The following is a 142,348-nucleotide window of genomic DNA, read 5'->3' as shown; positions in this document are numbered from 1 at the left end:
ACACCAACACAAATAAACTAGACCACCCCGTGGCGCAACATTTCAACTCCCCCTCCCACTCTACAGAGGGCATGGAAGTCGTGGGCCTCCTTCACCGCCGCTGCCTCACCACCCGACGCCTGAAGGAAGAACACCTCATCTTCTGCCTCGGAACACTTAAACCCCAGAGCATCAATGTGGACTTGAACAGTTTCCTCATTTCCCCTTCCCCCACCTCACCCCAGTTCCAAACTTCCAGCTCAGCACTGTCCCCATGACTTGGCTTGACTTGCCCAACCTGCCTATTTTCTTTTCCACCTATCCATTCGACCCTCCCCCGCCCCCGACCTATCACCTTCATCCCCTCCCCAACTCACCTATTGAACTCTATGCTACTTTCTCCCCACCCCACCCTCCTCTCGCTTATCTCTCCACCCTTCAGACTCTCTGCCTTTATTCCTCATGAAGGGTTTTTGCCTTAACGTCAATTTTACTGCACCTCCGATGCTGCCTGAACTGCTGTGCTCTTCCAGCACCACTAATCCAGACACATATAAATGTACCTACACTTAAATACACATTGATACAGATACACAAACAATAATACAGAAACACAGGCATACAGAATAATGCCTTGACATTTATACAGACGTAGGGAATCTGTAAGTATATATTTTGATCTTTGGTTATTTTATACCTATTTCACTCGCTGTGTCGTGCTTTCTCAGCATTACTCTTAGGTGTTTGAGTTTGTCAGTATGGCAGTTGTCTTGCGTGGAGCACGATGTAGTACAATTTCCATGCTTAAAGATGTGTGACAGATGAGATTCAAAGTAGAGCTTAATAATGTGGTGCACTTTGGCAGGGATGACTTTGAAAGACAGCATAAAACAATCTGTATCTTTCTCGACGGGGTCCAAGAGCAGAGGGTCCTGGGTGTATATGAGCACAGATTATTAGAGATGTCAGGACAGATAGAGAGAGCAGTAACTACCACATACACGTTTCAGTTTCTGGGCTGTTTACAGTAGTATGTGTAAGAGAGTGCCACCGTCCTTCCTTCCTGGGAGGTGTTGGAGATAATGTGTTGTGAGAACCCCCTCGTGCCCACTGACACAATGGGGATTCCATTTTTACCAACTCAACACAAAAGGTAGATGGCATCATGGCCACACCTTCTGAATTATGCCGTGGGTAAACGGAACTGCCAGTCGTTTAAAAGTGAGAATTGTCCTTCAATGAACATTGCTTCAGACTCAACTGTAGGCGTGGATATCTCCGAATCTCCACGCGAGGCATCCTACTCCTTTCCGAATTGTACCAGGATCCCCTCCACATGGTGGCAGGAAGGGGGTGAGGACACAGATATTGGGCACTCCAACACTTGGCTTGGCACTTTCCGTCCTATTCCATGCTTTTTCCTCTGGAATGGGAGATAGGAAAGGAAGGAGTGAGGGTGGGTGTGGGTGGCCGTGCTGTTTGTGTTGGCATATGTATTAGCGTAGTGTCCGTACGTAGTCAAACTGCAGTGTTGAATCCATGCAGTATTATTAATGTGGGAGAATAGCAGAAGGTTGTTGGGGGTTTGGAGAGAAAGAGAGAAAGTGAGAGAGAGAGACGTAGGAAAGATGCTGTATGCAATGGAGACAGTGGTGGAGAATGAGCCTTATTCACGGGTCAGGTGCTATAACAGAAATGGAGGGAGCAGAGCGAATATGGTGAAGGTCGTTGATGCCTGTCCTGTATTGCTGGGCATTTCTTCAGAGTGCAGATACTGCACTGGGCTGGGTCGTGAGCTCAGACCATGCTTGGTGGGTCTGGTTGTGTGGCCCCATCTGGGAAGAGAATGGTCCGTTTCTGTACTATCCCAACCACCAAGATTTCGGTGCCCCCGTCAAAAAAACATTGTGTAATTGCCGCTTGTCCGAAATGCTTACGGTAAACTGTGCAGGATAGCTCCAAACTGCGAAACCTCCGTTGTCCTTTTAAGGATAGGCGCTAGTGCCAGGGATCGCGGGATATCCAGGAATATCCGGGCGATGGTGAGAATCACCAGCCATTATGGGTGGGAGAATTGAACTGTCATTGAATGAGAGGGACACCATTGAGTGGGGTATGTAGTTACTGAAGTGAGTTCTGAAGGAAACTAGCAGACGATTCCCTGTCACACTCAATGAAAATGTAACTGAGATAAAGTATTGTTAGATTCAGCACAATGAGACTTAGACTTTGCTGAGCTCCCCCACTCACCCACCCCCCACCCCCCATTTTTCAAAGCAGCAGCTGCCTGTCCATTACTCCCTATCAGAGAGAAGGAGCTAAACGTGACTTATCTTTGGCAGGGTGGGGGTGGTGTGGTCGGGCGGAATTATTTGTGGCAAGTCATCATAAATCTATTAGTTTTGAAATTGAGGTCGAAACGGACGAACTGGATCTAAAAGGTAAAGTTCAAAATTGGAGGAAAGTCAAATTTGATAGTATTAAGCACGAACTTTCAAAATACGATTGGACATCATAGTGGCAGGTAAGTGGCCAGCTGGGAAGGGGGACGCCTGCAAAAACGAGATGTCAAGAGTTCAGAGTCATTCTGCTCCTGTTAGTGTGAAAGGTAAAGGTGGGAGGTGTGAAAAATGCCGAATGACTCGAGGAGTTGAGGTTCTGTTCCTGGGTAAGTGGGGGATCATATGTCAGATAAATCCAGCAGAAATCAAGTTTTTTCAATCGTCATTTGATGAAGTGTCATTGGGTAGGCAGAATTTATTAGCCATCTCTAATTTCCCATAGGGCAGTTCAGAGTTAAACACATTGTTGTGTGTTTGGAGATCACATGTAGACCAGACCAGGTTTGTATTGCAGTTTGCTTCCTTAAAGGACATTCGTATATCAGATGGGTTTTCCAAACCATTGAAAATGGATTAATCATCGTCATTAGACTCTTAATTCCAGATTTAAAGTGAATCGCCAGAGGAATCTAAAGGCTGTAGGAATGCACCTCAGAAGGAAATCAGGAGGGCAAACAGGGTACATGAGGTAGCTGTGGCAAGTAAAGTTAAGGGGAATCCAAAGGCATTGTAGAAATGCGTTAAAGAGAAAATAGCAACTCGGGAGATCAATAACGTTGCCGATTTGCAGAACTGCAAGGGATGAAGGACGTATTTAAAAAACAATTTGTCTCATATTGACTGTGCAGGAGGACATCGACGCGAGAGAATTCCGAAATAATCAATGACATCATGGGAAGTGTCTGTATTACAGAGGAGTTCTTATAACGTATAAAGTTGGAAAAATCTCCAGGACCTAATCAGATGTACCCTAGAAATCGTGGAAAGATAGGAAAGTGAATGCTGGGCCCCATGCTGAGATATATGCATCATGGATAGCCACAGGTCAGGTGTTGGAAGGCTATAGCTTGTCTAACGTGGTGTCAAGACTAAAAGAATCTAAGAAGGGTGATAAGGAAAAGCGGTGAGCCTGACGCCAGTGGTGGACAAGTTGTTGGGAGAGGATTATGAGGCACAGGATTTGCATGGACTTTGAAAGGCATGGACTGATTAGGAGTAGTCAACATAGATTTAAGCATGGAACATCCTGTCTCCCTATCCTGACTGAGTTTTCTGAACAAGTGACAATGCTTCATTGAGGCAGAGAAATGTACATCGTTGAAATGTACCTCAGTAAGTGATGTGACAACTTTCCACATGGTAGATCAGTTAACAAGATTAGGATATATGGAATACAGGGAGAACTGGCCATTTTATTAGAAAATCGACTTGAAGGTAGGAGTTGAGGGTTGTGATGTAGACTTGATTTTGAACTGCTAGGCTGTGACCAGAGGTGTGCCACAAGGATTGATGCTGATTGTACTAGTGTTCATTGCTTATATGAATGTATTGGAAATGAGCATAGGAGGACCAGTTGGTAAGCTTGAAGATATCACCAAAATTTATGGTGTAGTGGACAGGGAAGACGGTTACCTCAGAGTACAACGGGATCTTGATTATATGGGCCGGCCAATAGGCTGAAGAGTGGGATATGGTGTTTACAATAGATAAATGTAAAGTGCGATATTTTGGAAAGGCAAATCGTTGCAAGACCTATCCACTCAATGAGCAGGTCCTGCGTCGATAAACAAAGAGACCTGGGAGTGCAGATTCATGGCTCCTTGAAAGTACAGTCACAGTTAGATAGAATTATGAAAAGGCTTTGGTATGTTTGTCGTTATTGGTCAGCGCTTTGACTCTAGGAGTCGGGAGGTCATGTACTGGACAGTAGTTCCATCACTTTTCAAATACTGCATTCAATTCTAGCTCTCCTCCTGTGGGAAAGACGTTGTGAATGTTGAAGTGGGTCAGAAAATATTTACAAGAATATTGCTGGGACTTGAGCTTTAGAGAGAGGTTGAATAGTTTGGGGCTACTTTGCCTGGAGTGTGAGGGGCATGGACAGGGTGAATATCAAAGGTCTTTTCCCCAAAGCTAGAGGGTTTCAATCTAAGGTGAGAGGGGAAAACAATTAAAAGGGATATAAGGAGCAACTTTTTCATGCAGTGGGTGGTGTATGTTTGGAATGAACTACTACAGGATGTGGTGGAGGCGGGTACAACTACAACATTTAAAATGCATTTGGATAGGTATATGACGACAAACGGTTTAGACCGATATAGGCAAAATGCTGGCAAGTGTGACTAGATTGTTTTAGGATATCTGTTCAGCAGAGATCACTTGGATAGAAGCATTTATTTCAATGTTATACGTCTCCATGATTCTCTGACTCTGCCTGAGCTCACACTAAAATTCTGTTTCTGCATCATTACTGGAAATGCTGCAAAATGCTGTTCAACTGTCTTAATTTCAGCATACTGAAACCTGTGAACACACCCATCGACAATGCTCTCTCCCAGTGTCTCTCCCGCTGTCTACTTTCCAAACCCTCACATTTGTTGTTAATCAAACTGACATTCAGTTTTTTTTAGTGAATAACTGTCCTGTATCTTTCCCTGGCCTTTAGTGATGCTTACCGTAGAGCATCAGATTCCACTATTAAGAAGCTGAGGAAAAGTTTTATTTTAAAACATAGCTTGCGGTTACTTTGTCCTGCACGGTGCTTCATGTTGGACAGTGGGATTTCAGCAGCTTTCAGACACGTCTTTGTAACTTGTGCTGAGCCTATTTACTGAAAGCCAGTGTTAACCATTCTTTGCTGATCATTTGCTCAGTTGCATGTGGAATCCCTTCAACTGTGTTTGATTTAGACTAGGATTCAAACTTGACATTCAGTGACATTTAATTTAATTCGTTTATTGAAAATTTACTAGAAATGCTGGGGAGTGTTCACGTGGAAGTTGTGTTTTAAGCTACTGTGTACATTCAAGAAGCTTCGAGTATTTGGTGACCCACTCTGGAGAAGTTATAAAGTGATGAAGTTGAAAGAATACTTTTAAGAGTAAGTTGAAAAGCTGTTATGTGGCTGACTGCAGACACAAAGTGTCCTGAACAAATTTAAAATGAAACATTTTGGCTGTAACATAAGAAACCTTGTTGTTTTCACAGCACTTCGAATTCAAACAACCTGTTTAAATTATGACCCAATATTCTAAAAGTGAATTGAATTTGAATTTTATTGTTTTGACAACATCGAACCAATTTGACGATCCACTGTTTTGGGGGTATAAAACGCCAACAGTACAGACAGTTAGCAATAAAAAAGAGCACCTTCTGCCATTGAACAAAAGCAACTCTCCCTAAAAGGTACCTTTTTTACCCATATATAAAGAAAAATCTGCAGCAGAAGGCCGAAGATGACCCGGGGCGTTCTGCAGTGGAGGATCGACACTGCTGGCTGGCTTTGAAAATTATAGGCTGTAAATTAAATAGGGGCTTTATTGGATCAATATATTGTTACAGTTAGCTAAATATTTTAGACAAAGGACGCTCGGAGTTGGAATATTTTGTTGTTTAATGGTCACTTTTGGAGTTAAAGAATACAATTCTTAGTTTTTTTGTTGAATAGTGATATTTGGGGTAGTTCTCTGTCACCCATGCTTTAAAAGATTACGAGGCAAGATGAGATTTTCTGTGTACGTGGTTTAATTAGCGGAAGCTTTTACTGGCGTGTTGCAACAACAGAATTGATGACGGTTGCTGACGGATAGACGATAAATCTTTCAATCATTTTAATTCTTGTATGTGTGAATAGTGCCAGATCAGTGCAGGGTTGTATATGTCCCAACCTGTTTATAAAACAAGACAGAGATAAAACAACAGACCAGCTGTATAAAATGTCTGATGCGGCCATGTCTAGAGGCCATAAAGGTACGTAAAAATATTTATTGTTCACTGACTTTGTGCAATGCTGCTCCAAGTTTTAAATGCCCAGTTATTAAGCCCTTTCAGAGACATCTAAACATCTTTCAGAGCAACGAGACTGCTGCTCAGGAACGGAGAGAAACAAATCTAACAACATGAGGAGGTTATTCAGTCCATACGAGCCTCATCAAAGAGGTGGAAAGCTGAAATTTGGCACATTTTGCAAAATGAATGAGTCAAAACATAGAGAAGTGTTGCTGCAGCTGTACGAGGTGTTAATGAAAGGACACCTGGAGTAAATAGTGCTATTTGTTTTTCCATCACTGAGAAGGGTGAGAGCTCCAGTAAATACTGTTTACTGGTTGTTTATCATCCAAGGGTTGCTGCGTCATTTAATGCCTCGGGCCTGCTATACACGCTAAGGCCATTCAGCCTATTGAGCCTGGTACACGGGGATAGGCTGACGCCATTCCATCTAGACCGAGTAAATGTTCCCTTTTATTATGGTATAAAAATTCTGTAAGGAAAGGGTTAACGGGACCTATTCGTTCAGTCATGATTTGAAGACGCTGGTGTTGGACTGGGGTGTGCAAAGTTGAAAGTCACCAAGTTACAGTCCAACAGAATTTGTAGCAAAAGTTTACAGTGTGATGTAGTTGAAATTATAAATTGAAAAAGACCCAGATTATTCCTTTCATATGTAAATCGCAAAACATTTTTAAAAAGATGCATTCTCTGTTTATAACACGGGGCTTAATCTCTCTATGTTGATGACCAAAATCTTTGGCAGTTGTTCACATTTAAACTGATTTCCTCCATGCGTATTCTATCTCAAAAACAAACGGTTTGATATCGACTGCCAACAACACACCAACACAAATACACATAATGTGCAAATGAGATACAGAAATATACATTTATGGGAGTTCATTTACTGTCACTCGATGGATTGAAAATCGTCCCATGCCATACAATTCTCAAATAAAGCATATGAGTTATATACTGCAATGGTTTACAATGGTCCCCATGCTGGGCAGTTAGCCCAATTTATGGAGTACTCCACTAGAACGACCTGCACAGCTCTCTCTCCTTCTCGGAGAAACTGAGGACTTCAGATGCTGGAGATCAGAGCTGAAAATGTGTTGCTGGAAAAGCGCAGCAGGTCAGACAGCATCCAAGGAGCAGGAGAATCGACATTTTGAGCATGAGCCCGAAAGAAGTCCTGAAGAAGGGTTCATGCCCGAAACGTCGATTCTCCTGCTCCTTGGATGCTGCCTGACCTGCTGCGCTTTTTTCCAGCAACATAATTTCTGCACAGCTCTCCATTCTGGATGGTATCATGCCCCTTTTATGTTGTCTTAGCGGTTCTTTGAGGCAGATACGGACCTTGATGTAACAAACCATTTCTACTGATCTGACAATGTCTTTATTGAATTTTCTCATCCTTGTGATTGGGCCAACCATTGTCTCACTTCTCCAGTTAGTTCTACTCTCCTGTCTCCTTATCTATAAGTTCACAACATGTTAGCAGATAATCAATTACTTGTCTTTATGTGTCTTTCCCTGACCTCGTCTTTTGACTCCCCAGTGTGTCGAGTGTTGGCATTTTGGAGAACAGTAAAAATGAAATGGCATATGTTGGGACGTTGTTCTCTTCCCTGTGTGTCCCATATGGTACTCCACCTTGGATAGAGGGGCTTTCAGCAGCTTTGACGCATGTCTTTGCAACTTGGTCTGTGCCTGCCCGCGGATCACCTGTTTATCCCTCTAAGCTGATTGTGTGGTCAGTAACACGAGGAAGTCCCTCGAGTATTATTCTAAAGGGTCAGGAATCTATGTTGCAGCTTAGGGACTTCTGACTGTCTCCTGTTATTGAAAAGGTAATGCAGGTGGTGGGGATGTTATTTTGTAGGTTGTACTGTGAGCTGCCTCAGTCATTCAGGGAGACATGCGGAATCTGGAAAGGGAGGCAAGGCGCTCTGTCTTCCCTTCTTGTGGATCGTTTCACAGAACATCTCTGGGTCACCCGCACCCACCAACCCCACAGCGCTGTGGCTGAACACTTCAGCACCCGCTCCCTCTCCATCAACAATATGCAGATCCAGCCAACAGTTGCTACTCGACGCCTGGGTGAAGAATGCTTCATATTTCGCCTTTGGACCCGACAAACACATGGGATCAATGTGGATTTAAACAGCCTCCTCACTTCCTCTCCCCTACATTATTCTAGTCTCAACCCTCCAACTCGACACCGCCCACCAGGACTGTCCATCCCTCCTCCCTCAGACCTATCACCTTTTCCTTCACCTTAACACACACATCGCCTTCTCAGCTAACTTCCTCCCAACCCTAACCCCGTCCCATTTATCTCTCAGATTTGTCCCACAAGCCTCATTCCTGATGAAGAGCTGATGCCTGAAACGTTGATTCCCCTGCTCCTCGGTTGCTGCCTGACCTGCTGTGCATTCCCAGCAACACATTCTCGACAACACAATGATGTTTGTTCGTAAACGGTTTGGGAGAAACGTTTTGTGTTGCAAGTAATAGTTATCAGCAAAGTTAACATGACTGTCCGATGCAGTATCTAGAAATAATGGATGCAGTGCATTTGAGTTTTTCGGAATATTTTTCATAAAGTCCCAAGCCTAGAGTGCAAAATCAAACTGATTAGTATTGGGGATAATACATGAACATGGTTTTAGAATGGGCGAGCTGACATGAAGCAGTGTATCAGTTTAAAGATATCCTTGTTTTGTAGCAGAAGCATCATGGGATACCACAGACAGTGGTACTTCGGCCTCAGCTATTCCCAGTACATCTCAAAGATTTGATTGAGAGGATCAAATGCAATATTTCCAATTCTGCTGCTGGCACTAACCGATGTTGGATGGGAGTGGGTGAGGAGGGTGTAATAAAGCTCCAAGGTGATTGAGACAAGTGGAGTGACTGGGCAAATACGTGGCAGATGAATAGCAATGTGTGTCGATCTGACGTTGTGCACTTTCGTGGGAAAAATAGAATGTCAAAATGCCATTTGAAAAGGCATTGGTGAAAGAACGTTGTTAGAATAAGGTGAATTACGGTCATTTTCTTTTTTCCTGCTGCAAACCCCTCCGAGGTCCATGCAGGACAGTGAGTTCTGAAACCAGAAGTGAATACTGGGAATGGCATTGGCAGGCTGACCAGCGTACATAGACCCACGTGGGTATCTGTAACAATGAAAAGGATTTGGATCTCCTTTCACAACAGTCACTGAAAGCAACATTGCAGGAACGGAAAACAGTTAAGAACAGAAATGCTGTGTTGCACTTCATTTCCAGGGGATTTGAGTCCAGCAGTGATGGTGTCTCACTGCAACTGTACAGTGGCTTGTTGATACCTCATCTCGAACATTGTGGAGGATTGTGTGAAGTTTTAGACTACTTAACCACCAAACGACACCAGACATTGAGGGAGAGCAGCGAAGTAGAGCCGGGATTGATCTCTGGGATGAAAGGATTGTGTAGGAGAGGAGTATTGGACGAATGAGCCTGTATTCCTTAGGGTTTAGGAAAATTTGTGGAGATCTCAGTGATATATATAACTCTTTGACAGGGTGAGACCGCTTGGAAGCAGGGATGATAATTCCTCTTGCTGGAACGTCGAAAACAAGTGCCCACAGTATTAGATACAGACAGGTCACTCTTCACTGAGATGACAATTAATGTCTGTGCTCAGATACTGGTGAACCTCGGGGACTCTCTCGCACATAAGGCTGTGGAAGTCAAGGCACATAATATAAATGAGGATTTCTATACACGAGAGGGAGAGAACACGCTAATGGTGTGGAGAGAGAGCAACAGCCATCATTTTTGGATTATGTTAGAACACTCAGTGAACAAAAGGGATTAATCAAATGTCTATTTTTATATTTTTATAATAGTTAATCATATTAAGAAATACGCACATTGTGTGGGCAAAGTGCATTCATGTGATATTCTCAAATGAACTAGAATGAGGGAGGCTCAATGTGTTGAATGTCCTACTCCTTTCCCGATGTTTCTGTGCAGTCTATGGGAAAACTCTGCAAATGTTGTCACAAGCTGTCACGTGCTCGGAAGGAGGGCTCTGCAGGTCTACAGGACTATGTATCGGGATACCTTTTCCAATTCTGAGCCTGGTGATGGTTGTTCTATCTGGTTTGTTCTTGAAGACCTCAGAGCAATTTGATATAATTGGTGGTCTTGCTTGGCCCTTTCGGAAACTATTGAAGAGTTCATCATATTTCTGCTTGTCTGACGTCACGTTTAGGCCAGACCAGGAAATCACGCGTGATTTGATTCCTGAAAGTGCACTGGGAAATAAAGTGGTGCTTCCTGTCGACGCTGAATTCAGGGTCACTGTTACTGACACTAGATTTTAGATCTCGAGATTTTATTAAATGATTTTTAACTTTTACCAGCTGCCAGAGCATTAGCCTGGCGTGGATTATTAATCAAATGACATTACCACAACAGCACCATCTCAACATGGGAAGCTATCAGAAACCACACTGAGCAGGTTATTTCTGAGCTGCTTGAAAGCTCTGTCAAAAAGAACTCCCACCAATGTTATTGTCTTGATGAGACTGAAGCTGTGGTAATTGGTCAAATTGTAATTATTCTTCTCTTAGGGGATGGGACACAGCTAAATAACTTTCCACGTTGTTAGGGAGCTGTAAGATTTGGAACTGGAATGAAACGATTTCACCAAGGACAGCATGCAACAGAAGTTTTCAGTCCTATTGCAGGAATGGTATCACGACCCATTGTCTTTGACATATCTATTTTATTCAGCTGTTTCTTCACGTCAGGTGCAGTGAATCGAATTGATTGAAGATGGAAATCTGTGATACTATGGGTATCCTGGCGAGGGTGAGGTGGATCATCGACTGAACACTTCTGGCTGATGATAGTTCAAATACTGCATTCTTTGCTTTTATCCTGATGCGCAGGGCTATTCCATTCTTAATAATTGGGATATTTGTGGAGCCATCTATTCCAGTAAGTTGTTTATTCGTCCATATCCATTTATGACTAGATGGGGCAGGACTGAAGAGTTTCATCTGATCTGTTGGTCTTAAAAGCATTTCGCTTTCTCTTTCAGATGTTAGTTTTGCTGTTTGGAATGTAACCAGTCCAGTCCAGTAACATTAACAGGTTGTGATCAGGTTTCAGTACACCCAGTTCCAACCATGACATGTGCAACACATTCATCACTGAATCATTTATCGGCTTGCTGGTGATGGTAGACTGAGGGAGTATACCAGGCAAAAGGTTGCAGGTTGTGGTTCAATACCTATTTGCTGTTGCTGCTGTGGCTTACATTACTACATCAAAATGTTAAGAATGTTATTTTCAAAGTAAGAGGAGCACGATCTTTGAAGAGGCTTTTTGCCTTAGAAATGAGCTGAGAACAGCAATGCATTGGTAATGGAAGTGATTTATAATGTCATAGGTTCTTAGATTCACACAATATACAAAGAGACCCTTCAGGCCAACGTGTCCATGCTCACCAGGTCTCCTAAACGGAACTATCCCTGTTTGTCTGCATCTGGCATATAGCCTTCCAAATCTTTCCTACTCATGCATCCATGGAGTTGTATTTTAAATGTTGCAATTGTATTTCCCTGTACCGCATTCTCTAGCAGCTCATTACACATACACAGCATCCGTGTGCAACATCTAACTCTTCAATCCCATTTACATTTCTCCACTCTTAACTTAAACCTGTACCTTTGATTTTGGACTCCTCTTCCCTGGGGAAAAGACCTTGGCTATTTACCCTATCCATATCCATCATTATTATAACACTGCAAGTTCACCACTCAGTTTGCTACGCAAAAGGGACAATAATTCCCAGACTATCAAAGGCCGTGATCTTGGGATTACTACCGGTGCCACGTGCTAGCCAGCAGAAAAATGCAAGAATAGGCAGGATGCACACGTGGCTTGGGGGATGGTGTATGAGGTTCAGGTTTGTTGGACATTTGGACCAGTTCTGCGGAAGGTGGGACTATTAAAAATTCGATGATCTACTCCTGAACCAGACTGGAACTAACGTCCTTGGGGGAGTTTTTGCTACTACTGTTGGGGAGGTTTTAAAGTAAAGTGGCACGGTGCTGGAAACCAGAACAGCAGAGAAGTAGACAACAAGGTGGAAACAGGAGACTATAAGAATCATGAAGTTAACATTAATAATGGGAAGAGTCGGCAGAGAACAAATGAACGCGAAGAACTGGTGCCCTTTAGTGCATATACTTTCATGCAAGGAGTATAGTGGAGAAGGCGGATGAACGTAGGACTTGGGTTGGTGCCTGGAATTATGTCGTTATTACAGTCACAGACACTTGGTTGAAAGAAGGGCCTGATAAGCAACTAAATGCGCAGGATATAAACGCTTCAGACAGGGCAGGGAAAGAAGTAAAAAGGATGGGGAGGAGTTGCATTGCTGGTCAGGGATGATATCACGACTCTGCAAAAGGAGGGCATTATGGTAGGCTTTAGTCGTGAAGCATTGGAGGTGGAACTGAGAAATAAGAAGGGTGCAGTTACATTGTTGGAGCTGTATTACAGGCCTCCAAACAGTGTGTGTGAGGTAGAAAGACAAATAGGTGAACAGATTATTGAAAAATGTCGAGCCAACAGTGTGGTGGTGATCAGACATTTTAGTTTTCCCAACAGTGACACACAGACAATTAGAGTCTGAGGTCTGGATAGGATAGACTTTATAAGAAGCATCCAGGAGTGTTTTCTGGAGCGGTATGTCAATAGTCTGACGAGGGAAGAGGCCTTATTGGAGCTGTTGGGGAATGATCGAGGCCAGGTGGTAGAAGTTGCGTTGGGGGATTTCTTTGGGAACAGTGACCACAATTCTGTAGGCCTTAGAATACTCATAGACAAAGATGAGAGTTGTCTGAAAGGAAAAGTACTAAACTTGGCCAAGGCCAATTATTCAAAATTAGGCAGCAGCTGGGCAATGCGGATTGGGAGCAGCTATTTGAAGGGAAGTCCACATTTCATATGTGGGAGGCTTTCAGATATAGTGTAAAGATAGTGCAGAATAAGCATGCCACGTTGAAAGCAAAGCATAGGAAAAGCAAAATTCGTGAACCGTGGATGGCAGCAGAAATCGTACGAATAGCCACGAGGAAAAGGGAAGTGTACATAAAGTCCAGGTACCTAAGAACAGAACGGACCCTCGGGAAATATCGGGAGAGTAGGACCATTCTTAAACGAGGAATTAAGTGGACTAATAAGATTGGAGAATTCATTGTTGGGCAGTTTTTGGAAAAAATGCAGATGTAGCAAAGATGTTGTTATGGGTGATTTTAACTTTCCCAAAATCAACTGGAATCTCCTTAGAGAAGATTGTTTGGATGGAGCCGCTTTTGTCAGGTTTGTTCAGGAGGGTTTCCTTACTCAGTATGTAGGCAGGCCGACGAAGGGAGAGGCTATTTTAGATTTGGTGCTCGGAAATGAGCCAGGACGGGTGTCAGATCTCGCGGTGGGAGAACACTTTGGTGACAGTCATCATAGTTGCCTCACATTTATCAAAGTCTTGGAGAGGGTAGACAGCAGTTAAAGGTAGGGAAGATACTTAATTGGGGAAATGATGACGCTATCAGACAGGAGTTGGGAAGTACAGCATGGCAGCTATTGTTCCACAGAAAGGGCACAGGAGACATGTGATGACTGTTTGAGGAGAAGTTATTGCGAGTGATGCAAACATTTGTTTCTCTGAGACAGGTAAGAAGGGGAGGACTAGAACAGATGAACTTTTCATCCATGGGATGAAGGCAGCTCACGTAAGGTGGAGGAAGCAAGGATCTACCACGGTTTTAGAGGATCACAGGCTTGCTAGAAAGGAGCTCAGAAACGGACTGAGGAGAGTCAGGAATGGGCATGAAAAAGGCATTTAACTCAGACGTGAGGAATAAGAGAATGATCAGGGATAAAGTAGGGCCGATCAGGGATATCCTGGGAAACTTGTGCGTGGAATATGAGGAGACAGGGAAGCCCTACATGAGTCTTTTGCTTCGGTTATCACGAATGAAACGGACCTTTTTTCGAATGGGAGCTTTGAGAAACTGGTATACAGGCTTGATTCAATCAAGATCGATGAAGCTGATGTGCTGGAAGCTTTGGCAAACATTAAGATTGGTCAGTCCCCAGGGTAAGGCCAGATTTATCCTAAGCTACTCCAGGAAGCGAGAAAGGATGTTGTTCCACTTTTCAAAAAGGGTAATAAGGAACTCCCTGGCAATTATAGACTAATTAGTCTTACGTCTATGGTCAGCAAAGTTTTGGAAAGACTTCTGAGGGATAGGATTTATGTCTACGAGAAAGTGAGGACTGCAAATGCTGGAGTATCAGAGTGTAAAAACGTGGTGCTGGAAAAACACAGCAGGCCAGGCAGCATTCGAGGAGCAGGAGAATCGATGTTTCCGGCATAAGCCCTTCTTCATTCCTGAAGAAGAGCTTATGCCGGAAACGTCGATTCTCCTGCTCCTCGGATGTTGCCTGGGCTGCTGTGTTTTTTCCAGGACTACGTTTTTCAACAAAGGATTTATGACTATTTGGAAAAGCATAGCCTGACTAAAGGCAGTCAGCATGGCCTTAAGAGGGGCAGGTCATGTCTCACAAATTTTATTTTTCTTTGGGGAGGTGACAAGGCAGGTTTTCGAAGGTCGAGCAGTAGATGTGGCATTTGATAAGGTTCCCCATGATAGCCTCACTCATAAAGTCAGGAAGTATGGGATGCAGGGAGACTTGGCGAACTGGATTCAGAATTGTTTGGATTACAGAAGGCAGGGAGTGCATGTAGGTGGAAAGAACTCTGTCTGGCGGTCAGTGTTGAGTGGGTCCCACAGAGCTCTGTTCTTGGGCCTCTACTCTTCGTACATTTTGTAAATGAGTTGGGTGAGGAGGTTGAGGTGTTGGTGAGTAAATTTGCAGAAGACACAAACGTTGGAGGTCTGTTTATAGTATCGAGGGATACTGCAGTTACAGCGTCGCTTCGGCAGAATATATTGCTGGGCTGATAATGACAAATGGATTTCAACTTTGACAATATGAAGTGATACATTTTGGAAGGTCGAATTCTAAAGCTGAATATAGGATTACAGATAAGTTTATGGAAGTGTGGAGGAACAGAGAGATCTTGGTGTTCAAGTAGATAGATCCCACATAGTTGCTACCCAAGTGGGTAGGAGTGTTAAAGAGCATATGATGTTTTGGCTTTCATTAACAGAGGGATCGAATTTAATGCCACGAGGTTTTGTTACAGCTCTACTGGTCACTGGTGAGACCGCTAATGGAATATTGTGTCCAGTTCTGGTCACCCTATTGTAGGAAAGGTATCGAGGCTTTGGAAACGGTGCAACAAAGGTTTACCAGGATGCTGCCTGGACTGGAGGGCTTGCCTTGTGGAGAGAGGTTGACCAAGCTCGGACCTTTCCCTCTGGAGAGGAGGAAGAGACGTGACCTGATCGAGGTACGCAAGGTAATAGAAGAAATAGATAGAGTCAATAGCCTGAGACTTTTCCCCAGTGCAGGATTGACTGGTATGAGAACTCGTAGTTTTTAAGATATTAGGATAAAGGTATAGAGAGGATGTCAGAGGAAGGTTCCTCCTGCAGAGAGTTGTGAATGCATGGAATGCGTTGTCAACGGTGATGGTGGAAGCAGAGTCATTCGGGACATTTAAGCAACTGCTGGGCATGCAAATGGAGAACAGACAACTGAGGGATGTGTATCTTAAGTTATTTGATTTTACATTAGGATTAATACTCTGTACCACATCGTGGACCAAAGGGTCTCCTTTTCTATGTTCTATATTCTATTAAAAGTGGTCATGAAATAACTTTTGCGAGCACAATTAATGAGTATCCCAAAACCTTTTATTCGGAAATAAGAAGCAAGTGAGAAACTGGAGAAAGGTTTGGTCCACTAAAGGATAAGGAAGGAAGGCAGAAAGGCTGAATTTTGAACCTGAGAAGCTGTGTGAAATTCTGAATGATTACTTTGCATCAGTGTTCACTGAGAAGAGGGACATGATGAATAATGAGATTAGAGATAGAAGATAGATTATTCTGGATCACATTCACAAAGGTAGGTACGATATGTTTGGTAGGCTAGAGATTATTAAGATGGACAAATCCACAAGACCGGGTGGGATGTATTCCAGGTTGCTAAGGGAGGCAAGAGAGAAAATACCTAGGCCCTGTCAGCTAACTTTGTAGCATCCTTAAACACAGGTGAGGTGCTGGAGGATTGGAAAATTGCTCATTTGCCCTCCAGTACAAGAGGGTACTACGAACATTTCGGTTAACTACAGACCAGTGAGCCCGACATCAGTGGTGGGAAAGTTGCTGGAGAAGGTACTGTGGGGTTAAATCTATTTATATTTGGAACAGGATGGACTTAGCAGTGATAGGCAAAATGATTTTGTGCGGGGGAGATCGTTCCTTACCAACTGACTCGAATTATTTCAGTAAGTAACCGCCTTGATAGATGAAGGTTTGGTTGTAGATGTCATATGCATAGACTTTGACAAGGCGCTTGATAAGGTTCACATGGTAAACTAGTGGAGAAAGTGAAGTCACATGCTGTGCAGAGTGTTCTCGCTAGGTGGATAAAGAACTAGTTGAAAAACAGGAGACCGAGAGTAGTAGTTGAAGGGAGTATCTCGAAATGGAGAAAGGTGACGAGTGATGTTCCACAGGGAATAGTGCTGGCGCCAGTGCTGTTTGTGTTGTACATCAATGATCTGGAAAAGGGAACTGTTGGTATAATCAGCAAGTTTGCAGATGACACGAAGATTGGTGCAGGAGCAGAAACCATAGGACACTGTCAATACAGGAGAATATAGATATACTGGAGGGTTGGCAGAGAAGTGGTAGATGGAGTTCAATCCAGGCAAATGTGAGTTGATGCATTTTGACAAGTATAATTTTAGAACGACTTATAAGGTAAACAAAATATCATTGTGAAAAGTTGATAAGCAGAGAGATCGGGGAGTGCAAGTCCATTGTACCCTGAATGTCAATCACAGGTGAATGGCTTGGTCAAGAAGGCATATAGTATGCTTGCCTTCATTGGATGGGGTATTGAGTATAAGAACTGCCAGGTCTGTTAAAATTGTACAAGACATTGGTTCGGCCGCATTTGGAAAACTGTGTACAGTTCTGGTCGCCGCGTCACCAAACAGATGTGGAGGCTTTGGAGAGGGTGCAGGCAAGGTTTATGAGGATGTTGTCTGGTATGGAAGGTGCTAGCAATGAAAGTGGTTGAGTAGCTTTGGATTGTTTGCATTAGGAAAAAGGAGATTGGGGCGAAACATTATTGAAGGCTACAAAATCATAAAAGATATAGAAAGGGTAGATCGAGATAAACGCTTCCCCAGAGTGAAGGATTCAGTAATGAAAGGTCACGCTTTCAAGCTGAGAGCTGAAAGGTTTAAAGGGGATACTAGTGGCAAACACCTTACACAGAGGGTGATAGGTGTGTGGAACGCGTTGCCAGCAGAGGTAGAGAGGCAGGCACGTTAGATTCATTTCACATGCGTCTGAACAGATTGATGATTACATGGGGAGCAGAGGGATACAGATGCTTAGGAATTGGGCGACAGATTTACACAGTGGATTTGGATTGGCTCAGGCTTGGAGCGCCAAAGGGCATCCTGGGCTGTACATTTTCTTTGTTCTTTTCTCTTTGTTCTATCCAGGCTACCCTTATAACTCAAGACCTCCAGTCTCTTTCACATCATTGGAAATATTTTGCATCCTTTCTGGTTTATAACATTCTTCGTATATCAGGGCAACACGAATTGTACACAGTACTCCAAATTTGTCCTTACTGTCCTCTTGTACAGCCACAGCATCATGTCCCAATTACGATATTCACTGCTCTGACTGATGAAGGTAATCGTACATACTGCCTTCCATACCACCCGGTCCACATGTGTAAGTCCTGTTCTGATTTGTCTAAAAAAAGGTTAGCACCTCATGTTTATCTGCAGGAAGCTCCACCTGCCAATCCTCGGCCTACTGGCGCAGTTAATCATGATCTCATTTTCCTTTTAAATGACCTTCTTGACTGCCATTTAACCGCAATTCGGTGCCATCCACAATGTTACCATCCATCCTTTGTATATTCTCATCCAAATCATTTCTCAAAATAACAAACAATGGCCCCAGCACTGGTCCTGTTTTACACCGCTGGTCACAGCAAATCTCTCCCTGCACGATCTGTCTCCTACTTTATTTTAGAAGATCTTCCTGATCCCCTGTGATATAACCTTATTAACCAGGCTACCACGTAGGATCTTGTTGGATCTCACGAAGGTCCAAGGAGAAAAACGTATGCTTGAACAGGCCCTGGGTGTTTATTTAACGTTTTGCATTTTCAAAATTCTGGCACTTCCTGTTCTGTGAGGTAGCCGCATTTCAAAACATCATTGCATCGATTTACTTCCCTAAATTCCCCAGCTTCCATGTCTTCCTCCACAGTAAATGCTGTCGAGATATTTTCATGGTCTATCTCGCCCACTGAGCAGGATCTAGCTCCAAAGCATCGGAGTGGGGTGAGTTCGATTCTTCGTGAGGACTGTGAACCCAGCATAGTCAGAGACATATGTGGTGTGTTGTTCAACTGTTAACTGTGTTTCTGTGCTTCAACTTTTACCAGAATGTCTATAATTTCTTACATTTTAACTTGTTTTCTTTACTTTTCTGCTTTATATCAAGATTCTGTACTTTGGTGGGGGAGGGGAACTTTGTTCCGAAGATTGCGTCATACATGGTGACTTGTACAGTTTTCCCTGTCCTCATGTGAGCACACGTGACAATAAACCTCATAAACGTAATGGTTTGTGTGGGTCCACACAAAGATGGCTGTCTAAGTTTTTAGGAGCCCTATTTTCTCTCTAGATTTTCTTTTTCCCTTAATATACTAATATAATCGCTTCTGCCTTTTCCTGACATATACTTGCTTGTTTTCCTTGACCAGACACTCAAATCCCCTGCTGTGCCCTGATCCCTAGTCCTGCCAACATTGCTCTTCACACGAACAAGAACATGCTGTCCCAAAAATCTCACTATCTCGTGTTGAAAGACTCCCACTTGCCAGATGTCCTTTTAACTGCGAACAGCTTCTCCAAATATCTTTTGAACCTTTGCTGCCTATTATCATCACAATTGGCTTTGCACTAATTTATAATGTTAACATCTGGATCAGGCTCATCCTTTTCCAGAACTATTTTCAAACTAATGGAATTACAGTATCTCATTTTAACAGCTGAACCGCATGCTCTGCCTTAATTCCCAGGAGGAAATAAAGGCGATGCCAGGATCAGATCAGCCATTAACTTATTGAATGGCAAGGCAGCGACGAGGAACCAAAGGTCTGCATTGGACTGTGTGTGTGTGTGTGTGTGTGCGCGCGCGCGTGTGTGTATTCATCTGTCTACGTGTTCGTGCTTTAGTGTGTTAATGTGTCTATTTCTGCATCTGCGTCTCTGAGCAATTGGATTTCTGTTGTTTTGCGAGTGAATCCATTGAAATGTGGATCAAAATGCATCTCCTCATTCTCTCACTCTCTCTTTTTGTCTCTCCATCTTGTGTTCTAAGTGATGTAATACCAGCCTCTGCTGTATGCCTCGTGACCCTGCACAAGCAGTAGCTTTGTTTGGAAAAGCCATCAAAGACAGTGAATCCCTCACATTTGAATTGAATTGGCTTCAATGTCACGTAAACTTTAATGAATGCAGTGGAAGCATTGCAATGGCTTCACTTATGGCGCCATCTTAGATACAAGGAATCTTGGTACAGATTCTTAGGTATTCGGTCCAAAAATGAAAGAATGAAAATTGAAAGTTCAGAATGAGAGTAAAAGGGAAAAAAAACCAACACAAATTACAGTCCCTGACACACAAGTTTGTGCCAGCAAAGAGTCTCCAGAACGTACCGGGCCAGTCTCCACACTGGGCCGGGCCCCGTTTCGAGACTGCACAGGGGCCAGTATCCAGAGTACATCGAGCCCAGTCTCCCTAGACGTCTGTAAATATGGGGACCAGTCTCCAGAGTTCCACAGTCCTTGTCGCCAGACAACACTGGGCACAGTTTCCCGGTGGCCCCAGTCCAGTCTCCATACAATACCAGGCCCAGTTTCCAGAACGAACGAGACCCAGTATCCAGTCGTCACTGGGCTCAGTATCCAGACACTACCGAGTCCTGTCTCCAGGTTGCACCGGGCTCAGTAGCCAAACAGTGCCGGGCCCAGTCTCCAGACCGCACCGGGGCAAGTGTCTAGACTGCAGCGACCACAGTCTCCTGGCCACATCGTGGTAAGCCTCCAGGTCGTAATGGGCCCAGTCCCCAGGCTGTACGGGTCCCAGTCTCCAGACTGTACCTGACCTAGTCAACTGACCATACTGGCCTTGTCTCCATAGTTCCCCAGGCCTAGTCGCCACACAGCACCAGGTCCAGTCTACAGGCGGCCACTGGCATAGTTTCCACACTATGTCAGGCCCATTCTCCAGGCCATACCAGGCCAGGCTCCAGACCGCACCAGGCCCAGACTCCAGACCACATCAGGCCCATTCTCCAGGCCGCACCAAGTCCAGTATCCAGATTGTAGTCGGCCCTGTCTCCAGGCCTCACCGTGCTTTATCGAGGCCTCCCATCCCGGCGACAGCCCCCCGGCTGGGACTCACCTCGTCCATGCTCATCGGAGGAAATTTAAAATTTTAAAAGTTTGCAAAGAAGAAGTCTCTTCAGAAAACAGAATAATAAAGGTAAATATAAAGAGCGGGCAGGGCAGAGAAGCTCCGGATGCAATGTTCTTACTCTGCCACTATCTTTAGGATATTTGTTTCCTTCTTCAAAGAATGACTTTGGAGACTCAACGCAGTTTTGTACAATTCCTGGCAATGCTGTCTCTTAGTAAAAGGAGATGAGCATGTCCATTGGTGGCCCACATGCTGACGTTGGGTTTGTTTACAATCGATTCTCACTAAAAATTGGAAGAGTATATCAAAAAATGTTGAAAGTTAGAGAAGGTGGCTGAATATCCATCTCAACCTCTTCCACTGTGCTTCACTAGGAGTAGCCTGAATACAATTGTGCTGCGGTGGTCTGCATAGCTCGTGGCGTTCGACGGATATCTCGTCCGGGTTTATAGATCACTGCACTGCTGTTATCTGCATCGCTGCCAGTGCTGGACAGATATCTGGTGTGTCTCGATGAATACGCTGCTGTGGTGGGGATAGCTCCCAGCGTTAGACGCATATCTAGTCCGAGTTTATCGATTAATGCACTTGCATGGTCTGCACATTTTTCCGCACTCAGCAGATTGCTCGTTTACACTGAACAGAGTTTGAATTTCACACTGTACTGAACAGATATCTCCTCTGAATTAGTGGTTCTCTGTGTTGGATTGAGAATAATTTCGAACTAACTATTTAAGCTAATCTGGCAATGCATTTAGTTCTCATTCTTGTGACTGGATCCTCCGTCCCTCCCTCAATTCATGTTGCAGTGTGACCATGCTCAGTACATCATGTTCGTGGAAACTCATTGTGCTGGCCTCTTCTTTCATTGTCCTGGAGTCTCCACGTCAAAAGAAAGGATTGCCTATCGAATAAAGGTTTCCCCTTGATACACAGCACAAAACACACACTCCCAGCACTCCACACCGGCATCCAAGCACATAAAACTATCCGGAATGTACTGAGATCAACTGGGCCACTGAGAACATCAGGGAGCAGATCTCCAAGAAGATGGAGCAACACTTCATATTTGTGAACGACAGCGTGAATCCTCCATTATACACTTACCACTAAGTCCTGTAATCTCTCCATATTTATTAATATATAGCTTGTTATTCTTCCTGTAGAAGTAACAGGTTCGCAGTTACCCACGTTATATTCCAGGTACCAAATCATCATCCACTGTTTATCCAATTAGAAATACTGCACCGCCTCCTGACAACTTAACTTCCTGCCTATCTTAGTTAGAATACATTTGTTAAATCTTTCGAAAACCTTGATATGAGTGGAAAGTAACTGAGGCCCCAGCATTGGTACTGCGTCACCGCAGTCGTTAATTTCTGTCAAACTGATCGAGACTGATTTATCCCTAATTTAGCCCAGCTCCCATCTCAGTAACCAGTCGTTCCAGTATTCTTGTGTCGCAGCTTTGCAAGGCTGAATATTCCTTTCCATTTTCCATGTAACAGACTTAAGAGACTAAAAGATCTTGTTCAATTGCTGAGCAAAAGACTCGAACGACTGAATGGCCTCATTCTGTTCTTGTTTAAATTTTCCGATAGTCTCTTTAACCTGTTTTTAGTATGGGTGTAGTTGTGAATGGTGCTGAACATTTTGGAACCATCAGTGAACAGCTCACTTCTGATTTTATGATGGAGGGAAGACCATTAATGCGAGCCCACAGTGCGTCATGGAGGGGCAGTTTCCATTTGCTCGGTCCTTTAGCAGTACGTCCTACTGCACAATGGGAGTGTCACATATGACAGTAGGCGGTATCTTCAATATGTGGCTGAGATTTTCCCTCCACCAGGACCGTGTGCTGGCTGGTCCTACAGATACTGGCTGGGCAGATCCATCTGTAACAATTGCTTTTGTGAAAATATTTTTTCCCTTGTTGGTTTCCCCAACACTTCCCCCAGTCTGGCTGCTGTGTATTTGAGGACTCTCCCTGCTCAGTCAGTGGTGGGCCTATGGCGAAACTCTTGGTGACAGACTTCGAGGTACCACACCCAGACTAAATTTTATGTCATTGGCACCCTCAGTGCTTCCTCCGATTTGTTTTCGACATCAAGAGGAACTGTGTTATCACCGAGGAATACTGTGGAGGGCAGTACGTGTCTATCATCGGTAGCTTTCCTTGACCATCTCTGACCTGTTTTCATGAGATTTCCCGGGTTCTGAAATCAATGTTGGGGATTTCCAGGGTATCTCCTTTCCCGATTGTATCCCACCATGTCGCCACCATTGGTTGTCTGTCATGTCAGATGAACAGATATCCCTCGTGTTGGTGATGAGGCTTCTTGAAACATTACCCATCAAGCCTGATACTGTGAGTACGACGGTGTCACACTGTTTCCTGACGGCGTCAGTATGAGAAATAAAGATGGAAGTGAAGAAGCGAATAATGATTTTTTAAAAGTTGATGAAAGGTACCCTATTGCAATTTTTTAAATATTCTCAAATGGGATTGAGAAATGGATATGATTTAATGCCATTAGAGAAACATAGTGATCGGGCGACCAACACTGAGAACTGAATCTTCACCCAATTTTAGATTAATAGATGATATACAAAACTAAAGATGAGGTAGGGTAGATCTCCTAACAAAGAATGACATCAGTATGATTGGAAAGTAAGATCTTAAATCCATTAATCAAGGTATTGCGAGGGGCGGCACGGTGGGCACAGTGGTTAGCACTGCTGCCTCACAGCGCCAGCGACCCGGGTTCAATTCCCTCCTCAGGCGACTGACTGTGTGGAGTTTGCTCGTTCTCCCCGTGTCTGCGTGGGTTTCCTCCGGGTGCTCTGGTTTCCTCCCACAGTCCAAACATGTGCAGGTCAGGTGAATTGGCCATGCTAAATTGCCCGTAGTGTTAGGTAAGGGGTAGATTATGGGTGGGTTACGCTTCGGCGGGGCGGTGTGGACTTGTTGGGCCGAAGGGCCTGTTTCCACACTGTAAGTAATCTAATATCGTGTGTGACAAAGTTTGCAGGTGACAGAAAATAAGTGGGCTGGCGAAGTGTACAGAAGACACTGAACGTCTGCAGAGTGGTATAGATAGTATAGTGAGTGGGGAAGGTTCTCACAGATTGAGTACAATGTGAGTTCATCCATTTTGGCAGGAATAACAGTACACTGGACAACCTTTTAATGGTAAAAAATTGCAGCATGCTGCTATGCAGAGGGTCCTGGTTTACATTGTGCAGGATTCACAAAACATTGATTTGCAGATAACTAAGAAGGCAAATGGAATATTATCCTTCATTGCTGAAGAGATACAGTTTAAAAACATAAAGATTATGCTGGATCTGTAAATGGTGCTGATGACGCCACACCTCGAGTACCGCATACAGGTTTGGACTCCTTATTTGAGAAAGAACATACTCGCATTCGATGGGTGCAGAAGGGTTTCACTATGCTGATTCAAAAATTGAGAGCGTTGAATAATGAAGAGAGATTAAGTTGATTGGAACTATACTCATGGGGACTTAGAAGAATGATTGGGGATTTGTGCGAACATAAAATTGTGAAGTGAGTAGATACAGTAATATTCGGGAGGTTATTCTTACTGTTGGGTGTAACTTAAACCTAGGGGGATCCTCAATATGAATGGGACCAGATTTTGGACAGAGTTGGGGAGGATCATCTTCACGTGACTCTGTAGAATACCCTGTTGTGTGAAATACGTGTGGCTAGTCTTCTGAAAGCTTTTACAGCAAAGCTAGATTTTGGAAGAGTAAAGGGATCACGGGTAATGGTGAGAAGGCGGGTAAGTGGAGCTGAGTACATGAAAAGATCCGCCCTGAGGTTATTGCAGTGCAGGCCTGAGGGGCTAGGTGGCCGACTCCTGCTCCAATTCTTTATGATCTTATGGATTCATCTTCATAATTAATGTTTTGTTATGCAAAGTGCCAATTGATTTGGGTTTGGGGAGAGATTTCAAACATGAGGCTGAGGGGATCTCACCAAACTCCCCACATTAACTGTTGTTTGGGTCCTCACCATGAGAATCACATCAGTCTTCCCCCACTTCTTACTGCAAACAATTCCCATCACGAGAGACCCTGGAATTACCCAGCATCCCAAGGAACATGTGCCATCTTTGAAAATCCATAGTGCACTGGGACAAGCACAGTCGTGTGAAGAGAACCTGCACAGCCCTGATATTGATCCTGTACGTGGCAGGCAGGGTGACGTTACTGCCCTGCCCAAACCTTTGGGCATGGGAATAACCTCCTCTCGGTTGAGAAGGGTCACAGGCAGGACTTCCCCTTCCCCGAGGTCCAGGAGTGAGGGCCATGAGAGTAGACCATGCCTATCTGCTCTAAATTTACTCCCAAGATTAGAGCAGGTATCGGGAGCAGCGTACATAATTGTTGGGAGATCATTGTGATTCTCCACTCAGCCAGCACAAGGGGAGCCCCGGGAAGAATCTCACCATTCCCCTTGAGAACGACAAATCAGATGCAGCGAAATTATCTTAACATCAAGGAAGGCCTCAGGGAACATCTCGCTTAATCTATAATTAATCTCACCACAGGCGCTCAGAATATACAGAAACAATTTGTCTGGACCTTAGAAATAACAAGAAGAATCAAACACTGGTGGGAGTTATCCCTCAAAGTCAAACCTGCAAATTATGTGCATGTTGGAAGTAGGGCATTAGATATGCAAGAAGTTGCTGGCAAACTCAGAGAAAAGGTGGGCATGCCGAAAGTAAACCACTGGAACTCGACATCAACTGAACAGATGCGAAGGTTCCAGAGAAAGTAGGAGAATGCAGTCACTCTGCGCTGGTCACTGGGGTAGAATGTGGCTCAGTGGTTACCACTGCTGGCTCACGGCAACAAGGGCCTAGCTTTGATTCCAAACTTGGGTGACTGCATGTGTGGTGTTTGCACATTCTCCCTGGGTCTGTGTGGGTTTCAACACTGTTTTTGGCTTTCGTACCACAGTACAACATGCGCAGTGACCTTGCTAACCAACTGTGCAGTATCCTGGTTGTGGTGGATTGGCTGTAGGAAATGTCAGGTTAGTGAGTTAATACATGGCTGCATTAGTCGAGATGCTGTTTGGCGGGTCAGTGTAAAACAATGTGCCGAATGGCCTGCTTCCATACTAGAGAGCTTCTAGGATTTACATTTTGGTGTATGTGGCTGGCAATATTTCCCAAGATCCTACCTATAACTTCTGCCCCCAGTTGCCTCATCACACCGTTACACCTTAAGTTTGTAGAACATAAATTCCATTAGCAAGTCTTCGACATTTTGACCCATCTGATCAGTGTCCCGTTGTACTCTGAGTTAACCATCTTCACTGTTCACTAAATCACGAACGTTGATGTTACCTGCACATCCACGAAGCATTCCTACCTTATTCACATCCAAATCATTTATGTTCATTCCAAAATCCAATAGATCCTTATGACACTCAGCTGGAAACCGGCCTCCAGTACAAAACAAAAACTCTCCACATCCATTTCCTTCATCTCTTACCTTCTGGTCAATGACCTCCAACTCTCCCAGTATTTCATATGATCTCACAAGTGCTATCCAGTTTACCATGAGGAGTCTTTTTCAACACCTTACTGAAGACCATATGGCAAACCCATATTTCCGTCCCTTCGCCAATCTACTTCGTCACATCTTCAAGAAACTAAATCAAATTTATGAAATATGATTTCCCTCACAAAAAAAAACCATATTGACTATCTTGCTCAGTCCTTGCCTTTCCAAAAATAAATCTCTCGGAATCCCTTGGAGCAAGTTACCCACCAATGACATCTGGCAGACCGGTCTACAGTTCCTGGCTTTTTCTTCCCAGTTTTTCTTTAAAAATCGCACAATGTAAGCCACTCTGCCGTCTTCTGGCAGCTTACCTATGACTGTCCATGATACAAGTATCTCAGCGAGAGGCTGAGCAACTATTTTTCGACCTTCCCAACGTGTTCTCTGAAACACCTGATCAGGTCAGAGAACATCGAACAGTACAGGCCATTTAGACTTTGATATTGTGCAGGTCTTTCATGCTTCTCTAAAACCAAACTAAACCTGCATGCCTTTCATTGTACTAAGTTCCGCGGGCATATCCAGGAGTCGCGTTAAAGACAGGGAGTTACAACACTGTTTTGATCTAATCCCTGTCCTCCGCTTCCCCGTTTGATCAAGCAGCATTGCCCTTTGGTGTGAAGGGCACTGCTGGTCACTGGCCACTTGGGTGTTTCTTTTCTTCCTGATCGTGGAAATGAAAGAAAGATTTATACACCTTGTGAATTTCACTGTCTCATACCTGCACACACACAAAAAAAACAGGAGTCGAAAAAATTAACGGGGTGTCAGTGGTTCTGTCACCCTGAGAGCTGCCTCTGAGGGAGCTGGATCAGTGTCAAGTACTCTCTCTTGTGATGGGATGCCGGACTCTGTGGAGTCATTTTAGTAGCATCAAGAATAAAGGTCATTCCCGAAACGTGACTCTGTTACGTCACGGGGGAAAGCCCCTGCAACAAAAGGGGAAGAAAAGACAGGAACTCATTCACCTCAATGCATTTTAACATGGACAGCTCCTCATCTTCTGTCATAGGAACACTTGTCAAGATATCATTGTTCATTTCCTCAAATTATCTGAATCACGTATCCTTCTCCACAGCACATACGAACGCGAAATATCGATTTAGTGTCTCCCCAAATCCTGTGGTTCCACATGTTGGTAGCCTTGCTGAACTTTAAGAGGGCCTATTCTCTCCCAGTTACTCGTTTGACCTTAATGTTTGCAGAAACTATTTGCATCATTGCTTACCCTATTTTCCAAAATTATATTATGTAGCCATGTTTCCCTCCTTATTTCCGTCTTGAGTATTATCCTGCTGTCCTTGTATTCCTCAATGGATTCAGTGGATCTTTGCTATCTGCACCTATCATATGCTTCTTTCTTTTTGTTGACCAGAGCCTCCATCCTTTTAGTCATCCAGCATTCTCTACAGCGACCATCCTTACCCTCCTCATGAAAGAACTATACTGTCGCTAGACTCTTCAATCTAATTTGTGAAGGCCTCCTAATTTCATGCCAATAGCTTCTCTCAAGCAGTTTTTCAAAGTACCATCCTAAAACTTACAAAGTTGTCCTGACTCAACATTTACCGTTTATGTCAGGCCTAATTTCTCCATAAGTATTTTAAAACTAACATTTACTGCATTATAGACTAAAGAAGTAGAATGGCTTCCTCCTGTTCCTCTGTGACAGGGTCAAGGGGCTGATTGGCCTCTTTCTGTCCCTCTGTAACAGACTCGAGAGTCTGAATTATCCTGATAAAACAGGCAAGAGATGCTGATGGTCTTCTCCTATCCTTCTGCAAATGGCACATGGGGACAGAATTGCTTCCTCCTGTTCCTAAGCAGCAGTTCAAATGCTTTGGATGATTCCTCGAGGCTTTGGAAGGATTTGTAAAAGAGCACTTAATAATAGGAGTGAAAGTACTAAAGGCAATGGACAGTAAGTCTTGTTACCCTATTTTACGGTCTCGAGAAAATGCCCGGCAAATACTTTGTGCAGGTAGTCTGTTATTATATCTCTGTCATATACAATCCTGCAGTGTTCTGACAGTGCTCCTACATACAAGGAGGTAAGATTTATAATATTGAAAGTTTATGGTCAGCCAACCTCATCCATTCCATCATATCGAGGAAATGTTTCTTTTATTGTGATACGTAAAGTGATGTAAGGAAAGGGTTAATTTCACCTCCTCCTTTAGTGACTGTGATTAATGTCAATCTCCAAATAATGTAAGCATTCCAGTGGAGGGTTTCCATCTGTTAGTCATACGTCGGCTCCATTCAATGTGTAAACCCATTGAATGAGCGGAAACATCACCAACAGTACTAACAGGGATCAGCAGCTCCACAGAAATGGGGTGGAGAGATTAGAATATGAGAACGTTAGACTAGGATGTTCCAACAATTGATCACAATCTGAGAACATCAGACGGAATGTTCCCACAATGGACAGAAGTTTATACTGGGATATTTGGCTACCTTCGACCTATTGTGATCGAAGATAATCATCATGTGTGATCAAATATTATTCAATATTTTGATTATGCAGTCCGAGCTTTCTTTGGTGTCTCTCGTAAGTCTCATAGCTCAGTCATTTATTCTATAAATCATGTTTGACTGTAACACTGTTCTTTTCATTGTCACTACCATTCTTGCTGCTCCAAATGTTCCCGCTGAGACTCTGAATTCAGATATTCACTTTACAAACCAAAACTAACTGCATCAGTGAACTTGATAATTCACTATCTCCTTCATTGCTTCAGGCAGTGTTACTCATGGGTCTCTATGTAGACCTACTCAATTTCAGCTGTGAACCATATTTCATTGTATCACTGCCCTTGATATTTAAATATTGGGAGCAGAGAGCACTGTTTTCTATTCTAATTGCAAACTCAATTTCCTTCCTTTGACTCCATCCCATCCCTGATCAATATCTGAACCTGAAACAGACAAATGACAACAGTCGTGATCCCGTTGGCCCTGATTTGATCCCTGACACCATAACCTGCCCACTCCTAATTATAATTACTGACACCTGTGGGATTACTTCACTGGGTCATCCTATCTGCTGTTTAAACTATGCGCTGTGAAGGACAGTCTTAATGAAGCCAATAATCTGCTGCGAAAACTCCCAGCTTCAAGCCTGCAGAAGCTGATCTGCGTCGATTGCATACAGCTCTTATCTGAACTCTCAAAAAATCCCCATCGTACTGTCATTCCTTTGCGCACTGATCTATGTTGTTATTGGGTCCAGCAATGCCTTTACTTTAATACTCTCAAGCGTATCCTCACATCTGTTCATGAACTGTTTCTCAGTCCATCTCAGTCCTTCATCCCAACCCCTGCCAGTTGTTCAGACTTAAATTGATTATCTTCATATATGTTCTCTCTCAGACAATGATTTTCACATCTATCATCGCCTCTATCATGCACACACGCATGCACACACAAAAAAACCTTGCATCGAGCTGATGCATGGAGATACAGAAACATAATGTTTTTGAAAGCACCATGTACTATCAATTACAGTATGCACTACAAATCTTCCCATCCTTAATAGATATCTATTCCACATATGGCAGCAATATATTGTCCAAGGTTTTCAATATTCCCCATGTTGGGCAGGTAGTCTAGCTTAGGGAGAATTACAGGAGCGTAGTCTACACCGCTGTCCTTGCTGAGCTGTCAACCTATCTCAGTTAAGACTGTCTGTGTTTGTTCTGTGAGGCAGGTTCAGAATATAATGTAACAAATCATTTCAGCTGATCTGGCATTGCCTTTATTCAATGATCTCATCTTTGTGATTGGATATATCAAGGTCTCACCCCTACAATTAGACGTACTCCCCTGTGTTTCCCCCCATATTTCAACATGTTCAGTTTCTATCTTAATTGTCTCTTTCTATCTTTAACGCGAAATTTTCTGTCCCTCTTTATCATTCCCTGACCTTGAGTGTTTGGCTTCCGAATGTAATCGAAGTTCTTCCCTTTCCATAGTCTCCATATTCTCTTTCAATTTCTGAGTAACAGGCACAAGGTGGCAAAACTTCAGCTCCAATTGCCATGAAAGAGGCATGAGTGGTTGCTTGGACTCATTCTGTTCCTGCTTTACACACTCGAGTGCTGAATGGGCTTCTTGGTGTTCCTACATTATAGTCTTGTTACGCTGAATGTAGTACAGGTGTTCCTATATTATGATCTCAAAGGGCTGGCTTTTCTGCTCCTGTTCCTGACCAAACCACTCAAGACGTGAATGCCTTCTGCTTTTGATAAAGTCCCACACAAGAGGTTAGTGAGTAAAATTAGAGCGCACGGTATTGGGGGCAAAGTAATAGATTGGATAGAGAATTGGTTGGCTAATAGGAAACAAAGGGCAGTGATTAACGGCTCCATTTTGGAATGGCAGGCAGTGACCAGTGGGGTACCGCAGGGATCCGTGCTGGGACCGCAGCTTTTTACAATATATGTAAATGATATAGAAGATGGTATCAGCAATAACATTAGCAAATTTGCTGATGATACAAAGCTGGGTGGTAGGGTGAAATGTGATGAGGATGTGAGGAGATTACAGGGTGACCTGGACAAGTTAGGTGATTGGGCAGATGCATGGCAGATGCAGTTTAATGTGGATAAATGTCTGGTTATCCACTTTGGTGGCAACAACAGGAAGGCAGATTACTACCTCAATGGTATCAAATTAGGTAAAGGGGCTGTTCAGAGAGATCTGGGTGTTCTTGTCCACCAGTCAATGAAGGCTAGCATGCAGGTACAGCAGGTCGTGAAGAAGGCTAATAGCATGCTGGCCTTCATAACAAGAGGAATTGAGTATAGAAGCAAAGAGGTGCTTCGGCAGCTGTACAGGGCCCTGGTGAGACCACACCTGGAGTACTGTGTACAGTTCTGGTCTCCAAATTTGAGGAAAGACATTCTGGCTATTGAGGGAATGCAGCGTAGGTTCACGAGGTCAATTCCTGGAATGGCAGGATTGCCTTACACGGAAAGTCTGAAGCGACTGGGCTTGTATACCCTTGAGTTTAGAAGACTGAGAGGGGATCTGATTGAAACGTATAGGATTATGAAAGGGATGGACACTTTGGCAGGAGGAAACATACTTCCGCTGATGGGGGAGTGCCGAACCAGAGGACACAACTTAAAAATACGGGGTAGACCATTTAGGACAGAGATGAGGAGAAACTACTTCTGTGGAATGCTCTGCCCCAGAGGGCAGTGGAGGCCCAGTCTCTGGATTCATTTAAGAAAGAATTGGATAGAGCTCTTAAAGATAGTGGAGTCAAGGGTTATGGAGATAAGGCTGGAACAGGATACTGATTGGGAATGATCAGCCATGATCATATTGAATGGTGGTGCAGGCTCGAAGGGCTGAATGGCCTACTCCTGCATCTATTGTCTATTGTCTATTGTCTATTGAGGGTGTGATTGGTCTTCTCCTGTTCCCACAGAACATAAATGTGGATGAATTACCCCCTCCTGTTCACATTTTTAAAAACTCAAACGGTTTCATGTCAGTCTGCTATTCTTGTGCAATTGACTCAATCGGCTGAATAATCTTAACCTAGTGTGAAAATTTTCAGTAACTTTGTGGCCTCTTCCAGTTCTTGTGCTGCAGCATTTAGAAGGATGAATGGCCTCATCCTGTTGTTGTGTAAAACGATGCGGTGCTGAATGGTCTATTATGGGTTCTGTGGTGGAGTGTGGAGGTGCTGAATGGCCTCTTCCTGAAACCGTATATCAGGATCCATACACGAAACATCCTCCTCCTACATCTGTTGTAGCAGTTTCGAATAATCTCCTTCTGCTGTTCCAGGATCGAGAAGTGAAACGGATTCCTGAATCTGATGTGTAATTGTTTTCCATTGCTGAGTCCTAATACAAGACCATTGTCATTCTTGCAAACTATAAGAGGAATTTGGATCAAACTGCTCATCCCTCCCTCCTAGGTTAACGTGACGCTGTGGGTTAGTTTATTGAAGTTCCTCCTTAATAAACAGGTAGATCTGGTGTTAAGAATCTCGCAGCGTCTGCACCTTACATGAACCATTCCTTGTTAAACCACTCTCAAATGCCGTGTTGCTGTTCCATCAGGTTGTTGATCCAACTTCATGATGCAGAACGAGACGGTTATTTGTTGAACATGTGTCGTGGAAATTAAATCGACATTACTCAAATGTTAGCAAGAGGAAAACAAAAGCTTTACTGTAACCTCTTCAGGGGGCCCAATACACTTTGCAAGATGCTGCATGTAAGGGGCTCTACAACTTGTGCATATTCTTTTTATACTACATTTCACTTATCAATATCACACGCTCAAGGACATGAACTGGGAACATTCAGCTCTTGGCATCATTACGTATGTTTTCACTGACTCCTGTTGAATCTAACTGTTTTGCAAGACTTGAAAGGCCAAGCTGTCTGCTTGCAAAATCGAGCAAAGTCTTAGCAAAGTTTTGGTTTTATCGAAGTATTAGATTTCGCAAAGTATTCTCTTTCAGATTTCACAGCAAATGTTAATTTTGTTAATTTTCCATTACATCTCTCCCTGTAAAATGCTGGCACTTTACAGCAATGACAAAAACAATTAAAAAAAACCTACACAAAGCGAGCTAGCTCTACATCAAAATTGCTTAGGTAGCACTAGGCTTTTCCTCAGACATCACCTCCCTGTAGCACAGCTATGAGTTGGCGTCATCACTTGCCCTTGTGTGCCCTGTACACAGTCCGTTTTCACACGTCATACTCCTCAACGTCACAGTATGGTGTGGTCCTCGCAATCGGATCCTCCTGTTGCGGGGTCACTGAATGTTTTACCATTTGGAATCCCACTGCACTCATAAGCAAACAGCGTAGCCAGGTACACAAGCAGGGTCTTATACAAAGCATAATGAGTATTACCAGTCCTACAACTAGTAGAACATGTAGTAGAAAATACTGTTAATCATCCCCAGAAAATGATGAGCCTTTCTGTGCAAATACACCTTTCTGCCCTGCCTTCCACCATATGGAAGGCTGTGGTCGGAAACGTGTCAGCCTTGGGATTGCAGTTGGCCTTGATTTCGGGAGGTGGCACGAGGTTTGCCATAATTGCTCCCCTTATCGGGGCAGGGTAGTCACCACCGCGGAAGCAGACAGCTAAAATTTCTCGCCAGGCTCTCTGTAATTGGTTCAGCAGTCCACGGTTGGGCAGTGTAGACAGCAATGACTGGCGTCACATTTATGGCATTTATGTCTTGCAGGGCCAATTCCACTACAGAGTTCGCTGACGACTCCCTCTGGGTTCGGGCGTGACATTAATGCCCTCTGCCCTGTTTGGGGTTAAGTCCATGATTTGGTTTGGTTTGTTGTCATGACCCGGTGCTACTATCTGGAGGACTTTCTGCACTGCATCTCGGCGGGGTGTGGGGTGTCTCAGCCACTATATTCACCTGCCTATAGATGGCAGAGAAGGGTCTATCTATTTCACCAGTCTCCATCATCGCTCCTCTGAGTCTTGGATATTATCACCCGTGCCCTGGAACATCCTCCCTTGATAGTAGAATACGTAGTTCGCGGATCAGGTGTCCCTGTAACCGTGGTAGATACTTCTAAGTGCCAGTCACTGGCGCTACCAGAATCCCTGCATAAATATTCATTATCCAATTTATTGTCATCATGGTTTATAAACGGACATGGGTAGCATGTGAAGTTTCTTCCAGCACCGTCAGTTAAGATTACCATCTGCGGCTGTATCCCAGACGCCAGTACTAGTAGGGCGCTTGCTAACAAACTGGGGGATGCCCATATGTGTACGAGGCTTCTAATTACGACTTGCACTTAATAAGCTCCGGTGCTCTCCGATGTCTCCTCAGGCCCAGTTACACCTTTGCAATTGCTGGTGTTTATCCACGTAGCTCTTTCGGAGTTCTGTGTCGTGAGGAACAATTGAAACCGTCCCAGCCATCCCTTCGCCTTCAGCTTCTCTTCCTGAAGTCATTCAACACTATCCAGGCTCCAGGTTCGAGATCGTGCAGCTTCCCTTCTGCTGGTTGGGGAGTGCTGCTTTCACTTGATTCCACATTTGAAACACAAGTGTAGAGAGTTTCATACACTAACACAACATTTCACCCTCACAGTCGTCTGTTATCTGTCTTACCGTTGGTCTTGGTCTAATTCCTGTATCGGGAGGCCTACCAAACAAAATCTCAAACGGAATAAAATTAGCTCTCCCTCTTCTCCTAGATCTCAAATACATTAACATAATTGGAAGTGCCTTTGTCCATGTCACCCCGAGTTCCTCACAGACTTTTGTCAAATTATTTTTTAGGTTAGCATTTTCTTGTTCCTCTGCCCCACAGCTCGCTGGGTGATAGGCACAGTGTTGTTTCATCTTTATTCCCAAATAATCACTAATTTGCTGTGTGGCATTATTGACAAATGGTGTCCCATTCTCATTACTAAGCCTTTCAGGGTTGCCCCATCTCGGAATTATTAAAGTTAGCAAAACATTGGCTACTGCACTGGCATCATGTTTAGAAGCGGGGAACGCTTTCACCCATGTGGAAAACATATCAATATTTACCAGATACTACCCTTTCCCTTCGCTGAGTGTTAGCTCAATAATATCCATCTGTAAATGTTCGAAGAGTTTTTGGGTTTGGGGGTGTGATGCCTCACTCATCTGCACTTCCCTCTACACATTATTAGTGGCATAGATTACACACCGTTCACAATATTTCTGAGAGTAACGATTAAATCACTTCGTGTACCATTGTGCCAAAATACTGTCCTGCATCCCCCTTTTGACACATGGTCCTTACCGTGTGTCAGTTTGACATAGAATGGAAGTAATGATCAAGGTAGGCGAGGTTTAACATTGGGGCCACTCCATCCCTCTTCCCTCACGCTGGGCTCTGCTTTTGTCCACTCCCGCTTTTCTTCCAGCGAGTCCCATGACTGTAACTCCCGTACGTCTGCTGTTGGAGTGCAATTTTTTGTCATAAGCATGTCAAACTGATCACTGCTGCACTGCCGTCCTTACAGCTGACCCTGCCCTTGCATTGCGTTGAGAAATAAAATCGTTATTTTTCGTGTGGGCTTCATATTTACACACATCGATTGATTTAGGCAATACGACCACTTCCACGAGGTCAGAAATCAGGTCACGGTGTATGACGGTATTTCTGGTGGAGGTCAAGAAGCCCCTGTGTTTCCATGGGATTCCAAAATTATGTACCACCCCGAATGTGTATCTGCAATCGGTGTAAACATTCACTGTCTTCCTTTAGCCAACTCACATGCCTCAGTCAAGACAATTAGCACTGCGGCTAGAGTTGACAGATGAGAAGGTAGTAATCCCGCTTTGACTACCTCGTCGGTGGTCACTACAGCATAGCGACTACAATTCTGGCTTGTCTCCTTACTCCTGAATCGCGACTAATCCACAAAAACCTCCATGTGTGGATTCTGAAGTGGTGAATCCTGCAAATGTGGTCTCGGGCGGAAACTTCATTAGTCACAGCGACATAAGCATATGGATCTCCGCCTCCTTATGTGGGGAGAAGGCTAGCAGGGCTAAGGCCGTTACACCTCTTTATTGTCATGTTATGGAATCTCCAATAACACAGTATTGTATCCGAGCCAATGTGCTACCGACATGTGTGCTGTCTTTCGCTCGGAAAGCAGTAAGGATACTGCATGTGGGGCCAGAAGGGTTAATTCACCAGAACCGACTCTGTCCCTGGATGCTACAACAGCCTTTTCAGCTGCAGTCATAGCTCGCAGGTATTTAGGCAATCCTGCTGCTACAGGGCCCAGCTTAGCCGAAAAATAAGCTGCCAGCCTCAATTTTCCACCATGATCGCCCAACAGCACAGATGCCATGCAGCCACATTTCTCATCTGCAGTTTTTACAAAAGGCTTGTTTGGATTCGGAATCATCAGTGTAGGTGTAGTTTGGAGCGCCTTTTTAATTCAACAAATGTACTCTCGGTTTCTGGGGTCCATTGCAACGGACTCAGGCTCTGAAAATTTTCTCATCGGCTATGTCACTTAGGGGCGCCTCAGGGGGTGCGGAATGTGGAATAAACATTCTACTGTAGGACCACATGCCCAAAAAGGACAGCACTTGTTTCTTCGTGTGAGACTTTGGAATTTGCTGGATTGCTTGAACTCTATCTTGATCAATGGCATTCTCTTGTTCAGATATTATGTGACCTAAGAACTTCATCTGTTTTGCACAAATTGTAGCTTTGTGAGACCAGCTTTCTGCCCTAACCTCGCTAGATGGCAGAACAATACAAGTGTATCCTTTTCACATGATTCCTCTGTCAGTGCTGCTATTGTACTGCAGAACTTATCTCTCTTTGGCTTACTCACTAGTCATAGACATACATCAGGGATCGTGGGTCGTATTTTACAGCCTGCACGGGTAGATATTCCCTTTGAATTACGTGCAAACACTTGGGATACTGAGGAAATCCAAGCCAGACTTACTATGAGATCCTGAACCATCAAATGTAAAGGACAGAATTCAGATTATAAAAAAAAAATGAGCGTTGGAATACTTCCCCAGTACTCGGTTCACAAATTTGGGGTGACGAAAATCTCTCTCATATCACGATTTCTGATGAACCCATTCTGTTCAGGGGCCTTCCACTCATCTTTATTTCCGTCGTTTGTCTGATCTGGCTTAATTTAAGGACTGAAAATGTTGCTCCTGTATCTACCAAAAAGGTACCTGGTGTGCCTTCCACATATAACATGGAGGTAGGCATCGATTTATACGCAACATAGTAATATTGAATATATAGTCTGCACTTCGCAATCTCAGTGCCTGTACGTTTAGCAGAAGAGATTAACATAAGGGAACCTTCGTTGCCAAGCAAAAGGGAAAGAAGCTTACCTGTACCTTGTGGGCAGCCCACCTTCACGTCAGCGTTCCCCTGTCAGTCACCCTGCGTTCAGTCTCCAGAGCCGATTGCGATTGTCTTGACGGACTCTGTCTCGCCAGTGGTCCATTGCTCCGCAAACAAAGTACCTGCCAGATCTACCTCTGCCAGAGCCTCTTCCATGACCGCTTCGTCTTCCTCTTCCACGACCTCCACATCTGTCTCTGTCCCTGTAGCACCTCTCTCCAACGGCTGACCATTCGCATCATAGTAAGCTGACGTTTATGTGCTTGCTGTTCCATCTTTAGTTTCTGCTTATCCTTCGCTTGGGCCAGCATGTTTTTCAGCACATATCGCATATTGTTCTATCAAATTCAGCTTTCTAGTGTCCCGATAATACATGTTTCTTTTACATTTTTGACTGTTTCGTCTTTGATTCCATTGATGACGAAGTTCCTCAGCTGTGCTTCATACGGTGTAATTTCTGCTGACGTCATGTCCTCGGGTGGTCTCCGTCCACCATGGGCGTTATGGACTTCATTGAGGCGCGTAGGACACTGGGAGACTGTCTCACCTTCTTGTTGTTTACACATTGCAAATTTGGTCTGGTCCATTCGCACTGGGAATGCCTCCCTACAGGCGGCTGCCAGCGTGGAGCAAAAGCATTTAAGAACATAGAAGAATACAGCGTAGTACAGGCCCTTTGGCCCTCGATGTTGCACTGATCCAAGCCCACCTAACCCACACTAGCCCACGATCCTCCATATGTCTATCCAATGCCCGTTTAAATGCCAATAAAGAGGAAAGAGTCCACCACTGCTACTGGCAGGGCGTTCCATGAATTCACGACTCGCTGAGTAAAGAATCTACCCCTAACATCTGTACTATACTTATCACCCCTTTATTTAAAGCTATGCCCCCTCGTAATAGCTGACTCCATACGTGCAAAAAGGTTCTCATGTTCAACCGTATATAATCCCCTAATCAACTTGTACACCACTATCAAGTCACCCCTAAGCCTTCTTTTCTCCAATGAAAACAGCCCCAAGTGCTTCAGCCTTTCCTCATACGATCTTCCTACCATACCAGGCAACATCCTGGTAAACCTCCTCTGCACCCGTTCCAGTGCCTCCACATCCTTCCTATAGTATGGCGACCAAAACGGCACACAATACTCCAGATGCGGCCGCACCAGAGTCTTATACAACTGCAACATGACCTCAGGACTCCAGAACTCAATTCCTCTACCAATAAAAGCCAGTACGCCATATGCCTTCTTCACCACACTAATTACCTGGGTGGCAACTTTCAAAGATCTGTGTACATGGACACCAAAATCCCTCTGCTTATTCACACTACCAAGTATCCGACCATTAGCCCCGTACCCCATCTTTTTGTTACTCTTACCAAAGTGAATCACCTCACACTTAGCTACATTGAACTCCATTTGCCACCTTTCTGCCCAGCTCTGCAGCTTATCTATATCCCGCTGTAACCTGACACATCCTTCCTCACTGTCAACAACTCCACCAACTTTCCGTATCATCCGCAAACTTGCTCACTCATCCTTCTAGCCCCTCCTCCAGGTCATTTATAAAAATGACAAACAGCAATGGTCCCAAAACAGATCCTTGCGGAACACCGCTGGGAACATCACTCCAAGATGAACCTTTACCATCAACTACTACCCTCTGTCTTCATCTAGCCAGCCAATTCCTAATCCAAACCTCCAACTCACGCTCAATGCCATACCTCCATTTTTTTTAAGTCTCTGTTCTCTTAGGCTTGCAGGTTGGTTGATTTGGCATGGACGTTTACAGCTGACAATTTATACTTGATTTTGGTGACATCGGCACGATTGTTTTTCCCAGGAGACGTCTCATCTCATGTGACCTGGGACGGAACTCGACACAGAACTTTTGTTACTTTCTCAGCGAACTTAATACCTCCAACCTCGAGTAGGTCAGGCAACTGCCCATATGCAGTTTCCAAATCCTTTATGGTCCATGATCGGTGGACCAGCACTGGGCGCCCTTCTGGACCTGCAACCTCAGCCATTGGTGTTTTCAGAACGACCTGCTAAGATGATCGTATGTCGGTACTCTCGCCGTCTGACTTATCGTCCTTCATGGACTGATTGTGAGCAGGCCCTGGATGTCTTTCAGTCTTGGAGTGGCTATCCTCATTTTAGGCTTCTTACTTAAATTGGTTGCAGGTACAATAGGCTATTGGTGATCCAGCACACCCTAAGACGGCGGCTGCTGGCTTGGAACCTTCGGCAGGTCGATCTCATAGGGGGGCTGTAGGACTGGACGGCAGTCATCATGGTCAGGACCTGGAACAGACTTAAGACACTCTACAGTTTCATCAGGTTGTTTTCCAAGCACGTCTGCATGTGTGCTCGTGTTTATACGCGAATCTGATCTATCTTTTACTTGGTATTTACTTTCCCTGATATTAGCCTCAGCCTTCCACATTTTATAAGCACTCCAATTCATAGGTTTTATTCTTACCTTCCGTTTCTCCTTCTCTCTCACCTCCAACTGTGACTTCAAAATTTCCAACTGCCTTCAACTAAAACTGCCACCCTCCGAAATACCACGTTCCTTAATCCACAATTCTAACTATTTTACAGACTCTGGGCTGTAATTATTTAACAAAACTGTACTTTTGCTTGACCATTCCAAGTCCCCTCTGGACCCTCTTTTCGTTTGCTCTTGCTGGAGCCCATTTCAACTTTACTGGAAAAGTGCTCAGCTGTCTCTCTCTCTCTCTCTTTCTTTGTGCTGTTATCTTTTCCTTTTTGACTTGTTTTTACATCTGGAGGTGCGTCCTCACATTGGGCGCGTCCACCTCAATGTCTTGGATTTCGCAAACGAAGAAACCACATGTCCGGTACGTCTTTGGCGAGTCTAACTCAGACAGTGGTGGTTCCAAGTCTCAAACTACCCTTAAACTTGCTTTCTATAAAGCACCGTAGAGACAGCAATCCCTTATCTTGAGGTTTACTCGAATACTGTGCGAAAGTTCACTGGACCCTCTTCCAGCTTTATTTATTCTCTTAGAATGATTCTCCATGTAGGATTACTCAAGCTACGACTCTTAACCCGGCCCTATTCGATTGAAACCCCGGCGATGGGACGATCCACAGATTCCCAGTCCTCTCACGCAAAGGGGCCAATTCAGCGCTCGAGAGGAAGTGAAAGTCCTTCAACGCGCTGGCGCCTACACCTCCTGGGAATAGTTGGATTCTTACCCAGTCGTGTGGTCCCGGACGAGCCCCCAAGTTTACAGTCGTGGAAATTAAATCGACTCGAATCAAATGCTAGCAAGAGCAAAGAGAAAGCTTTGTTGTAATTTCTGCAGGGGGCTCAATCCACTTGGGATTTGCCGAATGTGAGGGGCTGCACAACTTTCACATATTCTTTTTGTACCACATTTCGTTCATCCTTCTCGAGGACAGGAACTGGGAACATTCGGCTGTTGATATGAAGTTTATGTTTTCCCTGACTATTGCTGATTCTGACAGTTTTGCAAGACTTGTAAGGGCAAGCTTTCTGCCTGCAGAATCCAGCAAAATTTGGCTGTCTACTTAAAATTTCAGCAAAGTGTTAGATTTAGCAAAGTAATCTCTTTCGGATTACACAGTAAATGTTAATTTTGTTAATTATCTATTGTACGTGCTTCCTGTGTTTGAAGGTAATAGCGCTCCCACTCCTATAAGCTTGGCTTGTCCCCCCATCAGACGATGTTGTGTTCGGTTGAGGTAATTGTGCACTTCCGTATGCAGCCAGAAATGTATTAATGTCCTCAGGAGTTCGATTCAAATTCTGTTCATGGGTTCAGTTTTGCGTGGTGTTGTGGCCGAGCAAGGTAAGGCGCTGTTGATAAACTTTACTGTGAATGTCGCTGTGGGCTTGAATCCCAACGCTGCCATTTGTGCTAATTGCGTGTTATGCTGAATCTTCGTGTGAGTGAGCTATGTTTAAGGTGAACATGACAAAAATGTAATCTGCTCCTTGCAAAGTGATCTATGATGAGGGACAACGCAGAGCCTTCAGGAAGTCAGCGGCCACACTGTGTTTCTGTAAAGTGGTAGTTGTTACATTCACCTCACGTGGGAAATGTCCCTAGATAGAAACAAGTCTGTGCTGCTCCTTTATTATGTAGGCAAGCTCTAAAACCGACGCAATGTAGCTCAGTCGTTAGCACTGCTGCCTCTCAGCGCTAAAGACCCGCGTTCAATTCCCGCCTCAGTGACCTCTCTGTGCGGGGTTTGCACATTCTCCCTGTGTCTGTCAAGGTTTCCATTGATATTCCAGTTTTGACGCATAGTCCCAAAATTTGAAGAATAAGTGGATTTGCTGTGCTAAATTACCCAGGACGTCGGGGAATGTGCAGGCTAGATGGACTAATCATGGAAAGTGCAGGGTTACAGGGAATATTTGAACGAGAGCAGTGTTTCGGATTGCGATGTGATGGTCTCTTGAGGCTCAATGTGGGATTTATGGGTCAAATGGCCAGCTTCCACACTGTAGAGATTCTATGATTAAAATCTTTACAACGGAAATAAGGTAAGGGAAGAATGTCTTGGTTAATTCAAATATCCTTTCTTCAGTGTTGATGCTCCTGTACACGCTACTCCAGGTGTGATCGCACTAAGATAATGTACAGCAGTGGCAACATTTTACCTGCCTGCTGTAAGGTTCCCACCAAGGTTAGAGCGGTCTCAGTTGGTTGGGGGAATGCACAGCATTGTTGAAATATTTTGCTCTTCTCCACTTCACGAGCATAACGGGAGAATTGGCGAAAATGTCAGAATGACACTTGTGAAGAACGTGTAGGATGCGGCGAGATGATGTCAATTTTCAAATATGCCTTGGCCAAACATTTCGCCTGAATCAGCTATTAATTTTCCTCGATCCCATGTCGCTCAGATTCCACAGAATCTGCTAAAGTGGAGCTTAGAAACAGCAAGGATAATCAAATATTGATGGGAGGTATTTCTCATTGTCAATACTGTGACAAAAAATGCTGCGTATGTTACAAAATAGGAAAATAGAAATGCAAGATTTTGGGTACAGCAGTAATTATGGAGATATTAGAATCGCATCTTAACAATGTGAATCAAAGTTAAAGTTAATGCTGGGAAAATGGGTTTCATGAGTGTCTATGAGCTGCTTTCCTTGAACAATATGTTGAACAGTGAACTCGAGATCAGCCTGTTTAGAAGTTGCTGTGTGATCAGAAGAACTATTTGAAAACCATGCGGAAAAGGAGCGTTTGGAAATAACCATCTTAATATATTGAATTTTAAATGACGTTTTTATACAAACTTTTTTAAAATTAAAATGCGTGTATCTGACTGGAGTCATGAATGCATGAGCAGCAATGTGGCAATTTTAAAAGTACGTCATAACGATACACTGGAAGACAGGCTCTTTCGGTTGATTAGATTCCCTACAGTGTGGAAACAGGCTCTTCGGCCCAACAAGTCCACACCAACCCACCCAGCCCCATTCCTCCACACCTAACACTATGGACAATCTAGAATGACCAGTTCACTTAACCTTCACACATTTAGACTGTGAGAAGAAACCGGAGCACCTGGAAGAAACTCACGCAGACACAGGATGGATATGCAGTCTCCACACAAGCAGTTGCCCGAGGCAGGAATTGTACCCGGGACCCTGGTGCTGTGAGGCAGCAGTGCTAACCACTGAGCTACCGTGCTGCCTTTCATTTAGCGAAACACTATAAGTTGCACAGTATACAAATATCCTCCAAGGTGCATATAGCAAAATGTTGCGTTGACTCAAACATGATTAACAGACAAAGTTAAAAATTGTATTTTATCAAGGAAAGTCGATCAGAAAAATGGAAGACAATATGGATTCATTGGAACGAAGCAGGACTAAGAAATTGATAAGGGCATTAAAAAGACATCAAGAATGCAAACTAAAAAAGAAACATGATGACTGATGCAAAGCTTCTGACAATATTTGAAAGGAAATTTTAAAGCCACGTGCAATGTTAAGCAGTGGGGAACAAACGTGGACAGGATAATTTATTGCTGATAAAATGGAAATTGCAGGGAAACTAACTCGTTATATTGTGTGTGTCTTCGTGGAGGAATACATAACATCTCCCAGAATACAAAGTGACCATGAGACTTGTGTAACTAAAGACTAAAATCATTCATATTAGTATCGAGGCGTGTTTGAAAACATAGCCAGGTTAGTGATTGATAAGTCTGACAGAACAAATGTACTTCTTACAGAAATTTCAGAGAGAGAGGCAATGCACAGATTGATTGCTTTAGGTAACACATTACTTCTCCTGTGCAATGTTGAAGATTATAAATGTATTCCACGATCCAAAGAGGACAAGTGGGGAAGTTTAGACCAAGTAACTTGTCATGCACAGGAGGGAATCTGTTTTAATCTGTTATAACAAATGTGGTATTGGTCATTTAGAAAGTAATAGCAAACTTCAAGAGAATGCATATACAAAAGGGAAGTTATAATTTTCAGACATTTTTTCTTGAAGATATCGCTTGTAGATATAAACAATGGAGAACCAACAGATATGATATAATTGTATATTCAGGATGATTTTTTTTTTAAAAAAAGTGCCACAGCAGGCTTTTAGACAGAAACTGAAGAAATGGGTATTGGAGAAACATGTGGAAACATGAAGATAGATTTTCGGTTTACCTTTATTTTATGGGAATCAGAATGTAGATAACGAACAGTCATCCAGACTGGAGGCATTAGTTTGCTCTCTCTCCGTTGTTGCTGTCTGAACAGCTGTGGTCTTCAGCATTTTTTGTTTTCAGTACTGATTCGAGCATGAACAGTAATTTACTTTTATTAAAGGTAAATGTGATTTCCCTCGCTTAAGCCTAGTGTTGCTGAGACTGTGCCTTTAATACTGTGTAAAGTTTCGGTGTCCTGATCTAGGGAGGAACACACTGGCAACATATTCTGAAAGGACATTCTCCAGATTAATCCCACAGATGGCAAGATTGTCTGGTGAGGGAACTCGGCCTGTGTTACCTAGATGTTTCAACGGTTGAAAAGCAATCTTACTGAAAACAAGAAACTTCACACAGAAAGTGCTGAATAAAACAGGGACTTGGAGAAGTGGTAGCAGGCAAGATTGGGGAGAGTCCTAAGATTTTCCACAAGGACATCAAGCAGAATAGTATTACAAGCGAACAGTTAGAACCCATTAGAAACCATCTGTGCCTGAAGGAGGAGGCATGGACAGAATTCGTGAAGATGGAGTGGGAAGCTATTTAGCAAATTGATGTAAGATGTGATGCTCGATTGATGGTTTTAGCTGGTCTAAAAATTGGATAAAAATGGTCCGGATGCATTTTATCCCAGGCTGCTGTTGGAGATAAGGAAGAAAAGATCTGACCAATTTTTTATGTATATATAGAATCTGGTGACAGGAGAGAGAAGCGTATCGTGGTGTGTGACAGGAATTGGGCCTTGGGTCCCAGGTATTCCCAATATACCTCAAACATAGGGTTGTCGGACCCAAGTACAATATTTCCAAGGCTGCTGACAGCACTAAACGGTGTCTGACTGTGAGTGTTTAAGGAGGATATCAAAATGCTTCAAGGTGACTGAGAAAAGTGGAGTGAATGGACAAGTACATGGCACATGAAGACCAGTATGTGTAAATGTGATGTTGTGTACTTTGGTGGAAACAATAGGACAGTAGCCTGTCATTTGAAAAGGGATAGGTTAAAAATATTATTTTTAAGGGACTTATGCAGATTTTCTTGTTTTAATCTGCACAGACCTTCGACGTTCATGCACAGTTGTGAGTTCCGGTGCCAGAGATCAGTGCTGGGAATGGCATTGACACAGTGACTAGTGTTCATTTACCCACTAAATGGTTAGCTGTAATATTGGAAATAATCTGGATCTTCTTGTACACTCGTCACATTTAGGTAGATAAATGGTGTATTGACCGTCATTTCAAGGGAATTTGAAAACAGGAGTAAGGGTGTCTTACTGCAGCTGCAATTTGGTGAGACCCCTTGTCTAACATTGTGCAACATTATGTGCAGTTTTGATTTCTGTCCCTAATAAAGAACAAAACTAACCTTCAGGGAGTGCAGTGAAGGATTTCTGGGAAATCAGGCGTGTTGTGGGAACATACATCGTGTGAACTGAGCCTGTATTCCAAGGGTTTTAGGAAAATGAATGGAGATCTGAGTAAATAATATGTACCTGTGACGGTGAGACTGATTCGAAACAAGGATGATACTTCCCCTGGCTGGGACGTCTGAAACAAGAGGCCACATTTTGGGGTACAGCCAGAGCACTCTGCATTGAGACGAGAATAAATATCTGCACCCAGAGACTGTTGAACTTGGAGAATTCTGTCCCACTCAAGCCTGTGAGATCAAACGCACTGAAATATGCAGATGCTAAATAGGAAGAGATAGCGCAGGACCATGGTTTGAAGATAAAGGATCAGACATCATTACATTGAATGGGTGTACAAAACGATGGATCGAAGAGACTTTTGAAGTTAATATTTAATATTTTTCCAATGGTTGAATACATTGAGGGACGCATACATTTTGGAGGAGAAGTGCATGAGGGAGATGTTCAAGAACTGGAATGGGGGATGCTTAATGCGTTGAATGGTTTCTCGTTTCCCAATGTTTCTGTGCAGTCTATGGGAAAGCTCTGTAATGTTTGTCACAAGCTCTCAGATGTTAGGAAGGAGGCCTCGACAGGGTCGGTAGGACTGTACTTCCCCTTCCTTTTTCCGATACGGAGGGAAAAGATCGGTGATGTATCCGGGCTTAAAAACCAAAAACTACAAAAGTACAAAACTCGATGATGGAACAGCTCTCCAACAGCAAGTGCTTCCAATTAAAACTGTTGGACCATAAGCTGGTGTTGTGTGATTTTTAACTTTGTACGCTGCAGTCCAACACCGGCATCTCCAAATCATGAATTCCATCGGGGTCGATCCCTTCGACCTCGGAGCAATTTGATACAATGGATCGCCTTGCTTGGCCGTTTTTGTGCAGCTCGACAGCTGTCAAAAAGAACTTCCACGATTTTCACTGTCGTGATGAGTCTGAGGGTGTGGTACATGTTCTTATTGAAATTATTCGCCTCTTGGAGAATAGGACATAGTTGAGGAATTTTCCACATTGCTAGGGAGAAAACAGAGTTGGAGCTGAAATGAAACAACTTCCCAGTGACACGGCTTGTTGTGCAACACAAGTCTTCAGTCCTATTGCAGGAATGATGTCAGGGCCCATTGACTTTGTCAGGTTACTGTGTTCTGTCGTTTATTTACGTCACGTGCAGAAAATCGAATTGATTTAGGACTGCCATTTGTGATGCTGTGGGGGTTAGGTAGATCAATGATTCAACGCTTCTGGCTGATGATGCTGCAGATACTACATCCTTGTATTTTACACTGAACTACAGGGCTGTTCCATTATTTTGGATGGGGATATTTGTGAGCCATCTCCTCCAGTGAGTTGTTTAACCGTCCATCACCACTTATGACTGAATGTGGCCAGACTGTTGGACTGTTGGTCTTGGGGTTATTTCGCCCATTCTGTCAGGTGTTAGTCCAACTGTTTGGAATGTAAGTATAGTATGCGGTAGTTTTTATGGTTGCCATCAGTTTAGGGACACATGGTTCTGTCTGGAATGTTCACCCACACTTATCACCGAACCATAGATCGGCTCGGTAGTAATGGCAGACTGAGGGATTATCCCCAGAAGAAAAAGTTGCAGATTGTGGTTGAACATAATTATGCTTCTGCTGCTGCTGAGGTCTGTAGCACCACATCAGCATCAGGAATTCTCTCTACCATGTTTCCTAAACTGAACTAGTTCTATGTTTCTGCTTTTGGCATGCACTCCTCTAACTCTTTCCTGTACATGTACCCATCCAATTGTCTTTTAAATGTTGTAATTGCACTCAGCAATACCAGTTCCTCTGATAGCTGACTACATATACATACAACCCTCTGTGAGAAACAACTGCCCCTTAGATGCCTTTTAAATATCTTCCCTCTCACCTTAAACCTATCCTCTCTGGTTTCAGACACACGTACTGTGGGGAAAAGGCCTTGGCCGTGCATCCTATCTGTGCCCCTTTTGATTTTCTAAACCTCTGTAGGGTAACCTCACATCCTACGGAAAGGGAACAAAATCACAGACTTGCCATATATCTCAAAACCTCCCATCCCCACCACGTCATTTAAAATATTTTGTCTCCTTTCCACTTTATAACATCCTTCCTATAGAAGGGCAATAAGAATTGTTCTCAGTACGCCAAATGTGTCCTTACCATTCTCTTGCATAGTCATAACATGATGTCCTAATTCCTGTACTCAATGGTGTGTCAGTTGAAGGTAAGCGTGTATAATACCCTCTTCCCTACCCGGTCGACCTGCGATTTCACTTTCAAAGAACTATGTGCCTGCAACCTGGGTTTCTCTGTTGGAAAACACTGCCCAGGGCCCAACCGTTAACTGTATAAATCCTGCACTGGTTTGTCGAAAAAAATGCAACATTGTTGTGGTTCTATTCGCCGAGCTGGAAATTTGTGTTGCAGACGTTTCTTCCCCTGTCGCGGGGCTTCCTCAGTGATTGGGAGCCTCCTGTGATGCGCTTTTGTGTTGTTTCCTCGGCACTTATAGTGATTTGTCCCTGTCGCTTCCAGTTGTCAATTCTAGCTGTCCGCTGCACTGGCCGGAATATTGGGTCCAGGTCGATGTGTTTGTTGATAGAATCTGTGGATGAGTGTCATGCCTCTAGGAATTCCGTGGCGGTTCTCTGTTTGGCTTGCCCTATAATAATAGTCCTATAAAACTTACTTTCCAAGGTTCCTACAATCCCATCCAAATCATTTACAAAAACAATGAAATGAAGCATCCTGCTCCTTGTGACCACACCGCTGGTCACCCGCGAGCAGTAGAAACAACAAATCTCTCCCAGCACCTTCTGCCTCCGACTGTTAAGACATTGCTGTATCACATTGCCCAGCTCCCCAAATGTTGGGGCTTGCTAAGGTCCACGTAGACAATGCATGCATATTGCCATTCATCTATCTTCTTGGTCACCTATGTAAACTATTTTTGAGACCAGTTCTCCCACACAAAACGCCATGCTGACTATCTCTAATCAGTCCTTGTTTTTCTCAATGCATGTAAATCCTGTCTCCCAGAAGCTCCTATAAACATTCAGCCTCATTTGACGGCAGAGTCACTGGTCTGTATTTCCTGGCAGCCTTTTTAAAAATGATGTTGCCACATTAGCTGCCTTCAAATCCTTCAGCACCTCACCCGTGTCTGTCAATGATACAAATAAAAAATTGAAAGGACTGCAGAGTCTGTAAATCAGTAAGAAGGACAGAAGGTTATGCGAAAGTTCAACAAGTCTGGCAACATCTGTGCAGAGAAATCGGAATTAATGAGCCAGTAACCCTTCACCAGAATTCTAAGGAATGATACAAACATCTCAGCCCGTGCTAGCACAGTTCCTTCCCCAGCTTCCTGCAGTGATTCCGGGATACATTTGAACATGTCACGGGTTTTTAACCTATGGTTATGCATTTTAAGCCCGTCAGCTCTTCTGCTACTGTAATGTGGTCTCGTTTCAAAGATCACTTATTTTTTATTTCCCTGATTTTCCTTACTTCCTCGAGAGTAAATACTGACGTGAAGCCTTTGTGTGGGACCTCACCCTGTGAGCAGAAACAGGCGATAAGGCAGCGGAGTGGGAGAGGTCGCGTCCTTATGTAGAGTGTGAACTCAGCATGGCCAAACGCTTATGTACTCAGTTGTTGAACAATGAACTGATTTTCTGTGTTTTTCCACTACTTTAGGAATGGCTGTAATGTTTTACATTTAATTTTGTGTTGTTTATTTTTCTGATTTCTACCAAGATTTTGTATCTTGGAGGTGGGTGGGGGGGGGGGGGAGGAGCATGGCGGAGCAGGGACGGGAAGCTTTGTATCTAAGATTGTGTTACGTGTGGCGACTTGTACACTTTTCACTGTCCTCACGTGAGTACATGTGACAATAGACCGAATAAACCTCATTCATCTCCTCTCCTGTGGAGCCAAACATTAGATGGATGATTGATTTTATGGGGCCCTAATATCTCTCCAGTTTCTCTTTTGTCGAATCTCTTTCAAATCTCCTCAACCTCGTGAGCCAAAGCTACCTCATGCACTCATTTTGCCATTCTGATTTCCCTGGTAAGTGTTCTCCTACACTCCGCACGCTCAAGGGATTCCTTTGATAGCACTTGCCTGTACCTGACGTACGCCTTGTTTTTTCCTTGTCCAAAGCCTCAATATCCCCTGAATTGTCCTGTGTCCTTCTCCTGTTAGCGTTGCCCTTCCCACTGACGGGAACATGTAATTCCTGAAGTCTCACTATCTCGCTTTTGAATGACTCCCACTTCGCTGACATCCTTTCACCTTCAACAGCTTCCCCCAATTATCTTTTGAAAGTTTATGCCCAATTCTATCACGATTAGTCTTGCACCAAATTGTAACGTAAACTTGGGGAGCAGGTATATCCGCTTTCAGGACTATTATCAAACTAATAGAATAATGTTTACAGGTCACAAAATGCCCTCATTCTCACATAAAAGTCACTTGTCCTTCGTTATTTCCCAGGAGGAAAGAAAGGTGAGGCCATGTTCAGATCAGCCACGGAATGTCAAGACAGACATGAAGGGCTGAATGTCTCCAATGGTCTGTGCGAATGTTCTTTGAGAGTAAATCTATTGAAATGGGAATCAAAATGTTCCCCCTCACTTTCTCACTGTCTGTCCCGCCCTCTTGTGTTTAAAGTAAAGTAATAAAATTCTCTCCGGACGCTCCAGGTCACTGCCCAAGCAGCAGGTTTGTTTGGAAGGAGCATCAAAGACAGTGACTCTCTCACATTTGAATTGAATTGGCTTCATTTTCACGTGCAGTTTAATGATTGCAGTGGAAAGTTTGCAATTACTTCACTTACGCGCCATCATAAGTACAAGAAATCTAGGTGTAGATTCTAAAGTATTTGGTACAAATCCTATCTCTCACAGAATTTTCCAACATCTTACTCACAACTGATATAAGGCGCACTGCCCTTTAGTTACCAGGGTTGTCCCGATAACCCTTCTTAAGCAAGAGAACAACTTTTGATATCCTCCAGTCTTATGGCACTACTCCTGTCGACAATGATGACATATATTTTCAAGTCGAAGACTCTGTAATCGCCTCCCCGGCTTTCCAGAGAACCCGAGAATAAATCCCGCTGGCCCAGGGTTAATATCTATATTCAGATCTTCCAAAATTGCGAAACCCACCCCTTTGTGAACATCATTCCCATATAATCTTGTAGCCTGTATCTCTGTATTCTGAATAACATTGCCATTTTCCAAAGAGAATACTGATGAAAAGTACGAACGAGGTGCTTCCCCATGTCCTCTGATTCAACTAACACTTCCCACTACTATCTTTCTTTGTACCAAATATTACTAGCGACATCATACAATATCTCGTCTCGAGACTGTAGATCACACCAGGTTCAGTCGTCAGACCACACCGGTCTAAGTCTCCAGACCGCACCGTGCCCAGTCTCAAGGCCGCACAGGGCCCAGGCTCCAGACTATACCATGGCCAGTGTCCAAAGCACACCGGTCCAAGTGTCCAGACCGCAGCAGGTCCAGTCTCCAGGCCGCAGCAGACCCAGTCTCTGGGACATACTGGGCCAGGCTGCAGAACATTCCAGGCACAGTCTCCAAACTGCATCGGGCCTATTGTCCATGCGACACCGGGCCAAGTCGCCAGGTCACACTTGGCCCAGTCTTCAGACCGCACGGGACCCAGTCTCCAGACGGCATTTGGACATGTCTCCAGGCAGAACTTTTCTTTAAACCTTGAAGCCTTGATTCCCCTCGCGATCCTCTGATCTGGGACTCACTTACTCCTTTCCCAAAGGAGTCACGTTAAAAATATAATGGTTTGGCAACAAAATACTCTCCAGAAAATAGAATAAATAAGAAAGACACAAAGTGTCGGCGGAGCATAGGCGTTCAAACTGGAACATTCTGATCCTGCCACCATCTTTACGATATTCCACGCTGTTTCCTTCTTCAAAGAATGCCTTTGAAAACTCAGAGGAATTTTCTACCATTCCTTGCAACGTTTTCCTTGAGATAATAAGAGAAAGAGACAGATATGCCCTTTGGTGGCCCGTATGCTGCCATTGGGGTTGTTTCATAACTTTACAATCTATTCTCACTATACTTTTGAAGAGTATTTCCAAAAAAAAGCATTCAAAGTTGGAGAAAACGAACTAAAATTAAACTCAACCTCTCCGAAATTACTTCACTCAGGGTGACCTCGATGCAAGTTAACAGCTGTGGTCTGCATATCTCCCTGTGTTGGACAGATATCGAGTCCATATGTGTAGGTAAATGCACTGCTGTTGACTGCATAGATTCTGGTACTGAACAGATAAATTATTCAGGTCTATAGATCAATGCACTGTGGTGGTCTGCGATGCTCACCATGCTGGACAGATATCTTTTTTTAGGTTTATTGATCACTGCAGTGTTGCGGTCTCCCTAGCTCCCAGTGCTGGACAGAGACCTATGAGAAAGTGAGGAGTCAGATGCTGGAAAACAGAGTGTGCTTCTGGGAATGTACAGTAGGCCAGTCAGTATCCAAAGAGAAGGAGAATCAACGTTTCTGGCATAATCCCTTCATCAGGAATCTGATCAGGGCTGATGCTCGAAACTCCGATTCTCTTGCTCTTCACATGCTGCCTGGCCTGATGTGCGTTCCCAGCAGCACACTGTGGACAGATACCTAGTCTGGGTTTATAGGTCAATGCACTGCTGTGTTCTGCGTAGGTCCGTGTGCTGGACTGATTTCCATTTCGGGTTCATAGATCAATGCAGTACAGCGGCCTGCATTGCTCGCGGTGATGGAAAAACATCTAACCCGGATTTGTAGATTGGTGCTCTGCATAGCTCGGCGTACTGGACTGATATTTAGTCTGTGTTTAAAGATCAATGCACTGCTGTGTTTTGCATAGCTCCCACTGATGAACATACATCTAGTCCGAGTTTAAAGATCGAGGCAATGCTGTGGTCTGGACAGGCCCCTTTGCTGGACAGATGTCGAGTTTGGGTTTATAGAGCAATGCACTGCTGTGGTCTGCACAGTTTTCTGCACTTGGCAGATTGCTGGGTTGGACTGAGCAGATCTTGATCGACACAGTGTTATGTGCTGGTGAGATATCTCCTCTGATTTAATGGTTCTTTGTTATGGATTGAAAATGTATTATACCTATCAATTTGAGCTGACTTGGAATGCCTTTCATTCTCATTTTGTGATAGGACCCTCCGTCTCTCACTCCATTAATGTTGCAGCGTGATTATGTCCAGTACATCATCTTCGTGAATACCCACTGTCCTGGCAGTAACCACAGCTTCTTCATGCAGAAGCAGTCAACTATTCCTATTGTCTTCAGGTCTCCACGAAGCCAGAAATTATAGCTTTCAAAATAAAGGCTATCCCCTTGGAACACGGCTCAAAGCACAGTACCCCTCACCACTCCACACCGCCAAACAACCACTTCAAAATATCCCGTGTGTAACGAGAGCTGTGGGGCCACTGGGAACATTAGTGAGCAGACCATCAGGGAGATGGAGCAACACTTCCCATGTCTGAAAAGGTCAGACTGAACGCAACAGTGCACAGTGTGTCTCTAAGTCCTGTTATCACCATACATTAATTTTACATACAGCCTGTTAATCTTGCTGATAAATATCATACTTTTCATATATCCACGTTACATTCCAGCTGCCAAGTCATTGTCCATTGCTTATCCAATTAGAGATTCTCTACCTCCTCTTGATAAATTAATTTTCTGTCTATCTAAGTTAGAATACATCTGTTGCATTTCTCGAAAACATTGCAAATCGTTGAGGCCCCAGTATTGGTCACTGTGCCACTGCAGTCGTTAATTTGTGTTGAACTGATAAAGACACATTTATCCCTAACTTATAGCTTCTCCCGGCTCAATAACCAGTCCTCCCATATTCCTGTGTGGCTGTTTTGAAAGGATGAATGTTCCCTGCAATTTCCAATGGACCAGGAATGAGATATTAAAAGATTAGCTTCAATTGCTGAGTAACAGGCTCGAATAGCTGAATAGCGTCATTCTGTTCCTATTTAAAACACTTGATGGGCTGAATAGCCTGCTTCAGTATAGCTATAGTTATGAATGCTACTGAACAGTTTGGAACCATCGCTAAGCAGTCCACTTCTGATTTTATGAGGGAGGGAACGCCATTGATGCTGCAGCTGCTGATAGCTCATGATGCCTCATGGAGGACCAGTTTCAATTTGCTTGGTCCTTTCGAAATATGTCCTATTTCACAGGAGGAAATGACATATAACAGAATGGACAGGATCTTCAATATGAGGCAGATGGGGCATTCCCTCCACCAGGACTGTGTGCTGGCTGCTCCAACAGATACTGTTAAGGACTGATCCATCTGGAAAAAGGAGTTTGGTGAGAATGTTTCCTTCTTTTTGGTTCCCCCATCACTTGCCCCAGTCTGGTTGTTGTGTATCTGATGTCTCTTCTTCTCAGTCAGTGGTGGACCTGTGGAGACACACTTGGTGATGGCCATGAAGTCCCTGACGCATAGTATGTTCTATGTCCTTCTCACCCGCAGTGCTTCCTTTGATTTGTTTTCAAAATCAAAGGGAACTGAGTTACCACTGAGAGGTGGGGTGGAGGGGAGAAGGACATATCCATCCTCAGGCGATTTCCTTTACCACATTTGACCTGTTAGCATGAGATTTTCCGGGTCCTGAAATCAACGTTGGGGAATTGCAGGGAAACCCCTTCCTTAACTGTACCCTAGGGAACCCCCATTACTTTTGGGTCTGTCCTGCCGATGGCTCAAGATATACCCAGGGATGGTGATAGTGCTTCATGAAACATTAACCATCAGGCCTGATTCTTTGAGTAGGATGGTGTCAGACTGTTTTCTAACTGGGAATGTAATGCTGGTAAAGCACAACAGGTCAGGCAGCATCCGAGGAGAAGGGGAATCAACTTTTTGAACATCAGCCCTTCATCAGGAATGAACCTTCTGGGCTGGGTAGCTGACAATCAAATGGAAAGGGGTTGGGCTGAGGGCAAGGTAGCTGAGAATGTGATAGACAGGTGAAGGTGGGGTACGAGGTGATAGGTCAGAGAGGAGAGCTGACCAGAAAAAGTGAAATTTGCTGGAAAGGTCAAGGGTGCGGTGCCGATTTGGAGGCTTCAGATTGTGATAACATAGGGGGAGAGGAAATGCGGAAAATGATGAAATCTACATTGACCCTGTTCAGTTGCAATATCCCACGGCGGAATATGAGGCATCTTCCTCAAGGTTTCAGCTGGTTATTGTTTCTCGATGAAGAAGCAAGGTCCTGCATGTCCTTGGAGTGGGAGGCGGAGTTCAACATAGGGCGGTGGTGGTGATTGCTGTGGGTGTCCCAGAGACATGTTCTGAAATGATCTGCAAGATGGCGTCCAGTATCCCCGATGTAGAGGAGACCAAATTGGGTGCAAAGGATACTGTAGCAGACATTGGCGTTGGTACAGATAAATTTCTGTCGGATGCGAAAGGATCCTTTGTGACCATAGACGTATATGAGGTAGCAGATATGGGCGCATATTTTGCAGGTCTTGCGATGGCTGGGGAAAGTGTCGAGAGTGGGATGAGGGCTGTTGGAGGGCGTCAATCTGACGAGGAAGTTGTGGAGGGAACGGCGCCTAATCAGGGGAAGGAGGGAACTATATTCCAAGTTGGGGGGTCTGTTTGTAGGTGGCATAAATGGCAAAGGATGATGCGATGTATGCAGAAGTTGGTGGGGTGGAAGGTGAAGGGGTTCTGTCCTTGTTGCATTGGGAGCACTGAGGTTGGATTTCACTGGTGCAGGAAGTGGACGAGATGCGCTGGAGGGCATCATCAAACATGTGTGAAGGTAAATTGTAATCTTTGAAGAAAGAGGCTAACTGGGTTTTGTCTGCGGTGTAATTGGTCCTCCTAGGAGCAGGTGGGATGGCGATAGAGCAATTGTGAATAAGGAATCACGTTTGTACAAGAGTCAAGGTAGAAGGAGGTGTAGTATCTATGTAGGTCAGTGCGCTTGTAGGAAATGTCCGTTGGTAATTGGTCGCCAGAAATGGAGATGGCGAGGTCTAAAAGTGATTAGATGCCCAAGATGGTCCAGGCCAAATTGAGGTTGGCTAGAATATATTTGCGAAGGTGATGAGCTGATCAATCTCCTCGTGTGAGAAAGAGGTAACTCCATTACAGTCACCAGTGTAGCGGAGGAAAATATTGGGAATGGTGCGGAAGTAGCTGTGGAAGATTTCCCGGAATATTCTGTACCCAATATTTTATAACGGACATTCCCCGAACATTCTATCCTGGATATTATTTGTGAACGGCCGGACGTCAATGAATTGCACAAATGATCAAATGCAGAGGGAAAGAATCCCGTTCCAGGGAGAAAGAGACTGTTCCGAAGTGCGTCAGGCAGTGATCGTATTGAGTTCGTTTTCCCTGCATTTACATATCTTCACGACACAGGATCAATCACAACTTAGACTAAAAACCAGAAATTTCGAAACTCCGTTTGTCTTCAAGGAATCCTTCAGAGCAGTAACCTTTTCACCCTCCATATTAGGATCTGGAAAGAAGTGACCTGTGCCTGCTCTTGAGTGATCAAGTGTGTGGCAATGTTTCAGGAACCATCTGTTCTTATGGACGTGTTCCTGTGCATTTGGGGAGGGAGGGTGTCTTGTGGCTTGTTACAGTTTGTCAGTAAATTAGGAATTTCCCATTTGTTATTGTAGCTCCAATTATTTCAGTAATAATTCCCTGTGTACAGTTTCATTTTCGATAATCTCACTGGGTCCTCAGTCAGATGAGGAAATTTGCGTCCAGGCTGATGGATAATCTGCTTGTTTTCCTTCCTCACAGTTAATGCACTGACAATCTACGTCCTGCGTGAGAAAGATTGTGGATTGTCTCCATGTGTGAGACGTTACCTGGTGGCCATGGCAGCGGCAGATCTACTGGTCATTACCTTCGAATTGATACTGAGAAGAATTCCCGTTGTTTATGCAGAGTTGTTTTATTTTTACAAGTACATCCCCGTGTGTAATATCCACGTCGTCCTGGTTTATGCATCCATTGACTGTTCTGTCTGGTTCACCGTTACTTTCACCTTTGATCGGTTTGTGGCCATTTGTTGCCAGAAGCTGAAAAGTAAATACTGCAGTGAGAAAACGGCAGCAGTGGTTCTGGGAGCAGTGGCTGTGCTGAGCTGTTTAAAGAACATTTTCTGGTATTTTATGCTCACAACGCGGTATGTGATGAAGAACCGCTACTGGTTGTGTGATGTAAAAGTTAGTGTTAATTCCTCCCATGTCTGGGTCAAAATCCAGTCCATCCACTACACTGTAACCCCGGCACTCCCATTTCTCCTGATTCTGCTGCTCAATGGTCTCACCACCACACGCATTTTAGTGACCAGCAGAGCCCGCAGGAGACTCGTAGCTGCCACCAATGGGGACACTCAGTTGGACACAGAAATGAGAAATCGAATAAAATCTATCATTTTACTGTTTTTGATCTCGGCCAATTTTATCCTGCTGTGGTCATTATTTATGCTTTATTCTATGTGGGTCAGGATTCACGACATTGGGAACAGCTCCGTATATCTCCATCCTTATCTCCGGGAATTGGGCTTAATGCTGCAACTGCTCAGTTGCTGCACAAACACCGCAATTTATGTGGTGACACAGAATAAGTTCAGACAGCTTCTGAAGAATGCGCTGAAATATCCATTTAGCTAAATTCATCACTCAATCAAATTCAGTCGTTAATCAGTCAATTCTGGATTTCCTCACATCAGTTCAGAGTTTCAGAGGTGAAGCAGTCTCTCTCTATGTTAACAGACTGAGGGTAGCTCTTGTCTGCCCAACATTACCCCACAGTGGGGTTACAGGGACACATGAGAATATTTCTCACAACTTAGGGGCCAATGAGCAACAGCAACATCCCACTGACTGTACTCCATCTCTTCAATTTGTAAACAACAAATAAGGTTCATTAAAAAGCGTAAAGCAGCAGAGTGAATATTATTGTTGTTTGATTTTGCTTTGAAGAAACTGAGCTGGAGAGAGACAGACTCCGCCCCAAGTCCTGGTCCAGAGGAAGGGGAGGGAATGGGCCTGAACTCAGCAGGTGGGATTAAGTCACTCTGTCCTTGCTTTCACCTCTGCCTCTCCCCACTCGGACCTGGACTTTTGCACAATTCATCTCTCTGCCTTTTTCCCTCTCCATTCCATAACTCCCTGCCATGTTCACACTGTTCCTCTGTGTCTCACACTCTGTCTTCCATTTACAATATAATGCACTATCCCTCCATTCCCCACTCTCCTGCGCTCTCTGCGTTCTGCACTCGTTACCTCCCATACTCCCTCTCTCCCATTCTCTCTTCCTCAAAACCTCTCTTTACATTCCGTTGCTAGGGAAAAAAGAGGGGTGTGGATATTCAGGCCGATGCTGGGGCAGCAAAGCTGAATGGGGTGTGTCAGGCAGTTGCTCACTTAATAGCCTGAAGCTTGGGACAAAAGTCTTGCTCGGTGAATGTGAGAGCATTAGTCGTAAGAAGGAGGTAATAATGGGGGAGGTACCATCGGCTGTGGCAGGGGCTACAGGGTGGGTGTTGGACAACAGGCTGCTTCACGGGTCGGGACGGTGGCACAGTGGTTAGCACTGCTGCCTCACAGCGCCAGATAATCGGGTTCAATTCCTGACTCAGGCGACTGACTGTGTGGAGTTGGCACATTCTCCCTGTGTCTGCGTGGGTTTTCTCCGGGTGCTCTGGTTTCCTCCCACAGTCCAAAGATGTGCACGTCAGGTGAATTGGCCATGCTAAATTGCACGTAGTGTTAGGCAAAGGGGTAAATGTACGGGAATGGTTGGGTTACGTTTCGGCGGGTCGGTGTGGACTTGTTGGGCCGAAAGGCATGTTTCCACAGTGTAAGTAATCTACTCTTCACACGGAAGAGACTGTGTGGAACCCATTGTTGATGCTGATTGATCTGAGTGAGAATATGATCAATGGTACATGACCAATGATTAGGGTAGGGAGTGTGCGGGTGAGTGAGCATAATGGTGAGGGAGAATACAGGCGATTGAGCGTGACGGTGTGGACTGTGCTGTAGAGTAGGTGCGATGGTGCTGCAGTGTACGAGGAGTGAACATGACTGTAGGAGACTGTGTGGGGTGATTGAGTGGCATCGTGTGGGAGACTGAGTGCGATGGTTGCAAAGTATTCTGGGGAGTGGACATGAGAGTGAGGGCATTTGCGGGGGAGAGAGCGTGATGCGGTATGAGTGTATGGGGAGGAAGAGTGATGACGGGGGAGTGGGTGGCGGAGTGAATTTGACGATGACAGCACATGATGGTGGGTAAATGTGCGGAGGACTGAGGGCTATGGTGTTGGCGTGGGAAGGGTAGAGCATGTCACAGTGGAGTAGAGTGTAAGGGAAGTAAATGTGATGATAAGGGAGTGTGTGGCAGAGTGAGTGTGATGGTGGGCATTGTGCAGCCGGATAGGCGTTATGGTGATGAAGTATACGAGAATTGAGCATAATGTTGGGGAAATGCGCGGGGGAGTGAGCATGCCAATGTGGGCATGTGGGAGGAGAGAGAGCGTAATGTTGAGGGGAGAGGGTGGGGGGAGGCAGTACGTTGTTCGGTGAGTGTGGGGAGTGAGCGTGACGGTGACAGAGCTTGTGGGGGAGTCAGCTTGACTGTGGTGAAGTGTGCAGGAGTGTGAACATGTTCATTTGGGCTTGTGCGGGGAAAAGAGGGTTACAGTGAAGAAGAGTGGAGAGGGAGTGAGCATGATGATGGGGGAGTGTGCAGTGAAGTGGCAATGATGGTGCAGTAGTATGCAGGGGAATGAGTATGATGGTGATGGAGTGTCTGGGGAATGATTGTGTTGGAAGCAAGTTTGATGGGGAGATGGTATGACAGTGGGAGAGAGAGCTGAGGAATGGGTGTGACGGCGGGGTTGTGCGTGGAAGAGTGAGCGGGATAGTGGGAAGGAGTGCAGGGGAATGTGTGTTATGGTCGGACAGTGCGTGGGGTATTGAGCATTACAGTGTGGCAGTGTGTCGGGAAGTGAGCATTCCGTGGGGGCGTATGCTTGGTCATGAGTATGATTTTAGGAGCGTGTGCAGGGGTATAAATGTGGCCATGGCGAATTGTGTGGGGGTGTGAATGTGATGGTAGGGAGCATTCAGGGGAGTGAGCATGATGGTGCAGAGTGTGTGAATGAGTGAAGGTAATGGTGGACATACGTGTGGGGAGTAGGCTTGTCAGTGAGGCAGTGTGTAGTGGAGCAACCATGACAGTGGGGGAGTGTATGGGGGTGTGAACATGATGGGGGAGTGATTTGGGGTTGTGAGTTAATTGGTGGGCAAGCATGTGGGAGTAATTGCAATGGTAGTGGACTGGGTGAGGAATTGATTTTGACAGTGTGGGAGCTTGCAGGAGAGTAAGCATGACGATGTGGGTGTGCAGGTGGGGTGAAAGTGACGTTGGCATTTGTGCATTTGAGCGAGCCTGTCCATGGGGAAGAGTGTAGCAGTGTAAGTGACAGTGGGGGAGTGTATGGGTGCATGCATGACATTGGCAGAGAGTGCGAGGAACTGAGCGGAATGGTGGGGCAATTTCTGAGAGAGTGATCGTGATGGTCGGGGAGTGTGTGGATGAGTGAGTGTGATGGTAGGTGTGTGCGCAGAGGAGTGAGAGTGAAGGTGGAGAAGTGTGCGGGAGGAGAACATTAAAGTGAGGGAGAGGAAAGAGAAATGAGCGTGATGGTTTTGGGAATGTGCAGGGAAGCGACAGTGACGGTGGGGGAGAGTACTTGAGAGTGAGTGTACAATGCGGGAGTGTGTAGGAGTGAGTGTTAAAGTGGGGAATTGTGTAAGGCAGTGAAGGTGATTGTGGGTGATTGTGAGCATGACAGTTGGCAATTTTGTGGGGTGGTGAATGAGAGTGTTCAGTAATATTTGGGAGTGAGTGTGATGGTGGAGTGATTGCAGGAGTGTGTGTGACCATGGGACAGAGTGCAGAAAGTGAACATGATGATATTGGAGTGTGCAGGGGAGTGAGTGTGATGTTTATGGAGAGTCCTACTGAGTGAGTGCGCCAGGGTGATGGTGACAGAGTGAGCGTGAGATTGTAATGGTGACAACGGCGGACTGAGTCTAATGGAGTTAGTGTGACTTGACAGTTGAGTGTCAGGGAGTTGAGGGTGACAGTGACTCAGTGGGTCTGGAGGTCTTGTGTAATGGACATTGTGTCAGGGTGACAGTGAGGGAATGAGTGTGATGGGGACACCGTGACAGTGACTGAGTGTTTATGAGGGGGTCAGGTTGCCTGTGACTGCGTGAGTTTGAGGGGATCATAGTGACAGTGACTGTGAGTGTGAGGGGGCCTGGGTGACAGTGGCGGGGTGTTTATGAGGATGGTCAGTGCGATGGAGTGAGTGAGAGGGCTACGGGTGACAGTGACAGAGGAAGTGTGAGGGGTTTAGGGTGATCCTTGGCGATTGAGTGTGAGGGACCCAGTGTGACACTGACGGATTGATTTTGAGGGTTCAGGGTGATAGGATGGGTGCATCTGTATGAGCGAGTCAGAATGACGGCGTGAGAGTGAATGATTCAGATTGTCGGTGATGGAGTGAGTGTGATGGGTTCAAGATGACTGTGATTGCGGGAGTCTGATGGGGTCATGGTGACGGGGACAGTTTGAGAGTCAGCAAGTGAGCGTGACAGTAACAGAGTAAGTCTGATGGTGACCAATGAGAAATGGGCGTTCATGGTGACGGTAACTGAGTGAGTGTAAGGGGGTTAGGATGTCGGTGATGGAGTGAGGGTGAACGGGTGTCCAGCTGGTGGTGAAGAAGTGAGTGTGAGGGTGTCAGAATTACGATGACAGATTGAGTGTGAGGGTGTTAGTGTGACAGTGACAGAGTGAGTGTAAGGGGATCAGTGTGTCGGTGATGGAGTATGTGTGTAAGGTGTTCCAGAGTGATTGTGACAGTGAAAGAGTGAGGGTAGGGGGATTAGCTAGAAGGTAATGGAGTGAGTGCAAAAGGGTCAGGGTGACAGTACCTGAGTGTGTGAGAGGAGGACAGGATGGCAGTGGTTGAGTGAATGTGAAGGGGTCAAGGTGCCTGTGACTGAGTTTCAGGGCGTCAGGGTGACCGTGACAAAGTGAATGTGAGTGTGATATAGGTTAAGGTGATGGAATGAATGTGAGAAGGTAAGGATGACAGGAACTGATGAGTGTGAGGAGGTCTCAGTGAGTCAGGGATGGAATGAGTGTGAGAGTGTCATGATGACTCTGACGGAGTGTGCATGAGATGATTAGGGTGACAGCGACGGAATGAATGTGTGGGGCTCAGGATGAAGGAGTGATTGCGAGGAGGTCAGAGTAACAGCGAAGGAGTGTGTGTGTGAGGGGGTCAGGATGACAGTGAGTGAGTGAATATGAGGGGGTGAGGTTGATTGTGTTCTAGTGAGTGTGAGGTATCAGGCTGATGGTGATGGAATGCGTGTGAGGGGATCAAGGATACGGTGACAGGGTGAATGTGAGGTCTACACGGTGATTGTGACTCAGTGAGTGTGAGGGATCTGGGTGCCTATGATTGTGATGACAGGTTTACTTTGACGGACTGAGTGTTACTGGGCTCAGCGTGACAGAGACAGAGGGAGTGTGCGGGTGTTAGGGTGATGGTGAGGGAGTGGGTCTGGTGGAATCAGTTTGACGGTACCAATGTGAGTTTCGGGGTGCGTGTGACAGTGACAGCGCAAGGGTGGGGAAATAGCATGATGGTGATGGTGTTAGTGGGAGTGGGTCAGGGTGGCAGTAATGAGTGTGTGTGAGGAGGACAGGATGACAGTGACTGAGTGAGTGTGAAGGGGTCAAGGTGCCCGTGACTGAGTTTGAGAGAGTCAGAGTGACAGTGAAGGAGATAATCTGAGGGTTTCAGGGTAATAATAACGGAGTGAGTATGATGGTGTCATAGGTTATGGTGATGAAGGAAATGTGAAGAGGTAAGGATAACAGTGACCGATGAGTGTGAGGAGGTCAGGGTGAGGGGGATGGAGTGATTATGGAAGTAATATGGTTACCCTGGCGGAGTGTGTGAGAGATGGTCACGGTGACAGTGATGGAGTGAGTATGAGGGAATCAGGGTGATGGTGATGGAGTTAGTGTGAGAGGCTCAGGTTACAGTGATGTTGTGAGTTAAGGAGAAAAAGCGCGATGGGACCTACTCAGTGTGATTGGGTCAGGGTGATAGTGAGAGAGTGCATGTTAGGGTATGCATGGGCCAGTGACATTCTGAGTATAAGGTGGTAATTGTGATGGCAGTTGAGTGATTATTAGTGGGTCAGGGCAACAGAGTGAGTATCGGTAGCAATGATGGAGTGAATGTGATCAGATCAGGGTGAGGGCGATGGCCTGAGTGTGAAGGTGTCAGGCTGATGGTAACGGTGACAGATTGCGTGTCAGAGTGTGACAGCGACGGAGTGAGAATAAGGTGGTCTGAGTGTCTGCGATGGAGGGAGTGTGAGGGTGTCAGGTGACATTGAGGGTGTGAGTGTGATGCATTCAGGGTGACGGTGATGGAGTGAGTGTGAGTGCGTCATTGTGATGGTGGCAGAGTGAATGTGATTGTGCCAAGGTTACGTTGATGGAGTAAGTGTGAGGGTATCATAGATTACAGTGATGGAGTGAATGGACGGTGGTAAGGGTGACAGTGAGGGGTGAGTGTGGGGAGATCATGGTGAGGGGTTTGCAGTGAGTGTGAGGCGATCCAGATGACCCTGATGGAGTGAGTGTGCGGGTGTCAGGCTGCTGGTGAACGAGAGTGTGCGAAGGTGTCAGACTGACGATGACAGATGGAGTGTCATGGTGTGAGTGTGACAGTCAAGGAGTGAGTGTAAGGGGGTAGGTGTATCGGTGATGAAATGTGTGCGAGGAGTCAGGTGACCGTCAGTTTGTGAGTATGAGGTTGTCAGGGTGACAGTGAGAGTGTGAGGGAGTCAAGGTGATGGTTACTAATTGTGTGCGAGGGAGTCAGTGAAGAAAGTTAACGCCGGTGTCAGGGCGATTGTGACAGAGTGTATGTTGGACGGTCAGGGTGACAATGCCAGAGTGAGTGTGAGGGGATCGGGGTGACAGAATGAGTTTGAGGAGGGCAAGTGACGGCAATGGAGTGAGTCTGAGGTGGACAGCATGACAGTTACGGAGGGAGTGTGAGGGTTTCAGAAAGATAGTGAATGAGTGAATGTGTGGGGTTCAGATTGATAGTGATGGAATAAGTGTGTGAAGGACAGGGTGATGGTGACAGAGTGAGTGTGAGATGTTCAGGGTGATGGTGACTGACTACGTGCAGAGGGTAAAGTTGTCGCTGACGGAGTGAGTGCAAGGGGGTCAGGTACATTGAGAGAGAGTTAGTCTGAGGTGGTCAGGATGATTTGGAGGGTTGGAGTGCGAAGGGGCTAAAGGTGTCTGAGCGGACTGAATGTAATTGGATTTGGATGACAGAGGGAATGTGATGGGGTCAGGGTGACGGTGACAGTGTGAGTGAAGTGGCCAGGGTGACAGACATGGAATGAGTGTGAGATGGTCAGGGCACAGAGTAAGGTTGAGGTGGGCAGGATGGCATTGAGGTTTTGAGTGTGAGGGGGTCAGGGTAGCGGGTTGACTGTGTGTGATTGGGTTTGGGTGTTGGTGATGGAGAGAGTGTGAAGGATCAGGATGACAGAGTGATTGTGAGGGGGTCAGCATGGCAGTGACGGAGTGAATGTGAGGGGACACGGTGACGGTGACTGAGTGAGGGTGAGGGTGTCAGGATGTCTATGACTGTGACTCGTCAGGGTTATTGTGACGGTCTGAGTGTGATGGGTCAGCGTGACAGAGATGGAGTGAGTGTGTGGATATCAGGGTGTGGGTCAGGTGGTGATTCTGATGGGGGTCAGTGTGACGGTAACAAAGTGAGTGTCAAAGAGTTGTGGGTGTGAGTGATGGATTGAGTGGAGGGTAGGTAGTGTGGTTGTGATGGCGTTAGTGCTTGGGGGTCAGCTTGACAATGAGTGAATGAGTGTGTGGGTACCAGGTTGATTGTAACTGAGTGAGTGTAAGGGGATCTGGGAAACGTTGACGGAGTGAGTATGGAGTGTACACAGTGATAGTGACTGAGTAAGTGTGAGTGGGTCAGGTTGCTTTTGACTGTAAGTGTGTCAGGATGCTTGTGACTGTGACTAGTCAGGGTTACTCTGACGGACTGAGTGTGATGGGCTCAGAGTGATCGAGGTGGAGTGAGTGTAAAGGTATCAGGGTGACGGTGAGAGAGTGGGTTTGATGGAGCCAATGTGACGGTGACAACGTGAGAGGCAGGGATTGAGGGTGACAGTGATTGATTAGATTACTTACAGTGTGGAAACAGGCCCTTCAGCCCAATAAGTCCACACCACCCCGCCGAAGCGCATCCCACCCATACCCCTACATCTACCCCTTACCTAACACTATGGGCAATTTAGCATGGCCAATTCACCTGACATGCACATCTTTGGACTGTGGGAGGAAACCGGAGCACCCGGAGGAAACCCACGCAGACACGGGGAGAATGTGCAAACTTTATGGCAGCGCAGGCGGTGGAATGTTCCTCCTGCAGGATGTTTGAGGTAGGGGTGACCACCGATACTCCTGCCGACTTCGTCTGCAGGAAATGCAGTCAGATCCTGATCCTCACCGAACGAGTTAGGGAACTGGAATTGGAGCTGGATGAGCTGAGGATTATTCGAGAGGCTGAGAGGGTGATCGATAGAAGCTACAGGGACATAGTTACGCCGGAGAACAGAGGTAGCTGGGTAACAGTTAGAGGTGGGAAGGGGAAGAAGCAGGCAGTGCAGGGTTCCCCTGTGGTCGTTCCCCTATAAAATAAGTACACAGCTTTGGAAACTTTTGGGGGGGACAGCCTTGTAGGTGTAAGCTGCAGTAAAGGGGTCTGTGGCTCTGAGACTCAGAAGGGAAAGGGGGAGGTGAGGAGAGCGCTAGTTATAGGGGACTCTCTAGTTAGAGGGACGGATAGGCGGTTTTGTGGACATGGGCGAGACTCTCGGATGGTTTGTTGCCTCCCGGGTGCTAGGGTCCGAGACGTCTGGGACCGTGTCTTCAGAATCCTTAAGGGGGAGGGTGTGCAGCCAGAAGTCGTGGTACACATTGGCACCAACGACATAGTTAGGAAGAGGGGTGGGGAGGTCATTCAAGAGCTCAAGGAGTTAGGCTGGAAGCTAAAAGCTAGGACAGACAGAATCGTCATCTCTGGGTTGTTGCCGGTGCCACGTGACAGAGAGGCAAAGAATAGGGAGAGAGTGCAGTTGAACACGTGGCTGCAAGGATGGTGTAGGAGGGAGGGCTTCAGATATTTGGACAATTGGACTGCATTCTGGGGAAGGTGGGACCTGTATAAACAGGACGGGTTGCACCTGAACCAGAAGGGCACCAATATCCTGGGGGGTAGGTTTGCTAGCACTCTTCGGGGGTGTTTGAACTAATTGGCAGGGGGATGGGATCCGGACTTGTAGTCCAGAAAGTAAGCTAGCTGTGTGTCAGGATGCCCAAGACTGTAGGGAGGCTGTGGAGAAGGTAGCACTGACAGGGACGACTTGCGGACACAGAGATGGGCTCAAGTGCGTATACTTCAACGCAAGGAGTATCAGAAATAAGGTGGGTGAACTTAAGGCGTGGATCGGTACCTGGGACTACGATGTTGTGGCCATCACGGAAACATGGATAGATGAGGGACAGGAATGGCTATTGGAGGTTCCTGGTTACAGATATTTCAGTAAGATTAGGGAGGGTGGTAAAAAAGGAGGGGGGGGGGGTGGCATTGCTAATTAGAAATGGTATAACGGCTGCAGAAAGGAAGTTTGAGGGGGATCTGCCTCTGGAGGTAGTATGGGCTGAAGTCCGAAATAGGAAAGGTGCAGTCACCTTATTGGGTGTTTATTATAGGCCCCCCAATAGCAGCAGAGATGTGGAGAAACAGATTGGGAAACAGATTTTGGAAAGGTGCAGAAGCCACAGGGTCGTAGTCATGGGCGACTTCAACTTCCCAAATATTGATTGGAAGCTCTTTAGATCAAGTAGATTGGATGGGGTGGTGTTTGCGCAGTGTGTCCAGGAAGCTTTTCTAACGCAGTATGTAGAGTGTCCAAACAGAGGGGAGGCCATATTGGATTTGGTACTCGGTAATGAACCGGGACAAGTGGTGGGCTTGTTAGTGGGTGAACATTTTGGTGATGGTGACCACAATTCTGTGACTTTCACCTTGGTTATGGAGAGAGATAGGTGCGCACAACAAGGAAGATTTTACAATTGGGGGAAGGGAAATTACGATGCTGTAAGACAGTATTTGAGGAGCATACGTTGGGAGCATAGGCTGTCAGGGAAGGATGTGGTGGAAATGTGGAACTTTTTCAAGGAGCAGATACGACGTGTCCTTGATATGTATGTACCGATCAGGCAGGAAAGAAAAGGTCGTGTGAGGGAGCCTTGGTTAACGAGGGAGGTTGAATGTCTAGTAAAGAGGAAGAAGGAGGCTTACTTAAGTTTGAGGAAACAGGGTTCAGACAGAGCAGTGGAGGGATACAGGATAGCCAGAAGGGACCTGAAGAAAGGGATTAGGAGAGCTAAGAGAGGGCATGAAAAATCCTTGGTGGAAAGGATCAAGGATAACCCCAAGGCATTCTATGCGTATGTGAGAAACCTGAGAATGACGAGAACGAGGTTAGGTCCGATCAAGGACAGTAGTGGGAGACTGTGTATTGAGTCGGATGAGATAGGAGAGGTCTTGAACAAGTACTTCTCTTCAGTATTTACGAACGAGAGGGACCGTATTGTTGAAGAGGAGAGTGTGAAACGGACTGATAAGCTAGAAGAGATATCTGTTAGGAAGGAAGATGTGTTGGACATTTTGAACAACTTGAGGATAGACAAGTCCCCCGGGCCTGACGGGATATATCCTCGGATTATGTGGGAAGCAAGAGAGGAAATTGCAGTACCGTTGGCAATGATCTTCTCGTCTTCACTGGCAACGGGGGTGGTACCAGGGGACTGGAGAGTAGCGAATGTTGTGCCCCTGTTCAAAAAAGGGAATAGGGATAACCCCGGGAATTACAGGCCAGTTAGTCTTACTTCTGTGGGAGGCAAAGTAATGGAAAAGGTGCTGAGGGATAGGATTTACGAGTATCTGGAAAGACACTGCTTGATTAGGGACAGCCAGCACGGATTTTGGAAGGGTAGGTCTTGCCTTACAAGTCTTATTGAATTCTTCGAGGAGGTGACCAAGCATGTGGATGAGGATAGAGCAGTGGATGTAGTGTACATGGATTTTAGTAAGGCATTTGATAAGGTCCCCCATGGTAGGCTTATGCGGAAAGTCGGGAGGCATGGGATAGAGGGAAATTTGGCCAATTGGATAGATAACTGGCTAACCGGTCGAAGGCAGAGAGTGGTGGTAGATGGTAAATATTCAGCCTGGAGCCCATTTACAAGTGGAGTTCCGCAGGGATCAGTTCTGGGTCCTCTGCTGTTTGTAATTTTTATTAATGACTTAGATGAGGGAGTCGAAGGGTGGGTCAGTAAATTTGCAGATGATACGAAGATAGGTGGAGTTGTGGACAGTGAGGAGGGCTGTTGTCGGCTGCAGAGGGACTTAGATATGATGCAGAGCTGGGCTGAGGAGTGGCAGATGGAGTTCAACCCTGCCAAGTGTGAGGTTGTCCATTTTGGAAGAACAAATAAGAATGCGGAATACAGGGTTAATAGTAGGGTTCTTAGTCAGGTGGAGGAACAGAGGGATCTTGGGGTCTATGTACATAGATCTTTGAAGGTTGCCACTCAGATGGATAGAGTTTGTAAGAAGGCCTATGGAGTATTATCGTTCATTAGCAGAGGGCTTGAATTCAAGAGTCGTGAAGTGATGTTGCAGCTGTACAGGACTTTGGTTAGGCCACAGTTGGAGTACTGTGTGCAGTTCTGGTCGCCTCACTTTAGGAAAGATGTGGAAGCTTTGGTGAGGGTGCAGAGAAGATTTACCAGGATGTTGCCTGGAATGGAGAGTAGGTCGTACGAGGATAGGTTGAGAGTTCTCGGCCTTTTCTCGTTGGAAGGCGAAGGATGAGGGGTGACTTGATAGAGGTTTATAAGATGATCAGAGGAATAGATAGAGTAGACAGTCAGAAAATTTTTCCCCGGGTACAACAGAGTGTTACAAGGGGACATAAATTTAAGGTGAAGGGTGGAAGGTATAGGGGAGATGTCAGTGGTGGGTTCTTTACCCAGAGAGTGGTGGGGGCATGGAATGCGCTGCCCGTGGGAGTGGTAGAGTCAGAATCATTGGCGACCTTTAAGCGGCATTTGGATAGGTACTTAATCTAGGTTAGACGTTCGGCACCACATCGTGGGCCGAAGGGCCTGTTCTGTGCTGTATTGTTCTATGTTCTATGTTCTATGTTCTATGTTTAACACAGTCATTCGCCTGAGGCGGGAATTGAACCCGGGTCGCTGGTGCTGTGAGGCAGCAGTGCTAACCACAGTGCCACCGTGCCGCCCACTGAGTATGTGGGGATATTGTGATGGTAATGGAGTTAATGCGAGGGGGTCAGTGTGACAGTGAAGAAGTTAGTGTGAGGGGATCATTATGATATTGATAGAGTTAGTGGGTGGTTGTCAGGGCAACAGTGATGGAGTGAGTGTATCGGGATCAGGGTGACAGTGAGCGTGTGAATGGGTCAGGGTGATGGTGATGGAATGAGTGTTGAGGGGGCAGAGTGATGGTAATGGAGTAAGTGTGGGGGTGCAGGGTGACCATGTCCAAGTGAATGTGGGGAGGTCAGGTTGACAGTGATGGAAAGAGTGTGAGTGGATCGGGCTGACAATGATGTGGTGTGTGTGAGCGGTCATTGTGATATTGGGAGACTCAGTGTTAGTTGTCAAGATTGACAGTGACGGAGTAAGTGGGTGAGTTTAATAATGACGATGAAGAAGTGAGTGTGATGTAGTCAGGTTTACTGTGACAGAGTGAGTGTTAGGGGTTCAGCGTGACAGTGAGGGCTTGAGGTTGAATGGTCAGGCGAACAGGGTGGGAGTGTGCGTGACCCAGTCAGGGTGATGGTGTGAGATTGAGGGGTTCATTGTGATGGTGACGGTGTGAGTGTGAGGTTGTCAGGGTGACAATAAGGGTTTGAGTGTAAGGATGTAATGGTCACGGGAATGGAGTGAGATTGAGCGTCAGGGTGATGGTGAGGGAGTGATTCTGATGGGGTCAGGGTGACGATGACAGAGTTCAGGTCAGGGAGCTAGAGTGACAGTGACAGGATGAGTGCAAGGGGGTCAGACTGACGGTGACAGAGAGAATGTGGGGAATCAGATTGAAAGTGACGTAGTGACTGTGACTGGATCATGTTGACAGTGAACGAGTGAGTGTGAGAAAGTTGGTGTGACGATGGCAGAGTGATTGTGAGGGGGTTAGGGTGATGGTGAGAGATTAAGGGTAAGGGGGTCAGTACAACAGTGGTAGAGTGTGTGTGTGAGTGGGACAGAGTGACGGTGACTGTGTATCTGTGTGTCAGTGTGACAATGAAGCAGTGAGTGTGACGGAGTCATGGTGATGGTGACTGAGGGATTGTGACCCTGTCAGGGAAACTGTGACTGAATGAATATGAGCAGATTAGGGTGACCGTGAGAGTGTGGCTGTGAGGGAATCAAAGTGATGGTGACAGTGAGTGTGAGGGGGTTTGGCAGACAGTGATCGAGCGAGTGTGAGAATGTCAGGGAGACAGTGGTGGAATTAGTGTGATGGCATCAGTATTAGGGTGACAGGGTGATGGTGATTTAGTGAGCACGTGGGGGTCTTGGTGGTGGTGACAAACTGCATTGAGTGCTCAGGCTGATAGTTACGAAATGAGCGTGATGGGTTTTAGTTGACGATGACACAGTGAGTGTGGGAGGGTTAGGGTGACGGAGACTAAGTCAGCGTGGGGGGGAGACGGTGACAGAAACTGGGTGAATGTGAGGCGTTCTGGGTGACGCTGACAGAGTGAGTTTCAGGTTAACAGTGACGGAGTGCGTGATGGGGTCAGAGTGATTATGCTGGAGTAAGGGTGAGTGTGAGGACATCAGGGTGACGGTGATCGAGAGAGTCTGGGGGATTCAGGGTGATGGTGACAGTGAGTGTTGAGGATTTCAGCGTAATGCTGACGGAGTGAGTGTGAGGGTGTCATAGGTTAGGGTGATGGAGTGAATATGAGGACTCAAGGGAGACAGTGACGGATGAGTGTGAGGTCAGAGCGATGGTGATGGTGTGAGTGCGATGGGGACAGTGTGAGGGCGTCATCCCGGAACTGAGTGACCATGATGGAGCGATTTTGATGTGGTCAGGGTGACAGAAATAAGTGAGCGTGAAGGGGTCAGGAGGAAGGTGTTGGAGTGAGTGTGAGGGCGTCAGGGTGATGCTGATTGAGAGAGTCTGAGGTGGTCATGATTACAGGGAAGAAGTGAGTTTGAGGGTTTCTGAGTGATGGTGACACAGTGAGTGTGGGAGGAAACCGGAGCACCCGGAGGAAACCCACGCATACACGGGGAGAACGTGAAAACTCCACACAGTCAGTGCCTGAGGCGGGAATTGTACCCAGGTCTCTGGCGCTGTGAGGCAGCAGTGCTAACCACTGTGCCACTGTGCCACGGTGCCGCCCACAGTTAGAGGATTTCCGGGTGATGGTGATGGAGTTTGTGTGAATGGGTGAGGGATATGTTGATGGAGTGAATGCGAGGGGGTCAGGGTGCCGGTGATGGAGTGGGTCTGATGGGTTCAGGGTGACCCTGATGGAGTGAGTGCAATGGGACCAATGTGACAGTGTGAGAGGTGGTGGCGATGGTGACGAAGTGAGTTTGAGTTGGGCAGCGTAACGGAGCCGGAGTGAGTGTGTCGGCGTCAGGGTGACAAAGCTGGAAGAGTGTGTGGGGGTGAGGGTGACAGGGACAAAGGCAGTGTGAGGGCCTCAGGGTGACGGGGACAGGCAGAGGGACACAGGGACACAGGGTGAACGTGACAGAGTTACTGTGAGCGCCTCAGCATGGCAGGGACAGAATGTGCGTTTGTGTGCCAGCTAAACAGTGACAGAATGCGTTCGACGGGGTCAGGGTGACGGGGACATGGAGAATGCGAGGAGCTCACAGTGACGGTGAGTACCTCAGCATATCAGGATCAGAGTGCATCTATGTTTGTCAGGCTGTAACTGATGCAGTGACTGCGAGGGTTTCAGGGTGTTGGTGACTTAGTGATTGTGACCCTTTTCGAGGAACAGTGACAGAGTGAGCTTCAGGGAGTCATGGAAACAATGACGGAGTGAGTTTGAGTGGGTCAGGGAAAGGTTGACTGAGTGAGCGTAAGGGTTTCAGGGAGACAATTACGGAGTGAGTATGAGGGGTTCAGGGAAACGGTGACGGAATGAGTGTGAGGGGATCCAGGTGTCAGTGACTGACTGTGGGGTTTGCAGGTGTCAGTGACTGAGTGAATGTGAGCGTGTCAGGGTGACTGACAGAGTGAGTGTTGGGGTGTCAGCGTGACAGTGATGGAGTGAGTGTGAGGGAGTAAGGCTGATGGTTACGGAGTGAGTGTGAGAAGGTCAGTGTGATGATGATGGAGTCAATGTCATGGTGTGAGTGTGACAATGATGTTGTGAATGTGAATGGCTCAGGGTGACGGTGACAGAGTGACTGTGGGGAGGTCAGGGAGGGAGTGAGTTTGCCTGGGTCAGTTTGACGGTGTCAGGGTTATTGTGATGGAGTCAGTGTGAGCGAGTCAGTGTGATGGTGTGAGAGTGAGTGTGTGGGAGACAGTGCGACAGTGACGGATGAATGCGAGGCATCAAGGAGATGGCGACAGAATAATTGTGAGGGGTGATCGGTATGGTGATGTTGGAGTGTGACGGTGACAGTGTGACTGTGATTGCAGGTAGTGTGTCAGGGTCTGGGTGCAGCAGAGAGTGGCGGGAGGTGGGCGGAAGTGACATCAGAGCGCAGAGGCTACTTGGGAAGTTGAGCGACTGTTATTTAAGTAGGTGTGTTATAAGTCCCAGGTCCTATGGTGGCACGGTGGTTAGCACTGTTGCCTCCCAGCGCCAGAGACCTGATTTCAGGTCCCACCTTGGGCGACTATCCATGTGGAGTTTGCACATTCTCCTCGTGTCTGCGTATGTTTCCTTGACTGCAAAGCTGGTTCTGTGTGCATGATGTTGGAGGTCAAGTACTCTGGTGTATCTGGCTCGTATAACTGTGGAAGGATGAAGAGAGACAAAGTTCGAGACCACAATGTCAGCGAAAGAGGAAGATAGAAAAACCTACACTGCTGTCTGACACAGCAGTGAATGGAGAGTGAGGTGCTGGAAATTGATAGCAGGCCAGGCGACGTCCGAGAAGCAGGAACATCGATGTTTCTTGCAAAAGCCCTTCATCTGGAATGTCTGAAACGTCAATTTTCCTGCTTTCCTGCCTGACCTGCTGCGCTTTCCAACACCACACTCTCGACTCTAAACCTCCATTGTCTGCAGTCCTCACTTTCGCCACAGCATTGAATCTGCACAGCTACGGTCTTTGTTTTTTGAGTTCATGCATTTCTGGGCAACGGAGTGCATCGAAGAAAAAGTAACAAAGCGAAAATCACAGCTGACCTTTGAGGAACCTGTGAGGGAGAGTTCATGGCACAAGAAGAGAGAAGTCCATGGCTTTTATTTGTAATCTTGCTGACTTTATTTTGTGTAAATCTATCGCACTTATTAGAGTGAGTTCTTTTTGGTTTTATGTTTTATTGAGGTTTGTGCATTGACAAAAATGTGAAAATATAAAGCACAGGCAATAAGATAGCCTGGAGCTGCGTCTCTTAGAGTAGTAAGACTGATATTTTCTGGGTAAGTAGATTGCCTAGCGCAAAGCCGGTCTTTAGTAGCGTGATATAATCTTCTTGTTGGATGTGGAATTTTCGGGAGACCTTCCATATTACTGATCATTAGGGTCTACAGTTAGTGTGTTTGGTTGTGAACCCTGTCACACCGCATGACTGAGTTGGAGCAGCAGTTAGAGGCAATGAGGAATTTATAGGATCTCGGGGGTGTGATGGATAGCAGCTTCAGGAAGAGAGAATAACCACAGATACAATCAGGTAGATGGGTTACCTTCAGGAAATATAGGAGAGGGAGGTGGGTAGTGCAGTAGTCTCTGGTGTCTACCCCCATTTTTAACAAGAATGCTGTTTTGGAAAGTGGAGGGGATGATAGACAGTTAGGGGAATGTAGCACGAAGAGCCAAGTTTCTGGTACCAAGACTTGCTCTCATGTAACGAGAGGTACGTCACTTTCCAAACGATCAGTTCTAATAATCAAAGGCTCAGATAGACATATCTGCGGCCAAGACGGTGAAATCTGAATGGGATATTGTGTTGCTGCTGCCAAGATCAAGGATCTCTTTGAGAAGGTGCAGAATATTCTCAAAGCGGTGTGGCACCAGTGGGAGGTCATTATACACATTGGAAATAAAGACATAGGAAGGGAAATGGATGAAATTCTGAAGGGAGAATATAAGACGTTAGGCAGGAATTTAAAAGGAAACACTTGAGGATAGTAACATCTGGATTATCTCAGTTTCACGAGCTAGTGAACGTAGGACCAGGAGGTAAGAACAGATGAATGCGTGGCTGAGGTACTGGTCCAGGGGAGAAGGGTTCACATTTTGGCATTATTAGAACCGGGTGTAGAAATGACCTGAATAAGAAGGACGGATTGAATCTAATTTGGAAACGGACTAATATACTAGTAGGAAGATTTGCTAGAGCTGCTCGGGAGGATTTAACTAATAAGGTCGGGGTGTAGTGGGGGAAGGAGAATCAGGGGAGTAGATGGGACCCAGGGAGATAGTGAAAAAAATACCAGTCTGAGACTGGCACATTTGGGAAAAGGAGGAGGTCAAACAGTCAGGGCAGAAAATGTGTTGCTGGAAAAGCGCAGCAGGTCAGGCAGCATCCAAGGAGCAGGAGAATCGATGTTTCTGGCATGAGCCTGCCATTTTCAGGAAGGGCTCATGCACGAAACGTCGATTCTCCTGCTCCTTGGATGCTGCCTCAGCGGCTGCGCTTTTCCAGCAACACATTTCCAGCTCTGATCTCCAGCATCTGCAGTCCTAACTTTCTCCTCCAAACAGTCAGGGCAGGCAGGAACAAAGCAGTGAACGAGGTAAGACTGAATTAATTTCAGTACAAGTTTCTAATCAGGGAAGACAGATGAACTTAGGGAATGAGGAGAAAAATGGGATTTGGATATCATGTCTCAGGGGTGTACAGGACTGGCAGCTTAAACTTTTAGAATGCAAAGGCTGTCGGAAGGAAAGAAAGGGAGGTCAGGAGAAGAGGAGAAGTTGTGTATTTGATAAGGGATGGCAGTACGGCTGTACTGTCAGGGTATTCCTCGGAATACATCCAGGGAAGTAATTTGGGTTGAACTGAGAAATCAGAAAGGGATGATTATCTTATTAAGATTGCCTTATGGACCCACCCCCAATTGTCAGCGGGAATTTTAGGAGAATCTTTGTTAGGAGAACTCAGTTCTCTGTAAGGACAGTAGAATGGGAATGGGTTGAGATTTTAACTTTCCACACAGAGACTGAGACTTCCGCAGTGTTAATTGTTTGGATGGAGAGAAATATGGTAAGTGTGTACAAAAACATTCTCTGATTCAGTATGTGGATAGGCCTACTAGTGAAGGCACAAAGCTTTATCGATTCTTAATAAATAAGGTAGGGCAAGTGACTGAGGTGTGAGTAAGGGAGCACTTTGGGGCCAGCGACCACAATTCGCTAAGTTTTAGTACACTGTTGGAAAATGATAGATGGGATCTAAAAGCTGAAAATTCAGGGAAGCCAATTTTGAGCAAGAACTCTCAAAAGTTGACTGGGGACAGATGTTATCAGGTAAAGGGAGGTGGGGGAAGGGGGGGATGCGAAGCCGTAAAAATGAGGCAATGTGAAGCCAGAGACAGTCTCTTCCTGTTGGGGTGAAAGGTTAGGCAAGTAGGTGTAGGGACGCTGGATGACTAGAAAATTTGAGGCTTTCAGAAGAAAAAGAAGGACCCACATGTCAGGTATAGACAGTAGAGATTAAGTGAACACTTAAATAGGTATGAAGGTGTAAACTTCAGAGGGAAATCAGCAGGTCAAAAAGGGGACATGAGATGGCTTTGGCAAATAGGTTTAAGGAGAAACCAATGGGGTTTCATGAATAAATTAAGGACAAAAGCCTAACTAAGGGGAAAATAGGACCCCTCAAAGATCAGCAAGACTGCCAATGTTTGGAACTACTGGAAATGGGGAAATATTAATTGAGTATTTTTGCACCATTATTGACTGTGGAGAAAGAGATGGAAAGTACAGAATGTGGGGACATAGATGGTGATTTTTTGAAAAATGTCCATATTCCAGTAGAGATGGTACTGGATGTCTTATAACGTATAAAGCTGGATAAATCCCAAGGAACTCATCAGCTGTACCCTAGAACTCTTTGTGAAGCTGGGGAAGTCTGTCTCTCTCCAGCTCAACTCCTCCAACTCAAAGACACACAACAACATCAGTCAATCTGCTACTCGGCACGCTTTAATGAACATTTTTATTGTTTAATAATGGAAGTGATGGATGCAGTCAGTGGGATGGTGCCTTTTTTCACTGGCCCCTTAGTTGATTGAAACATTGAAATGTGACCCTGTAATCTCCCCACCACCACCCACTCCCGCCCCCCAACCCCATGGGATAAGATGGACAAACCAGCGCTACCCTCAGTCTGTTACCACAGCGACAGGCTGCTCCATTGCTGAAACACTGAACTGAAATGAGAAAATCCTGGATGAGTGATTAATGAGGGAATTTGATGGATGGATGGATTTGGGTGAAGGGATATTTCAGCACATTCTTCAGCTGCTGCCTGAACTAAGTCTGGGTCACGGCATAAATCGCGGTGTTTGTGCAGCAACTGAGGAGCTGCAGCATGAAGCACAATTCCCGCACAGAGCGATGGAGAAACACAGACTTATACCCAATATCATCCATCCGGTACCATATAGAATACCGCATGAACGTTGACCATAACAGGATGAAATTGGCCGAGATCACAAACAGTAAAATGATGGATTTTTTTCGGTTTCTCATTTCTGTGTCAGACTGAGCGTCCCCTTTGCTGTGAGCGCGGAGTCTCCTGCGGGCTCTGCTGGTCACTAAAATGTGTCTGACGGTGAGAACATTGAGCAGCAGAATCAGGAGAAATGGGACACCCGGGGTTAGAATGTGGTGGAGGAACTCGATTGTGACCCAGACACTGGAGACTAGAACAGTGTCTGTTACATCACAAAACCAGGGGGTGTTCCCAAGCGAATACCGAGCCGTGAGCATTAAATACCAGAAAATGTTCTTTAAACAGCTCAGCACAGTCACTGCTCCCAGAACCACAGCCGCCGTTTTCTCACTGCAATATTTACTTTTCAGCTTCTGGCAACAAATGGCCACAAACCGATCAAAGGTGAAGGTGACGGTGAACCAGACAGAGCAGTCAGTGGCTGCATAAAGCAGGAAGCCGTGGATATTACACACGGGGAAGGAGTCCTTCAGGAAATAAAACTGTTCCCAATAAAAAATGGGAATGTGTCTCAGGATCAGGTCGAGGATAATGACCAGGAGATCCGCCGCTGCCATGGCCCCCAGGTAACGTCTGACACATGGGGACAATCCACAATCTTTATAAAGCAGGACGTAGATGGTCACTACGTTAACTGTGAGGAAGGAAAACAAACCAATTATCCATCAGCCTGGAGGCAAAGGGACCCGTTTGATCAGGGACCCAGTGAGATTTTCAAATGTGTCCCTGTATTCAGGGATTTATTAAAATAATTGGAGCTGGAATAACAAATGGGAAGGTCGGAATTCCTGAGGAAAATGTGACATAAACCACAAGAAACCCTCCCTCCCCAAACACACAGAGACACATCTATAACGACAGATGGTTTCTAGAACATTTCGTGGACAGAACGTTCTGGGGAATGTCAGTTATAGAATTTCAGGGATAGAATTTTCCGGTGAATGGCAGTTATAGAATGTCGGGGACAGAACGTTCCGGGGAATGGCAGTTATAGAATGTCGGGGACAGAACGTTCCGGGGAATGTCAGTTATAGAATGTCGGGGATAGAACGTACCGGTGAATGGCAGTTATACAATGTCGGGGACGGAATGTTCTGGGGAACTCCTTGACCTGTCCATGACCTTTCCCCCATCCACCCCACCCTCCTCTCTGACCTATCACCTCTCCCCCTGTAAACCGGGAGCCATTCCCCCACTCCCCCGCCCGCAGCATGTAGGACTGAGTACACCGACACAGTGCATTGATCTGTAACCCAGGAGCAGTTACTATCCCAGCATGTAGGACTGTGTACCCCACCCCAGTGCATTGATCTGTAACCCAGGAGCGGTTACCCTCCCAGCCTGTAGGACTGTGTACACCACCCCAGTACATTGATCTGTAACCCAGGAGCAGTTACCCTCCCAGCATTTGGGACTGTATCTGTCCCCTCAGTGCATTGCTCAGCAACACTGTGTTAGATCACTGCCAAGTGTGGGGGAACTTGCAGCCCGTTCTGGAACTGTCAGGATGTACTGCTCCCACACATTTACAGCTCCAAATCTCCATTGTGCCCTGACAAGAGGTTGCTGTGTGTGTGAACATCACTGCCAGAGAGAGATCTCGGGGGTATCAGTTTAAATATCGCCACATGAGAGGGGGTTGGGGTATAGACAGAGAGGGGGAGACTGAAAGACAGTGTCATGGAAGGATGTGTTCCCAGGTTTCAGAATGCAGAAATGTAGACACTTCGATAGCATCCTGTAACGTTGGCCTGTCTTCCCAGGAAAGATGGGAAAATGGGATATTTGAGCATTTGTACCAGAGCTTTGTAAATGGGAGTTGTTTCAACAGAATCTATGATTCACTGGGCTGAATCAAACAAAAAATTCTCTCAGTGACATTTTCCCTTAGTCTGACAGAACGATTATCTGCACGAGGCTGAGCTAGTTTCCTGGTGCTATCGGATCAAACTCACCTCATTAACAACCCAGCCCACCCCATGGTGTCCCTTCTCATTCAATACCAGCCCGATTCTCCCACCCATCATGGCTGGAGGTACTCACCATCTCCCGGTTGACCCTGGATATTCATCGTTCCCTGAGACTGGTGCAATCTTTAAATGGCCAATGAGCAGACGGTTGCGCTTTCTCAGTTAGGAGCTTCCCTGCACACTTTACCCTGAGCATGGGGGATAAGGGGCCATTACACTGCGGTTTGTCGACAGAGGCACGGAGGTCCTGGTGGATGGGCTAGTACAGAGGGGTACCATTCTCTTCCCAGATGGTCCACACCATCTGACCCACTGATCATGGTCTGAGCTCCCCACCCAGCTCAGTGCAGTATCTGTGGTCAGAAGAAATGCCCAGCAAGACAGGACAAGCATCAATAACCTTCCCTAGTCTGTCAGGATAAGGGTCACTGTATTCTCTCTGCTCTCTTGCACTTACTGTATAACAGGTAAAGCACCTTCCCACCCCGCCGTGATCTCTCTCTCTCCATCTCTCTCCCACTCTCTATCCCTCTCTCTCTCCCTCTCTCTCTCCCCTTGTCTTCCTCCTCCCTCCACTTTACCCCCCCCCCCCCCCGCCACATTAATAACACTGTCTGGAGACAACACTGTGGACTGACTCCCTCCGGACCCCTCACCATGTCCCCGTCCCCTTCACCTACACCGGCACTAACAGCAGGGCCACCCACTCCCACCCTCAATCCCTCACTCCCTTTCTCCCATTCCAGGAGAAACAGCCTGGAATAGGACAGAAAGGGCCTATCCGGGTGGTGGAGTGCCCGATATCCGTTCCCTCACCCTCCCTCCCCCCGCCATGTGGGGAGGATCCTGGTAGGAGCCGGAGAGGACAGGGACACCTCGTGTGGAGATTCTGAAACATCCACGTCCCACCGACCAAGTAAGGAGCAATGTTCAGTGAAGAGCAATTCTCACTTTAAACCCACTGGCAGCTCCGTTTCCCCCCGGCACAACTTAGAAGCCGTGGCCCTGATGCCATCTCCCTTTTGTATCGAGCTGGTACAAAAGGAATCCCCACGGTCTCTGTGGGCAGGCGGTTGGGCTCACAACACATCGTCACCACCACTCCCAGGAAGGGACCATGGAGGTTCCCTCTCACACCTCCCCCTGTAAACAGCTCAGATACTGAAACTAATCTGTGATCGTCACTGCTCTCACCAATGTCCTGATATCTTCAACAATCTGTGCTCATATACACCCAGCGCTCTCTGCTCATGCAACCCCTTTATAACGGTACGGCCTGTATTAAACTGCCTTTCAATGTTATTTCTACCACAGTACATCACCTCACACTACTCTGCATTGACCCCCATTTGCCTTATAACTGAACACTACACCAACGTGTCACTGTCCTGTTAGAGTTCCACACTGTCCACCATAGACTTTACAATTCTTCCAGGTTCGGTGCCATCTACAAACATTGAGATTGTTATAGCGTCACAGTCCCCATGAAACAACTGAAATCCTGCCCCACAAGCACGAGTCTGAGCAAGTGAAATACTGATATATTCCTATGGACAGAGTCGAATAATGACATGCTGTCAATGGAGCAACAGAAGTCCTGACACATACGAGACAGAGTAGATGAATTATTGACAAACCACAGAGCAAGAGAAATCCGGTTAGGTCCCACTTATCAACTTCATCAGGGTATAATGTGATGAAGTTGAAAGTGTGTACTGAACTTTTAAGAGAGGGTGAAAGCTGTTCTGATCTGAGACCTTACAAGCTCCTGTGGTATGAGAGGATGGCAGACCCAGACACAGTATATTGCTGTAGAGCTGGAGTCGGGTAATAAGCGTTTAAGAGAAAGAGGGTCCCAGAGTTGTGAATAGTTGATGTAACATGTTCACTTTCAGAGTGAAAAAAATAAATTGATGTTTTTATTTAAACAGTGGAAGTTGGCGGATCGGTCCCTCATATTTTAACAGTTTACGAGGCGAATTGAGCATTTCTTTGTGTCATTTAAGTTACCAGATGAGATTCACGCCATATCCTCACCATCCCCATGTGTGTATCTGTGCACCTCCACACACATCATCTATTTCATCCACTACACCCGATGTGGCCTCATCTATATTGGGGAGACAGGCCGCCTACTTGCGGAACTTTTCAGAGAACACCTCTGGGACAACCGGACCAACCAACCCAACCACCCTGTAGCCCAACACTTTAACTCCCCCTCCCACTCCACCAAGGACATGCAGGTCCTTGGACTCCTCCATCGCCAGACCATGGCAACACGACGGTTGGGGGAAGAGCGCCTCATCTTCTGCCTGGGAACCCTACAGCCACAACGGATGAACTCAGATTTCTCCAGTTTCCTCATTTCCCCTTACCCCACCTTGTCTCAGTCAAATCCCTCGAACTCAGCACCGCCTTCCTATCTTGCAATCTTCTTCCTGACCTCTCCGCCCCCACCCCATTCCGGACTATCACCCTCACCTTGACCTCCCTCCACCTGTGGCATTCCCAACGCCCCTCCCCCAAGTCCCTCGCACTACCTTTTATGTTAGCCTGCTGGACACACTTTCCTCATTCCTGAAGAAGGGCTTATGCCCGAAACGTCGATTCTCCTGTTCCTTGGATGCTGCCTGACCTGCTGCGCTTTTCCAGCAACACATTTTCAGCTCTGATCTCCAGCATCTGCAGTCCTCACTTTCACCTCGGGTAATAAGCAGTTAAGTGAAAGAGGGTCCCAGAGTTGTGAATTTTTGATGTAAAGTGTTCAGTTTCTGAGTGAAAAAATAAATTGATGTTTTTATTTAAACAGTGGAATTTGGGAGTTCTCTGTCCCTCATATTTTAACAGTTTACGAGGCAAATTGAGCATTTCTTTATGTTTCATTTAACGTACCAGATAAGCTTCACGCCATGTCCTAATAATTCCTGTCAGTGTATGTGTGTGTCTGTGTGTGGGGCAGGTCTGGCAGTCTCTGTGGTACTTAAAGTGATGCAGTGCCACCCTCTGCTGGCCTACCCACGCCACTGCAAGGCATTGGCAGAGGGTGAAAACCAACAGTGATTCATTCAGAGAGGGGGAGGGAGAGAGCAGCTGCTCACAGCACCATCCAAACTGATGTCTGATCCATGGACTGATCTAAACGTTGTAACTGTCCCTGCTTTCACCACTTGCTCTGCAAGCTCATTCCACATACAAGCCAGCTTCTGTCTAAAATAATTACCTCTTATGACTTTTGTAAATCTTTTTCCTCGCACCTTAAAATATCCCTCAGTTTTGAATCCCCAACTCTAGGGAAAAGACATCAGCACTTCAGCTTATCTGAACCCTTCATTATTTTGTAAACTTCTGTGAAGTTACCCCTTAACCTCATCCTCTCCAGTGAAAAACGTCCCAGCATACCCAGCCTCTCCTTATCGGTCACTCCCTCTCTCTCTCTCTGTCACCCTGTCTGTCTGTCGCCCTCTCTCTCTCTGACCCCCTCTCTGTCCCCCTCTCTCTGTCCCCATCTCTCTGTACGCCTCTCCTCTGTCCCCCTCTCTCTCTGTCCGCCCTCTCTCGGTTTCCCCTCTCTCTGACCCCATCTATCTACCCCACTGTGTGTTCGCCTCGCTCTGTACCCCTTTCCCTGCCCCCACTCTCTCCCACCCGTCTCTCTCTGTACCCCCTCACTACACACCCCTCTGCCGCCCCTCTCTCTGTTCCCCCCTCTCTGGCACCCCTCTGTGTTCCCCCTCTCTCTGACTCCCTCTATCTCCCCACCTCTCTGTCCCCCTCTCTCTCTGTGTCCCCCTCTCTCTGTCCACCCCGCTCTCTCTCCCCCCTCTCTCTGTACCCCCTCTCTCTGCCCCCTGTCTGTGACACCCATTTTCTGTCCCACTCTCTCTCTCTGGTCCCTCTCTCTCTGTCCCACACAATCTCCCCGACTCTCTGTGCCCCTCTCTCTGTCTCCCTCTCTCTGACACCCTCTACCTCCCCCTCTTTCTGTCACCCTCTCTCTGACCCCCTCTATCTCCTCCATGTCTCTGTCCGCTCTCTCTCTGTCCCCTCTCTCTCTGCCCTCTCTCTCTGTCCCCTTCTCTCTCTGTCCCCCACTATCTCTGTCCACCCCTTCTCTGTCCCCCCACTCTCTCTATCCCCCTTTCTCTGTCCCCCCTCTCTCTGCCGCCTCTCTCTCTCTCCCCCTCTCTCTGTCTCCCACCCTCTGACCCCCTCTCTCTGCCTCCACGCTCTGCCACCCGCCTCTCTCTGTACCCCCTCACTGAACCCCCCTCTGCCGCCCCTCTCTCTGTCCCCCTCTCTATGCCCTCCTCGGTGTTCCCCCTCTCTCTGACTCCCTCTATCTCCCCCACTCTCTGTCCCCCTCTCTCTCTGTCCCCCCTCTGTCCCACTCTCTCTGTCCACCCCGCTCTCTGTCCCCTCCTCTCTCACTAACCCCTCTCTCACTGACACCCTGTCTCGCGTCCCCCTCCATATCACCCTCTCTCTGTCCCCCTCCCCCCTTCCCCCCTCTATCTCCCCCACTCTCTGTGGCCCTCTCTCTTTCGACCTCTCTATGCCCCCTCTCTCTTTCACCTATCCTTCTGCCCCCCTCTCTCTCTGACCCCCTCTCTGTCCCCATCTCTCTGTCCCCCTCTCTCTGTACCCTTCTCCTCTGTCCACGTCTTTCTCTGTTCCCCTCTCTGGGTCCCCCTCTCTCTGACGCCATCTATCTCCCCCACTTTCTGTCGACTTCGCTCTGTACCCCTCTCTATGCCCCCACTGTCTCTCACCCGCCTCTCGCTATATCCCCACACAGCACCCCCCCTTGGCGCCCCTCTCTCTGTACACTCTCTCTGCACCCCCGTGTGTTCCCCCTCTCTCTGACTCCCTCTATCTTCCGCACTCTCTGTCCCCCTCTCTCTCTCTGTTCCCCTCTCTCTCTGTCCCCCTCTCTCTGTCCCCCTCGGTATGACCTTCTCTCTCTGTCCCCACTCTCTGTGTCCCCTCTCTCTCTGTCCCCCTCTATTTCCCCCACTCTTTGTGCTCCTCTCTCTGACCCCCTCTACCTCCCCGTCTTTCTGTCCCCCTTTCTCTGACCCCCGTTATCTCCCCCACTTCGCTGTCTGCGCTCTCTCTGTCCCCACTCTCTGCCCCCTCTCTCTCTGTCCCGCACTCTCTCTGTCCCCACTTTCTCTGTACCCCTCTCTCTGCCCCACACTCTCTGTCCCCCCTCTCTCTGTCCCCCCCGCTCTCCGAACCCCCTCTCTCTATCTCTCCCCTCTCTCTCTGTCCCCTCTCTCTGTCCCCCTCTATGACCTCCATTTTCTGTGCACCTCTCTCTGTCCCCCTTTCTCTGACACCCTCTACCTCCCCCTCATTCTGTCACCCTCTCTCTGAACCCCTCTATCTCCCCCCTCCCTGTACCCCTCTCGCTGTCCCCCTCTCTCTGTCCCCCTCTATCTCCCCCACTCTCTGTGCCCATCTCTGAGTCCCCCTCTTTCTCTGCCAACTCTCTCTGTCACGTCTCACTGTGTCCCCGTCTCTCCGACCCACTCTCTCTGTTCCCCCTCTCTCTTAGTCCCTCTGCTCTCTCTGTCCCGATCCCTTTCTGTCCCCCCTCTCGATCCCACCTCTCTCTGTCCTCTCCTTCTCCTTCCACCCTGCACCCCCTCTGTCGCCCACTCACTCCATCACCCCTCTCTCTGTCCCCCTCTCTCTGTACCCCTCTCTCTGTCCCTCTCTCTCTGACCCCTTCTCTCTGTCCCCCTCTCTCTGTCCCCCTCTCTCTCTGTCCCCCTCTCTCTCTGTCCCCCTCTATCTCCTCCACACTCTGTCTCCCCTCTCTCTGTCCCCCACTATCGCTGCCCCCTCTCTCTGCCCACCTCTCTCTTTCCCCTCTCCCTCTGCCCCCTCTCTCTCCCCCACCTCTCTCTGTCCTCCTCTCTCTCTCTGTCCCCCCTCTCTCTGTCCCCCCTCCTCTGTTCTCCCTCTCTCTAACCACCATCTCTCTGTCGCCCCATCTCCCTGTCCCCACAACTCTATGTCCCCCTATCTCTGTCCCCCCTCTCTCTGTCCCCCACTCTCTCTGCACCCTCTCTCTCTGTCCCCCTCTCTCTGTGATCCCCTCTCTGTCCCCCTCTCTCTGTCCCCATCTCCTCTGTCCCTCTCTCTCTCTCTGTCCCCCCCTCTCTGTTCTCCCTCTCTCTAACCCCCATCTCTCTGTCCTCCATCTCCCTGTCCCCACAACCTATGTCCCCCCATCTCTGTCCCCCCTCTCTCTGTCCCCCCTCTCTCTGTCACCCCTCTCTCTGTACCCCACACTCTCTGTCCCCACTCTCTCTGCACCCTCTCTCTCTGTCCTCCTCTCTCTGTGATCCCCTCTCTGTCCCCCTCTCTGTCCCCAACTCTCTGTCCCTATCTTCTCTGTCCCCCTCTCTCTCTGTCCCCCTCTCTCGTTCCCCCCTCTCTCTGACCCCATCTATCTCCCCCACTTTCTCTCCGCCTCTCTCTGTACCCCTCTCTCTGTCCCCACTCTCCCTCACCCGCCTCACTCTGTAACCCCTCTCTCGGTCCCCCCTCTCTCTGAACCCATCTATCTCCACCACTCTCTGTGCCCCTCTCTCTGTCGCCCTCTCTCTGCCCCCTCTCTCTTTCCCCTCTCTCTCGGTTCCCCTCTCTCTGTCCCCTCTCTCTCTGTCGTCCTCTCTCTCTGTCCCCCCCGTCTCTCTGTCCCCTCTCTCTCTGTCCCCCCTCTCTCTGTCCCCTACTCTCTATCTGTCCCCCATCTCTCTGTCCCCCCATCTCCCAGTCCCCCCAACTCTATGTACCCCCCCTCTCTGTCCCGCCCTCTCTCGGTCCCCCCTCTCTCTCTCTGACGCCCTCTCTGTCCCCCTCTCTCTGTCTCCATCTCTCTGTACGCCTCTCCTCTGTCCCCCTCTCTCTCTGTCCCCCCTCTCTCGGTCCCCCGTCTCTCTGACCCCATCTATCTCCCCCACTGTCTGTTCGCCTCGCTCTGTACCCCTATCCCTGCCCCCACTCTATCCCACCCGCCTCGCTCTGTACCGCCTCGCTGCACCCTCCTCTGCCGCCCCTCTCTCTGTTCCCCTCTCTCGGCCCCCCCTCTGTGTTCCCCCTCTCTCTGACTCCCTCTATCTCCCCACATCTCTGCCCCCCTCTCTCTCTCTGTCCCCCTTTCTCTGTACACCCCGGTCTCTCTCCTCCCTATCTCTGTACCCCCTCTCTCTGTACCCCCCTCTCTGTGACACCCATTCTCTGTCCCCCTCTCTCTCTCTGTCCCCTCTCTCTCTCTGTCTCCCTCAATCTCCCCCACTCTCTGTGCCCCTCTCTCTGTCGCCCTCTCTCTAACCCCCTCTACCTCCACCTCTTTCTGTTACCCCTCTCTCTGACTCCCTCTATCTCCTCCACTTCTCTGTCCGCTCTCTCTGTCCCCTCTCTCTCTGCCCCCTCTCTCTGTCCCACTCTCTCTCTGTCCCCCACTGTCTCTCTCCCCCCTTTCTCTGTCCCCCCCTCTCTGCCCTCTCTCTCTCTGTCCCCCTCTCTCTCTGTCCCCCACTCTCTCTGTCCCCCCTCTCTCTGTCCCCCCTCTCTCGGACCCCCATGTCTCTGCCCCCCTCTCTGTCCTCCTCTCTCTGTCTCCCACCCTCTGACCCTACTCTATCTGTACCCCTCTCTCTGACCCCCTCTATCCCTCCCATCTCTGTGCCCATCTCTCTGTGCCCCTCTCTCTGTGTCCCTCTCTCTGTGCCCCTCTCTCTGTGTTCCCCCTCTCCCTGACACCCTCTATCTCACCCACTCTATGTCCCCCTCTCTCTCTGTGCCCCTCTCTCTGTCCCCCTCTCTCTGTCCACCACGCTCTCTGTCCCCCTCTCTCTGTACCCCCTCTGTCTGCCCCCCTCTCTCTGACCCCCTCTATCTCCCCCAATCTCTGTGCGCATCTCTCTGTCCCCCTCTTTCTCTACCCCCTCTCTGTCACTTCTCACTGTGTCGCCGTCTCTCTGACCCACTCTCTCTGTTCCCTCTCTCTCTTTGTCCCTTTGCTCTCACTGTCCCGATTCCTTTCTGTCCCCCCTCTCGATCCCACCTCTCTCTGTCCTCTCCTTTTCCTTCCACCCTGCACCCCCTCTGTCCCCCACTCACTCCATCACCCCTCTCTCTGTCCCGCTCTCTCTTTCCCCCTCTCTCTGTCCCCCTCTCTCTGACCCCTTCTCTCTGTCCCCCTCTCTCTATCCCCCTCTATCTCTCTCTGGCCCCCTCTCTCTCTGTCCCCCTCTCTCTCTGCCCCCCTCTATCTCCCCCACACTCTGTCTCCCCTCTCTCTGTCCCCCACTATCGCTGCCCCCCTCTCTCTCTGCCCTCCTCTCTCTTTCCCCTCTCCCTCTTCCCCCTCTTTCTCTGTCCCCCTCTCTCTCTATCCTCCTCTCTCTCAGTACACCCTCACTGTACCCCCCTCTCTGTCCCTCCTCTCTCTAACCCCATCTCTCTGTCCCCCCATCTCCCTGTCCCCACAATTCTATGTCCCCCCATCTCTGTTCCCCCTCTCTCTGTCCCCCTCTCTCTGTCCCCCACTCTCTCTGTCCCCCACTCTCTCTGCACCCTCTCTCCCTGTCCCCTTCTCTCTCTGTCCCCCTCTCTCTGTGACCCCCTCTCTGTCCCCCTCTGTCTGTCCCCCTCTCTCTGTCCCCATCTCCTCTGTCCCCCTCTCTCTCTCTGTCCCCCCTCTCTCGGTCCCCCCTCTCTCTGACCCCATCTATCTCCCCCACTGTCTGTTCGCCTCGCTGTGTACTCCTTTCCCTGTCCCCACTGTCTCCCACCCGCCTCTCTCTGTACCCCCTCACTGCACCCCCCCCCCCTGTGACGCCCCTCTCTCTTTTCCCCTCTCTCTGGCTCCCCTCTGTCTTCCCCCTCTCTCTGACTCCCTCTATCTCCCCACCTCTCTGTCCCCTCTCTCTCTCTGTTCCCCTCTCTCTCTCTGTCCACCTCGCTCTCTGACCCCCGTCTCTCTCTACCGCCTCTCTCTGTCCCCCTCTCTTTGACCCCCATTCTCTGTCCCCCTCTCTCTCTGTCCCCTCTCTCTCTTTCCCCTCTCTCTCTGTCCCCCTCTATCTTCCCCACTCTCTGTGCCCCTCTCTCTGTCGCCCTCCCTCTCACCCTTCTACCTCCCCCTCTTTCTGTCCCCCTCTCTCTGTCCCCCTCTATCTCCTCCACTTCTCTGTCCGCTCCCTCTCTGGCCCCTCTCTCTCTGCCCCTTCTCTCTGTCCCCCTCTCTCTCTGTTCCCCACTCTCTCTGTCTCCCCTTTCTCTGTCCCCCACTATCTCTGTCCCCCCTTTCTCTGTCCCCCACTCTCTCTGTCCCCCTCTCTCTGTCCCACTCTCTCTGTCTCCCACCCTCTGTCCCCTCTCTCTCTGTCCCCCTCTATCTCTCCCATTCTCTGTGCCCCTATCTCTGTCCCCTTTCTCTGACCCCCTCTACCTCCCCCTCTTTTTGTCACCATCTCTCTGACCCCCTCTATCCCCCCACTCTCTGTACCCATCTCTCTGTGTCCCTCTCTCTGTGTCCCTCTTCGGTGCCCTTCGCACTGTCCCCCTCTCTCTTTCGCCCTCTTTCTCCCACCCACCTCTCTCGGACCCTCTCTCTCTCACACCCACCTCTCTCTCTGTACCCCCTCTCTCTGTCCCCCTCTCACTCTGCCCCTCTCTCTGTCGCCCTCTCTCTCCCCCCCCCCTCTGACGCGCTCTCTCTGATCCGTCTCTCTCTGTCCCCATCTTTCTCTGTCTCCCTCTTTCTCTGTCCCCCTCATTCTCTGCCCCCCCTCTGTCCTCCTCTCTCTCTGTCCACCTCTCTCTGTCGCCATCTCTCTGCCCCCCTCTCTCACTGATCCCTCTCTCTGACACTCTCTCTCGTGTCCCCCCGTATATCACCCTCTCTCTGTCCCTCTCTCACTTACTCCCTCTATGCCCCCACTCTCTGTGACCAACTCTCTCTGTCCCTCTCTGTGTCGCTCTCTCTGTGCCCCTCCCTCTGTCCCTCTCTCTCTTTCGCCCTCTTTTCCCACCCGCCTCTCTCGGACCCTCTCTCTCTCACACCCGCCTCTCTCTCTGTCCCCCTCTCTCTCTGCCCTTCTCTCTGTCGCACTCTCTCTGTCCCCTCGATCTCTCCCCCGCTCTCTGCCCCCCCTCTCTGTCCCTCTCTCTCTCTGTCCCCCTCTTTCTATCTGTCCCTTCTCTCTCTGTCCCACCCTCTCTGTCCCCCTCTTTCACCTCTATTCTCTGTGCCTCTCTCTCTGTCCCACTTTCTCTGACCCCCTCTACCTCCCGCTCATTCTGTCACCCTCTCTCTGTCCCACTCTCTCTGACCCCCTCTATCTCCCCCACTCTCTGTGCCCATCTCTCTGTCCCCTCGGTCTCTGCCCCCTCTCTCCCTGCCCCCTCTCTCGCTGCCCCCTCTCTCTGTCCCCCTCTCTCTCTGCCCCCTCTCTCTCTCTCCCCCTCTCTCTCTGTCCCCCCCTTCCTGTCCCCCTCTCTCTGTCCCCCATCTACCTGTCCCCACAACTCTTTGTCCCCCATCTCTGTTCCGCTCTCTCTGTCCCCCTCTCCCTGACCCCCCTCTCTCTGTCCCCCACTCTCTCTGTCCCCATCTCTCTCTGCCCCACTCTCTCTGTCCCCTCTCTCTCTGCCTCCTCTCTCTCTGTCCCCCTCTCTCTCTGTCCCCCTCTCTCTCTGACCCCCTCTCTGTCCCCCTCTCTCTCTACCGCTCTCCTCTGTCCCCCTCACTCTCTGTCCCCCCTCACTCTAACCCCATCTATCTCCCCCAATGTCTGTCCGCCTCTCTCTGTACCCCTCTCTCTGCCCCAACACTCTCTCACCCGCCTCTCTCTGTACCCCCTCACTGCACCCCTCCCCCCTCTGCCGCCCCTCTCTCTGTCCCCCTCTCTCTCTGTCCACTTCTCTATCCCACCAGCCTCTCTCGGAACCCCTCTCTCTCCCAACTGCCTGTCTCTCTGTCCCCATCTCTCTGTCCCCCTCTCTCTTCCCCATCTCTCTGCCCCCTCTCTCTGCCCCATCTCTCTGTCCCCTCTCTCTCTGCCACTCTCTCTGCCCCCTTTCTCTGCCCCCTCTCTGTCTCCCTCTTTCTCTGTCCCCCTCTTTCTCTGTCCCCCTCTCTCTCTACCCCGCTCTCTCTCTCTCTGCCCCCTCTCTCTCTGTCCCCCTCTCTCTGTTGCCCTCTCTCTGCACCCCTCTCTCTCTGTCCTGCACTCCCTCTGTCCCCCTCTCTCTGGTCCCCCTCTGTGGTCCCCCTCTCTCTGACTCCGTCTATACCCCCCCTCTCTGTCCCCTCTCTCTCTGCCCCCTCTGTCTATCCCCCCCTCTCTCTCTCTCCCCCCTCTCTCTGTCCCCCCTTTCTCTGTCCCCCACTCTCTCTGTCCCCCTCTCTCTGTCCCACTCTCTCTGTCTCCCACCCTCTGACTCCCTCTCTCTGTCCCCCTCTCTCTATCTGTCCCTCTCTCTCTGTCTCCTCTCTCTCTGTCCCCCTCTATCTCTCCCATTCTCTGTGCCCCTATCTCTGTCCCCTTTCTCTGACCCCCTCTACCTCCCCCTCTTTTTGTCACCATCTCTCTGACCCCCTCTATCCCCCCACTCTCTGTGCCCATCTCTCTGTGTCCCTCTCTCTGTGTCCCTCTTCTGTGCCCCTCGCACTGTCCCCCTCTCTCTTTCGCCCTCTTTCTCCCACCCACCTCTCTCGGACCCTATCTCTCTCACACCCGCCTCTCTCTCTGTACCCCCTCTCTCTGTCCCCCTCTCTCTCTGCCCATCTCTCTGTCGCCCTCTCTCTGTCCCCCCCCTCTCTGAAGCCCTCTCTCTGCTCCGTCTCTCTCTGTCCACATCTTTCTCTGTCTCCCTCTTTCTCTGTCCCCCTCTTTCTCTGTCCCCCTCATTGTCTGCCCCCCTCTCTCTCTGGCCCGCTCTCTCTCTGCCTCCCTCTCTCTGTCCCCCTCTCTCTGTCGCCATCTCTCTGCCCCCCTCTCTCACTGATCCCTCTCTCTGACACTCTGTCTCGTGTCCCCCCGTATATCACCCTCTCTCTGTCCCCCTCTCACTTACTCCCTCTATCCCCCCACTCTCTGTGACCATCTCTCTCTGTCCCTCTCTCTGTGTCCCTCTCTCTGTGCCCCTCCCGCTGTCCCTCTCTCTCTTTCGCCCTCTTTTCCCACCCGCCTCTCTCGGACCATCTCTCTCTCACACCCGCCTCTCACTCTGTCCCCCTCTGTCTCTGCCCTTCTCTCTGTCGCACTCTCTCTGTCCCCTCGATCACTCCCCTGCTCTCTGCCCCCCCTCTCTGTCCCTCTCTCTCTCTGTCCCCCTCTTTCTATCTGTCCCTTCTCTCTCTGTCCCACCCTCTCTGTCCCCCCTATTCTCTGTAATCCACTCTCTGTCCCCCTTTCTCTGACCCCCCTACCTCCCCCTCATTCTGTCACCCTCTCTCTGTCCCACTCTCTCTGACCCTCTCTATCTCCCCCACTCTCTGTGCCCATCTCACTGTCCCCTCGTTCTCTGCCCCCTCTCTCCCTGCCCCCTCTCTCTCTGCCCCCTCTCTCTCTCTCCCCCTCTCTCTCTGTCCCCCCTCCCTGTCCCCCCTCTCTCTGTCCCTCATCTACCTGTCTCCACAACTCTTTGCACCCCCTCTCTGTCCCGCTCTCTCTGTCCGCCTCTCTCTGACCCCCCTCTCTCTGTACCCCACTCTCTCTGTCCCCATCTCTCTCTGCCCCACTCTCTCTGTCCCCCTCTCTCTCTTCCCCTCTCTCTCTGTCCCCCTCTCTCTCTGTCCCCCTCTCTCTCTTCCCCTCTCTCTCTGTCCCCCTCTCTCTCTGTCCTCCTCTCTCTGACCCCCTCTCTGTCCCCCGCTCTCTGTACCGCTCTCCTCTGTCCCCCTCACTCTCTGTCCCCCCTCTCTCTAACCCCATCTATCTCCCCAATGTCTGTCCGCCTCTCTCTGTACCCCTCTCTCTGCCCCAACACTCTCTCACCCGCCTCTCTCTGTACCCCCTCACTGCACCCCCCCCTCTGCCGCCCCTCTCTCTGTCCCCCTCTCTCTCTGTCCACTTCTCTATCCCACCAGCATCTCTCGGAACCCCTCTCTCTCCCAACTGCCTATCTCTCTGTCCCCATCTCTCTGTCCCCCTCTCTCTTCCCCATCTCTCTGCCCCCTCTCTCTGCCCCATCTCTCTGTCCCCTCTCTCTCTGCCCCTCTCTCTGCCCCCTTTCTCTGCCCCCTCTCTGTATCCCTCTTTCTCTGTCCCCCTCTTTCTCTGTCCCCCTCTCTCTCTACCCCGCTCTCTCTCTCTGCCCCCATCTCTCTCTGTCCCCCTCTCTCTGTCGCCCTCTCTCTGCACCCCTCTCTCTCTGTCCTGCACTCCCTCTGTCCCCCTCTCTCTGGTCCCCCTCTGTGGTCCCCCTCTCTCTGACTCCGTCTATACCCCCCTCTCTGTCCCCTCTCTCTCTGCCCCCTCTGTCTATCCCCCTCTCTCTCTCTCTTCCCCTCTCTCTCTGTCCCCCCTTGCTCTGTCCCCCACTCTGCCCCCCTTTATCTGTCGCCTCTCTCTCTGCCCCCTCTCTCTCTGTCCCCCTCTCTCTCTGCCCCGCTCTCTCTCTGCCCCCTCTCTCTGTGCCTCTCTCTCTGTCCAACTCTCTCTGTCCCCCTCTCTCTCTTCCCCATCTCCCTGCCCCCTCTCTCTGCCCCCTCTCTCTGTCCCCCTCTTTCTCTGTCCCCCTCTTTCTCTGTCCCCCTCTCTCTCTGCCCCGCTCTCTCTCTGCCCCATTCTCTCTCTGTCCCCCTCTCTCTGTCGCCCTCTCTCTGCCCCCTCTCTCTGCCCCCTCTCTCTGTCTCCCTCTTTCTCTGTCCCCCTCTTTCTCTGTCCCCCCCTCTCTCTGTCCCACTCTCTGTGTCACCCTCTCTCTGCACCCTCTCTCTCTGTCCTGAACTCTCTCTGACCCCCTCTCTCTCTCGCCATCTCTCTGCCCCCCTCTCTCTGGCCCCCCTCTGTTGTCCCCCTCTCTCTGACTCCCTCTATATCTCCTACTCTCTGTGCCACTCTCTCTGTCCACCCCACTCTCTTCCCCCCTTTCTCTGTGCCCCCTCTCACTGTCCCTCTCTCTCTGTCCCCTCTCTCTCTGACCCCCTCTTTCTTTCCCTCCCTCTCTCTCTGTCCCCTCTCTCTCTGTCCTCCTCTATCTCCCCCACTCTCTGTGCCCTTCTCTCTGTCCCCTCTCTCTCTGTCCCCTTCTATCTCCCACACTCTCGGTGCCCTTCTCTCTGTCCCCCTCTCTCTGACCCGCTCTACCTGCCCCTCTTTCTGTCCCCTATCTCTGACCCCCTCTATCTCCTACACTTCTCTGTTCGCTCTCTCTCTGTCCCCCTCTGTCTCTGTCCCCCCTTTCTTTGTACCCCACTCTCTCTGTCCCCCCTCTCTCGGTCCCCCCTCTCTCTGTCCACCCACTCTGTCCCCCCCCTCTGTCCCCCACTCTCTGACCCCCGCTCCCTGTCCCCCTCTCTCTATCTGTACCTTCTCTCTCTGTCCCTTTTTTCTCTGTCCCCCTCTATCTCCCCCATTCTCTGTGCCCCTCTCTCTGCCGCCCTTTCTCTGACCCCCTTTACCTCCCCTCTCTCGGTCCCCCACTATCTCCCCCCTCTCTGTACCGCTTTCTCTGTCCCCCTCTCTCTGACAACCTCTATCCCCCCCACCCTCTGTCTCCATCTCTCTGTGCCCCTCTCTCTGTGTCCCTCTCTCTGTGCCCCTCCCTCTGTCCCCTTCTCGCTTTCGCCCTCTGTCTCCCACCCGCCTCTCTCGGACACTCTCTCTCTCACACCCGCCTCTCTCTCTGCCCCCCTCTCTCTGTCCCCTCTATATCTCCCCCGCTCTCTGCCCCCCTTTCCCCCTCTCTCTGCTCCGTCACTCTCTGACCCCCTCACACTCCACCACTCTCTGAACCCCTCTCTCTGTCTTCCTATATATCCCCCTGCCTCTGTCCCCCTCTCTCTGACACCCTCTATCTCCCCCACTCTCTGTGCCCCTCTCTCTGTCGCCCTATCTCTGCCCCCCTGTCCCTTCCGCCTGCCTCTCTCTATCCCCCGCTCTCTGTCCCCCTCTCTCTCTTTCCTCCCCTCTCTGTTCCCCTTCTCTCTCTGTTCCCCTCTCTCTGTCCCCCTCTCTCACTGTCCCCCCTCTCTGACCTCCTCTCTCTCTTTCCTCCCCTCTCTGTTCCCCTTCTCTCTCTGACCCCGCTCTCTGTCACCCCTCTCTCATACCCCCTCTCTCTTTCCCCCCTCTCTTTGTGCCCCGCACTCTCTCTGTCCCCCTCTCTCTGACGCCACCTCTCTCTGCACCCCTCTCTCTATCCTCCCCTCTCTCTGCCACCTCTCACTCTGCCCCTCTCTTCCTGCCCGCCTCACTCTGTCCCCGTCTCTCTGTCCCCTCTCTCTCTGTCCCCTCTCTATCTGTCCCCCTCATTCTGCCCCCTTCACTCTCTGTCCTCCTCTCTCTGTCCCCCTCTCTCTGACGCCTCTTTCTGCCACCCCCATTCTCTCTGCCCAACTCTCTCTCTGTCACCCTCTCTCTGTCGCCATCTCTCTGCCCCCTCTCTCTGTCTCCCTCTTTCTCTGTCCCCCTCTCTCGCTTTCCCCCTCTATATCACCCTCTCTCTGTCCCCCTCTCTCTGGCACCCTCTATCTCCCCTACTCTCTGTGCCCCTCTCTCTGTTGCCCTCTCTCTGCCCCCTCTCTCATCCTCCTCTCTCTCTGCCCCCGCTCCCTCTGCCCCCTCACTCTGTCCCCTTCTGTCTGCTCCCATCTCGCTCTGCCCCTCTCTCTCTGTCCCCCTCTCTCTCTGCCTCTTCTCTCTCTGTCCACCTCTCTCTGTCGCCATCTCTCTGCCCCCCTCTCTCACTGATCCCTCTCTCTGACACTCTCTCTCGTGTCCCCCCGTATATCACCCTCTCTCTGTCCCCCTCTCACTTACTCCCTCTATCCCCCCACTCTCTGTGACCATCTCTCTCTGTCCCTCTCTCTGTGTCCCTCTCTCTGTGCGCCTCCCTCTGTCCCTCTCTCTCTTTCGCCCTCTTTTCCCACCCGCCTCTCTCGGACCCTCTCTCTCTCACACCCGCCTCTCTCTCTGTCGCCCTCTCTCTCTGCCCTTCTCTCTGTCGCACTCTCTCTGTCCCCTCGATCTCTCCCCCGCTCTCTGCCCCCCCTCTCTGTCCCTCTCTCTCTCTGTCCCCCTCTTTCTATCTGTCCCTTCTCTCTCTGTCCCACCCTCTCTGTCCCCCTCTATCACCTCTATTCTCTGTGCCCCTCTCTCTGTCCCACTTTCTCTGACCCCCTCTACCTCCCGCTCATTCTGTCACCCTCTCTCTGTCCCACTCTCTCTGACCCCCTCTATCTCCCCCACTCTCTGTGCCCATCTCTCTGTCCCCTCGTTCTCTGCCCCCTCTCTCCCTGCCCCCTCTCTCGCTGCCCCCTCTCTCTGTCCCCCTCTCTCTCTGACCCCTCTCTCTCTCCCCCTCTCTCTCTGTCCCCCCTTCCTGTCCCTCCTCTCTCTGTCCCCCATCTACCTGTCCCCACAACTCTTTGTCCCTAATCTCTGTTCCGCTCTCTCTGTCCCCCTCTCCCTGACCCCCCTCTCTCTGTCCCCCACTCTCTCTGTCCCCATCTCTCTCTGCCCCACTCTCTCTGTCCCCCTCTCTCCCTGACCCCCTCTCTCGCTTTCCCCCTCTATATCACCCTCTCTCTGTCCCCCTCTCTCTGGCACACTCTATCTCCCCTACTCTCTGTGCCCCTCTCTCTGTTGCCCTCTCTCTGCCCCCTCTCTCATCCTCCTCTCTCTCTGCCCCCTCTCCCTCTGCCCCCTCACTCTGTCCCCTTCTGTCTGCCCCCATCTCGCTCTGCCCCTCTCTCTCTGTCCCCCTCTCTCTCTGCCTCTTCTCTCTCTGTCCCCCTCTCTCTGTCGCCCTCTCTCTGCCCCCCCTCTCTCTGTCCTCCTCTCTATGTCCCCCTCTTTCTGACGACTCTTTCTGCAACCCCCATTCTCTCTGACCAACTCTCTCTCTGTCACCCTCTCTCTGTCGCCATCTCTCTGCCCCTCATCTCACTGTCCCCCTCTCTCTCTGACCCCCTCTCTCGCTTTCCCCCTCTATATCACCCTCTCTCTGTCCCCCTCTCTCTGGCACCCTCTATCTCACCTACTCTCTGTGCCCCTCTCTCTGTCGCCCTCTCTCTGCCCCCCTCTCTGATCCTCCTCTCTCTCTGCCCCCTCTCCCTCTGCCCCCCTCACTCTGTCCCCTCTGTCTGCTCCCATCTCGCTCTGCCCCTCTCTCTCTGTCCCCCTCTCTCTGCGCCCCTTCTCTTTCTGTCCCACTCTCTCTGTCGCCCTCTCTCTGCCCCCTCTCTCTCTGTCCTCCTCTCAATGTCCCCCTCTTTCTGACGACTCTTTCTGCAACCCCCATTCTCTCTGACCAACTCTCTCTCTGTCACCCTCTCTCTGTCGCCACCTCTCTGACCCTCATCTCACTGTCCTCCTCTCTCTGTACCCCTCTCTCTGGTACCCTCTATCTCCCCTACTCTCTGTGCCCCTCTCTCTGTCGCCCTCTCTCTGCCCCCCTCTCTCATCCTCCTTTCTCTCTGCCCCCTCTCCCTCTGCCCCCTCACTCTGTCCCCTTCTGTCTGCTCCCATCTCGCTCTGCCCCTCTCTCTATGTCCCGCTCTCTCTCTCTCCCGCTCTCTCTCTGTCCCCCTCTCTCTCTGACCCGCTCCCCTCACTGGCCCCCCTCTCTCTGTCACCTCTCTCTCTGTCCCCTTCTCGCTCTCTGACCCCCTCTATCTCCGAGCCCGTCTCTCTCTGACTCCATCTATCTCCTCCTCTCTCAGTGCCCCCTCTCTGTCCCCCCTCTCTCTGTCCCACTCACTTTGTCCCCCTCTGTCTCTGTCCCTCTCTCTCTCTGACCCCGTCTCTCTCTCTGCCCCCCTCTATCTCCCCATCTCTCTGTCCCACTCTCTTTGTCCCCCTCTCTGTCTGTCCCCCCCCTGACCTCCTCACTCTCTGACTCCCCCTCTCTCTCTCTTTCTCCATCTCTGTCACCCCTCTCGCTTTCCCCCTCTCTCTTCCCCCCTCTCTATGTGCCCCCACTCTCTCTGCCCCCCCCTGACCCCCACTCTCACTGCCCCCCTCTCTCTGTCCTCCCCTCTCTCTTTCCCCTCTCACTCTGCCACTCTCTTTCTGCCCACCTCACTCTGACACCCTCAATCTGTCCCCCTCTATATCGCCCTCTCTCGTCCCCATTTCTTTGACCCTCGCTAACTCCCCAACTCTCTGTGCCCCTCTCTCTGTCGCCCTCTCTCTGACCCCCTCTTCCTTCCACCCGCCTCTCTCTTTCCCCCCTCTCTGTGCCCCCCTCTCTGACCCCTCTCTCTCTGACCCACTCTCTCTCTGTCCTCCTCTCTCTGTCCCCCTCTCTCTGACGCCCTCTCTTTCCCCACTCTGTACCCCTCTCTCTCTGTCCCCCTTTATACCCCCCACTCCCTGTGCCCCTCTCTCTGTCACCCTCTCTCTGCCTCCTCTCTCACTACCCGACTCACTGTGTCACCTATGTCTGCCCCTATGTCTCTCTGCCCCTCTCTCTCTGTCCCCCTAACTCACTGCCCACTTCTCTTCCTGTCCCCCTCTCACTGTCCCCCTCTCTGTCTAACCCTATCTCTCGCTGTGCCCCTCTATACCCCCTCTCTCAGTCCCCTCTCTCTGGCCCCATCTATCTCCACCATTCTCCGTGCCCCTCTCTCTGTCGCCCTCTCTCTGCCCCCTTTCTCTTTCCTCTCTCTCTGTCCCCCTCTCTCCCTGCTCCCCTCACTCTGTCCCCTCTGTCTGCCCCATCTCTCTCGGTCCCCCTCTCTTTCTGTCCCCCCTCTCTCTGTTCCACCCTCTCTCTCTTTCCCCCTCTCTCTGTCCCCCCTCTCTCTGTCCCCCTCTCTCTCTGTCCCCCTTTCTCTGAACCCCTCTACCTCCCCCTCTTTCTGTCCACCTCTCTCTGACCCACTCTATCTCCCCCACTCTCTGTGCCCTCTCTCTGTCCCCCTCCCTCTGACCGACTATATCTCCCACTATATTTGTCCCCTCTCTCTGACCCGCACTATCTCCCCCACTCTCAGTGCCCCTCTCTCTGTGCCCCTCTCTCTGTGGCCCTCTCTCTGTCCCCCTCTCCCTGTCGCACTCATTCTCCCACCTGTCTCTCTCGGACCCCCTCTCTCTCCCACCCGCCTCTCTTTCTGTCCCTCTCTCTCTCTCCCCCCCTGTCTCTCTGCCCCCCTCTCTGAACCCCTCTCTCTCTGTCACCCACTCTCTCTATCCCCTCCTCTCTGTCCCCGTCTCTCTGACCCCCTCTACTTCCCCCACTCTCTGTCCCCCTCTCTCTGACCCCTCTATATCCCCCTGCCTCTGTCCCCCTCTCTCTGTGCTCCTCTCTCTGTCCCCCTCTATCTGTCGCCCTCATTCTTCCACCCGCCTCTCTCGGGCCTCCTCTCTCACCGACCCGCCTCTCTCTCTGTCCCCCTCTCTCTGTCCCCCTCTGTATCCCCCACTCTCTGTACCCCTGTCTGACCCCGTCTCTCTCTGCCCCCCTCACTCTGTGCCCCTCTGTCTGCCCCATCTCTCTCTGCCCCTCTCTCTCTGTCCCCCTTTCTCTCTGCCCCTTCTCTCTCTGTCCCCCTCTCTCTGACGCCTCTTTCTGCCGCCCCCATTCTCTCTGACCAACTCTCTCTGTCACCCTCTCACTGTACCCCCCTCTCTCCGACCCACTCTCTCGTTGTCCCCTCCAAATACCCCTCTCTCTTTACCCCTCTCTGACCCCGTCTCTCTCTGCCCCCTCACTCTGTACCCCTCTTTTTGCCCCATCTCTCTGTGCCCCGCTAGCTCTTTCCCCCTCTCTCTCTGCCCCTTCTCTCTCTGTCCCACTCTCTCTGTCGCCCTCTCTCTGCACCCTCTCTCTCTGTCCTCATATCTCTGTCCCCCTCTTTCTGACGCCTCTTTCTGCCACCGCCATTCTCTCCGACCAACTCTCTCTCTGTCACCCTCTCTCTCTGTCGCCATCTCTCTGCCCCCCATCTCACTATCCCCCTCTTTCTCTGACCCCCTCTCTCGCTTCCCCCCTCTATATCACCCTCTCTCTGTCTCCCTCGCTCTGGCACCCTCTATCTCCCCCACTCTCTGTGGCCCTCTCTCTGTCGCCCTCTCTCTGCCCCCCCCCCCACACATCCTCCTCTCTCTCTTCCCCATCTCTCTCTGCCCCCCTCACTCTGTCCCCCTCTGTCTGCTCCCATCTCGCTCTGCCCCTCTCTCTCTCTGTCCCGCTCTCTTTCTGTCCGGCTCTCTCTCTGGCCCCTCTCTCTCTGACCCCCTCCCCTCTTTGGCACCCCTCTCTCTGTCCCCCCCATCTCAGACCCCTCTCTGTGTCCCCTCTCTCTGTGTCCCCTTCTCTCTCTGTCCCCCTCTCTCTCTGACCCCCTCTCTCTCTCTGAACCCCTCTATCTCCCCGTCTCTCAGTCCCCCTTTCTCTGTCCCCCCTCTCTCTGTCCCACCCACTCTGTCCCCCTCTCTCTCTGACCCCCTCTCTCTCTCTGGCCCCCTCTATCTCCCCCTCGCTCAGTCCCCCTCTCTCTGTCCCCGTCTCTCCCTGCCCCCCCACCTCCTCACTCTCTGACCCCCTCTCTCTCTTCCCCCCTCTCTCTTACCCCCCTCTGTATATGCCCCCACTCTCTCTGTCCCCCTCTCTCTCTATCCCCCTTTCTCTCTGACCCCCTCTCTCTCCCCCACTCTCTGTCCCACTCTCTCTGTCCCCCTCTCTCACTGGCCCACACTCTCTGACCTCCTCTCTCTCTGACCCCCTCTCTCTCTGTACCCCTCTCTCTGTCACCCCGCTCTCATTGCCCCCTCTCTTTCCCCCTATGTGCCCCCCACCCTCTCTGTCCCACCCCCCTGACCCACACTCTCTCTGCTACCCTCTCTGTCCTCCCCTCTCTCTTCCCCCTGTCTCTCTGCCCCTCCCTTTCTGCGCGCCTCACTCTGTCCCCCTCTCTCTGTCCCCCACTCTCTGTCCCCCTCTATATCCCCCTCCCTCGTCCCCATTTCTCAGACCCCCGCTAACTCCCCCACTCTCTGCGCCACTCTCTCTGCCCCCCTCTCTCCCTGACCCCCTCTCTCTCTGACCCCCTCTCTTTCTGTCCCTCTCTCTCTGTCCCCTTCTCTCTGTCCTCCTCTCTCTGTCCCCCTCTCTCTGACTCCCTCTCTTTCCCTACTCAGCACCCCTCTCTCTGTCCCCCACTCTCTGTCCCCCTCTCTCTGTCCACCTCTCTATCCCCCACTCTCTGTCCTCCTCTCTCTGTCCTCCTCTCTCTGTCCTTCTCTCTCTGTCCACCTGTCTCTGTCCCACCCTCTCTCTGTCCCCCTCTCTCTCTGTTCCCCTCTCTCTGTGCACCTCTCTCTGTCCCCCTCTCTCTGTCGCACTCATTCTCCCACCCACCTGTCTCGGAACCGCTCTCTTTCCACCCGCCTGTCTCTCTGTCCCCCTCTCTCTGTCTCCCTCTCTCTCTCTGCCCCCCCCCCCCTCCCTGTCGCCCGCTCTCTGCTCCGTCTCTCTCTGCCCCTCTCTGAACCCCTCTATCTCGGTCACCCACTGTCTCCATCCCCCACTCTGCGTCCCCCTATCTCTGATCCCTCTTTATCCCCCTGCCTCTGTCCCCCTCTCTCTGCCCCCTCTCTCTGTCGCACTCATTCTCCCACCCGCCTCTCTCGGGCCCCCTCTCTCACCCACCCGCCTCTCTCTCTGCCCCCCTCTCGCTGTCCCCCTCTATATCCCCCTCTCTCTGTACAGCTCTCTGACCCCGTCTCTCTGCCCCCCACACTCTGTCCCCCTCTGTCTGCCCCATCTCTCGCTGCGCCTCTCACTCTGTCCCCCTCTCTCTCTGCCCCTTTTCTCTCTGTCCCCTCTCTCTTTCGCCCTCTCTCTGCCCCCTCTCTCTCTGTCCACCTCTCTCTGTCCCCTCTATCTCTCACCGACTCTCTGCCCCCTCTCTGTCGCCCTCTCTCTGCTCTGTCTCTCACTGCCCCCTCTCTGAACCCCTCTCTCTCTGTCCCCCTCTCTCTCCCCCACTCTCTGTCCGCCTCTCTCTGACCCCTCCATATCCCCATGCCTCTGTCGCCCTCTCTCTGTCTCCTCTCTCTGTCCCCACTCTCTCTGTCCCCATCTATCTCCCCCTCTCTCTGTCCCCCGCTCCCTGTCCCACCTCTCTCTGACACACTCTAACTCCCCCTATTTTTGTCCCACTCTCTCTGTCCCCCTCTATCTTCCCCACACTCTGTACCCCTCGACCTGTCCCCTTCTTTCTGACCCCCTCTATTACCCCACTCTCTCTGCCCCTCTCTCTGTCCCCCTCCCTTTGTCTACCTTTATCTCCCCCTCTCTCTGTCCCCCCTCACTGTCCCACACTCTCTCCCACCCACCTCTCTATCCCTCCTTTTGTCCCCCTCTCTCTCTTTCCCCCCCTCTCTCTGTCTGGCTCTATCTGTTCCCCCTATCACTGTCCCCCTCTCTCTCCCACCCGACTCTCTCGGACCCGCTCTCTCTCCCACCCGCCTCTCTCTCTGTCCCCCTCTCTCTGTCCCCCTCTCTCTCTGTCTGGCTCTCTCTGTTCCCCCTATCACTGTCCCCTTCTCCCTCCCAACCGACTCTGTCAGAACCCCTCTCTCTCCCACCCACCTCTCTCTCTGTCCCCCTCTCTCTGTCGCCCTCTCTCTGCTCCCCCCGTCGCCCTGTCTCTGCTCCGAAACTCTCTGCCCCTCTCTCTGACCCCCTATCTATCTGTCCTCCACTCTCTCCACCCCCCCTCTCTCTGTCTCCATTTCTCTGACCCCCGCTAACTTCCCCACTCTCTGTGCCCCTCTCTCGGTCCCCCTGTCTCTGTCGCACCCTCTCTCTGTTCCCCTCTCTCTCTGTGCCCCTCTCTCTTTGCCCCTCTCTCTGTCCCCCTCTCTGTGTCGCACTCATTCTACCACTCGCCTCTCTCGGAACCCCTCTCTCTCCCACCCCCCTCTCTCGCTGTCCCTCTCTCTCTCTGACTCCGTCTCTCTCTCGCCCCCTCTATCTCCCACTCTCTCTGTCCCCCTCTCTCTTTCCCCCTCTCTCTCTGCCCCCCCGACTTCCTCACTCTTTGACCCCTCTCTCTCTGTCCCCCTCTCTCTGTCACCCCTGTCTCTTTCCCCCATTCTCTTTCCCCACTCTCTATATGCCCCCACACTCTCTGTCGCCTTCTCTCTCTGTTTCCCTCTCTCACTGACCCACTCTCTCTCTCTCTCTGACACCCTCTTTCTGCTCCTCTCTCTGTCCCACTCTCTCTGTCCCCCTCTCTCTGTCGCCGTCTCTCTGCCCCCTTCTCTATCTCTCCTCCTCTCTCTGTCCATCTTTCTCTGACGCCTCTTTCTGCCACCCCAATTCTCTCTGACCAACTCTCTCTCTGTCACCCTCTCTCTGTCTCCATCTCTCTGCCCCCATCTCACTGTCCCCCCCTCTCTGAACCCCTCTCTCGCTGTCCCCCTCTATATCCCCCTCTCTCTGTACACCTCTCTGACCCCGTCTCTCTCTGCCACCTCACTCTGCCTCCCTCTGTCTGCCCCATCTCTCTCTGCCCCCCTCTCTCTCTGCCCCTTCTCTCCCTGTCCCCCTCTCTCTGTCGCCCTCTCTCTGCACCCTCTCTCTCTGTCCTCCTCTCTCTGTCCCCCTCTTTCTGACGCCTCTTTCTGCAACCCCCATTCTCTCTGACCAACTCTCTCTCTGTCACTCTCTCTCTGTCGCCATCTCTCTGCCCCCCATCTCACTGTCGCCCTCTCTCGCTGTCCCCGTCTGTATCACCCTCTCTCGCTGTCCCGGTCTGTATCACCCTCTCTCTGTCCCTCTCACTCTGGCACCCTCTATCTCCCCCACTCTCTGTGCCCCTCTCTGTCGCCCTCTCTCTGCCCCCTCTCTCATCCTCCTCTCTCTCTGCCTCCTCTCCCTCTGCCCCCCTCACTCTGTCCCCCTCTGTATGCTCCCATCTCGCTCTGCCCCTCTCTCTCTGTCCCTCTCTCTCTCTGTCCCGCTCTCTCTCTCTCTGTCCCCCTCTCTCTCTGACCCCCTCCCATCTCTGGGCCCACTCTCTCTGTCCCCCCTATCTCTGTCCTTCTCTCTCTGTCCCTTCTCTCTCTGTCCCCTTCTCTCTCTGTCCCCCTCTCTCTCTGACTCCCTCTCTCTCTCTGAACCCCTCTATCTCCCCCTCTCTCAGTCCCCGTCTCTCTGTCCCCCATCTCTCTGTCCCACCCACTCTGTCCCCCCCTCTGTCCCCCTCTCTCTGACCCCACTCTCTCTGTCCCCCTGACCTCCTCACTCTCTGACCCCCTCTCTCTCTCTGTCCCTCTCTCTCTGTCACTCCTCACTCTTTCCCCCTCTCTCTTTCCCCTCTCTCTATATGCTCCCACTCTCTCTGTCTCCCTCTGACCGCCTCTCTCTCTGACCCCCTCTCTCTCTGTCCCCCTCTGTCTGTCACCCCTCTCTCATTGCCCCCTCTCTCTTTCGCATCTCTCTATGAGCCCCAACTCTCTCTCACCCCCCTCTGACCCCCAATCTCTCTGCCCCCCTCTCTCTGTCCTCCCCTCTCTCTTCCCCCGCTCACTCTGCCCCTCTTTTTCTGCCCGCCTCACTCTGTCCCCCTCTCTCTGTCATCCTCTATATCCCCCTCTCTCGTCCCCATTTCTATTACCCCCGCTAACTCCCCCACTCTCTGTGCCCCTCTCTCTGTCGCCCTCTCTCTGACCCCCTCTCCCTTCCACCCGCCTCTCTCTCTTTCCCCCCTCTCTGTACCCCCCTCTCTGCCCCCTCTCTCTCTGATCGCTCTCTCTCTGACCCCCTCTCTATCTGTCCCCCTCTCTCTGACTCCCTCTCTTTCCCAACTCTGTACCCCTCTCTCTGTCCCCCACTCTGTGTCCCCCCTCTCTCTGTCCACCTCTATACCCCCTAATCTCTGTGCCCCTCTCTCTGTCACCCTCTCTCTGCCTCCTCTCTCACTACCCGACTCACTCTGTCCCCTATGTCTGCCCCTATGTCTCTCTGCCCCTCTCTCTCTGTCCCCCTAACTCACTGCCCACTTCTCTCCCTGTCCTCCTCTCACTGTCCCCCTCTCTGTCTCCTCTCTCTGGCCCTTTCTATCTCCACAATTTTCTGTGCCCCTCTCTCTGTCGCCCTCTCTCTGCCCCCCTCTTTCCCCTCTCTCTCTGCCCCCTCTCTCTCTGCTCCCCTCCCTCTGACCCCCTCTGTCTCTGTTCCCCTCTCTCTCTGTACCCCCTCTCTCTGTCCCACCCTCTCTCTGTTTCCCCTCTCTCTGTCCCCCTCTCTCTCTCCCCCTTTTACTGACCCCCTCTACCTCCCCCTCTTCCTGTCCCTCTCTCTCTGACCCACTCTATTTCACCCACTCTCTGTGCCCCTCTCTCTGTGTCCCTCTCTCTGTGCCCCTCCCTCTCTACGCCTCTCTCTTTCGCCCTCTTTCTCCCACCCGCCTCTTCGGACCCTCTCTCTCTCACACCCGCGTCTCTCTCTGTCCCGCTCTCTCTGTCGCCCTCTCTCTGTCCCCTCCCTCTGTCCCCTCTATCTCTCCCCCGCTCTCTGCACCCCCGTCGCCCTCTCTCTGCTGCGTGTCTCTCTGACCCCTTCTCTCTCCACCACTCTCTGTCTCCCTCTCTCTGTCCCCCTCTATATCCCCCTGCTTCTGTCCCCCTCTCTCTATCCCCTCTATCTCCCCCACTCTCTATGTCCCTCTCTCTGTCGCCCTCTCTCTGCACCCCCTGTTCCACCCGCGTCTCTCTTCCCCCCTCTCTCTATCTGTCCCCCTCTCTCTCTGACGCCCTCTCTCTATCTGTCCCCTCTCTCTCTGACCCCCTCTCTCGCTGTCCCCCTCTATATCACCCACTCCCTGTGCCCCTCTCTCTGTCGCCCTCTCTCTGGCCCCTGTCCCTTCCGCCCGCCTCTCTCTATCCTTACTCTCTCTTACCCCCTCTCTCTCTGTCCCCCTCTCTCTCTGTCCCCCTCTCTCTGTCCCCTGTCTCACTGCTCCCCTCTGACCTCTTCCCTCTACCTCCCCCTCTTTCTGTCCCCCTCTCTCTGACCCACTCTACTTCACCCACTCTCTGTGCTCCTCTCTCTGTCCCCCTCCCTCTGACCGACTATACCTCCCACTCATTTTGTCCCCTCTCTCTGACCCCCTCTATCTCCCCCACTCTCTGTGCCCGTCTCTCTGTGCCCCTCTCTCTGTCGTACTCATTCTCCCTCCCGCCTCTCTCGGACCCCCTCTCTCTCCCACCCACCTCTCTCTCTGTCCCCCTCTCTCTGTCCCCCTCTCTGTCACCCCCTCTTTCTGTCACCGCGCTCTCTGTCCCACTCTCTTTCCCCCCTCTCTCTGTAACCCCAGCCCCGTCTCTCTGTCCCCGTCTCTCTGTCACCCTTCTCTCTGTCTCCCAATCTCTCTGTCCCCTCTCTCTGTCTCGTCTCTCTGTTCCCTCTCTCTGTCTCCCCTCTCTCTGTCTCCCCGCTCTCTGTCTCCCCTCTCTCTGAGCCCCTCTCTCCCTGCCACGTTTCTGTCGCCCTCTCTCTGCGGCCTCTCTCCCTGTCCTCCTCTCTTTCTCTGTCCCTCTCTCTGACCCCCTCTCTCTCCCTCTCTCTCTATCCCCCTTTCTCTCTCGCCCTCTCTCTGCTCCCCCCGTCGTCCTGTCGCTGCTCCGAATCTCTCTGCCCCTATCTCCGAACCCCTATCTTTCTGTCCTCCACTCTCTCCATCCCCCATTCTCTGTCCCGCTCTCTCTGACCCCTCTATATCCTCCTCTCTCTGTCTCCATTTCTCTGACCCCCGCTAACTCCCCCACTCTCTGCGCCCCTCTCTCTATCACCCGCCTCTCTCTCTTTCCCCCCTCTCTCTGTCCCCCTCTCTCTCTGCCCCCACTCTCTGTCCCCCTTTCTCTGTAGCCCTCTCTCTGTCCCCCTGTCTCTGCCGCACCCTCTCTCTCTGTCCCCCTCTCACTCTGTGCCCCTCTCTCTGTGCCCCTCTCTCTGTGCCCCTCTCTCTGTCCCCCTCCCTCTGTCGCACTCATTCTCCCACCCGACTCTCTCGGAACCCCTCTCTCTCCCACCCGCCTCTCTCTTTGTCCCCCTCTCTCTGTCCCCCTCTCTCTCTGCCCCCCGTCTCTCTCGCCCTCTCTCTGCTCCGTCTCTCTCTGCCACCCTCTCTGAACCCCTCTCTCTCTGTCACCCACTGTCTCCATCCCCTCCTCTCTGTCCCCGTCTCTCTGACCCCCTCTCTCTTCCTCACTCTCTGTCCCCCTCTCACTGACCCCTCTATATCCCCCTGCCTCTGTCCCCCTATCTCTGTGCCCCTCTCCCTGTCCCCCTCTCTCTCTGTCGCCCTCATTCTCCCACCCGCCTCTCTCGGGCCCCCTTTCTCACCCACCCGGCTCTCTCTCTGTTCCCCTCTCTCTGTCCCCCTCTGTCTGCCCCATCTCTTTCTGCCCCTCTCTCTCTGTCCCCCTCTGTCTCTGCCCCTTCTCTCACTGTCCCTCTCTCTCTGTCGCCTTCTCTCTGCCCCCTCTCTCTCTGTTTCCCCTCTCTCTCTGTCCCCATGCTCTCTCTGTCCCCATTTCCTTCTGTACCCCCCTCTATCCTTCCTCTCTCCGTCCACTCCCTCTCCGTCCATCCCCCTCTCTCTGTCCCCCCCTCTCTCTGACCCGTCTCTCTCTGACCCATTCTCTATACCCCTCTCTCTGTACCCCAATCTCTGTCACCCCCTCCCTCTGCCCCCCTCTCTCTGTCGCACACTTTCTGTTCCCCCTCTGTCACCACTCTCTTTTGTCCCCGACTCTCTGTCCCCGTGCTCTCTCTGTCCCCATCTCTTACTGTCACCCCCTGTCCCTCCTCTCTCTGAGCTCTCCCTCACCGTCACCCCGCCCCCGTCCCCCACTCTCTCCATCCCCCCACTCTCTATCCCCCACTCTCTGACCCCCTCTCTCTGCCACCCTCTCTTTCCCCCACTCTGTACCCCTCTCTCTGTCCCCCTCTCTCTGTCCCCCTCTCTCTCTCACCCCCTCTCTCTGTCCCCGTCTCTCTGTCCCCCGTCTCTCTGTCCCCTCTCTCTGTCCCGTCCCTCTGTCCCCTCTCTCTGTCTCCACTCTCTCTGTCTCCCCGCTCTCTGTCTCCCCTCTCTCTGAGCCCCTACTCTCTGTGCCCCCTCTCTGTCGCCCTCTCACTGCGCCCTCTCTCCCTGTCCGCCTCTCTCTTGTCCCCCTCTCTCTGACCCCCTCTATCTCCCCCACTCTCTGCCCCCCTCTCTCTCCCACCCGTCTCTCTCTCTCTACCCTGCTCTCTGCCCCCCTCTCTCTGTCGCCCTCTACCTGTCCCCTCTCTCTTTATCCCCCCTCTCTCTGTCCCCCTCTCTCTGTCCTCCATCTCACTGTCCACCGTCTCCCTGTCCCCCTCTATCTGCCCCACTCTCTGTCCCCCCTCTCTCTGTCCCCCTCTCTCTCCACCCCTCTCTCTCTGTCCTCCACTCTCTGACCACCTCTATCTCCCTGTCTCTCTGCCCTCCACACTCTGCCCACCCTCTCTGCCCCCCTCTCTCTGATTCCCTCTATCTCCCCCACTCGCTGTCTCCTCTCTCTGACCCTCTCTCTCTGCCCCCCTCTGTCACCGTCTCTCTACCCACCTCTCTCTGCCCCCCCCCCCTCTGCCGCCCTCTCTCTCTGTCCCCCTCTCTCTCTGTCCCCCACTCTCGCCGTCCCCCCTTTCTCTGTCCCCCACTCTCTCTGCCCCTATTTCTCTGTACCCCCGTTCTCTCCCCCCTCTCTCTCTGCCCCCTCTCTCTCTGTCACCTTCTCTCTCTGTCCCCCACTCTCTCTGTCCCCCTCTCTCTGTACCCCCTCTCTCTGTCCCTCCCTCTCTCTGTCCCCCCTCTGTACCCCTCTCTCGGTCCCCCACTCTCTGACCCCCTCTCTCTGTCCCCCTCTCTCTATCTGTCCCCTCCCTCTCTGTACCTTCTTTCTCTGTTCCCCTCTATCTCCCCCACTCTCTGCCCCCCTCTCTCTGTCGCCCTCTCCCTGTCCCCTCTCTCTTTTTCCCCCTCTCTCTGTCCCCCTCTCTCTGTCCATCATCTCACAGTCTACCGTCTCTCTGTCCCACTCTATCTGCCCCACTCTCTGTCCCCCTCTCTCTGTCCCCCTCTCTCTCTATCCCTCTCTCTCTGTCCTCCACTCTCTGACCACCTCTATCTCCCCGTCTCTGTCACCGTCTCTCTACCCACCTCTCTCTGCCCCCCCCGCCGCCCTCTCTCTCTGTCCGCTTCTCTCTCTGTCCCCGAGTCTCGCCGTCCCCCCTTTCTCTGTCCCCTTCTCTCTATCTGTCCCCTCCCTCTCTGTCCCCTCTTTCTCTGTCCTCCTCTATCTCCCCCATTCTCTGTGCACTATCTCTGCCCCCCATTCTCTAACCCCTTCTACCTCCCCCTCTTTTTGTCGCCCTCTCTCTGACCCCCTCTATCTCCCCCTCTCTCTGTTCCCCTTTCTCTGTCCCCCTCCCTCTGACGCCCTCTACCTCCCCCTCTTTTTGTCCCCCTCCTTTTGTCTCCCTCTCTCTGTCCCCCTCTATCCCCCCACTCTCTGTGCCCATCTCTCTGTGCCCCTCTCTCTGTGTTCCTCTCTCTGTGCCCCTCCCTCTCTACCCCTCTCTCTTTCGCCCTCTTTCTTCCACTCACCTCTTCGGACCCTCTCTCTCTCACACCTGCCTCTCTCTCTGTCCCGCTATCTCTGTCGCCCTCTCTCTGTCCCCTCCCTCTGTCCCCTCTATCTCTCCCCCGCTCTCTGCCCCCCCGTCGCCCTCTCTCTGCTGCGTCTCTCTCTGACCCCTTCTCTCTCCACCACTCTCTGTCTCCCTCTCTCTGTCCCCCTCTATATCCCCCTGCTTCTGTCCCCCTCTCTCTATCCCCTCTATCTCCCCCACTCTCTGTGTCCCTCTCTCTGTCGCCCTCTCTCTGCACCCCCTGTTCCACACGCGTCTCTCTTCCCCCTCTCTCTATCTGTCCCCCTCTCTCTCTGACCCCCTCTCTCGCTGTCCCCCTCTATATCACCCACTCTCTGTGCCCCTCTCTCTGTCGCCCTCTCTCTGCCCCCTGTCCCTTCCGCCCGCCTCTCTCTATCCTTCCTCTCTCTTCCCCCCTCTCTCTCTGTCCCCCTCTCTCTCTGTCCCCCTCTCTCTGTCCCCTGTCTCACTGCCCCCCTCTGACCTCCTCTCTCTATGACCCCCTCTCTCTGACCCCGCCTATCTCTGACCCCTCTCTCTGTCCTCCCCTCTCTGTGCCCCCCTCTCACTCTGCCCCTCTCTTTCTCCCCGCCTCACTCTGTCCCCCACTTTCTGTCCCCACTCTCTCTGTCCCCTCTCTCTGTCCCCCTCTCTCTCTGCCCCCTTCTCTCTCTGTCCCCCTCTATCTGTCGCCCTCTCTCTGCCCCTTCTCCTCCTCTCTCTGTCCCCCTCTCTCTGACGCCTCTTTCTGCCACCCCCTTTCTCTCTGTCCAACTCTCTCTCTGTCACCCTCTCTCTGTCGCCATCTATCTGTCCCTCTATCTCAGTGTCCCCCTCTCTCTCTGCTCTCCTCACTCTATCCCCCTCTGTCTGCCCCCGTCTCTCTCTGTCCCCTCTCTCTCTGTCCCTCCCTGTCTCTGTCCCACACTCTTTCTGTGCCCCCTCTTCCTGTCCGCCCTCTCTCTGTGCCCATCTCTCTCTCTCCCCCTTTCTCTGACCCCTTCTACCTCCCCCTCTTTCTGTCCCCCTCTTTTTGTCCCCCTCTCTCTGTCTCCGTCTATCTCCCCCGCTCTCTGTACCACTCTCTCTGTCCCCCTCTCTCTGTGCCCTTTTCTCTGTCACCCTCTCTCTGTCGCCCTCTTTCTCCCGCCCGCCTCTCACGGGCCCACTCTCTCTCCCACCCGCCTCTCTCTCTGTCCCCCTCTATATACCCCTCTCTCTGCACCCCTCTCTGACCCCGTCTCTCTCTGCCCCCCTCACTCTGTCCCCCTCTGTCTGCCCCATCTCTCTCTGCCCATCTCTCTCTGTCCCCCTCTCTCTCTGCCCCCTTCTCTCTCTGTCCCCCTCTCTCTGTCGCCCTCTCTCTGCCCCCTCTCTCTCTGTCCTCCTCTCTCTGTCCCTCTCTCTCTGACGCCTCTTTCTGCCACCCCCTTTCTCTCTGACCAACTCTCTCTCTGTCACCCTCTCTCTGTCGCCATCTCTCTGCCCCCCTATCTCACTGTCCCCCCCGTGACCTCCTCACTCTCTGACACCCACTCTCTCTCTGTCCGCCTCTCTCTGTCACACCACTCTCTTTCCCCACCTCTCTCTTTCCACCCCTAACTATGTGTCCCCCACTCTCTCTTCCCCCTCTCTCTCTGTCCCCCTCTCACTCTGACCCCCCTCTCTCTCTGACCCCCTCTATCTCCCCCTCTCTCTCTCCCCCTCTCTCTGTCCCCCTCTCTCACTGGCCCTCCTCTCTCTCTGACCCCCGCTCTCTCTGTCGCCCTCTCTCTGTCACCCCTCTCTCATTCCCCCCTCTCTCTTTCCGCCTCTCTATGTGCCCCCCACTCTCTCTGTCCCCTCCTCTCTCTGAACCCCCTCTCTCTGCACCCCTCTCTCTATCCTCCCCTCTCTCTTTCCCCTCTCACTCTGCCCCTCTGTTTCTGCCCGCCTCACTCTGCCCCCTCTCTCTGTCCCCTCTCTCTCTGTCCCCTCTCTCTGTCCCCGTCTATCTCCCCCACTCTCTGTCCCCCACTCTCTGTCCCCCACTCTCAGTCCCCCTCTCCCTGTCCCCTCTTTTTGTGCGCCTCTCTCTGACCCCCTCTAATTCACCCTCTTCTTGTCCCCCTCTCTCTGTTCCCCTCTCTCTGCCCCACACTCTGTACCCCCTCTCTCTCTCTGTCCCCTTCTCTCTGACCCCCTCTATCTCCCCCACTCTCTGTGCCCCTCTCTCTGTCTCCCTCCCTTTGACTACGTCTATCTCCCCCTCTGTCCCCCTCTCACTGTCCCACTCTCTCTCCCACCTGCCTCTCTATCCCTCCTTTTGACCCCCTCTCTCTCTGTCCCACTCTCTCTCAGTCCGTCTCTCTCTGTTCCTCCTATCCTTGTCCCTCTCTCTCTCCTACTCGCCTCTCTCGGACCCCCTCTCTCTCCCAACCGCCTCTATCTCTGCCCCCTCTCTCTGTCCACCTCTATCTCTGTCCTCCACTCTCTCCATCCCCCACTCTCTGTCCCCCTCTCTCTGTCCCCCTCTATATCCTCCTCTCTCTGTCCCCATTTTCTGACCCCCGCTAACTCCCCCACTCTCTGTGCCACTCTCTCTGTCGCCCTCTCTCTCTGACCCCCTCTCTCTCTGTCCCGCTCTCTCTGTCCACCTCTCTCTCTGTCCTCCTCTCTCTGTCCCCCTCTCTCTGACTCCCTCATTTTCCCCACTCTGTACCCTTCTCTCTGTCCCTCACTCTCTCTGTCCCCCTCTCTCTGTCCCACCATCTCTCTGCCCCCCCCCTCTGTCCCCCCTCTCTCTGTCCCCCTCTCACTCTGTCCCCCTTTCTGTGACACCCTCTAACTCCCCCCTTTCTGACCCCCTCTCTCTGACCCCCCTATCTCCCCCACTCTCTGTGCCCCTCTCTCTGTACCCCTCTCTCTGACCCTCTCTCTGTCCCCTTCTCTCTGTCGCATTCATTCTACCACCCGCCTCTCTCTCCCACACGCTTCTCTCTCTGTCCCTCTCTCTGTCCCCCACTCTCTCCATCCCCTCCTCTCTGTCCCACTCTCTCTGACCCCCCCTCTCTCCCTCACTCTCTGTCCCCTTCTCTCTGTCCCCACTATATCCCCCTGCCTCTGCCCCCTCTCTCTGTGCACCTCTCTCTGTCCCCCTCTCTCTGTCGCCCTCATTCTCCCACCCGCCTCTCTCGCATCCCCTCTCTCTCCCACACGCCTCTCTCTCTGTCCCTCTCTCTCTGTCCCCCACTCTCTCCATCCCCTACTCTCTATCCCACTCTCTCTGACCCCCCTCTCTCCCCCACTATCTGTCCCCTTCTCTCTGTCCCCTCTATATCCCCCTGCCTCTGCCCCCTCTCTCTGTGCTTCTCTCTCTGTCCCCACTCTCTCTGTCCCCGTCTACCTCCCCACCCTGTCTGTCCCCCTCTCACTGTTCCCTCTCTTTGACCCCCTCTAACTCCCCCTCTTTTGGTCCCCCTCTCTATGTCCCCCTCTATCTTCCCTACACTCTGTACCCCTCTTTCTGTTCCCTTCTCTGTGCCCCTCTCTCTGTCCCCCTCCCTTTGACTACCTCTATCTCCCCCTCTCTCTGCCCCCCTCTCTCTGTCCCACTCTCTTTCCCACCCGCCTCTCTATCCCTCCATTTGTCCCCCTCTCTCTCTGTCCCCCTCTCTATCTGTCTGGCTCTCTCTGTTCCTCCTATCTCTGTCCCCCTCTCTCTCCCACCCGACCCGCCTCGGACCCCCTCTCGCTCCCACTAGCCTCTCTCTCTGTCCCCCTCTCTCTGTCCCCTCTCTCTGTCGCCCTCTCTCTGCTCCCCCCTGTCGCCCTGTCTCTGCTCCGACTCTCTCTGTCCCTCTCTCTGACCCCCTATCTCTCTGTCCTCCACTCTCTCCATCCCCCACTCTGTGTCCCTCTATCTCTGTCCCCCTCTATATCCCCCTCTCCCTGTCTCCATTTGTCTGACCCCCGCTAACTGCCCCACTCTCTGTGCCCTCTCTCTGTCCCCTCACTCTGTCCCCCTCTCTCTGTCCCCCATCTCTGTCCCCCTCTCTCTCTATCCCCAACTCTCTCTTTCCCCCTCTATCTCCCCCACACTCTGTCGACCCTCATTCTGTTTCCCTCTCTCTGTCCCCCTCTCTCTGTTCCCCCTCTCTCTGTCCCCCTCTCTCTCTGACACCCTCTCTCCTGACCCCCTCTGTCTCTGTCCCTCACTCTCTGTCCTCCTCTCTCTGTCCCCCCTCTCTGACTCCCTCTATTTACCCCACTCTGTCCCCCTCTCTCTGTTCCACTCTCTCTGCCCCCCTGTCCCCTCTCTCTCTCTCATCCTCTCTTTCTGCCCCCCGCTCTCTCTGCCCCCTCTCCCTCTGTCCCGCTCACTCTCTGTCACCCTCTCTCTGTCTCCATATCTCTGTCCCCCACTCTCTCTGTCTCCCCCTCTCTCTGTCCCCCTCTCTCTCTGACCCCCTTTCTCTCTGACCCCCTCTCTCTCTGTCGTCCCTCTCTCTGTCCCCCTCTCTCTGTTCCCCTCTCTCTGACTCCCTGTCTTTACCCGACTCTGTCCCCTTCTCTCTGTCCCCCTGTCCCCCTCTGACTCTGTCACGCTCTCTCTCTTCCCCCGCTCTCTCTGTCCCCCTCTCTCTCTGTCCTCCTCTCTCTTTCCCCCTCTCTCTGACTTCCTCTGTTTCCCCCTCTCTGTATCCCTCACTGTCCCCCATTCTCTGTCCCTCACTCTCTGTCCCCCTCTTTCTGTCCCCCTCGCTCTGTCCCCCTCTCACTATGTCCCCCACGCTCTGTGCCCCTCTCTCTGTCGCCCTCATTCTGCCCTCCTCTCTCTCTGTCCCCCTCTCTCTCTGTCCTCCGTTCTCTCTGTCCCCCTCGGTCTCTGCCCCCTCTCTGTGTTCCCCCTTTCTCTGTCCCCCTCTCTCTTGAACTCTCTCTGCCCCCTCTCTGTCGCCCTCTCTCTGCCACCTCTCTGTCGTCCCCCTCTCTGTCCGGCTCTCTCTGACGCCCTCTGTCTGCCCCTCTCTCTGTCCCCCCCATTTCACTGTCTCTGTCCTGCCTCTCTTTGACCCCTCTCTGTCCCCCGTCTCTCTGTCCCCCTCTCTCTGTCCCCTCTCTCTGTCCCGCCTGTATCTGTCCACCCTCTCTGTCCCCTCTCTCTATCCGCCCTCTCTGTCCCGCCTCTATCTGTCCACCCTCTCTCTGTCCCCCACTCGCTGTCCCCACTCTCTGTCCCCACTCCCCCTGACCACCTCTCTCAGTCACCCTCTCTCTGCCCCTATCTCTCTGTCCACCCTCTCTCTGTCGCCCCTCTGTCTGACCCCAACTATCTCCCCCACTGTCTGTCCCCTTTCTCTCTGACCCCATCTATCTCACCCACTGTCTGTCCCCTCTCTCTGTCTCCCTCTCTCTCTGTCCCCTCTCTCTGTCCCCCCCAACTCTGTCCCCCTTGTCTCTGTCCCCCTCTCTCTGTTCCCCCCAGTCCCACTCTATCTGTCCTGCCTCTCTCTGACCCGTCTCTGGCACCGTATCTCTGTACCCCTCTCTCTCTGTCCACCCTCTCTCTGTCCCCCTCTCTATGTCGCCCTCTCTCTGCCCCCTCTCTGTCACCTCTCTCTGTGTCCCCGTCTCTCTGTACCCACTCTCTCTGTTTCCTCTCTGTCTCTGTCCCCATGCTCTCTCTGTCCCCATATCTTTCTGTCCCCCCTCGCTATCCTTCCTGTCTCCGTCCACTCCCTCCCGTCCATCCCCCTCTCTCTGTCCCCCTCTCTCTCTGACCACCTCTCTCTGACCCATTCTCTGTACCCCTCTCTCTGTCCCCCACTCTCTGTCACCCCCTCCCTCTGCCACCCTCTCTTTCCCCCCACTCTGTACCCCTCTCTCTGTCCCCCACTCGCTGTCCCCAGTCTCTGTCCCCACTCCCTCTGACCACCTCTCTCTGTCGCCCTCTCTATGTCCCTCTTTCTCTGTTCCCCTCTATCTCCCATTATCTCTGTCCCCCTCTCTTTCTTCCTCTCTCTGTCCCCCTCTCTCTGTAGCCCTCTCTCTCCCCCTCTCTCCCCCACTCTGTACCCTCTCTCAGTCTCCCACTCTCTGTCCTCCCTCCCTCTGACCCCCTCTATCTCACCCTCTCTCTGTCCCCGTCTCTCAGTCCCACTCTCTCTGTCACCCCCTCTCTTAGACGCCTGCTCTCTCTGTCCCCCTCTCTCCGTCCATTCTCTCTGTCCCCCTCTCTCTGTCACCCCCTCTCTCTGTCACCTGCTCTCTCTGTCCTCCTCTCTCTGTCCCCACTCTCTCTGTAACCCCTGTCCCTGTCTCTCTGTCCCCGTCTCGCTGTCCCCTGTCACTCTGTCCCCCACTCTCTCTGTCCCCCCTTTCTGTCCCCTCTCTCTGTCCCCTCTCTCTGTCTCCCCTCTCTCTGTCTCCCTTCTCTCTGAGCCTCTCTCTCTGCCCCCGCTCTGTCGCCCTCTCTCTGCGCCCTCTCTGTCCGCCTCTCTCTCTCTGTCCCACTCTCTCTGACCCCCTCTATCTCCCCCACTCTCTGCCCCCCTCTCTCTCCCACCCGTCTCTCTCTCTACCCTGCTCTCTGCCCCCCTCTCTCTGTCGCCCTCTCCCTGTCCCCTCTCTCTTTATCCCCCCTCTCTCTGTCCCTCTCTCTCTGACCCCCTCTCTATGTCCACCGTCTGTCTGTCCCACTCTATCTGCCCCACTCTCTGCCCCCTCTCTCTCTGTCCCCCTCTCTCTCTAACACTCTCACTCTGTCCTCCTCTCTCTGACCACCTCTATCTCCCCCACTCTCTGTACCCTCTCTCTCTGTCACCCTCTCTCTGCCCTCCTCTCTCTCCTCCCTCTCTGTCCCACCTCTATCTGTCCACCCTCTCTGCCCCTCTCTCTCTGACCCCCTCTATCTCCCCCACTCGCTGTCCCCTTCTCTGCCCCCTCTCTGTCACCGTCGCTCTGCCCCCCTTCCCTCTGCCCCCCTCTGTCTAACCCCCTCTCTCTCTGTCCCCCTCTCTCTCTCTGTCCCCCTCTCTCTGTCCGCCCTCTCTCTGTCCGCATCTCTCTCCCACCCGCCTCTCTCTGTCCCTCCATCTCTCTGTCCCCCTCTCTCTGTCGCCCTCTCTCTGTCCCCTCTCTGTCGCCTCTCTCTGTGTCCGCGTCTCTCTGTCCCCACACTCTCTGTTCCCTCTCTCTCTCTGTCCCTCTCTCTGTCCCCTTCTCTCTGTCCCCCTCTCGCTGACCCCCTCTCTCTGACCCCCTCTTTCTGACCCTCTCTCTGTACCCCTCTCTCTGTCCCCCACTCTCTGTCCCACTCTCTTTCCCACCCGCCTCTCTATCCCTCCATTTGTCCCCCTCTCTCTCTGTCCCCCTCTCTATCTGTCTGGCTCTCTCTGTTCCTCCTATCTCTGTCCCCCTCTCTCTCCCACCCGACCCGCCTCGGTCCCCCTCTCGCTCCCACCAGCCTCTCTCTCTGTCCCCCTCTCTCTGTCCCCTCTCTCTGTCGCCCTCTCTCTGCTCCCCCCTGTCGCCCTGTCTCTGCTCCGACTCTCTCTGTCCCTCTCTCTGACCCCCTATCTCTCTGTCCTCCACTCTCTCCATCCCCCACTCTGTGTCCCTCTATCTCTGTCCCCCTCTATATCCCCCTCTCCCTGTCTCCATTTGTCTGACCCCCGCTAACTGCCCCACTCTCTGTGCCCTCTCTCTGTCCCCTCACTCTGTCCCCCTCTCTCTGTCCCCCATCTCTGTCCCCCTCTCTCTCTATCCCCAACTCTCTCTTTCCCCCTCTATCTCCCCCACACTCTGTCGACCCTCATTCTGTTTCCCTCTCTCTGTCCCCCTCTCTCTGTTCCCCCTCTCTCTGTCCCCCTCTCTCTCTGACACCCTCTCTCCTGACCCCCTCTGTCTCTGTCCCTCACTCTCTGTCCTCCTCTCTCTGTCCCCCCTCTCTGACTCCCTCTATTTACCCCACTCTGTCCCCCTCTCTCTGTTCCACTCTCTCTGCCCCCCTGTCCCCTCTCTCTCTCTCATCCTCTCTTTCTGCCCCCCGCTCTCTCTGCCCCCTCTCCCTCTGTCCCGCTCACTCTCTGTCACCCTCTCTCTGTCTCCATATCTCTGTCCCCCACTCTCTCTGTCTCCCCCTCTCTCTGTCCCCCTCTCTCTCTGACCCCCTTTCTCTCTGACCCCCTCTCTCTCTGTCGTCCCTCTCTCTGTCCCCCTCTCTCTGTTCCCCTCTCTCTGACTCCCTGTCTTTACCCGACTCTGTCCCCTTCTCTCTGTCCCCCTGTCCCCCTCTGACTCTGTCACGCTCTCTCTCTTCCCCCGCTCTCTCTGTCCCCCTCTCTCTCTGTCCTCCTCTCTCTTTCCCCCTCTCTCTGACTTCCTCTGTTTCCCCCTCTCTGTATCCCTCACTGTCCCCCATTCTCTGTCCCTCACTCTCTGTCCCCCTCTTTCTGTCCCCCTCGCTCTGTCCCCCTCTCACTATGTCCCCCACGCTCTGTGCCCCTCTCTCTGTCGCCCTCATTCTGCCCTCCTCTCTCTCTGCCCCCATGTCTCTCTGGCCCTCTCTCTCTGGCCCTCTCTCTCTGTCCCCCTCTCTCTCTGTCCTCCGTTCTCTCTGTCCCCCTCGGTCTCTGCCCCCTCTCTGTGTTCCCCCTTTCTCTGTCCCCCTCTCTCTTGAACTCTCTCTGCCCCCTCTCTGTCGCCCTCTCTCTGCCACCTCTCTGTCGTCCCCCTCTCTGTCCGGCTCTCTCTGACGCCCTCTGTCTGCCCCTCTCTCTGTCCCCCCCATTTCACTGTCTCTGTCCTGCCTCTCTTTGACCCCTCTCTGTCCCCCGTCTCTCTGTCCCCCTCTCTCTGTCCCCTCTCTCTGTCCCGCCTGTATCTGTCCACCCTCTCTGTCCCCTCTCTCTATCCGCCCTCTCTGTCCCGCCTCTATCTGTCCACCCTCTCTCTGTCCCCCACTCGCTGTCCCCACTCTCTGTCCCCACTCCCCCTGACCACCTCTCTCAGTCACCCTCTCTCTGCCCCTATCTCTCTGTCCACCCTCTCTCTGTCGCCCCTCTGTCTGACCCCAACTATCTCCCCCACTGTCTGTCCCCTTTCTCTCTGACCCCATCTATCTCACCCACTGTCTGTCCCCTCTCTCTGTCTCCCTCTCTCTCTGTCCCCTCTCTCTGTCCCCCCCAACTCTGTCCCCCTTGTCTCTGTCCCCCTCTCTCTGTTCCCCCCAGTCCCACTCTATCTGTCCTGCCTCTCTCTGACCCGTCTCTGGCACCGTATCTCTGTACCCCTCTCTCTCTGTCCACCCTCTCTCTGTCCCCCTCTCTATGTCGCCCTCTCTCTGCCCCCTCTCTGTCACCTCTCTCTGTGTCCCCGTCTCTCTGTACCCACTCTCTCTGTTTCCTCTCTGTCTCTGTCCCCATGCTCTCTCTGTCCCCATATCTTTCTGTCCCCCCTCGCTATCCTTCCTGTCTCCGTCCACTCCCTCCCGTCCATCCCCCTCTCTCTGTCCCCCTCTCTCTCTGACCACCTCTCTCTGACCCATTCTCTGTACCCCTCTCTCTGTCCCCCACTCTCTGTCACCCCCTCCCTCTGCCACCCTCTCTTTCCCCCCACTCTGTACCCCTCTCTCTGTCCCCCACTCGCTGTCCCCAGTCTCTGTCCCCACTCCCTCTGACCACCTCTCTCTGTCGCCCTCTCTATGTCCCTCTTTCTCTGTTCCCCTCTATCTCCCATTATCTCTGTCCCCCTCTCTTTCTTCCTCTCTCTGTCCCCCTCTCTCTGTAGCCCTCTCTCTCCCCCTCTCTCCCCCACTCTGTACCCTCTCTCAGTCTCCCACTCTCTGTCCTCCCTCCCTCTGACCCCCTCTATCTCACCCTCTCTCTGTCCCCGTCTCTCAGTCCCACTCTCTCTGTCACCCCCCTCTCTTAGACGCCTGCTCTCTCTGTCCCCCTCTCTCCGTCCATTCTCTCTGTCCCCCTCTCTCTGTCACCCCCTCTCTCTGTCACCTGCTCTCTCTGTCCTCCTCTCTCTGTCCCCACTCTCTCTGTAACCCCTGTCCCTGTCTCTCTGTCCCCGTCTCGCTGTCCCCTGTCACTCTGTCCCCCACTCTCTCTGTCCCCCCTTTCTGTCCCCTCTCTCTGTCCCCTCTCTCTGTCTCCCCTCTCTCTGTCTCCCTTCTCTCTGAGCCTCTCTCTCTGCCCCCGCTCTGTCGCCCTCTCTCTGCGCCCTCTCTGTCCGCCTCTCTCTCTCTGTCCCACTCTCTCTGACCCCCTCTATCTCCCCCACTCTCTGCCCCCCTCTCTCTCCCACCCGTCTCTCTCTCTACCCTGCTCTCTGCCCCCCTCTCTCTGTCGCCCTCTCCCTGTCCCCTCTCTCTTTATCCCCCCTCTCTCTGTCCCTCTCTCTCTGACCCCCTCTCTATGTCCACCGTCTGTCTGTCCCACTCTATCTGCCCCACTCTCTGCCCCCTCTCTCTCTGTCCCCCTCTCTCTCTAACACTCTCACTCTGTCCTCCTCTCTCTGACCACCTCTATCTCCCCCACTCTCTGTACCCTCTCTCTCTGTCACCCTCTCTCTGCCCTCCTCTCTCTCCTCCCTCTCTGTCCCACCTCTATCTGTCCACCCTCTCTGCCCCTCTCTCTCTGACCCCCTCTATCTCCCCCACTCGCTGTCCCCTTCTCTGCCCCCTCTCTGTCACCGTCGCTCTGCCCCCCTTCCCTCTGCCCCCCTCTGTCTAACCCCCTCTCTCTCTGTCCCCCTCTCTCTCTCTGTCCCCCTCTCTCTGTCCGCCCTCTCTCTGTCCGCATCTCTCTCCCACCCGCCTCTCTCTGTCCCTCCATCTCTCTGTCCCCCTCTCTCTGTCGCCCTCTCTCTGTCCCCTCTCTGTCGCCTCTCTCTGTGTCCGCGTCTCTCTGTCCCCACACTCTCTGTTCCCTCTCTCTCTCTGTCCCTCTCTCTGTCCCCTTCTCTCTGTCCCCCTCTCGCTGACCCCCTCTCTCTGACCCCCTCTTTCTGACCCTCTCTCTGTACCCCTCTCTCTGTCCCCCACTCTCTGTCCCCCCTCCCTCTGTCCCCCTCTCACTGTCGCACCATTTCTGCCCCCTCTCTGTCATCACTCTCTCTGTCCACGTCTCTCTGTTCCCGTGCTCTGTCTGTCCCCATCTCTTACTGTCCCCCCTCTGTCCCACCTCTCTCTGTCCTCTGCCTCTCCGTCCCCCTCGCCTCCCCGTCCCCCACTCTCTCCACCCCCCAATATGTCGGCTACTCTCTGGCCCCCTCTCTCTGACCCCCTCTCTCTGACACCGTCTCTTTCCCCCACTCTGTACCCCTCTCTCTGTCCCCCACTCTCTGTGATTTTTCTCTGTTCCCCACTCCCTCTGACCACTTCTCTCTGTCCCCCTCTCTCTGTCCACCTCTCTCAGTCTCCCTTTCTCTGTCCCCCCTCTCTCTGTCCCCCCCTCTCTGTCCCCCTCTCTTAGTCCCCCTCTCTCTCCGCCAATTTGTACCACTCTCTCTGTCCACCTCTTTCTGTCCCCGCTCCCTCTGACCCCCCTATCTCCCCCTGTCTCTGTCCCCCTCACTCTGTCCCCCTCTCTCTGTCCCCCTCTGTCTGTCCCCCCTCTCTGTCCCCCCTATCTCTGTCACCTGCTCTGTCCGTCCCCCCTCTCTCTGACCCCCCTCTCTGTTTCCCCCGTCCCAGTCTCTCTCTCCCAGTCTCTATGTCGCCCTCTCTCTGTCCCCCCTCTCTCTGTTCCCCCTCTCTCTCCCCCACTCTCTGTTCCCACTCTCTCTGTCGCCCTCTCTCTCTGCCCCCTCTCTGTCACCGTCTCTCTGTCCCCCTGCTTCTGTCCTCTCTCTCTGTCCCCCCTCTCTCTGATCCCCTCTCTCTGTGCCCCACCTCTCTATCATCCTCTCTCTGCCCCCTCTCTCTGCCCCTCTCTCTGTTCCCCCGCTCTCTGTCCCCCTCTCTCTGCCCACTCTCTCTCTGCCCCCTCTCTCTCTGCCCCCTCTCTCTCTGCCCCCTCACTCTGCCCCCCTCTCTCTGTCCCCTCTCTCTGTGTCCCCCTCTCTCTCTGTGTCCCTCTCTCTCTGACCCCCTCTATCTCCCCACTCTCTGTCCCCCTCCCACTGTCGCCCTCTCTCTGTCGTCCTCTCTCTGACCCACTCTCTCTGTCCCCCTCTCTCTCCGAACTGCCTCTCGCTATCCCCCCTCTTTGTCCCCCTCTCTCTGTTCCCCTCTCTGTGTCCCCCCTCTCTCCCACCCCCCCTCTCTCTGTCCCTCCCTCTCTCTGTCCCCCTCTCTCTGTCGCCCTCTCTCTGCCCCCCCTCTGTCACCTCTCTATGTCACCGTCTCTCTGTCCCCACTCTCTCTGTTCCCTTTCTCTCTCTGTCCCCATCCTCTCTCTGTACCCATCTCTTTCTGTGCCCCCTCTCTATCCCTCCTCTCTCTGTCCACTCCCTCTCCGTCCATCCCCCTCTCTCTGTCCCCCTTGCTCTGTCCTTCTCTCTCTGTCCCCCTCTCTCTAACCTCCTCTCTCTGACCCTCTCTCTGTACCCCCTTCTGTGTCCCTACACTCTCTGTCCCCCCTTCCCTCTGTCCCCCTATCACTGTCGCACTCTTTCTTCCCCCCCCCTCCGTCATCACTCTCTCTGTCCCCGTCTCTCTGTCCCCGTGCTCTCTCTGTCCTCAACTCTTACTGCCCCCCCTCTTCCCCACCTCTCACTGTCCTCTCCCTCTCCGTCCCCCCCCCCCCCCGGCCTCCCCGTCCACCACTCTCTCCATCCCCCCGCTATGTCCCGTACTCTCTGTCCCCCACTCTCTGTCCCCCCTTTCTGATAACCTCTTTTTCCCCCACTCTGTACCCTACTCTCTGTCCCCCACTCTCTGTCCTTATTCTCTGTCCCCACTCCCTCTGACCACTTCTCTCTGTCCCCCCTCTCTCTGTCCCCCTCTCTCAGTCCCCCTTTCTCTGTCCCCCCTCTCTCTGTCCCTCTCTCCCTGTCCCCCCCTCTCCCTGTCCCCCTCTCTCTGTCCCCCTCTCTTAGTCCCCGTCTCTCTGTAGCCCTCTCCCTCCCCCTCTCTCTCCCCCACTTTGTACCCCTCTCTCTGTCCCACACTCTCTGTCCCCGCTCCCTCTGATCCCCTCTATCAACCCCCCTCTCTGACCCCCGCTCTCTGTTTCCCCCCGACCCTGTCTCTCTGTCCCCGTCTCCCTGTCGCCTCTCTCTCTGTCCCCCCTCTCTCTGTTCCCCCTCTCTCTCCCCCGCTCTCTGTCGCCACTCTCTCTGTCGCCCTCTCTCTGCCCCCTCTCTGTCACTGTCTCTCTGTCCCCCTCCCTCTCTGTCACCCCACTCTCTGATCCCCTCTCTCTGCCCCCTCTCTGTCACCACCTCTCTGTACCCCCTCCCTCTGTCCCCCTCTCTCTGTTCCCCCTCTGTTTGTCCCCTTTTCTCTCTCTGTCTCCCTCTCTCTCTGTCCCCCTCTCTCTGTCCCCCGCTCTCTCTGTCCCCTCTCTCTGTCCCCTCGCTTTGTCTCCCCTCTCTCTGTCCCTCTCTCTCTGTCCCCCTTCTATCTATCCCCCTTCTCTCTGTCCCCCTTCTCTCTGTCCCTCTCTCTCTGATCCCCTCTCTCTGACCCTCTCTCTGTACCCCTCTCTCTGTCCCCCACTCTCTGTCTCCCCTCCCTCTGTCCCCCTCTCTCTCTCTCGCACTCTTTCTGCCCCCTCTCTGTCATCACTCTCTCTGTCCCCGTCTCTCAGTCCCCGTGCTCTCTCTGTCCCCATCTCTTTCTGTCCCCCCTCTGTCCCACCTCTCTGTCCTCTCCCTCTCCGTCCCCCCCCACCTCCCCGTCCCCACTCTCTCCATCCTCCCACTATGTCTCCTACTCTCTGTCCCCCACTCTCTGTCTCCCTCTCTCTGTCCCCCTCTCTGAGTTCCCCTTTCTCTGTCCCCCCTCTCTCTGTCCCCCGTCCCCCTCTCCCTGTCCCCCCTGTCTCTGTCCCCCTCTCTCTGTCCCCCTCTCTTAGTCGCCGTCTCTCTGTAGCCCTCTCTCCCCCCTCTCTCTCCCCCAATTTGTACGCCTCTCTCTTTCCAACACTCTCTGTCCCCGCTCCCTCTGACCCTCTCTATCTCCCACTGTCTCTGTCCCCCCTCTCTCTGACCCCCCTCTCTCTGTTTCCCATTGTCCCTGTCTCTCTGTCCCCGTCTCTCTGTCCCCCTCTCTCAGTCCCCCTTCTCTCTGTCCCCACTCTCACTGCCAACTCTCCCTCTGTCCCGCTCTCTCTTTCACCCTCTCTCTCTGTCCCCCCTCTCTCTGCACCGCTCTGTGTCCCCCTCTCTCTGTCGCCCTCTTTCTGCCCCCTCTCTGTCACCGTCTCTCTGACCCCTTCCCTCTGTCCCACTCTCTCTATCTCCTCTCTCTCTGTCCCCCACTCTCTGTTACCCTTCTCTCTGTTCCCCATCTCTCTGTCCCCCTCTCTCTGGCCCCTCTCTCTCTGCCCCCTCTCTCTCTGCCCCCTCTCTCTCTGTCCCCCTCTCTCTCTCTCTGTCCCTCTCTCTCTGACCCCCTCTATCTCCCCCACTCTCTGTCCCCCTCTCTCTGTCGCTCTCTCTCTGACCCACTCGCTCTGCCCCCTCTCTCTCCCAACCGCCTCTCTCTATCCCCCCTCTTTGTCCCCCTCTCTCTGTTCCCCCTTTCTCTCTCCCCCTCTCTCTCCCATCCTCCTCTCTCTCTGTCCCCACCTCTCTTTGCCCCCTCTTTCTGTCCCACTCTCTCTCTGTCCCTCCTCCCTCTGTCCCCCTCTCTTTGTCCCCCTCTCTCTCTCTCCATCCTCTCTCTCTCCCCTTCTCTCTCTGTCCCCATGTCTCTCTCTGTCCCAATTCTCTCTGTCCCACTCTCACTGCCCACTCTCCCTCTGTCCCGCTCTCTCTTTCACCCCCTCTCTCTCTGTCCCCCCTCTCTCTGCACCGCTCTCTGTCCCCCTCTCTCTGTCGCCCTCTTTCTGCCCCCTCTCTGTCACCGTCTCTCTGACCACTTCCCTCTGTCCCACTCTCTCTATCCCCCCTCTCTCTGTCCCCCTCTCTATGTCCCCTCTCTCTCTCCCCCTCTCTCTCTGTCACCTTCTCTCTCTCGTCCCCTCTCTCTGTCGTCCTCTCTCTCTGTCCACCTCGCTCTCTGTCCCCTTCTCTCTCTTTCCCCTATCTCTCTGACACCCTCTCCCTCTGACCCCCTCTCTCTCCCCTCTCTTTGCCCCCCCTCTCTGTCCCCCTCTCTCTCTGTCCCTCCTTTCTCTGTCCCCCTCTCTTTGTCCCTCTCTCTCTCTCTCCATCCTCTCTCTCTCCCCTTCTCTCTGCCCCCCTCTCTCTGACCGCATCGATCTCCACCACTGTCTGTCCCCCTCTCTCTGTCGCCCTCTCTCTGACCCCCACTCTCTATCACCCGCCTCTCTCTGACCCCCCTCTCTGTTACCCCCTCTCTGTCCACCACTCTCTGTCCCACCTCTCTCTGTCACCCTCTCTCTGGCCCCCATTTCTATTCCCCCTCTCGCTGACTCCCTCTAACTCCCCCACTCTCTGTCCCCATCTCTCTGTCACCCCTCTCACTTTAGCCCTGCTCTCTGTCCCCCTCTCTCTGACCTCCTCTCTCTCTGCCTCTCTCACTCTGCCTTTCTCACTCTGCCCTCTCTCTCAGTCACCCACTCTCTCTGTCCCCTCTCTCTCTCTGTCCCCACTCTCTGTGTTCCCCCCTTCTCTGTCCCCCCCTCTCTCGCCCTCTCTCTGTCCCCTCTCTGTCGCCCTCTCTCTGCCACCTCTCTGTCACCGTCTCTCTGTCCCCCCTCCCTCTGTCCGTCTCTCTCTGTCTCACCCGTCCACCCTCTCTCTGACGCCCTCTTTCTGCCCCCACTCTCTCCCCCGCTCTCAGCCCCCTATCTGTCCCTGCTATCTCTGCCCTCATCTCTCTCCGTCCCCTCTCTCTGACCCCCTCTATCTCCACCACTCTCTGTCCTCTCTCTCTGTCACCCTCTCTCTGCCCTCCTCTCTCTGTCCACCCTCTCTGTCGCTCTCTCTCTGTCCCCCCCCTCTCTGTCCCCCGTCTCTCTCTCCCCCTCTCTCTGACCCCATCTATCTCACCCACTGTCTGTCCCCTCTTTCTCGGTCCCACCTCTCTCTGTCCCCGACTCTGTCCCACTCTCTCTCTCCTGCCTCTCTCTGAGCCCTCTCTGTCACCGTCTCTCTGTCCCCCCACCTCCTGTCGCCCTCTCTCTGTCCCCCCCTCTCTCTGTCCCCCCGCTCTCTCTGTCCCCCCTCTCTCTCTGTCTCCCCTCTCTCTCTGCTCCCTCTCTGCCCCCTCTCTATCCCCGCTCTCTGTCCCCTCTCTCTGTACCCCCCTCTCTCTGTCTCCCCTCTCTCTGTCTACCCTCACTATGTCTCCCCTCTCTCTGTCGCCCTCTCTCTTCGCCCTCTCTCTCTATCCCCCCATCTGACCCCCTCTAGCTTCCCCACTCTCTGCTCCCTTCTCCCAACCGTCTCTCTCTCTCTCTCTCTATCCTGCTCTCTGCCCTCTCTCTGTCACCCTCTCCCTATCCCCCCTCTCTCTGTCCCCCCTCACTCTGTCCTCCCTCTATCTGTTCCCCCTCTCTCTTTCCCTCCTCTCTGTTCTGCCTCTATCTGTCCATCCTCTCTGCCCCCCTCTCTCTGACACCCCTCCTCTCTCTTTTCCCCCTCTCTCTATCGGCCTCTCTCTGTCCTCCTCTCTCTCTCTCTGTTCCCCCTCTCTCTTTTCCCCTCTCTCTCTGTTCCCCTCTCTCTGACCCCCTCTTTCTCCCCCAATCTCACTCCCCTCTCTCTATCCCTTCTCTCTCTGTCCCCCTTCTCTCTGTCCCCCCCTCTCTCTGGCCCCTCCACTCTTTGTCCACACCTCTCTGTCCCCCTCTCTCTGTTCCCTCTCTCTCTCTGTCCTCCTCTCTCTCTGTCCCACTCGCTCTCTGTCCCCCTCTTCTGACCCCCTATCTCTGACACCCTCTCTTTGCCCCACTCTGTACCCTTCTCTCTGTACTCCACTCTCTGTTCCCATTCTCTTTCCCCACTCCCTCTGACCACCTCTCTCTGTCCCCCTCTCTCTGTCGCACTCTCTCTGTCCCCCTCTGTCTCCCCCTCTGTCTGTCCCCTCGCTCTGTACCACTCTCTTTGTCCCGATCTCTCTGTAGCCCTCTCTCTCCCCCTCTCTCTCCCCCACTCTGTACCCCTCTCTCTGTCCCCCACTCCCTGTCACCCCTCTCTCCCCCTCTCTCTGTTCCCCTCTCTCTGTCCCCCTCTCCGTTTCCCCCTCTCTCCGCGCCCCCCATCGCTGTATCTCTGTCCCCGTCTCTCTGACCCTCCTCTGTCCTCCCCTCTCTCTGTTCCTCCTCTCTCTCTCCCGCTCTCTGTCCCCACTCTCTCTGTCGCCCTGTCTCTGACCCCTCTCTGTCACCGTCTCTGTCCCCCTCCCTCTGTCCTCTCTCTCTGTCCCGCCTCTCTCTGTTCCCCCTCTCTCTGTCCCCCTCTCTCTCCCACTCGCCTGTCTCTGACCCCCTCTCTCCCATCCGTCTCTCTCTCTGTCCCCCTCTCTCTCTGTCCCCCTCTCTCTCTGCCCCCTCTCTCTCTCCCGCTCTCTCTGTTTCCCCTCTCTCAGTCCCACTGTCTCTGTCCCCTATCTCTCTCCCCCACTCTCTGCCCCCTCTCTGTTGCCCTCTCTCTGCCCCATCTCTCTGCCCTCCTCTCTGCACCCACCTCTCTCTGTTCCCCTCTCTCTCTCTGTCCCCCACTGTCTCCATAACCCATTATCTGTCATCCTCTCTCTCTCCCACTCTGTACCCCTCTCTCTGTCCACCTCTCTCTGACCCCCTCTGTCTCCCCCACTCTCTGTGCCCCACTCTCTGTCACCGTCTCTCTGACCCCTTCCCTCTGTCCCACTCTCTCTATCTCCTCTCTCTCTGTCCCCCACTCTCTGTTACCCTTCTCTCTGTTCCCCATCTCTCTGTCCCCCTCTCTCTGGCCCCTCTCTCTCTGCCCCCTCTCTCTCTGCCCCCTCTCTCTCTGTCCCCCTCTCTCTCTCTCTGTCCCTCTCTCTCTGACCCCCTCTATCTCCCCCACTCTCTGTCCCCCTCTCTCTGTCGCTCTCTCTCTGACCCACTCGCTCTGCCCCCTCTCTCTCCCAACCGCCTCTCTCTATCCCCCCTCTTTGTCCCCCTCTCTCTGTTCCCCCTTTCTCTCTCCCCCTCTCTCTCCCATCCTCCTCTCTCTCTGTCCCCACCTCTCTTTGCCCCCTCTTTCTGTCCCACTCTCTCTCTGTCCCTCCTCCCTCTGTCCCCCTCTCTTTGTCCCCCTCTCTCTCTCTCCATCCTCTCTCTCTCCCCTTCTCTCTCTGTCCCCATGTCTCTCTCTGTCCCAATTCTCTCTGTCCCACTCTCACTGCCCACTCTCCCTCTGTCCCGCTCTCTCTTTCACCCCCTCTCTCTCTGTCCCCCCTCTCTCTGCACCGCTCTCTGTCCCCCTCTCTCTGTCGCCCTCTTTCTGCCCCTCTCTGTCACCGTCTCTCTGACCACTTCCCTCTGTCCCACTCTCTCTATCCCCCCTCTCTCTGTCCCCCTCTCTATGTCCCCTCTCTCTCTCCCCCTCTCTCTCTGTCACCTTCTCTCTCTCGTCCCCTCTCTCTGTCGTCCTCTCTCTCTGTCCACCTCGCTCTCTGTCCCCTTCTCTCTCTTTCCCCTATCTCTCTGACACCCTCTCCCTCTGACCCCCTCTCTCTCCCCTCTCTTTGCCCCCCCTCTCTGTCCCCCTCTCTCTCTGTCCCTCCTCCCTCTGTCCCCCTCTCTTTGTCCCTCTCTCTCTCTCTCCATCCTCTCTCTCTCCCCTTCTCTCTGCCCCCCTCTCTCTGACCGCATCGATCTCCACCACTGTCTGTCCCCCTCTCTCTGTCGCCCTCTCTCTGACCCCCACTCTCTATCACCCGCCTCTCTCTGACCCCCCTCTCTGTTACCCCCTCTCTGTCCACCACTCTCTGTCCCACCTCTCTCTGTCACCCTCTCTCTGGCCCCCATTTCTATTCCCCCTCTCGCTGACTCCCTCTAACTCCCCCACTCTCTGTCCCCATCTCTCTGTCACCCCTCTCACTTTAGCCCTGCTCTCTGTCCCCCTCTCTCTGACCTCCTCTCTCTCTGCCTCTCTCACTCTGCCTTTCTCACTCTGCCCTCTCTCTCAGTCACCCACTCTCTCTGTCCCCTCTCTCTCTCTGTCCCCACTCTCTGTGTTCCCCCCTTCTCTGTCCCCCCCTCTCTCGCCCTCTCTCTGTCCCCTCTCTGTCGCCCTCTCTCTGCCACCTCTCTGTCACCGTCTCTCTGTCCCCCCTCCCTCTGTCCGTCTCTCTCTGTCTCACCCGTCCACCCTCTCTCTGACGCCCTCTTTCTGCCCCCACTCTCTCCCCCGCTCTCAGCCCCCTATCTGTCCCTGCTATCTCTGCCCTCATCTCTCTCCGTCCCCTCTCTCTGACCCCCTCTATCTCCACCACTCTCTGTCCTCTCTCTCTGTCACCCTCTCTCTGCCCTCCTCTCTCTGTCCACCCTCTCTGTCGCTCTCTCTCTGTCCCCCCCCTCTCTGTCCCCCGTCTCTCTCTCCCCCTCTCTCTGACCCCATCTATCTCACCCACTGTCTGTCCCCTCTTTCTCGGTCCCACCTCTCTCTGTCCCCGACTCTGTCCCACTCTCTCTCTCCTGCCTCTCTCTGAGCCCTCTCTGTCACCGTCTCTCTGTCCCCCCACCTCCTGTCGCCCTCTCTCTGTCCCCCCCTCTCTCTGTCCCCCCGCTCTCTCTGTCCCCCCTCTCTCTCTGTCTCCCCTCTCTCTCTGCTCCCTCTCTGCCCCCTCTCTATCCCCGCTCTCTGTCCCCTCTCTCTGTACCCCCCTCTCTCTGTCTCCCCTCTCTCTGTCTACCCTCACTATGTCTCCCCTCTCTCTGTCGCCCTCTCTCTTCGCCCTCTCTCTCTATCCCCCCATCTGACCCCCTCTAGCTTCCCCACTCTCTGCTCCCTTCTCCCAACCGTCTCTCTCTCTCTCTCTCTATCCTGCTCTCTGCCCTCTCTCTGTCACCCTCTCCCTATCCCCCCTCTCTCTGTCCCCCCTCACTCTGTCCTCCCTCTATCTGTTCCCCCTCTCTCTTTCCCTCCTCTCTGTTCTGCCTCTATCTGTCCATCCTCTCTGCCCCCCTCTCTCTGACACCCCTCCTCTCTCTTTTCCCCTCTCTCTATCGGCCTCTCTCTGTCCTCCTCTCTCTCTCTCTGTTCCCCCTCTCTCTTTTCCCCTCTCTCTCTGTTCCCCTCTCTCTGACCCCCTCTTTCTCCCCCAATCTCACTCCCCTCTCTCTATCCCTTCTCTCTCTGTCCCCCTTCTCTCTGTCCCCCCCTCTCTCTGGCCCCTCCACTCTTTGTCCACACCTCTCCTGTCCCCCTCTCTCTGTTCCCTCTCTCTCTCTGTCCTCCTCTCTCTCTGTCCCACTCGCTCTCTGTCCCCCTCTTCTGACCCCCTATCTCTGACACCCTCTCTTTGCCCCACTCTGTACCCTTCTCTCTGTACTCCACTCTCTGTTCCCATTCTCTTTCCCCACTCCCTCTGACCACCTCTCTCTGTCCCCCTCTCTCTGTCGCACTCTCTCTGTCCCCCTCTGTCTCCCCCTCTGTCTGTCCCCTCGCTCTGTACCACTCTCTTTGTCCCGATCTCTCTGTAGCCCTCTCTCTCCCCCTCTCTCTCCCCCACTCTGTACCCCTCTCTCTGTCCCCCACTCCCTGTCACCCCTCTCTCCCCCTCTCTCTGTTCCCCTCTCTCTGTCCCCCTCTCCGTTTCCCCCTCTCTCCGCGCCCCCCATCGCTGTATCTCTGTCCCCGTCTCTCTGACCCTCCTCTGTCCTCCCCTCTCTCTGTTCCTCCTCTCTCTCTCCCGCTCTCTGTCCCCACTCTCTCTGTCGCCCTGTCTCTGACCCCTCTCTGTCACCGTCTCTGTCCCCCTCCCTCTGTCCTCTCTCTCTGTCCCGCCTCTCTCTGTTCCCCCTCTCTCTGTCCCCCTCTCTCTCCCACTCGCCTGTCTCTGACCCCCTCTCTCCCATCCGTCTCTCTCTCTGTCCCCCTCTCTCTCTGTCCCCCTCTCTCTCTGCCCCCTCTCTCTCTCCCGCTCTCTCTGTTTCCCCTCTCTCAGTCCCACTGTCTCTGTCCCCTATCTCTCTCCCCCACTCTCTGCCCCCTCTCTGTTGCCCTCTCTCTGCCCCATCTCTCTGCCCTCCTCTCTGCACCCACCTCTCTCTGTTCCCCTCTCTCTCTCTGTCCCCCACTGTCTCCATAACCCATTATCTGTCATCCTCTCTCTCTCCCACTCTGTACCCCTCTCTCTGTCCACCTCTCTCTGACCCCCTCTGTCTCCCCCACTCTCTGTGCCCCACTCTCTGTCGCCCTCTCTCTGCCCCCTCTCTCTCTGCCCCCCTCACTCTGTCCCCCTCTGTCTGCATCCATCTCTCTATTCCCCTTTCTCTCTGTCCCCCTCACATTCTGCCCCTTCTCTCTCTGTACCCCTCTCTCTGTGCCCCCCTCTCTCTGTCCTCCTGTCTCTCTGTTCCCCTCTCTCTGACGCCTCTTTCTGCACCCTCTCTCTGTCCCCCTCTCTCTGTGTCCCCCTCACTTTGCCCCATCTTTCTCTGCCTCTCTCACTCAGTTCTCCTTTCTCTCTGTCCCCCTCTCTCTCTGTCCCCTCTCTCTCGGTCCCCCTCTCTCTATCCCCCCATCTCTCTGCCCCCCTCTCTCTGTCCCCCTCTCTGTCTGTCCCCCTCTCTCTGTGACCCCCTCTCTCTCTGTCCCCCTCTCTCTGTCCCTCTCTCTGTCCGCCTCTCTCTCGTCACCCTCTCTCACTCTCCCCCCTCTCTGTCGCCCTCTCTCTGTCCCCTTCTCTCTGTCCCCCCTCCCTCTGTCCGTCTCTCTCTGTCTCACCCGTCCCCCCTCTCTCTGACGCCCTCTCTCTGTCCCCTCTCTCTCTGTCCCCCCTCTCTCTGCTCCCTCTCTCTGTCGCCCTCTCTCTCTGTCCCCCTCGTGTTCCCCCTTTCTCTGTCCCCCTCTCTCTCGCCCTCTCTCTGCCCCCTCTCTGCCCCCCTCTCTCTCTCGCCCTCTCTCTGCCCCCTCTCTGTCGCCCTCTCTATGCCACCTCTCTGTCACCGTCTCTCTGTCCCCCCTCCTTCTGTCCCCCTCTCTCTGTCCCACCCATCCCCCCTCTCTCTGACGCCCTCTTTCTGCCCTATTCTCTCTCCCCCTCTCTCTGTCCCGCACTTTCTGTCCTCTCTCTCTCTCCCCCGCTCTCCGCCCCCTCTCTCTGTCCCTGCTATCTCTGCCCCCATCTCTCTCTGTCCCCCTGTCTCCCTGTCCCCCTCTCTCTGCCCACCTCTCTCTGACCCCCCTATCTTCACCACACTCTGTCCTCTCTCTCTGTCACCCTCTCTCTCTGTCCCACTCACTCTGTCCCCTGTCTCTATCCCCCTCTCTCTGACCCCATCTATCTCACCCACTATCTGTCCCCTCTCTCTCTGTCCACCCTCTCTCTGTCCCCTCTGTCTGTCCCCCCTCTCTGACCCCCTCCCTCTGTCCCTCCCTGTCTTTGCCCCACACTCTCTCTGTCCCCCCTCTCTCTGTCCCCCCTCTGTCCCACTCTCTCTGTCCTGCCTCTCTCTGACCCCTCTCTGTTCCCATCTCTCTGTACCCCCACCGCCTGTCGCCCTCTGTCTGTCCCCCCTCTCTCTATTCCCCCGCTCTCTCTGTCACCCCTCTCTCTCTGTCTCCCCTCTCTCTGTCTCCCCTCTCTCTATCTCCACTCTCTCTGACCCCCACTCTCTTTGCCCCCTCTCTCTGTACCCTCTCTCTGTCGCCCTCTCTCTGCGCCCTCTCTCTCTCTGTTTCCCCTCTCTGTGACCCCCACTATCTTCCAAACTCTCTGCTCTCTCTCTCTCCCACCATTCTCTCTCTCTCTACCTTGCTCTCTGCCCCCTCTCTCTGTCGCCCTCTCCCTATCCCCTCTCTCTCTGTCCCCCTCACTCTGTTCCCCTCTCTCTGTCTCCCTTCTCTCTGCCCCTCTCTATCTGCCCCATTATCTGTCCACCTCTCTCTGTCCCGCACTTTCTGTCCTCTCTCTCTGTCAATCTCTCTGCCCTGCTCTATCTGTCCCCCCTCTCTCTGACCCCCACTATCTTTCCCACTCTGCTCCCCTCTCTCTCTCCCACCCGTCTCTCTTTCTCTACCCTGCTCTCTGCCTCCCTCTCTCTGTCGCCCTCTCCCTGTCTCCTCTCTCCCTGTCTCCACTCACTCTGCCCTCTCTATCTGCCCCACTCTCTGACCCCCTCTTCCTGTCCCGCACTCTCTGTCCTCACTGTCTGTCACCCTCTCTCTGCCCTCCACTCTCTGTCCACCATCTCTGTCCCCTCTCTTTCTGTCCCCCCCTCTCTCTGACCCCCTCTATCTCCCCCTCTCTCTGTCCCCCCCCTCTCTCTGCCCCCCTCTCTCTGTCCCACCTCTCTCTGTCCCCCTCTCTCTACCCCCTCTCTGTCACCGCTCGCTCTGTCCCCCTCTCTCTGGCCCCCTCACTCTGTCACCTCTCTCTCCCCCGCTCTCTCTCACCCCCTCTCTGTTCCATCCTTCTTTGTCCCCCTCTCTCTGTCACCCTCTCTCTGCCCCCTCTCTATTGCCATCTCTCTGACCCGTCTCTGTCAACGTCTCTCTGTGCCCCCTCCCTTTGTCCACCTCTCTCTGTCCCCCCCTCCCTTCCCCCCCTCTCTCTTTCGCCCTCTCTCTGCCCCATCTCTGTAACCGTCTCTCAGTCACCCTCTCTCTCTCTCTGTCCCCCCACAATCTGTTCCCCCTCTGTCTGTCGCCACCTCTCTCTGTCCCCTCCTCTCTCTGTCGCACCCATCACTCTGACCCCCCTCTCTCTGTCCCCTCTCACTCTGTCCTTCTCTCTCTGTCCCACTCTCTCTCTATCCCCCACTCTCTGTCCCCATTCTCTGTCCCCACTCCCTCTGACCACCTCTCTCTGTCGCTCTCTCTCTGTCCCACTTTCTCTGTCCCCCCTCTCTCTGTCACCCCACTCTCTGTCCCCCTCTCTATGTACACCTCTCTCTGTCCTCCTCTCTTTGTCCCCCTCTCTCTGTAGCCCTCTCTCACCCCCTCTATCTCCTCCACTCTGTACCCCTCTCTCTGTCCCTCACTCTCTGTCCCCCCTCCCTCTGACCCCTCTATCTCCCTCTCTCTCTGTCCCCCACTCTCTGTGCGCCCTCCCTCTGACCCCTCTATCTCCCTCTCTCTCTGTGCCAGCTCTCTGTCCCCCTCTCTCTGTACCCCCCGTCCCTGTCTCTCTGTCCACCTCTCTCTGTCCCCCTCTCTCTGTCCCCCTCTCTCTGTCGCCCCCTCTCTCTGTTCCCCCTCTCTCCCCCGCTCTCTGTCCCCACTCTCTCTGTCGCCCTCTCTCTGCCCCCTATCTGTCACCGTTTCTCTGCCCCCCTCCCTTTGTCCTCTCTCTCTGTCCCCCCTCTCTCTGTCCCCCCTCTCTCTGTTCCCCATCTCTCTATCCCCCCTCTTTCAGTCCCACTCTCTCTGCCCCCTCTCTGTCACCATCTCTCTGTCCCCCATCCCTCTGTACCCCTTTCTCTGTTCCTCCTCTATCTGTCCCCTTCTCCCTCTCAGTCCCCCTCTCTCTCTGTCCCCTCTCTCTGTCCCCCCTCTCTGTCCCCCCCTCTGTCCCCTTCTCTCTCTGTCTCCCCCTCTCTCTCTGTACCCTCTCTCTGTCCCCCCTCTCTCTGTCCCCTTGTCTCTGACCCCCTTATCTCTGTCCCCCTTCTCTCTGTCCCCTTCTCTCTGTCCCCCTTCTCTCTGACCCCTCTCTCTGCCTCCTCTCTGTCACAATTTCTCTGACCCCTCTCTCTCTGTCACCCTCTCTTTGCCCCCTTCTCTCTGTCCCCCCTCTCTCTGTCCCGCTCTCTCTGCCCCCTCTCTGTCACCATCTCTCTGACCCGCTCCCTCTGTCCCCCTCTCTCTGTTCCCCCTTTCTCTGTCCCCTTTTCTCTCTCTCTGTCCCCCTCGCTTTGTCCCCCCTCTCTCTGCCCCCCTCTCTCTGTCCCCCTCTCTCTCTGTCCCCTCTCTCTGTCCCCTCTCTCTGTCCCCTCGCTTTGTCCCCCCTCTCTCTGTCCCCCTCTCTCTCTGTCCCCCTCTATCTCTGTCCCCCTCTCTCTCTGCCCCCTCTCTCTGTTCCGCTCACTCTCTGTCACCCTTTCTCTGTCGCCGTCGCTCTGCACCCCTCTCTCTCCCCCACTCTGTCCCCCTCTCTCTATCCCCCTAATCTTAGCCCCTCTATCTCCCCCACTTTCAGTGCCCCACTCTCTGTCGCCCTCTCTGTGCCCCCCTATCTCTCTGCCCCCCTCTCTCTGTCCCCCTCTCTCTCTGTCCCCTCTCTCTGTCCCCTCTCTCTGTCCCCTCGCTTTGTCCCCCCTCTCTCTGTCCCCCTCTCTCTCTGTCCCCATCTATCTCTGTCCCCCTCTCTCTCTGCCCCCTCTCTCTGTTCCGCTCACTCTCTGTCACACTTTCTCTGTCGCCGTCGCTCTGCACCCCTCTCTCTCCCCCACTCTGTCCCCCTCTCTCTATCCCCCTAATCTTAGCCCCTCTATCTCCCCCACTTTCAGTGCCCCACTCTCTGTCGCCCTCTCTGTGCCCCCCTATCTCTCTGCCCCCCTCACTCTGTTCCCCTCTGTCTGCCCCATCTCTCTCTTTTCCTCTCTCAATGTCACCCTCACACTCTGCCCCCTTCTCTCTCTGTCCCCTCTGTCGCCCCCTCTCAGTGCCCCCCTCTCTCTCTGTCCCCTTCTCTCTGTCCCATTCTCTCTGTCCCCCTTCTCTCTGACCCCTCTCCCTCTGTCCCCCTCTCTGCCACCGTCTCTCTGCCCCCCTCACTCTGTCCTCTCTCTCTGTCCCCCTCTCTCTGTCTCCCCTCTGTCTGTCCCTCTCTCTCTGACCCCCCTCCCTCTGTCTCCCTCTCTCTGCCCCCTCTCTCTATGCCCTCTCTCTGTCAACTCTCTCTGTCCCCCTTTTCTCTGTCTCCCTTTTCTCTCTCCCCTTCTCTCTGTCCCCCTCTCTATGTCCCCCTCCTCTCCGACCCCTTCTCTCTGTCCCACCTCTCTCTGACCCTCTCTCTCTGCCCCCTCTCCTTCTGTCCCGCTCTTTCTTTAACCCTCTCTCTCTGTCCCCACCTCTCTCTCACATCCCTCTCTGTCCCCCTCTCTCTGTGGCCCTCTTTCTGCCTCCTCTCTGTCACCGTCTCTCTGTCCCCCCTCTCTCTGTCCCCCTCTCTCTGTCCCCCCTCTCTGTCCCCCTCTCTCTGTTACCCCTCTCTCTGTTCCCCCTCGGTCTGTTCCCCCTCTCTCTGTCGCTCTCTCTCTGCCCACTCTCTTTCTGCCCCCACTCTCCCTGACCCCCTCTATCTGCCTGCCTCTCTCTGCCCCCTCTCCATCTCTGTCACCCTCTCTCTCTGTCCCGCTCTCTCTGACCACCTCTATCTCCCCCACTCGCTTTCCCCCTCTTTCTGTCGCCCTCTCTCTGACCCCCACCCTCTGTCCCCCTCTGTCTGTCGCTCTCTCTCTGTCCACCTCTCTCTGTCCCACCCTCTTTGTCGCCCTCTCTCTGTTACCCCTCTCTCTGTTCCCCCTCTCTCTGTCCCCTGTCTCTTCCCCCTCTCTCACTGCCCCCACTCTCTCTGACACCCTTTCTCTGCCCCCTCTCTCTGCCCCCACTCTCTCTGTCACCCTCTCTCTCTGTCACCCTCTCTCTGACCACCTCTACCTCCCCCACTCTCTGTCCCCCTCTGTCTCTCGCCCTCTCACTGACCCCACCCTCTGTCCCTCTCTCTCTGTCACCCTCTCTGTGTCGCCCTCTCTCTGAACCACGCTCTCTGTACCCCTCTGTCTGTCGCCCTCTCTCTGCCCCTTCTCTATGCCCCCCTCTCTGTCCCCCTCTCTCTCTGTTCCCCTCTCTCTCTCTGTCCCCTACTCTTTCCATCCCCTACTCTCTGTCCCGCTCTCTCTCCCCCACTCTGTACCCCTATCTCTCTGTTCCCCACTCTCTGTCCCCCTCTCTCTGTCCCTCTCTCTCTGTCCCCCTCTATATCCCCCTCTTCATCCCCCTCTCTCTGACACCCTCTATCTCCACCACTATCTGTGCCTCTCTCTCCCCCGCCACTTGCCCCCCTCTCTCTGCCCCCCTCTCTCTGTCCCCCTCTCTCTCTGTCCCCCTCTATCTCTGTCCCCCTCTCGCTATGCCCCCTCTGTCTCTCTGCCCCCCTCTCTCTCTCCCACTCAATCTCTGTCACCCTTTGTCTGTCGCCATCTCTCTGCCCCCTCTCTCTGTCCTCCTCTCTATCTGACCCCCGCACGCTGTCCCACTCTTTCTGTCCCCCTCACTCTGTCCCCCTCTCTGTCCCCCTCTCTCTGACACCCTCTCTCCCCCACTCTGTCCCCCTCTCTCTGTCCCCCTCTCGTTGTCCCCCTCTATATCCCCCTCTCTCTGTCACCCTCTCTCTGCCCCCCTCTCTCTCCGCTCCCCTCACTCTCTCCCACTCTGTCTACCCCATCTCTCTTTTCCCCCTCTCTCTATCCCCCTCACTCTCTGCCTCCTTCTATCTCTGTCCCCTCTCTCTCTCTGTCCTCCTCTCTCTCTGTTCCCCTCTCTCTGACGCTTCTGTCTGCCCCATCTCTCTCTGTCCCACTCTCTTTCTGCGTCCGACTCTCTGTTGCCATCTCTCTGCCCCACTCTCTCACTGTGCCCCTCTCTCACACTCCCAATCTCTCTCTGCCACCCCCTCTCTGTCCCTCTCTCTGTGCCCCACTCTCTGTCACCCCCTCTCTCTGCCCCCCCTCTCTCTGTCCTCCTCTCTCTGTCCCCCTTCTCTCTGTTCCCTTCTCTCTGTCCCCTTCTCTCTGTCCCCCTCTCTCTGTCCCCTTCTCTATCTCTTTCTCCCCCTTTCTGTCTGTCCCACTCTCTCTGCCCCCCCTCTCTGTGCCCTCTCTCTGTCAACTCTCTCTGTCCCCCTTTTCTCTGTCTCCCTTTTCTCTTTCCCCTTCTCTCTGTCCCCCTCTCTATGTCCCCCTCCTCTCCGACCCCTTCTCTCTGTCCCACCTCTCTCTGACCCCCTCTCTCTGCCCCCTCTCCTTCTGTCCCGCTCTTTCTTTCACCCTCTCTCTCTGTCCCCACCTCTCTCTCACATCCCTCTCTGTCCCCCTCTCTCTGTGGCCCTCTTTCTGCCTCCTCTCTGTCACCGTCTCTCTGTCCCCCCTCCCGCTGTCCCTCTCTCTCTGTCCCCCCCCTCTGTCCCCCTCTCTCTGTTACCCCTCTCTCTGTTCCCCCTCGGTCTGTTCCCCCTCTCTCTGTCGCCTTCTCTCTGCCCACTCTCTTTCTCTCCCCACTCTCTCTGATCCCCTCTATCTGCCCCCTCTCTCTGCCCCCTCTCCCTCTCTGTCACCCTCTCTCTCTTACCAACTCTATCTCCCCCACAAGCTTTCCCCCTCTTTCTGTCGCCCTCTCTCTGACCCCCACCCTCTGTCCCCCTCTGTCTGTCGCTCTCTCTCTGTCCACCTCTCTCTGTCCCACCCTCTTTGTCGCCCTCACTCTGTTACCCCTCTCTCTGTTCCCCCTCTCTCTGTCCCCTGTCTCTTCCCCCTCTCTCACTGCCCCCACTCTCTCTGACACCCTCTCTCTGCCCCCTCTCTCTGCCCCCACTCTCTCTGTCACCCTCTCTCTCTGTCACCCTCTCTCTGACCACCTCTACCTCCCCCACTCTCTGTCCCACTCTGTCTGTCGCCCTCTCACTGACCCCACCCTCTGTCCCCCTCTCTCTGTCACCCTCTCTGTGTCGCCCTCTCTCTGAACCACGCTCTCTGTACCCCTCTGTCTGTCACCCTCTCTATGACACACTCTCTCTGTTCCCCTCTCTCTTCCACCCGCCTCTCTCTAACCCCTTCTTTTCCCCCCTCTCTCTCTTCCCACTCTCTCTGTCCCCCTCTATCTCCCACCCGCCTCTCTCTGACCCCCTCTCTCTCCCACCTGCCTCGTTCTCTGCACCCCCCTCTCTGCCACCTCTCTCTGTCCCCTCTCTCTCTCCCCACTCTCTTTCCCCACTCTCTGTTGCCCTCTCTCTGCCCCTTCTCTATGCCAACCTCTCTGTCCCTCTCTCTCTCTGTTCCCCTCTCTCTCTCTGTCCCCTACTCTTTCCATCCCCTACTCTCTGTCCCGCTCTCTCTCCCCCACTCTGTACCCCATCTCTCTGTTCCCCACTCTCTGTCCCCCTCTCTCTGTCCCTCTCTCTCTGTCCCCCTCTATATCCCCCTCTTCATCCCCCTCTCTCTCTGACACCCTCTATCTCCCCCACTATCTGTGCCTCTGTCTCCCCGCCACTTGCCCCCCTCTCTCTGCCCCCTCTCTCTGTCCCCCTCTCTCTCTGTCCCCCTCTATCTCTGTCCCCCTCTCGCTATGCCCCCTCTCTCTCTCTGCCCCCCTCTCTCTCTCCCACTCAATCTCTGTCACCCTTTGTCTGTCGCCATCTCTCTGCCCCCTCTCTCTGTCCTCCTCTCTATCTGATCCCTGCACTCTGTCCCACTCTCTCTGTCCCCTCTCACTCTGTCCCCCTCTCTGTCCCCCTCTCTCTGACACCCTCTCTCCCCAACTCTGTCCCCCTCTCTCTGTCCCCCTCTCTTTGTCCCCCTCTATACCCCCCTCTCTCTGTCGCCCTCTCTCTGCCCCCCTCTCTCTCTGCCCCCCTCACTCTCTCCCACTCTGTCTACCCCATCTCTCTCTTCCCCCTCTCTCTATCCCCCTCACTCTCTGCCTCCTTCTATCTCTGTCCCCTCTCTCTCTCTGTCCTCCTCTCTCTCTGTTCCCCTCTCTCTGACGCTTCTGTCTGCCCCATCTCTCTCTGTCCCACTCTCTTTCTGCGTCCGTCTCTCTGTTGCCATCTCTCTGCCCGACTCTCTCACTGTGCCCCTCTCTCACACTCCCAATCTCTCTCTGCCACCCCCTCTCTGTCCCTCTCTCTGTGCCCCACTCTCTGTCACCCCCTCTCTCTGTCCCCTTCTCTCTCTGGCCCCCTCTCTCTCTGACCACGTCTATCTCCCCCACTCTCTGTGCCCCGCTCTCTGTCGCCCTCTCTCTGCCCCCCCCCCTCTCTTTCCCCCCTCACTCTGCCCCATCTCTCTCTGCCCTTCTCACTCTGTCCCCCTCTGCCTCTGGTACCCGTCTATCTCCCCGACTCTCTGTGTCCCACTCTCTGTCGCCCTCTCTCTGCCCCCTCTCTCTTTCCCCTCTCTCTCTGCCCCACTCTCTCTCTGCCCTCTCTCTCTGCCCCCCTTACTGTGCCCCATCTCTCTCTGCCCCTTTCACTCTGTCCTCCTCTCTCTCTGTCCCCCCCTCTCTGTCCCCCCTCGCTCTGTCCCCCCATCTCTCTGTCCCCCTCTCTCTCTGTCCCCCCCCCTCTCTGTCCCCCCCTCTCTGACCCCCCCGTCCCCCCTCTATGCCCCCCTTCTCTCTGTTCCTCTCTCTCTGCCCCCCTCGCTGTTCCCCCTCTCTCTGAACCCCTCTCTCTGTCACCATCTCTCTGCCCTCCTCTCTCTGTCACCCCTCTCTGTCCCACCTCGATCTGTCCACCCTCTCTGTCCCCTCTCGCTCTCTCCCCCACCCCTCTCTTTGTTTCCCATTCTCTATCCCCCTCTCTCTGTCCCCCTCTCTCTGTCCCCTCTGTCGTCCTCTCTCTGCCCTCTCTCTGTCACCGTTTCTCTGTCCCCCTCCCTCTGCCAACCTCTCTCTGCCCCCCTCTCTCTGTACCCGCCTCTATCTGTTCCCCCTCTCTCTGTCCCCCTCTCTCTCACCCCATCTCCTCTCTCTGCCCCCTTCTCTCTCTGACCCACTCACTCTGTGCCACTCTCTCTGACCCACTCTATCTGACCCACTCTCTGTCCCCTCTCTCTGCCCCTCTCTCTCTCCCACCCGTTTCCCTCTACACACTTTTTGTCCCCCTCTCTCTCTGTCCCCCCTCTCTCTGTCATGCTGTCTCCCCCACTCGCCTCTCTCTGAACCCCTCTCTCTCCCACCCGCCTCTGTCTTCCCCCCTCTCTTCCCCCTCCCTCTTTCCCCCTCTCTGTTCCCCCCTCACTCTGCCACACTCTCTCTGCCCCATCTCTCCCTGCCCCTCTCTCTCTGCCCCTCTCTCTCTCCCCCTCTATCTCCCCACTCTCTGTGCCCTCTCTCTGTCCCCCTCTCTCTGACCCCCTCTACCACATACGTTTTTGTCGCCCTCTCTCTGCCCCCCTCCATCCCACCCGCCTCACTCTTTCCCCCTCTCGCTGTTCTCCCCACTCTCTCTGTTCCCCTCTCTCTGTGACCCTCTCTCTGTCCCACTCTCTCTCTCTGACCCCCTCACTCTTTCCCACTCTCTCTGCCCCCATCTCTCCCTGCATCTCTCTCTGTCCCCACTCTCTGTCACCCTCTATCTCCCGCACTGTCTGTGCTCCTCTCTCTGTGCCCCGCTCTCTGTCCCCCTCTCGCTGACCCCTTCTGTCTCCCCCACTCTCTGTGCCCCTCCCTCTGTCGCCCTCGCTCTGACCCTCTCTATCTCCCCCTCTTTCTGTCACTTCTCTCTCTGCCCACTCTCTCTCTGTCCCCCCCTCTCTCTGTCCACCTCTATCTCCCCCACTCTCTGTCCCCCTCTCTCTGTCCCCCCCCTCTCTCTCTGTCCCCCTCTGTCTCTGTCCCCCTCTCTCTGTCCCCCACTGTCTGTCCCCCTCTGTCTGTCGCCCTGTCTCTCTGACCCCCTCTATCTCCTCCACTCTCTGTCGCCCTCTCTCTATCCCCCTCTTTTTTCCCCTCTCTCTCTGGCCCCCTCTCTCTCTATCCCACTCATTCTGTTCCCCCTCTCTTTCCCCCTCTCTCTCCCACCCGCCTCTCTCTCTGCTCCCTCTCCCTGTTCCCCCTCTCTCTCTCTGCCCCCTCTCTTGTCGCCCACTCTCTGCCCCCTCTCTCTCTACCCTCCTCTCTCTCTTCCCCTATCTCTGACCCCCTCTCTCTCCGGCACCCTGTACCCCTCTCTGTGACCCCTACTCTCCGTCACCTCGCTCTCTGTCCCCCGTCTCTCTGTCCCTCTCTCTCTGTCCCCCCACTCTCTGCCCCACTCTCTGTCCCCTCTGTCTTTGTCCCCCTCTCTTTGACCACATCTATCTCCCCCACTCTCTGTTGTCTCTCTCTGTCACCCTCTCTATGCCCTCCTCTCTCTGTCCCCCCTCCATCTGTTAGCCTCTCTGTCCCCTCTCTCTCTGTTCCCCCTCTCTGTCCCGCCTCTATCTGTCCCCTCTCTCTCTGTCCCCCACTCTCTGAACCCATCTACCTCCCCCACTCGCTGTCCCATCTTTCTGTCCCCCTCTCTCTCACCCCTCTCTCTGCCCCCCTCTCTCTGCTCTCCTCTCTCTGTCCCGCTCTCTCTGTCCCTCTCTCTCTGCCCCTCTCTGTCACCATCTTTCTGTCCCCCTCCCTCTTTCCCCCTCCCTCTGTCCCCCGCTCTCTCTCCCCCCTCTCTCTGTCACCCCTCTATCTCCCCCCTCTCTCTGTCCCCACTTTCTCTGTCCCCATCTCTCTGTCACCCTCTGTCTGCCCCCTCTTTATCGCCCTCTTTCTGTCCCCTGTCTGTCACCGTCTCTCTGTCCCTCTCTCTCTGCCCCCCTCCCTCTGTACCCCTCTCTCTGTCCTCCTCTCTCTTTCGCCCTCTCTCTGCCCCCTCTCTGTCACCGTCTGTCAGTCCCACTCTCTCACTCTGTTCCCACTCTATCTGTTGCCCCTCTCTCTGTCCCCCTCTCTGTTCTGCCTCTATCTGTCCACCCTCTCTGCCACCCGTCTCTCTGAACCCCCTCTCTCTATAGCCCTCTCTCTGTCCCCCCTTCTCTCTCTCTGTCCCCACCTCTCTCTCTGTGCCCCTCTCTCTCTGTCCCTCTCTCTCTCTGTGCCCCCCCTCTGCCCCCCTCACTCTGTCCCCTCTCTCTCTGTCCCCCTTTTCTCTGTCCCCCTCTCTCCCTGTCCCCCCTCTCTCCGACCCCCTCTCTCTCTCTGTCCCCTCTCTCTCTGTCCCCCTCTCTCTCTCAGTCCCCCTCTCTCTGCTCTCCTCTCTCTGTCCCGCTCTCTCTGTCCCTCTCTCTCTGCCCCTCTCTGTCACCATCTTTCTGTCCCCCTCCCTCTTTCCCCCTCCCTCTGTCCCCCGCTCTCTCTCCCCCCTCTCTCTGTCACCCCTCTATCTCCCCCCTCTCTCTGTCCCCACTTTCTCTGTCCCCATCTCTCTGTCACCCTCTGTCTGCCCCCTCTTTATCGCCCTCTTTCTGTCCCCTGTCTGTCACCGTCTCTCTGTCCCTCTCTCTCTGCCCCCCTCCCTCTGTACCCCTCTCTCTGTCCTCCTCTCTCTTTCGCCCTCTCTCTGCCCCCTCTCTGTCACCGTCTGTCAGTCCCACTCTCTCACTCTGTTCCCACTCTAT

This window comes from Chiloscyllium punctatum, chromosome 18, assembly GCF_047496795.1.
Source record: "Chiloscyllium punctatum isolate Juve2018m chromosome 18, sChiPun1.3, whole genome shotgun sequence".
Classification (NCBI taxonomy): domain Eukaryota; kingdom Metazoa; phylum Chordata; class Chondrichthyes; order Orectolobiformes; family Hemiscylliidae; genus Chiloscyllium; species Chiloscyllium punctatum.
This window is presented reverse-complemented; position numbering follows the sequence as displayed.